The sequence below is a fragment of the Anomaloglossus baeobatrachus genome, chromosome 7, assembly GCF_048569485.1.
Source record: "Anomaloglossus baeobatrachus isolate aAnoBae1 chromosome 7, aAnoBae1.hap1, whole genome shotgun sequence".
NCBI lineage: Eukaryota > Metazoa > Chordata > Amphibia > Anura > Aromobatidae > Anomaloglossus > Anomaloglossus baeobatrachus.
Window position 1 is genome coordinate 62,316,357 of NC_134359.1, and position 144,179 is coordinate 62,460,535.

Genomic DNA, 144,179 nt, shown 5'->3' on the forward strand with positions numbered 1-144,179 from the left:
ATCAAATGTAGCAGCAGCATATAAATCAATATAAAGCAATACTGAGCGGTGTAGATGTGAATCAAGCACCGAGGTAAGGTAAAATACTTTTTGTGTTTTATTCTGCCTCATTTCTTTGCTTTTCTTTACTATGTTCATCACTCCTTCTACCCTTTCCATAGACTAATGGCTCAGATTCGTGCATATCACAATTTTTTTTCTGGATGTAACATTCTGATTCCCGCTGTTACAGAACCGGGCACACAGCTTCATATATATATATATATATACACATAGTATAGTATAGGATAACAGTATAGTATAGGATAACATAGTATAGTATAGCATCTTTACCCAAATTAGTGCTATGTGGATGAGTAAAAAAATAAATAATATATATATATATATAGTGTATGTGTATATATATATATATATATATATATATATATATAGTGTGTGTGTATATATATATATATATATGTATATATATATATATATATATATAGTGTATATATATATATATACACTATATATATGTATATATATATACATATAGTGTGTGTGTGTATATATATATATATATATATATATATACATATATATATAATCTATAGTGTGTATATATAGTACATATATAGTGTGTATATATAGTGTATACATATAGTGTATATATACTATATATATATATACTATATATATATATATATATATATACACTATATATACTATATATATACATACATATACATATATATATATTATTTATTTTTTAATTATTTTTTTTTGTACTCATCCACATAGCACTAATTTGGGTAAAGATGCTATACTGTACCATGTTATCCACATATTCAATGCACGAGTCTGAATGCAATTTCATTGCTAACCTGAGATACTTGGATCTTTTATCTTGGAAGTTATGATGCAGAAGTGCAATTGCATAATGGGACAATTAGCTATGAAATATCTTAATCTGATTACATAAGGGATAGTTCTCACCTGTATAAATCCAGCAGGGACAAAAGATTAAGAAACTTACGGTAATCTCCGCTAAGGAATGCTTTAAGGAAAAAAGATCATCTTACCTATTTTCTAAATCTTTCTATTAGTGGATCCTTAGGTAAACCAGAAATAATCCAAATAGCAAAGGGTAACAGTATCTGTGTGTACATGAGGAATGTCATAACGTCTGGTCACTATATCACCTGCATTTTCACCAGTTTTCTTCTGCACACTCTATCTGTATCTTGCAATTGATTCTTAGCTGGTGGATGGAGACTAGCTCATAGGATGTCTCCCATACACGGCACACACAAAAAGGGATTTCTACACTGTTTTCCATTGGCAGCACAAAGGCAGAGTAGCACAATCATAAAGGAAAATGTACAGCAGAACAAAGCCGTGTAGCTGTGAATCCAGCTCTGGTGTTAAATTACTTGCAAGTTGATCTGGAGCATGATCGGTTTCTCTGCTTCTTCCTGCTCTTTACTTCTACTCCACCTACCCCCCTCCATAGATTTCAATATTCTTTGACCTGGCAGTGTGTTTTGCTTTGACCAAGATGGATTTGAACTGTTTTTCAAGAGTGGCTGAGGAGAAGGGAGGAAAAAAAGGGCTCTTAAGTGGTGAAAGAAGCAGAATTCTCAGATAAAGTTCAGGAGGGGAGGGAGAAGAGGAGAAAAAGGGGCTCATAAGTGTTGAAAGAAGCAGAATTCTCTTTATAAAGTTCATGAGGTGGGGAGAGGAAGAGAAAAGGGGCTCATAAGTGTTGAAAGAAGCAGAATTCTCTTTATAAAGTTCATGAGGTGGGGAGAGGAAGAGAAAAAGGGGCTCTTAAGTGTGGAAAGAAGCAGAATTCTCTAGATAAAGTTCATGATACGGGAGGGGAGGAGAAGAAGGGGCTCTTAAGTGTCAATAGAAACAGAATTCTCTTAAAGTTCATGATGCAGATAATAGAGGAGAAAAAGGGTTCTTAAGTGGTGAAAGAAGCAGAATTATTTTAAAGTTCCTGCAGAGGGGAGGAGAAAAAGAGGCTCTTAAGTGTCGAAATAAACCAAATTCTCTTAGATAAAGTTCACAAGGGGAGGGGGAGAAAAAGGGGCTCTTAAGTGTTGAAAGAAGCAGCATTCTCTTAAGGTAAAGTTCACGAGGCAGGAGAGGTGCAATAAAAAGGGCTCTTAAGTGTCGCAAAACCAAAAAGCTCCTAGATAAAGTTCATAGGGAGGGGAGGAGAAAAAGGGGCTCTTAAGTGTCCAAAGAAGCAGAATTCTCTTATATAAATTACAAAGTGTTTTAAATTCACTTATATTATTGATTTATGCAGATTGGTGACAATACAGTTTCCTTTTAAAGACTACGTTTATATAAAAGTATGGTTTATTTCAGCTGCTTCTACTCTTCAACCTGACCTCTTATTAATTTAATCTGCATTTTGTACCTTCATAGGAAAGAAGCAAAATCGGATCGATAGACCTCATATCTATTTATTTTACTTTTTTTTTTTGCATTAAAGGGGCATTCTCAAGTTTGGATATTGTCCCCCTATCCATGTGATAGGGTATAACTTCCCAACCACTGAGACCCCCCAGTGATCCCCACTCCAACCTTCAAACTTGAGAATGCCCCTTTAGGGCAGAAGTAAACAAATGTATCAAACTGAACCATATTTCACTATCATTTCGTTAAAAAAATATATAAAATAATTGCTGCGTTATAACCCATGCTGCACCTCTGTAGGCCATATGGAAATATAAAATTAGTTTAGGATATTGAATCATGTAACATATAGAGATATACTCCACTACATTCAACAAGTAATATGGTGCCATATGGTGTCATAATACGGGTACCTCTCACAAGTGGAGTACCTATGTCTCCATAGTTGGAAATCTAACTTATGTCCTAACATGAAAACCCTATCTACTGTATGTAAAGTGATTTTTTTGGGAAAAACAATTAATATAAATATATAAAAACACACACAACAAATGAACGGTGCAACTAATACTGGTGAGAAATGGACTGTAATTGGGTTCCAATGTTGCCATGTACATTTCTAGTGCACAAATAACAGCACTAAGTTATATAAGAAAACAAAACTAATATAGATTTGTAGGATATTTCAGCAGAGAATAAATGTGAACATGTATCTATAAAACGGTTATTGTACAAGGTTGTGGAAAAAAAAGCAGATAATACCCTGATATAAAAAAAACTCATTGTTCCAAAAACTCACAAAATATAGAAAAAACATCTAGAAACGTAAACTCAAAATGTAAACTAATACAAAGTGATTATATATTCAGCCTGTTTATGGTTTTGCATTTTAATCACCCAAAACAGAATTCTTTGGTAATAAAGCCATCCACGGAGCGGATTGTGTGGAATGACGTAATGTGAAGTGCAACAATTAGGATACGTTCCCATGATCACCTGTTATTCGCGTTCCGACATACACAACATATTTTCGTTGCGTGCAAAATGCAACTTTTACAGTACAAGCAAAGTGAATGGGATTAATAGAAATCTCATATCTGCTATCCTTCATTTTTTTAAGGCCCCATTACACTCAACGACATCGCTAACGAGATGTCGTTGGGGTCACGGAATTTGTGACGCACATCCGGCCTCGTTAGCGACGTCGTTGCGTGTGACACCTACGAGCGACCGCTAACAATCAGAAATACTTACCTAATCGCTGATTGTTGACACGTCGTTCATTTTCAAAATGTCGTTGCTGTTGCAGGACGCAGGTTGTTCGTCGTTCCTGAGGCAGCACACATTGCTACGTGTGACACCCCAGGAACGACGAACAACACTGTACCTGCGTCCTCCGGCAACGAAGTGGGCGTGACTTTCATGCGGGTGCTCTCCACCCCTCCGCTTCTATTGGATGCCTGCTGTGTGACTGTGACGCCGCACGAACCACCCCCTTAGAAAAGAGGCTGTTTGCCGCCCACAGCGACGTCGCTAGGAAGGTAAGTATGTGTAACTGGTACTAGCGATATTGTGTGCCACAGGCAGCGATTTGCCCGTGACGCACAAACGACGGGGGCGGGTGCTTTCACGAGCGACATTGCTAGCGATGTCGCTGCGTGTAAAGCGCCCTTTACGCTGCGTAAACTGACTTGCGGGGCATTTTTCCAATCCGCAGCATGGCAATTTCTCTTGCTGTTTTTTATTAGGATTTTCCCCATAGACTTGCATTAGGTGCAGAAAATCCACATGCATTTTTGGTGTCTTTATGCAGTGGAAACTGCATGTAATCCGCACCTATCATGTCAATACCAGGAAGTTTCAAAAACAAATCTGCCTTATTTAGAGGACGATGCTTCAGTGTAAAAAAAAAAAAGCATGGAAAAAGAAACCGAAGCATCAAAAACGCAATGGAAAAAAAAAGCAAGTAAACCAAGGTGCAAGATGGTGCAAAAACTCTGCAGTGTCAAAAACTCAACAAGCCATGATCGTGGGACATAGCCATACTCACCAATCTCACATTCCTAGCCAGTTTAATGCCGACATTCTCGTTACATAGTATAAAGCTTGTATTTTGCACTGATCCAATCCATCTAGTTCTTTGGTTTAATTACCGTACCTTGCATTCAACTATATATATATATATATATATATATATATATATATATACACAGGGTGGTCCAAAACTAGGGGGACAGTATGTGTAGTAGGGTATCAAACATGGTATAAAGTGAAACTGACTCAGTTGCCCTTAGCAACCAATCAGATTCCACTTTTCATTCTTCACAGACTCTTTGGAAAGTGAAAGGTGGAATCTGATTGGTTGCTAAGGGCAACTGAGTCAGTTTCACTTTACACCATGTTTGATAGCCCTATTACACATACTGTCCACCTACTTTTGTACCACCCTGTATAAAGTGTAAATATATATTTGTATATACACACACACACACATATATATATATATATATATATGTTCAGTTTCCGAAATTCTGGGCAATAGTTTGGTTAGTTATTACCAATATGTGTGAGTGGAAACTATCACCAGTCTATAGCTGTGCTTCAGGCGTCTTTCATACATTCCATGTTTTCGGTACGTGTGACATCCGTTTTCACATATACCAGAGACAAGGACACACGTAGACCCATTAAAATCAATGGGCTTGAACACATGTCCGTGTGGAGCACACACATGTCCATGTGCTCCTCAGCGACATGTCCGTTTTTTTCCGGCAGCACTGATGTCACATGGCCCGCAAAGTGATGTGATCAGTGTGACACGTACAGGAGAAAACACATGTCTTTGAAATAAAATGATTTTCTATACTCACCTGTCTCCAGCGATGCTGTCTTCAGCGCTGTTGTCACTTGCTTCCGGGCCCGCTCATTATGCTCATGATTATTCACTGCACGGTGGACCCGGAAGCAGCAGCAACGCTGTAGGCAGCAACGTCAGGGACAGGTGAGTATAGAAGTACATGTTGTCCGTGTGCTATGCTGATGTCACACGGCTAGCACACTGACAGCACATTCTGAACACACACATGGACACACGCATCTACACGACGGACCGTGCAAAAGGTGTGTGTTTTGCACGGACATGTGAAAGAGGCCTCAGGTGGGCACCTAACTGGGGAGACCCCAAATACATTGGTAAAGTGCAGCTGGAGAGGCAGTTTTAAGAGAAGTGATAATAATCTGCAAATATCTTTCTCTATCTGCACTGATTTCTTTTTTTGAGACATAACATCCATTAGAACATAACTAAACTTTCAGAAAACCTGTGTGTCAGAGTAACTGTTTTGCATGGTGTGTGTCCGGCTCCTGAGACCTACACTAAATGCTAAAACCAGAAGTGCCCGGCTGTGCCCTGTACTCCTTTTGGCTCTAATCTGTTTATAGATCCACACAGAATGGTGTACGGATCCATAGAAAGTAGAATAGTCTTTACACTAATAAGCTCATGTCTTTGAAGTAAGCCAAGCAAAGTTGATCAGACTTGAGCTGGCTCAGCGCTTAGTTGAGCTCTTAGGGGTACTTTGCACGCTGCGACATAGCTAGCGATGCCGAGCGCGATAGTACCCACCCCATCGCACATGCAATATCTTGTGATAGCTGCCGTAGCGAACATTATCGCTACGGCAGCTTCAAACGCACTTACCTGCCCTGCGATGTCGCTCTGGCCGGCGACCCGCCTCCTTCCTAAGGGGGCGGGTCGTGCAGCGTCACACGGCAGGCGTCCAATAGAAGCGGAGGGGTGGAGATGAGCGGGACGTAAACATCCCGCCCACCTCCTTCCTTCCTCACTGGCGGTCGAGTCAGGTAAGGAGATGTTCCTCGCTCCTGCGGCTTCACACACAGCGATGTATGCTGCCGCAGGAACGAGGAACAACATCGTATCTCCTATTGGTGCGACATTATGAAAATGTCCGACGCTACACAGATCACCGATTTACGCCGCTTTTGCGATCATTTATCGGCGCATCTAGGCTTTAAACGTTGCGACGTCGTTACCGGCGCCGGATGTGCGTCACTTTCGATTTGCCCCCAACGATATCGCACTAGCGATGTCGCAGCATGCAAAGTACCCCTTAGTGCTCATATTTGTTTGTCTATGACATGTTAGAGGCTTACTTAAACTACAGGAACAGTTTGCTGTAAAATATAGTTTAGAAGAAATTAAAATGACCTGAGAAACCCCCCTATATAGAAAGTATAATAGTCTATACACTAATCTGCTCACATCTGAGGAAAGCCAAGCAAAGTTGATCAGGGTTGAGCTGGCCCAGCGCTTAGTTGAGCTCTTAGTGCTCGTATTTGTTTGTCTAGGGACATGTTAGACGTTTACTAAAACTACAGGAACAGTTAGATGTAATACATAGCTTAGTAAAAATGAAAAATTACCTGAGAAACCCCGCTGTATAATTTCCAAATCTTCAAAATTGTCATAATGACCTTGTGATAAGCACAACTGGAGAAGCGTATAGTGTATAATTGTTTTTAAAGGAGTTTTCCAATTTTTCAAAATTCCTGTCCAACAGTTGCAATTTATTTTAAAGTATCAAACTGTGCTTTAATCACCCTACCTGGATCCATCAGCACTGCAGCCAATAACAGACATCAAGAGCAGCTACAGAGACTCAACGCTGGACCTGAGGAGGGTGGGTAAAGCACAGGGGACACGAGTTTTCCAAAATTGGAAAACCCCTCAAAGGCTGAAGCTACACCGGCAATTCCGCCACAATTCATGACCTAAGATTGCTATATATATCGCAACATAGTTGGGGGTCACATCATGACTCCAAAGTTCAATTAAAAAAAACTTGGAATAATTTGGATTTTTTGTGACCTGCTTGTTGTGGTCACAGTGTCTTGTAAGTCTCAAAGCAATCCCATCAACCTGCATTATGCTGCAGCACAGCAGTGGCACACAGTGACCGTACTCAACGTAACGTGTCATGGCCAAAGTCGCCATGTAGCCCCTGCCTAAAACAATTTATTAGAAACCATCGGCTATGTTTAAAAAAAAAACAAACAACAAAAAACTGTACTAAAATTACGGAAAATACTCAAATTTACCCAGTGAACTTGCTGATGAGCTGATCTGTTTTAGTGCCTTGTGCCGGCTTGACACATTCTTAATAAATATCTATGACATTGTAAGTATTATACCTTGTTTATTGCTATTATATTCAGCATTAGTGGCCATAACTATGAGTCTCAGTAAGAAGACAGGTATCAGCAATTAGTAATTGCGCAAAATTTTGTACCAAATTCATTTCACAGTTCAAAAATAGTGTGTGCAAGACAGAATGGGTCTAAGGAAGAGATAAACCAAAAGCTTTTGCACATAGAATACATTGGGAGATTCGATTAATGAATTTTCTCAAAAATTCCCAAAAAAGTGAAGTATAATTATGGTTAATTAATTCACCAACATATCCCAGTGTGCTGCCAACCAACAAAACACAAATCAGGTGCAAAGCTTGAACTTAACGTCATGCAGAATATTGTTATTGTCACTGTATGTTATGTAGATCAAATAAAAGAGGAAGATCCAGGTTCTTCTGAAGGGTGAAACTACAAAAGGAGGACATGACTGCGTCTAAAGGTTTAATCTATTGGAACTGGACATAGCTGCTTGTAAAGGGTTGGTCTGCAAGAGAAGGAAACAATTGCTTATAAAAGGCTTATTTTAAGGGGTACTTTGCACGTTGCGAAATCGCTAGCATTGGCTAGCAATGCCGAGCGCGATAGTACCCGCCCCCGTCGCACATGCGATATCTTGTGATAGCTGCCGTAGCGAACATTATCGCTACAGCAGCTTCACACGCACTTACCTGCCCTGCGACGTCGCTCTGGCCGGCGACCCGCCTCCTTCCTAAGGGGGCGGGGCGTGCAGCGTCACAGCGACGTCATACGGCAGGCGGCCAATAGAAGCGGAGGGGCGGAGATGAGCGGGACGTAAACATCCCGCCCACCTCCTTCCTTCCGCATAGCCGGTGGAGGCAGGTAAGGAGATGTTCCTCGCTCCTGCGGCTTCACACACAGCGATGTGCAGGAACGAGGAACAACATTGTATCGCCTATTGGTGCGACATTATGAAAATGACCGCGCTACACAGATCACCGATTTTCGGCGCTTTTGCGATCGTCTATCGGCGCATCTAGGCTTTACACGTTGCGACATCGTTACCGGCGCCAGATGTGCGTCACTTTCGATTTGACCCCGACGATATTGCAGTAGCGATGTCGCAACGTGCAAAGTACCCCTAAGTCTTTCCTACAATTTAGATAGCTGATGGACGATCATTTGGTCAGGAGCTATCTTCCTGGACTCTCCCATACACAGTAGAGCTCTGCTGGATGGGCATTCATGTTTTCTATATGAGAGAGCTGCTGCCAGATTCCTCTGGCAGAGGCTTATCTCATGGAGAATGTAAAGATTGGCAGTTTGAAATTGGACATGCCAAATCCTTCTGTCCACTGGCGGACACACACAGAAAAGGGACCCTGTGCAAGAACAATATATGGGACCTTTACCGCCCAAAAGCTCATCAAAATGCATAATTACACCTGCTTTGGAGGTAAAAAAGGACCCCCCAACCTCTTGGGCCTCTGTGAAATTGCATAGGCTCCACCAATGATATGTCTGACCCTACTTCTGTCCCCCAACATTATGTATTGGGATCAGTCACAAGGTCCCTATACATTGTCAGCTAAAACCGTCAATATCGTTGTTAGTCTAATGTGTACGGGGGCCTTTAACCTCCCACTACATATGCACAGAGTGCACAGCACATACACAACAAAACCGTGACAGGTTTTACCTTCAGCTGATTCTTTTAGTCTCCTCTTTTTGCTGCTCCATAATACACAGAAATCTAGCTTACCTTGCCTTGTAAATCAATACATCCAGCAAGAAGAAAAATAACAGCACAGATCTGCCCTGTGTTTAAATTTTGCACACAGTTACAAAGTGGTATCTCCCATCTCAGAGACAGGAAGTACTACTCCATTGTTAAGATAGCGAGACAGCAGAGAGCCTCCCTCTCTCAAAGGGCTCTAGATTTTATTACTAAATTGGAGAGAAGATTATTCACTTTCCCTAATTCATATATATTCACACATACACATACTGTATATATACTTTTCCTAATTCATATATATATATATATATATATTTACTATTTTCTTTTCTCTTTTGAAACATAAATAAAAACAAAAAATTATATATATATATATATATATATATATTATTTTTTGTTTTTATTTATTTGTTTTAAAAGAGAAAAGAAAATGGTTTTAGTTTGGTCTATTTTTAATTTATAAAGTTTCCCAAAAGACATAATTCTCTTTTTATGTTTCACCTGCACTACTCACTGGATAAAATAATGTTCATTCCTTTTTTTAAGATTTGTAAATCTTCCTGTGACTTAGAAGTGACCAGGCCATACTAAACATCTATTTTTTTTAAAACCCAAAATAAACAATTCAGTCTGATTCATCATGCACTTAAAGGGGTTGCCCCGAAATTAAACTTTACCAGTTTCCAATAAAAATTGTAGAATAAAACAGTTTTTCAATTGGATTCATTTAAAAGAAATCCAGCTTACATGCCCAGAGCTCAAAAGAAAGTGCCTTGATTCTTTTTTACCCCTGACCACCATAATAGCTGGAATCACTCCACCACCAATGTGCAAAAGAATCCAGGAAAGGAAGTGACTTAAGGCCGCTTTACACGCTACGACATCATTAAAGCGATTTCGTTGGGGTCACGGAATTTGTGACGCACATCCGGCCGCTTTAGCGATATCGTTGCATGTGACACCTATGAGCGATTTTGCATAGTCGCAAAAACGTGCAAAATCGCTCATTGGTGACATGGGGGTCCATTCTCAATTATCGTTGCTGCTTAGTGTATGATGTCGTTCGTCGTTCCTGCGACAGCACACATCGCTCCGTGTGACACCGCAGGAACGAGGAACCTCATCTTACCTGCAGCCGCCCGCAATGAGGAAGGAAGGAGGTGGGCGGGATGTTACGTCCCGCTCATTTCCACCCCTCCGCTTCTATTGGGCGGCTGCTTAGTGACGACGCTGTGACGCCAAACGAACCGCCCCCTTAGAAAGGAGGCGGTTCGCCGGTCACAGCGACGTCGCTAGGCAGGAAAGTAGTGTGACGGGTCTGGGCGATGTTGTGCACCACAGGCAGCGATTTTCCCGTGTCGCACAACCAATGGGGGCGGGTACCAACGCTAGTGATATCAGTAACGATATTGCAGCGTGTAAAGCGGCCTTATCTGACTGTGTGACCACAAGCACTGGACACATTGTTGAGAGGATAAAATGACAGTAGGGGACGCCATAACAAGTATATAACCCCAATATTATAAAGTTTGGTTAGCTGGTTGGTTTAGGACACTCTTGCTTCTGTCACTTAATTTTTTAAACCTATTATCATCTGAGTTAGTAGAGGGTGGTCCTCATATCTAGGCCATTGTGTATAGTGGTTGCAAAGAGCACTTTTTCCTTAAAATATATTTGAATAGGCACTGTGCAATGCTTAGTTTACCCTGTGGGGGCACTGTAGGAAAATTGAGCACTCAACTCTCAGTTCATCAATCAACTTGCACCAGAATTCTGGAGTAAAACTTAAATGTTACAAAATTGACTCATAGTTGCATAGAAAATGTATCAACTTTTTTCTCATTATTATTTATTACACCAAGTCTGGCCAGTTAAATGCCATAGTGGGAAGGTGGCATAGTGGGCGCAGTGACCAACAAATTCATCAAAAGTGGTGTAAATTACTATAGAAATGTATTCTAGTCCCTGGAATATATCATTTATTTTGGCGTCTCGCAGATGAAAAATGCACTAAAGGCAGTAGGAAGTGGACATCTCAAGACATTTTACCCTTCTTACGCCAGCAGACCCTTCTTCAAGACGTGTACACAATGTCAGTCTTATTGGGGCTTGGTGCCAAGTTTTACCACTGATCACTTTGCAGTGGGGTAGTGAAAGGTCTCTACTTAAAGGGGTTGACCACTACTGGACAACGCCTTTTGGAAGACAAAAAGCCTACTTGCCTCTCAGACTGGCGCCACTCCGAATTCTGTGTCCTTGATATCTTGTGACATAACATTGTTTGTCAGGTGAGAACTGCAGTCGGAACTGATGGAACTGTGAAAACTGCAGCCCATCAACATCCAATGTGTCACGTCTCCACCAGAGTCGGCTCTTGCAACTTCTGATTCGGTCACCAGGTGCCACCATATTACCACCTGGTGATAGGGGAGGAGTCAGTACCAGTGGCTCTGGTGGTTGCAGGCTCTGCCCATCCACTAAGCTGGGTTTTCCTGGGACCTGCAGTACCACTGGCTGACTGTGGTGGCGTGTGTTTTCCAGCTGAAGTTACCACCTTTCAGCCACAGCCAATGGAAAGACACCACACCCTTCTTATTCCTCCTCCTGTCTGCTAGTCGCCGCCAGATATAGAGTCTAGTTTATCCTACTTGTCTCTGGTTCTCACCCTGCTCTGTATATTGATCCCTGCTCTGTATAGTGATCCCTGTGTTTTGACCTCTGCCTGCTCTCTGACTACTCTCCTGCCTGTCATTTTTGTACCTCGCTGCCATCTCTGGTTTTGACCTCAGCCTGATTTCCTGACTACGCTCTTGTCTACCGATTTTGTCCCTTTTCTGGATCTCCTGGTTTGACCCTGCCTGACAACTACTCTTCTCTGAACTACAGCCTTCCACAGGTAGCGATCTCCGCAGCCCTGTAGTAATTCCAAATCCCTGTATAGGGGTTAAAGGGTTTTGGGGTTCTCGGGATCCTGCTTAGTGGGTGGCTAGCTTCTAGCCTGTCCGTGACAGTCATCCTGAGACTGTGGTTCCAGGCAGACGTTACACAATAATAGGCTGCAGGGTTCACATGACATAAATTGAAGGCATTCAAAACGGGTTTACAGTATTGGATAACCACTTTACAGTATTAAATATAGTATTTCCATTTGGTTTTTCAGATATTTATAGACAAGATACATATAAGCTTCTGCCAGTAATAAAATACTGACAGACTTAAAGAGCATCTATCAGTTTTTGTTCACGTTCCCGCTAATCCCCTGAGCATTACATTTTTTATTTCTTTAAAATCCGCCATACTGTTCCAGAGATATGAGGGGTTTTGTTTTGTGCTCATTTTTATGGTCTTTACTAAGAGGGTGTGGCTTTAAGACATGCCCCCAGATTTCCCTGTGAGCTCCACCCCTTTCAGTAAGCACCATAAAAATTAGCACTAAATAAAAAGGCCCATATCTGTGCAACCATATGTTAGATTTAAAAAAAAAAAAAAGAAGGCATACTCAGTGGAGCACCGGGAATAAAATAATAGCAAAAACTGGACAATTGTGACCGGCTGACAAGTCCCCTTTAAACCATTGTGTCAATTACTAAAACTGTCCTAATTGAATGCAATGTCTTCCTATATGATGCACACAGTGCAAAATTTGATCCACACCCATATTATTGATAACTGACCTATTACATAGAGCACCATGATGTCAGGAAAGTAATTAGATGAGAACGCATGCGCACAGGTAATATAGGACAATGTACTAAGTAACTTACCGTTTACCTTCACAATTAAAATGAACAATAAAAAATATATATATATATATATATTCCTGATTTAGACAATAAATTCATACTTAAGCTGACTTAAAAAATAGGAAAGTCTTTCCTGAACTTTGTAGAGTTCACATTAGTGAAGCCCATATGTATAGAAATTGGCGTCGTAGACATAGGAAATAAGAGTTTTTGATTGTTTTTTTCTTTCTTTGGTTCTGGTTAACGGCATAATCAGCCGGGTAGGTAATGGGTAAAGGACGTCACCCAAAAGTATAATGCATCTGTATGCTGTGATGTCCATACATAATCACCCACATGGTCCCATGTGGCCTTTTTTTCTTTCTATTTTTTTACAAAATTTCAAAAAGAGCTTCAAAGTCAAATGTTTCTTCTTTGATCTGTACAGGCATCTATGGCAATGGATGATCTGGTTCACCTGGGTATTGGAGGCAATGGAGGAGCACCTCTCTCTTTTCTGGTAGAGCCACCTAAAATATCAATGTAAAAGAAAGGTAATATATACAGTATATCTAATATATAAAGCTGAGTGTATGTGTGTGTGTGTGTGTGTCCGCTAAAGGAATTCGCACCGTCGCATTTACAATCACGAAATTTTGCACAGACACCCCATGTGACTCAGGGAACGTCATAGACTATGTTTTGACAGGAAAATGTAACCCTGCGCTTTACAGTTACTCTCCAAAACACCTGTCTTCATTAAAGTCAATGGAGATAGGAGCTACAGCTTATTAATAGCAGTTGTGATTGGTTGCTATAGGAACAAAATAAATTGTTAGTATAAGAAGCTTATGTGTAAGGTAATAAGATGTCGATGGGGAGATGGATAGAGAGAAACAGAAAGAGTCAGACAGACATAAGCACAGACAGAGACAGACAGACAGGAAAAGAGACAGAGAGAGAAGAGAGAGACAGTCAAAGAGGCAGGCAGAAGCAGGCAGATAGGGAAAGAGATAGACAGAGGGGGAAAAGAGACAGAGGGGGAAAAGAGACAGAGGGGGAAAAGAGACAGAGGGGGAAAAGAGACAGAGGGGGAAAGAGAGACAGATAGACACAGAGATAGAGAGACAGACAGAGAAACTGATACAGAAACAGACAGAGAGACAGACAGACATGGATAGAGACTGACACACAGACAGACAGGGAAAGACATAGACACACAGACAGAGCCACACACACAGACACACAGAGACAGACAGAAAGAGATAGACAGACAGACACAGACAGACAGACAGACTGGGAGAGAGACAAAGAAACAGTTACTATCCCGGGCAATGCCGGGTACTACAGCTAGTATATAAATATGTGTCACAACAATGATATTCTGAACATATGGAGATGCAGGGAATCTTTTGGTGGCATAATAAGTAAACGGAGATAGGAAATGATATTGTATTTCCATCAGACACCACCATGATTCCTACATAATATAAAGAACAAAGGTGGGTACTCGTGCCATGTGGGGCTCATGGTAAAAAATTAACAAAAAAAGCCAACATTTTCCTAATTTTATAAGAAATTTCTTTTAGCCAGTACATGGCTTATAAAAGACTAATGAATGTATGTCAAATGAAGAAATTCTGGATAAAAAATATTCTCTGGATTCTATTTTAGAAATTGCAATAACATACAGTATGTGTGTACTTATATTTATAAGACAGGGACGCACAACCTTTTCTAATCCAATGGCTACACTCGGAGACCTAAATTCTGCACTCTTGTACCTGCTTTTTTTATTCTATGCACCAATACTGTTCTCCAAAATGACTTGTGTAGGGTCTGAGGCTCGGACCAAACATCATAGTTCAAATGCAATATCTTAAAGGGAACCTGTCAGATCCCCATGCCCTCCAACCCAACAGCATTGATACCTATATGCCCAAATTCCCTCCATAACCAGCTCTGTATAATGCTATTCACTAATATGAATGTTTCAAAAATAACTTATAAAGCGCGCAGTTACTATGCTACGTAATTAGGGCTTGACTAGTCAAGACGTTCATAAGACGTGTATGTGAGCCGTCTTCTGAACTTCCGGTCATGCGCAGTGCGCCTAATAAAGTCAGTAAGCGTCCCGCAATGACTACCGGGGTTCCACCAGGTACATGGGAACCTACGGCAAGTTTCGTAACACACAGGATACATGATACAACAGTGGGCACTGGCGCTAGGGAAAGGGGAGCAGAGTCACCTCCTAAACTCACCTGAGGCTGATCTCTGCACTCCCTAACATCCCTCTACGGGTTCTTTCACCCAGTTGCCGATCACGTGCCTATCCCTGTCTTACCCTGGACTCAGCCCTGTATAGTGCGCAGGGCAGCGGGAACGCTAGTCCCACTCTAGATTAATGACACAGAGAGGATAAGACAGACAGGGGTAAAATAAACAGCAATCATACAAAACACTCCAAACGACAAGCGGTAATACATAATAAGGAATGGATCAGAGTGGCAAAACAAAAAAAAAACTAAGGGAGGGAAAAACTCAATACAGCTTTTACACAGCAAATATTCTCAGAATGGCTTCCTGGTCCTCAGCTCACAGGTTCACTTTGGAGGCAAGCTAAGCAGAAACTATCACCGGCAGTTACTTGGGCTAGGAGACAGGTCATTATAGCAGAGGTAATTAGCAGTAGAGAACAGCTGGCTATAGCTTTCATATAGCACCTAATCAAGCCGGGAAACTGCTAAGGTGCATTGACACTGCTGAGTTGAGCAGCGAGCTTGCACGATTTCCATTGGCGATGACACCGGCTCTTGGAAATCATGTTATCATGCCCACAGGGCCCCTTCGACTAATCACAGGACTATTTAGCATAGGAACAGCGCACTTTATAAATAGTTTTTTTTAAAACATCCATAATAGTGTTATACGGGGCCGGTTAGGCTGTGAATTTGGGCATACAGGTATCAATGCTGCTGGCTCCAGCTCAGAGGGAACCTGACAGGTTTCCTTTAATAAATTGAACAGTTGAAGACTAGCAGACCATTTATTCTATTACTACATTAAAAATCCAATTCTCTCTTCCCATTTTTACAGATATTTTTTTAAAAAGTAGGTAAAAAATAGAATTCAGTGCTCTATAGATATTAGCTATACACAATCACAGGACACCAGCTTCATACTTACTCCGACTTTCGCCTCTCACAAGTCTACTGGGATAGGTTTTACTTGATGGTACATAGGGCTCTGGCGGTGGCAGATCAGAAAATGGATGAAATGTAAACCTTCTCTCCCATTCATCTTGAGAAGAAAAATACATGAAAGATTATATATATTATAATGCTTTCTGTTGATTTTATAAATTAAGGACAAACTAACAGATGGAAATTAGTAGGACAGTAGGCTGATTTCTATTTTATCTGCTCTCAGCGTTCTGCCAATTCCAACATTAAGTTAAACCCAATGACATCAATGGGATCGGACGATCATCTAATGTGTATGGTGATGTCACAACTCTCCCTCATGGCAGATATCAAGGGTAAAATGGGATCCAGAATCTTCAATTTCAATAGGCCTCAAATCTAACCCAAGCACCTGACTGGAGTGATATTCCTAGCATAGCGCATGGAGGCACACGTCACTCTTCAGACACTCCAGATTCATGAAAAACGTGCACTTCTTCATGAATCGTGAGCGGCTGACTACAGCACGCCAACCCATCAAGGCCGGCGTCGAGGTAGGCCCTCAATTTTAAAGTATCCAGTCTTTCAAAATATGTCTGTGTTTTGTCCTCCGATTTGCAAAGCAACAAAATATTGAAAATTAAGATCTCTCTTGTCACATACAATCAAATCTTTGCGATTCTTGTATTAAACAAGTCCTTGACATCTTGTGATATGACCAAGTAGACACATCTATGAAGGTAAATGAATTATTTTGCCATTTTAGTGGCTATCATTATGTAATGCATTCTTAAATTATCACCTCAGCCATCCTTAACCATTATGGAGCCCATAGACATTAGATAAAACGTGAATAACATGGCCAATTTCAGCCATAATGAATCATCATAGGCTGGGTCATTGACCATTTGTTTCAATCGACCAACGGATTGTGGTAATTGCACATAATATTGGTTGGGCGTCTTGTAGTTTTCAACCCATGATCACCATTGGTTGCAAATCCAACATTGGTCGGTGTAGTCTGTGATCTGTCCGGGGCCATCATTGAGAAAACGTTTGTGGTCCCTTTTTCATCTAATGTATATGGGAGTCTTTACTGTCCTCAAAAAACTAACGTAAAATAGTGAGACGTATATTTCTAATGGATGCCATCAATACTTTCTCAGCTTTAAGGTGAACATAGCATCTGATGGATGTATTAATTTTCACTGATATACTAAGAGAAATAAGCAGTTGGTTTTTACCTTCACCAGAATCTTGGAAACCATTTCTCATTGATGAAGGTGGTGGAGGAGGTGGCAGAGGTCCCAGTCCAGGCCTTTCTGGAGGTGGTGGGGGTCTGGCTCCACCTCTAGGGGATTCCATTCCAGGCCGTGAAGGAGGTTGAAGACCCAGTGACCCTCGATGACCAAATCCATTTCTGTTGGAAGGAGGAGGTGGAGGAGGAAATTGTCCTGCTGGGATACCAAGATAGAGTTAGCGGTACTACTTCTATATACTATGCCTGTATATTTGACAGTAATCTGAGGCTTTTTTATTACCGCCAGATGACTGGTTATGGTAAGGGATAATGTGCTAATACTTATGTATTCAATATACTACCTCAAACTAATGAGTGACATACACGACTTGGAACTTTTTCCATCAATTCAAAAAAATTGTATCCTTATATCATGATATTATTACCATAACTATTGTTACTTTTTGTTTTCCAGGGCAAAGGTGTTTTCTGATGCTGACTGACTTTCCATTCAAACAAGCAACATATCTATAAATGAAAACCCTCGCAACGCATAATCGAGATCCTGCACATTTACTCCTTTTTTTCCAAGAGCACAAATACTTAAAAAAAAAAAAAGTATTTCAGCTCAAGTTAATATGGACTTTAAGGGGTACTTTACATGCTGCGACATCGGTACCGATATATCGTCGGGGTCAGGTCGTTGGTGACGCACATCCGGCGCTGGTAGTGACATCGCAGCGTGTAACACTAATGAACGACGATCAACGATCGCAAAATCGTTCCAAAACGGTGATCGTTGACACGTTGTTCATTTCCTTACTATCGCTGCTGCCACCGGTACGATGTTGTTCGTCATTCCTGCGGCATCACACCGCTATGTGTGACACCGCGGGAGCGACGAACATCTCCTTACCTGCGTCCACCGGCAATGCGGAAGGAAAGAGGTGGGCGGGATGTTACGTCCCGCTTATCTCCGCCCCTCCGCTTCTATTTACGGCAGCGTCACACGCACATACCTGGTCAGCGACGTCGCTGTGACCGCTGAACAATCCCCCCCTCAAGGGGGAGGTGCGTTCGGCGTAATAGTGACCGGCCAATAGAAGCGGAGGAGCGGAGATGAGCGGGACGTAAAATCCCGCCTACCTCCTTCCTTCCTCATTGCTGGTGGACGCAGGTAAGGAGATGTTCGTTGCTCCTGTGGTGTCACACATAGCGATGTGTGCTGCCGCAGGAACGACGAACAACATCGTCGGATGTGCGTCACTAACGATGTGACCCTGACGATATATCAGTAGCGATGTCGCAGCGTGTAAAGTACCCCTTAGCGTCTAGCTTTTGGTGTTTTTAATTTGTGCCTTAACTTATCCTATTTTTAAAACTATTTTTATACGTGTTCGCTCTTCTTTTTTTTTTCATTGTGGACAGGGTTTGGGGCTTCAAAATATTTTTTTAAAAAGTTGCTAAACTTTTGGCCTAAGGCCGGCATCACACGGGACGATATATTGTGCGATCGCATGAGCGATCGCACCTGCCCCCGTCGTTTGTGCGTCACGGGCAATTTGTTGCCTGTGACGCACAAAGTCTTTAACCCCCGTCACACGTACTTACCTCCCGAACGACCTCGCTGTGGGGGGCGATCATCCTCTTCCTGAAGGGGGAGGGACGTTCGGCGTCACAGCGACGTCACACAGTGGCCGCCCAATAGAAGCAGAGGGGCAGAGATGAGCAGGACATAACATCCCGCCCACCTCCTTTATTCCGCATTGCCGGCGGGAGCCGCGGGACGCAGGTAAGCTGTGTTCATCGTTCCCGGGGTGTCACACGGAGCAATGTGTGCTACCCCGGTTACGATGAACAACCGGCGCCATTTTAATTTAAACAATTTTTTAAAAATGAGCGATGAGTACACGACTCACAATTAGTGAGCGATGCTGCGTCGCTTGGAGGTGCTACACGAGACGACGTCGTGAACGATGCCGGATGTGCGTCACGAAAACCGTGACTCCGATGATGCATCGCACGATAGCTCGTCTCGTGTAAAGCCCGTATAAGTGTTCTTCTTTCGCCTTCTAGAATGAATTTATGCACGCCTGAAATTTCTGTGCAAACTTCCAACCTTTCAAAGGAACGAGCCAATTTTTGCAGTAAAAAGTGTCAAAAAAAAAGTTAAAGACCAAGATAAAGAACATTTTGTTTTGTCCAAAATTCATTAACCATGTGCGCCATTTTGAAGAATTTAGAGCAAAAAAAAAAAGTAAATGAATAAACAGTTTGTATTGTTCTATAATGGAAAGGAAGATCCAGGCTTATGTTTCTTAAATATACTGTTTACTTCTATCTAGTCTATCAACCTTTTCTATGACAGGACAAGGAATGCTCTTGGACCATTCTGGAGCCGCCAATCGGGTAGAGGGAATATGGAGACATGTCAGCTCACCCGGTTTTACAAGCACTGACTGTTTTCAGTCACCTTTTTTAAACTTAAATGCATGAAGATGAGTATAAAATAAGGTTTGCAAATGGGTTTCATTAAATAGTTTGCACCGTTTGCCTTCTATAGCCTTGCTTTGTCTATTGCTAGCTGCAAAATGAGTTCTCTTAAGATCCGTCAGTTAACTACTTCTGACGGAAGAATTTGTGACTTCTTTATCTGTTTTTTTTTGTTTTTTTCTAAGTTCCTTTGTGATGATTATGATGACACAATTCATTAACTTTAGACTGAACTATGTGCTCATAAAAAAAGATTTAGGCCATGTTCGCACATTACAGATTCGGTGCAGAAATTTTCTGCATGAAATTTGCACCTCGTGGCAGAAAAACACACCAAAAAACACGTGTTTTTGGTGCGTTTTTGTGCCATGCGTTTTTCCTAATGAAATCAATGGGTGAAAGGGCTAAAAAGAATGCAGGAAAAACGCACCAACAATTGACATGCTGTAAATTATTTTCTGCACCAAATCTGCAAGGAAAAAATAAGCAACGTGTGTACAGCACTTCAGAATTCTCATTGACTTTGCTGACATAAAGATAAATATGCAGATTTGGGCCATAATCTGCACCAAATCTGCATAAAAAATGCACTGTGCACACAAGGCCTTACAGATAAGAGTCAACAGCTACAAAGTGAACTACAATAGCTCACTGACTGATTCTCAGTTAAGGCCGGAGTCACAATTGCGAGTGTCTCGCGTGTAACTCGCGCGAGTCTCGCGTTGCATCACCCGGCATGGCCGCACACTCTCCTGACAGGAGCATCTCAGCTGCATAGAGATGCATACAACCGACCCGCTCCTGTCAGGAGAGTATGCAGCCGTGCCGGGTGATGCAATGAGAGACTCGCGCGAGTTACACGCGAGTCACTCGCAAGTGTGACTCCGGCCTTAATGCTTTAAGAAGCCAATAATGTGCATGGAAAGAACGAGCCTGTAAGAGACAAATTGTACAAGATATCTAAAGAAACCCAATTAAAAAAATATTTTTAGACCAAAATACATGTAGTTAAGTAAAAAAAAGTTCCCAAAAGTATCATATCCTATTATTTAGGAACGGACTACCCTAGGCATGTAAATATAAGATATACACGGTAAGTTAGTAGCTGGTCAGTTTATAGATGATCTGCCACTACTCCCAACTTGTCTGCTGTAGTAAATACTTGCATTCACCATGCAATAACAATACTGGACCATCTTTTCTTATATTTCTGTGTTGTGCCATTTCTCTGTTATTCCTACTAGAAATCTATAAATTGATGGCTGGGTGTTACCAGTTGGGGGTATGTCCCTTCATTCTCTGACACTGTACAATCAGTGCTGCCAGTCTCAGACTGACTATGTAGGGACATGCCCACTTTGACAAAGGAAAGATTAACATGTGTTTTATTGATTTATTTCTAGTAGGAATAACAGAGAAAAGACCCTGATGAAGGCCCTGTGTTGAAACGTGCGTCGGGAGCTGACACCATGCTAGTAGGGAGAAATGTCTACAGGTCAGTCCAGGGTTTAGTTCTATTTATTTTGATGCACTGTTCGTTTACTGTCTGTCTGAACTTTTTAGTGGACTCCTTATAGGTCCTAATAGGTTCTTCTTAGGCTTTGTGATCACCTTTTGGCCACTTTATAAACTTGCTTTTGTTTTTGCCTGGTTAATATTTATTTCCTTTTTGATCTGTTCCCTTTCTCCTGTGAATGTGCGCCATCTCCTGTGCGATCAATGTCATTACACCTTATCTTTTTTACATTTTATAAATTGTTCATATTATGAAATAAAAAAATATCTTCTTAATTATCACTTTGTGAGTTGGTTTTTGAGTGAGTTGGTTATCTAGGAATTACAGAGGAATGGTAGAACACAGAGTTCTAATAAAAGATGATCCAGAATTTTTGTTTTATGGGGAATGCATATATGGACTAAATCAGAAATGGTGACTGGTCCTTTAAAACTGTCCATTATTCGGTATACATCTTGAGCATATGAATTTTTAAATGTTTACCTGATCTTCCAGATGGCTCTCTCACTGGAGGTGGTGGCCGATCCATTGACGGTGGAGGCCTTTCCATTGACGGTGGAGGAGGTGGTGGTCCAGACCTTGCAATAGGTGGAACAGGTGGCGGTGCAGCACACAGGGATGACAAGGATGTATTTCTTTGAGGAAGTCTTGGCATATCATCAAAGTTAGAAGGGGTAGGTGGTAAAGGAGGAGGCCCAGGCCTACCTGGAGGAAGAGGTGGCCCCTGGGAAGTTGTATTCGGTCTAGGTGTGTTGGGAACAGGTGGCTTATTGTTTTGAGGAGGTGGAGGTGGAGGAAAATCTCTGGAAAGAGGAGGCCGGTTTCCTGTAGGAGGAGGAGGTGGCCTGTCATCCATTTGTCTACTGGGTGTTTGCGGAAGTGATGGTCTATTCATGGATGGAATTGGTGGAGGAATCGATGGAGATTGTCTGCTGTTTCCTCCAAATCCATGTGCTTTATTAAATGACGCAGATGGAACCATGGGTGGTGTGGTCACTTGCCTATTTGGAGCTGGTACTGGTGGTGCACCTCTATTGTGAAGACTTGAATTTATCGGTCTAGGTGTATTTGGTACCGCAGGAGGAGCATGTTCTGACCTGGAATTAAAATCATTCCTAGGAGGTGGAGGCATTCGGTTTCTTTGAGGTTCAAAAACAGGAGCCCTTATACCCATTGTAGGTGGAGGTCCTCGTGGAGAGGTATTTGATGGAGTAAAAGGTCTAGGAGATGTCATTCGTCCACCAGGTGGAAAGATTGGTGCTCTGTTTCCTGATGGCTCTAAAAGAACAAGGACCAGTAAAAAGAAAAGAATTGAATAAATAAACCAACAGTACATTGCAGCATAACACAAAAACATTATATTAACTGAATAAAAGAATACAAAAAATAATTTATTGATTATTGCTATGAAGATATCTAACCAGAAGATGACATCATGCTTTACCCTAAAAAAAGCATCTACTTGGGCAAAAAAAATTAAAATGCTCATATATACAGTAGGTAGTATACAAATTGAGTAAACACTGGTTTATACTCAATATTTGTAACAAATCTTTTTATAAAAGTATAAAAGAGTAATAATAAGAACTCGTACAATATAGATCATCGAAACCATGACATGTCTTACCACTTTCTCGACTTCCTGAAGGCCGTAGTCTTGGCATCCCTCCTTGGAACAAGCCACCTAATCCTGAAGGTCCTCCGAACCCTCCACCACCACCACCACCTCCACCGCCGCCTCCACCTCCTCCTCCCATACCTCCACCACCGCCGCCTCCGGAAGACGGTTTGGGTTCTATTAAGAAGAAGAATTAAGTAAATATATGACTTTACGTCTAAAAACAATAGTAGTTAATTATACAGCCATATTTTCTTGTTCTAAACCAAAGCCTATGAGATACTAGACCCAAAGACACAATTATCGCCCTGATTCTCCATTCACAACCAATGAGAGATTGAAAATATGTTTATGTTTGGATGTACATCAAAATACTTACCCAGTTATTTCCATTTTCATAAATGGAAATTTTAGCATAGTACATAGTAAATACAAAAAATTTTGCAAGTTACTGCTTTAATTTTCAGTTGTTCTTGAGATATTTGTGCTTACAGCTTGTTGCCTTGGGACCAACCACTGCTTTTAGACAGCAGAACACGTGCAGAACTTACAAGCTGTTTTCTATTGAACTTGTAAGTACTGTTTTGGCGTTTGCTGGGATTGCTGGAGCGCACTGTTACCTCCTAACCCTGGCCAGATTCAGTGCAGCGCTTACAAGCCAGATAACAGCAGTGGTTTGTCTCTTAGACAATGAGCTGTAAATAAGTGTTAATACCTTAAGAATGGCTGCAAATTTTAATAAAACAGCAAATTGCAAAAGCTCTTGTTTTTACAAGTAGTATCCATAATTGTCTCCTTTACTAGAGAGACAATTTGAGTATTTCCCAGAGGGGCGTGGCAGCTATAAGCCCCCTTACTGGCAGCCAGACTGGTTTGCAAAGTCTCCTTAAGGAGAATAGTGTTCCCCCGTGGTCCCCACATAGCTTTCTCATGAGCCAGATCAGATACCCCATACTTTGCACTGATGAGGGGCAAGCACCCCGAAACACCGTGTCTGCAAATTGGGATTCTGATCTGGCATATATCCTGAGTCATATTGCAAAGGATTGTTAAAAATCCATTTGTGACTTTTAGGATCGCTACTTCCAATAGGTGGCGCTGCGCTAGAGTTTGTCTCCTTTACGGGAGAGACAATTTGAATATCTAATAATATTCATTTAAGGAGATGGGAGTAACCCTTTAAAGGGGTTGTCCACTACTAGGACAACCCATTCTGATTCCATATGTTTCCTGCAGGTGAAATAATAAAGCCTATACTCACCTCCCATACCGGGGGGGGGGGGGGGGTTTCAGCGGTGCCACAGTTCTTGTTCCCGGTGCTCATGTGAGGTTGTGATGCCACATGAACCTTGCGTCCAATCAGCGCCGACATCTGTCTCTCCACCTTCGGACCAAACAAGCAATCAACAGGAAGTGAGCGCAGCTGCAGCGCTCACTTCCTGTTGATTAACTCATTTGGTCCGAAGGCGGTGAGACAGAGGCCGGCGCTGATTGGACACGGAGCTCATGTGACGTCACAACCTCACGTGAGTCTCGAGAATGCAAACCGCAGCACCACTGGACCATCGCCGGTATGGGAGATAAGTATAGACTTTTTATCTGACCTGAGGAAAACATTTGGAATCAGAAAAGGTTGTCCTAGTAGTGGACAACCCCTTTAAGTCACCCATACACATTAGAGAGCTGAACAGTAATTTTATCAACACTTATCTCAGTCCTCATACACAGGACAGATCGGCTAAGATGTGCTCTCTAGAAGAGAGCTGATATCAGACTTTTCTGGCAGCAGCTTAACTGCCGAAGAACAAAAGAATTGGCAATTGGAAGTTTGACGTTCTGGATCCTGCTTTTCACCGACATCATCTGTCGGGGAAATGTCAAGAAGCCCCCATATACTTTAGATTGTCTGGCAATCCCAACTATATTGGCTGGTTCAGACAATTTTAATCTGATGTGTACAGGGGGCCTTTACATTTTATGGATTAAAGAACCTAAATACACACCAACTAGTGTTAAAAATCCAAACATTTTATGGTCACATATTTATTTATTTTTTTTAAGTTTTTCCTTCTACTAAAAATATTGGTTATGACCAATGCAAAATCTGCTTTATAGGTGAAATAATATTCATATGGAGAGAAAGTATTCTATTCATCTATGTTTCTTTTCCTGGCAGGCAATACTTTAGAATATAACATGGAGACATACTTATGCGTGTGGCTAGCTGTGACGAGGGTCTCCCATCCTTGGGAAACATGTGTCAGGTTTGTGATCTAAGTCTTAAATTGTCTTGTGAGACTCTGGGTTTTAAATGTATGTGCTTTCTTTTGGTCAATGACTCTTTCTTTGTTGGTAGTTCCTTGTCAGTTCAATCTCAGGTGTAGCCGGTTTGTGACTACTCCCTTTGTCTTTAAATAGTCACATGTTCCATCACCTGATGCCAGTTATATAATATCATCATTGTAAACTGACCACCGTGGAGGGACGAAATCTTTTGTAGTTGCTGACCTCTAGTCTCTTGCAGCCATGGTGTTTGGCTGCAATAGTAGATGTATATCCTTTTTGTCTATGTCCCCCTGTCTGTCTTCCTTCCTTTGTGTCTTATTACTGTAGTGGTGAAGTCTAGTGCCTTGGCACTATTCAGAGTGAGTGGAGGGGCAGTTAGGGACTAGGGACGTGACGGTGATGAGGGGAAAGACTCGTATAGGGACATTAGAGGAGCTCATGGGTTCAGACATAGGTTAGTGTCAGGAGGTGACCCGTTACACGCTCCCTATTATTAGGGCCTTCTTCTCCCGTTTCATCCCTGTTGTAACCTCTGTGTTTCGCCGGGCGTTTCCTTGTCCGAGCATGACACTAGCCTCCTTTGAAGCAGCAGAATAAACCATCTGTATGTTATTATCTTCTGCCCATTACAAGGAATATATAATAAAAAACACAGAATTGGATTTTTTTTTTTGGGACCAGTGTAGACTGTAGCCTATTTTACCACTAATTGTCAGCACAAGTAAAAAGGTTCCATATTGTACATAGGCAGAAATTATACTATCAAATATATAGTAATTACTCAAAAATATTTTAAAAAATAAATTTTTAAAAAATTTCTATATTGAATTGCTTTGTCCGTTTTGCCGCGGTATTTTTATGGTAAAATGATGAGTACCTTAACAGATCCGTCCACCCCATGAATTCCATTTCTCTTTTGTATGAATAGAACAGAGGATGGGAATTGCGTAATTCAGGTGTGAACAGAGACCAAAACTCAAGTGAACCAAACCTCATTTGCCAATAAAACTTACTGTCCAGTGAGGGTCCGCTTCTGTCATTGGTAACGGCCTTTTTAAGCTTTCTACCTTTATGGATATCAGACAGTAGAGCATTTCTTCCAGATTGCTCAGATTTGTTGAGAGCAGGCTTATCTGTGTTTGCCTGCAGAAAAGAAACAAAAAAAAGGGATAACAAAAAATGGATATAATAAAACACATCATCCAAGTAAAGACACAGGCCCGCATTTATCATATAAAGCAGAATTTGTGCCAATTCTCTAATATTCAAGTGCAGATTGTAACGTTTAATTTGAAGGTTTGAACAAAAATATCTGATAGAAATTGTAGGAATTGTACACATTTCTTTACAAACACTCCACATTTTAGGAGGTCAAAAGTAATTGGACAAATAAACCAAACCCAAACAAAATATTTTTATTTTCAATATTTTGTTGCGAATCCTTTGGAGGCAATCACTGCCTTAAGTCTGGAACCCATGGACATCACCAAACGCTGGGTTTCCTCCTTCTTAATGCTTTGCCAGGCCTTTACAGCCTTCAGGTCTTGCTTGTTTGTGGGTCTTTCCGTCTTAAGTCTGGATTTGAGCAAGTGAAATGCATGCTCAATTGGGTTAAGATCTGGTGATTGACTTGGCCATTGCAGAATGTTCCACTTTTTTGCACTCATGGACTCCTGGGTAGCTTTGGCTGTATGTTTGGGGTCATTGTCCATCTGTACTATGAAGCGCCGTCCGATCAACTTTGCGGCATTTGGCTGAATCTGGGCTGAAAGTATATCCCTGTACACTTCAGAATTCATCCGGCTAGTCTTGTCTGCTGTTATGTCATCAATAAACACAAGTGACCCAGTGCCATTGAAAGCCATGCATGCCCATGCCATCACGTTGCCTCCACCATGTTTTACAGAGGATGTGGTGTGCCTTGGATCATGTGCCGTTCCCTTTCTTCTCCAAACTTTTTTCTTCCCATCATTCTGGTACAGGTTGATCTTTGTCTCATCTGTCCATAGAATACTTTTCCAGAACTGAGCTGGCTTCATGAGGTGTTTTTCAGCAAATTTAACTCTGGCCTGTCTATTTTTGCAATTGATGAAAGGTTTGCATCTAGATGTGAACCCTTTGTATTTACTTTCATGGAGTCTTCTCTTTACTGTTGACTTAGAGACAGATACACCTACTTCACTGAGAGTGTTCTGGACTTCAGTTGATGTTGTGAACGGGTTCTTCTTCACCAAAGAAAGTATGCGGCGATCATCCACCATTGTTGTCATCCGTGGACGCCCAGGCCTTTTTGAGTTCCCAAGCTCACCAGTCAATTCCTTTTTTCTCAGAATGTACCCGACTGTTGATTTTGCTACTCCAAGCATGTCTGCTATCTCTCTGATGGATTTTTTCTTTTTATTCAGCCTCAGGATGTTCTGCTTCACCTCAATTGAGAGTTCCTTAGACCGCATGTTGTCTGGTCACAGCAACAGCTTTCAAATGCAAAACCACACACCTGTAATCAACCCCAGACCTTTTAACTACTTCATTGATTACAGGTTAACGAGGGAGACGCCTTCAGAGTTAATTGCAGCCCTTAGAGTCCCTTGTCCAATTACTTTTGGTCCCTTGAAAAAGAGGAGGCTATGCATTACAGAGCTATGATTCCTAAACCCTTTCTCCGATTTGGATGTGACAACTCTCATATTGCAGCTGGGAGTGTGCACTTTCAGCCCATATTATATATATATAATTGTATTTCTGAACATGTTTTTGTAAACAGCTAAAATAACAAAACTTGTGTCACTGTCCAAATATTTCTGGCCCTGACTGTATATAAAAAAATAATAAGACCTTAAACTAGTGGCCAAATTGATGGCCAATCGATTAGCAGAGGTATTACCAAGGCTAATTTCTCCCGCCCAATCAGGGTTTGTAAAGGGGAGAGCAGCCGTGACGAACGTAAGAAAGGCCATGATAGTAATGGACGCCATCAGACACAGGGATCTACAAGGAGGGGAGTTGCCAGCCATGATCACGTTGGATGCTGAAAAAGCGTTTGATAATGTGCAGTGGCCATGGCTGGAAACAGTCCTAGATAATATGGGCTTCAGGGGAACATTCAGAACATTTATAGGTATACTATATGCAAACCCTCAGGCAAGAGTGGCGACACCCGGATTTTTGTCACGACCCTTCTCTTTGACCAAAGGGACGAGACAGGGGTGCCCGCTGTCCCCTCTCTTGTTCAATCTAGCCATTGAGCCATTATCAAAACTGATCAATGGAGGAGACTGCTTTGAGGGCATTAACATTGGAACGGAAAAAGTACATTCAGCTCTATTCGCGGACGATATCATCATGTAGTGGGTGGGCCTACCCCTACCAGTACCAGCATAGTTTACCCGGAATTGTAACTAATAAAAATGTTGATTTTTATTATTGTATGTTGTGTTAGGGCACCCCCTAGTGGCCGGGTGGGACGGCTGTTGCCACCGGGGAGGAGGAGCCGGCTGTATCATGGGGGAATGTGTGAGTGAGTGTCAGGTTGTTGGATCCGGGACGCGTGAGGGTGAAGATCAAGGGGCAGAGTGTGGGGGCTGAATCAAGAGGGGACGCCGGAGAGAAAGGGGAGAGTGTACGGATCCTTGGAAGAGTGAAGCAGCCGGTGTGGGTCCGGTCTGTGTGTAACCGTCAGTGGGAGCCCAGTGAAGCGGAGTAATCAGGGCACAGCCCCACAGGAGGATTCGTTAGGGCAGGTTGTCCCCCAGCCCAGGAAGTGTTATCTTGTCTGCAACCGCCGGATTGAGACTACGTGTGTCCAGTGTGCCAATAAATATGTCTTTTGTTTGCATCACATCTGGCCTGAAGACTATTTGTACCACTGCCGGCGACGACACCAACACACTCTGCCCCACCAAGCCAGTCCTCGACTTTGTAGTAGTGATGGAGCCAGGGGTAAGCCTTGAAGCCACGAAGGCCACGACTACAGAGCCAGAGGCCCCCCTGGCACATCATTTCAATATTATTCATGAATAGACCACAGAATGACCTCTTAAAAACAATACAACAGATAGAGAGATTTGGGTCTATGGCAGGTTTTAAATTGAACAAGACAACATGTGAAATACTGTTTCTGAATGAGCGAACCATGTCATCCCTGAAAACCTATGGAATAGGGGATCACATATGTGGGATACCGATAGCAAAAACCCACCTTAAATACCTGGGGATCCAGATGGGATGCCAGCCTGCCTCCATTTATGAATTAAACTTCAAAACGCTGATACAGAAAATAGAACGAGAGCTAAAGATGTGGGAGGGGCTGCCGCTATCCCTGCTAGGTATAAGATGTGGGAGGGGCTGCCACTATCCCTGCTAGGTATAAGATGTGGGAGGGGCTGCCGCTATCCCTGCTAGGTATAAGATGTGGGAGGGGCTGCCGCTATCCCTGCTAGGTATAAGATGTGGGAGGTGCTGCCGCTATCCCTGCTAGGTATAAGATGTGGGAGGGGCTGCCGCTATCCCTGCTAGGTATAAGATGTGGGGGGGCTGCCGCTATCCCTGCTAGGTATAAGATGTGGGAGGGGCTGCCGCTATCCCTGCTAGGTATAAGATGTGGGAGGGGCTGCCGCTATCCCTGCTAGGTATAAGATGTGGGAGGGGCTGCCGCTATCCCTGCTAGGTAGAAACCACCTCTTAAAAATGATGAGTTTCTCGAAGCTGCTATACCCAATGCAGACTATCCCTATATTATTAAAGCATGCGGATGTAAATAGACTGAATAAAGCATTTACAAGCTTCCTATGGAAGAGAAAAAGACCAAGAATTAGGGCGGAAAAACTAATGCTACCACTGGAAAAGGGAGGAATCAAGATGCCAAATGTGAGAGGCTACAACCTCGCATGCTTGATGAGGCACGTAATAGACTGGCTGAGGAAGACAAATAGCTATTCTAACATAAAATTGGAAAGTGAGTACTGTAGACCATGGGACTTGGGGGCAATATTACACACGTCATTGGCCAATATTCCGAAGAAAATTAAATCCCTGGTATGTAGGGATACGATAATGGCGTGGAAAGCAGTGAGGAAAAAGTCTAACCTGTCCTGGTGAATCTCCAAATACCTAAATATCTGGAATTTTCCGGAATTCCCAGCAGGGAGGGAAAAGAAACTATTTCTAGAATGGAGAAATAAGGGGATCAGTGGGGTGAAGGATCTGCTCCATGAAACGGAACATAGGTGGTTGACCCTTGAGGAGATGGTGAACAGGTACGGGCTTTCTCCATTCCAAATCATACAATACAAACAGGTGGAAAAGGGAATAATGGGACTATTGAAGGATGTTAGAAAAGAACAGGTAACGAATGAAATGGACCAATTTATAATGAAGGATAAACAGGAGATTACTATCTCCTCCCTGTACAAAGATCTGAGAACAGCACTGGTACCACTGCACTCGGACCAGGTCTGGGGAGCATGGGCACGACAACTAAAAGATACAGAGGCAGGGGAAAAGATACGGCAGGGATGGATGAGGATGAGGAAGGAGGTGATTAATGAGGGCTGGAGGGACACACAGTTTAGATTAATGCACAGAGCAATTTATGGTTTTAACATCCCCACCAAGCAGACTATGAATAAAATAGAACATTGCCCCAAATGTAAACAGCCGAAAACGGACTTATACCACGGGATTTGGCAGTGCCCACAAAGTCAGAAATTTTGGGGAAAAATGAAGACACTTATAGAAAAAGTATGGGAAGTGGAAATGGAACTAGACCCATTGTTATGGATTTTCCACCACAGGACTAAAGAAAAGGAAGGAGGAGGAGATACACGGGGGACCACGATTCCAAGACTCTTCTATAATATTGCTATGATAGGGAAAAAGGCCCTACTACGCAGATGGCTCGAGGAATCTGTTCCATCAGAGGAAGAGGTGGTCAATCAGATTAAAAAGCTGCTCAATATTGAACAGTTGGAAGCCGAAAAAAATAAGGACGAACTAACGGGAAACTTTTTTAAAAAATGGAAGAGATTTATAGTACAACAGTATGGAGTTGCAGAAATACGGAAAGTGGTATCTCCTTTCACTAATACGGAATGGTACCTACTGGGAGACTTGCAAGGCACATTGGGAAAGCTGAAAATACACACGCAGTAGAGACACGACAGTAGGGCGAGACGAGGGTTTCAGAGAAATAGGGCTTCAAACGAGAATCAGAATATAGAGGAGCTGTGTGTTCTTTCGCGACTTATACCTGGTGTTCTGTGTATTAAAAATGTTGGGGGGGATAAAGTCGGAATAAAAGAGGGTGGGTTAAGACAAGGGTGGGTAAATTGGTAAGGTGAATTTATTCTTGTTCAAATGTTAGACATATTGTAATAATTCTGAAAAATGCAATAAAAATTTATGTTTAAAAAAAAAATAATAATATATATAATGTGTGTGTATATATATATATATTATTTATATATATATACACATATATATATATATAAAAATAATATATATATAATATATATATTATTTATATATATATATAATATTAGATATATAGCTATATATATATATATAGATATATATATATAAAAATAATATATATATATATATATATATATATATATATATATGATGACCTGTGGAGTGTGATGGTGCTATATAGGCAAGGCATAGTAAATAAATAAAAACATATATGGATAAAGGTTGCAGACTAAAACACAGTGCCATTTTATTAACTAAATGTAATCACTAACATAAGTCAAAATATTTTTTGTACATTGTTTTTAATATGTTTCTGTATGTGTTTTAATAGCACATGGCTACATTCACATGGAATTTATGCTTTTATATTTTTTTTTTGGAGTTAAATAATAATTTTCTTGTAGTTACTAATACCGCCAGCAGGGGTCCTCAGATCAACTACGAAGCAATATGGGAAAATATATACTGTAATGTGTACCAATATAAAAAGGCAGTAAGTTGTATACAGTTTGAGAAATGGTTAAAGGGAATCTGTCACCACTTTGACCTTTTTACACTGTTAATATGGGCATACAGGTCATAGAATGCTGAAAAAAGCCATACCTTTATGTCTCATATTAGATACCTTCTTGTGGAAACATCATCTTTTATCACTTTATGTAAATGAGCTCTTCCAGGCTATGGGGCGGATGCTGCCTAGAAGATAACTCCGCCTCCTGAGAGTATTTTAAATAAAAGGCGGAGTTACCAGTGTGAGACAAGTAATTATTATTATTATTATAAGTAACTGACACAGAACAGGAGAAATGAAATTTGCCTTTTTTCAAACACATTTTTTGCAGCTCCCTGAGCTCTGCTTCACTGCAGCAATGTTGTAACAGTGTCTGCCTGAAAGCTGGAGGCTGAAGCTGAGAGGAAACTGCAGAAGTCACATACAGCTCTGCAGTGAGAGCAGAGAGTGGCCATCACACATCACACTGGTAACACCCCTGTTATTTAAAATAATCTCTGGAGGCGGAGTTATCTTCCAGGCAGCATCCGCCCCATAGCCTGGAAGAGCTCATTTACATAAAGTGATAAAAGATGATAATTCCACAAGAAGGTATCTAATATGAGACATAAAGGTAGGACAGTTTTCAGCATTCTATAACCTGTATGCTCATATTAACAGTTTAAACAGGTCAAAGTGGTGACAGATTCCCTTTAATTATACACAACTAGCTGTAGTATCTGGCGTTGCCCAGGATACTAACTGTCTTTCTGTCTCTCTCACTCTCATCCACTCTCTCACTGTCTGCCTCTCTGTCTGTCTGCCTGTCTCTACCTGTTTCTTTCTGTCTGTCTGTGTGTGTCTCTGTGTGTCTGTCTCTGTGTGTGTCTCTCTCCACCGACACATAAGCTTCTTATACTAACAATGTCCTTCGTTGCCAATAGCAACCAATCAGAACTCCTATTAATGACCTGTAGCTCACAGCCCCATTGACTTTAATGGAAGCAGGTTTTTTGGCAAATAACTGTAAAGCGCAGGGTTAAATTTTCCCCTCAAAATATAGTCTATGATGTTCCATGAGTCAAATGAAGTGGCTGTGCAAAATTTAATGATTGTAAATGCGACGGTGCAGATTCCTTTAGTGGACAAACACACATACATACACACACATACATAAATACATACATACATACACACATACTGTACATACACACATACTGTACATACATACACACATACATGCACACATATATACACACATACTGTACATACATACATACACACATACATACACATTCACACATACTGTACATACATACATACACACACACACTCATACAAACACATACATACACACATACATACACATACATACACACATACAAAGACATACACGCATACTGCACATACATACATACACACACACATACTGTACATACATACACACATACATACACATACATACATACATACATATACTCAGCTTTATATATTACATAACAAAATCATGTCCACTATACATGATGGACAAGAAAGTGCTGTAAATTCTAGAATCCACTAGATTTGGAATGTATGGTATAAATGAAGTCAACAGTAGTCTATAATATAGGTCCACCGGATATCAGGAAAGGGAGCTGGAATAATACTAAGCCGCATGCGTGCTCTTCCCCCAAATAATACTAAGCCGTACATGTGCTCTTCACCCTAATAATATCATACGTGTGCTCTTCACCCTAATAATATCATACGTGTGCTCTTCACCCTAATAATATCATACGTGTGCTCTTCACCCTAATAATATCATACGTGTGCTCTTCACCCTAATAATATCATACGTGTGCTCTTCACCCAGGGCCCAGGACAAATATCGGTATCAATGTAGTAACGTTCCTGCAAGAAAGACTTGCTCAGGCGAGAAGAAAGCATCCTGCCATAAAGCTTAATGGACCATAAAAAATGCATTAAATACTGATTGTATGAATCCTCGGTATATCTTTTTATTAATCAATGATGCTCTTTAAAAACTTACCAGTGAAAGTGTAGGCGGAGGAGGTGGGGGAGGGGGCACCGGCATCTTCAACTGGGTTCACTGTACCGAGTCCAGGACCTGCAAATAATGAGAACATATCATTACTGTACATGCACCAATATACTTTTTTTTCTGAATATTTGGATAACTGGATACATAGAGGTTTTTTAATACACATGAATAATCAGATGTGTTTTGTTCAAATATCTACCGTGTTTTCCTGAAAATAAGCCCTAGCATGATTTTACAATGATTTTGGAGTATGCTTGAAATACCAACCCTATTCCAAAAATAAGCCCTAGTTACAGTCAGGGCCGGTGTTAGGGGGAGTCAAACTGTGCAAATTCTCAGGGCCCTCACTCTCTTAGGGACCCCAGCAGTTGTATAAGAGTTAACATTGTTTAGGACCTTTGATGACTTCACAGTCATGTGACTAAAGGTCTCTTAATTGCAGGAGTCTAAAAGAACTGAACAGGAGAGAGGCTGGTATGCAGGACTGGAGAAGGGAGAGCAAAGTGAGCAATTTCACAGGGCCTCCATTCTCCTAGGGAACCCAGCGTTTATATCCTGATGATAACACTGCTTAAGGACCTTTGTGACTTCACATCATGTGACAAGGTTGCCACCAAAAGGTCTCTTAATTGCAGGAGTCTAAAGCCTGCTTTACACGCTTCAATTTGTCGTGCGATCGCACCCACCCCCATCGTTTGTGCGGCATGGCCAATTACTTGCCCGTGTCGCACAATGCTGTAACCCCCTGTCACACGTACTTACCTTCCAAACGACCTCGCTGTGGGCGGCAAACACCCACTTCCTGAAGGGGGAGGGACGTTCGGGGTCACTGCGACATCACACAGCGGCCGCCCAATGGAAGCGGAGGGGCGGAGATGAGCGGGACGTAAACATCCCGCCCACCTCCTTCCTTCAGCATTGCCGGCGGGACGCAGGTAAGCTGTGTTCATTGTTCCCGGGGTGTCACACGGAGCGATGTGTGCTGCCACGGGAACGATGAACAACAGGACGTTCGATTTTTAGAAAATGAGCGATGCGTCAGCGATGAACGAGAAGGTGAGTATTTCTATTAGATAGATAGATAGATAGATACATTATAGATAGATAGATAGATAGAGGGATAGATAGACGTGTTACACGCAGGGTTTGGAGAGTTATGTTGATGTTCCAGAATGTGATATGACTATATTTGAATACATTTTTATTTATTTTTTGTTCAAGAATTAATGTGGATTGTTGATCATGCAAAAAAAAAAAAAAGACACCCCCTGAAAATAAGCCCTAGCGCATCTTTCAGTGCAAAAATAATATAAGACCCTATGTTATTTTTAGAGAAACATGTTGTATGCTGATATCACTCCTCATTTTACAGCTGCATGTCGGCAATAGTACAGGTCCATCAGTGCAGTAAAGTCCATATACATATAAGATATTAGACATCTGTGTGTGTAGGGGAGAATAGTAGTAGATGGAGTTATAAGAACTACCGGGTGACTATAAACCATTTCCTCCATATATACTTATGCATGTGGAATGAGCTCTGACCATAAACAGGGAAGTGCAGGTCATTACCTGATGTTGGGATGTAGGGATAATCCTACATATTGAGGTGGATGTGTAAAATAATAATAATAATTATTATTATTCATTTATATAGCGCTATTAATTCCTCAGCGCTTTACATACATTGGCATCATTGTCCCCATTGGGGCTCACAATGTAAATTCCCTATCTGTATGAAGAAACTGAAGAACCCAGAGGAAACCCACGCAAACACGGGGAGAACATACAAACTCCTTGCAGATGTTGTCCTTGGTGGGACTTGTACCCCTTATAGTCTATGGGACATTCTATTTAGCAGGTGTTTGATGTTCATCCGATTTTTGGATCAAAGTCCCCCATTAAAATCAATGGGTCAGTGAATAAGCAGACAGCCCATGGGTGGTATCTATGTGTCACCCAAGTGCAGCATGATGGACATATACGGAAACCATAGTCCCAACATAAATGTAGTTAGGACCACTCGCATAGAATACCATGAAAATAAAGAGACCAGATGAATAAATGCCCCAAAACTAATCATAAGTCAATAGTCACCCTTTATGACTAAAAGGTAAGTTTGACCTGATGAAGGAGATAGCGTCTCCAAAACTTCCAGTCTAAAAATTAATCGTCAGGACATATCGGACTTGTCTCTCTCTCCACGGCAGCACGTTTTAACCCTTCTCTCACCACCTTACAGTCTACATCCAAGACATCCAAAAAAGACATAGCACTCATACAAGAAAATCAGTCTTGTCCATGAGCTCCATGGGTATGTGCATGTTTAGGATTTGGTGCATACATTTCTGCATCTCTTGGCAGGAAAATACATTGAGCTTTTGGCTTCCTGACACATTTTTGCTGCTCTTTCGGTGCATTTTTACAGCATGTTTTTGGTGCAGATTTTTCCCACTCATTAGAATGGGTGAAGTCTGCTGCAAGGATTGACATGAGGCAGATTTAAATCTGCAAGGAGAAAATACTCAACGTGTTCATGAGACTTCAGGATTGTCATTGACTTTGCTGGCATCAGGAAACCCTTCAGGTTATGACAAATCTGAACTAAAAAAAAAAACTATAAAAATGCAACATGTGTAGAGATGAGTGGACCTGCGGACTTTCGGATCAGAGGGTGCAACCAGTAAAGTTCAGTTTGGGACCCGGACTTGACCTGAAGGCCAATGGGAGTCACTGATTGGACTGTTCGAGTCTCAGCCAACATACAGCCAGCCATAAACAGAGCACTTCCAGGGCAGGTGAGCGGGTTTTTCCATTTTTATTTTTTTGGTGTGCACTCTATATCCGATCATGCTGTTGTTATCCCCAGCGTGAGCCAATCAAACACTGCAAGTGGCTCACACTGAGCTGAGCACAAAGTGTACCTGAGCACAGCGATGCCTGCGCAAGTGGTCAGCATACGTAATGCACCCGAACTCCGAACTCAAACTCTGCTTTGGTTTTTTTTATACTGTGTTTGGTCTGAACATCAAACCTTGGGTATAAACGTGTCCACAGACTAATCTATGGTGAAAATCTCTAGTTTTTCTTTTCAAGAATGAGCACGCAGCAGATCCACAGCATACTCTGATGATCATGCAGATTTTTTCCCTTTTATTTCTAATAAATTTTTACCTGAATTTGCTGCATTGCTTATTTTACTTAAATAATAATTATTATTAATAATAATAATAATAATACAATAATAATAATAAAAACAATACTAATAGTAATGATATATTATTATTATTATTATTAATAATAATAATAACAATGATAATAAAAAACAATAATAATAATAATGATATATTATTATTACTATTATTATGATATCATTACTATTATTATTGTTGTTTTTTTAATTATGATTATTATTATTAGTAGTAGTAGTAGTAGTAGCAGTAGTAGTAGTATTGTTATTATTATCATTATTATTCCAATTATAATGGTTTATTATTATATTATTATTGATTATTATTAGTAGTAGTAGTATTAATAATAATAATAATAATAATAAAAAACAATAATAATAGGAATAATAATGATAATAATAACAATACTACTACTACTACTACTACTAATAATAATAATAATAATAATAATAATAAAACGACAACACTAATAATAATGATATAACAATAATTAATAATAATATGATAATAATAAGAATAATATGCAATCTTGTATTTACTGAATCCTACAATAAACGATAATTTGAAGAGTGAAAATGGAGACAACTTTAGGTCATTTTTATGCCTAATGCTTCCCGTCACATATACTGGCTTCCTGTAAAAATAAAAAAAGCGCTATAACAGGAAGGTTAGTGTTCACTGAAAACCCACAGTCATCCTGTTCCTCTGATGCACACTCATTTCATCTACAGGAACTGACTGACATGATACAGCCCCGGCCTCACCGAGAGAGGGGAACACACGGCCCGAAGCGTCAGCTCAATCACACCTCTCAGGAGTTTCATTTCAAGGTGTTAAAATTGTAACAGTAACCAAATGTTCATCCAGAGGGTATAAATGTGCAAATCATTTTCTATGGTGATTACATATATTACTAATTACTGTCATAGAATGTTGATAATCTCATTCTGACTATGTCAGCCCCGCGCTGCGCTGACAGAATACAGGCTGCCGTTAGAGCTCCCAAAAGTCAGGTTCCAGATCCTTAATCTTCATACATTGCTATTGCCAACTTCCCATGAAGCATTGTAAATAAGACTCAATATTTAAGGAGGTTGGCCACTACTTTTTTTTATTGATGCTCTATCTTTAGGATGGGCTATCAATATTTGAACGGGGAGGGTGCTACACCCAGTTGCCCCCCGCCTCTCTCCAATTAGCTGTTGCTGGCGCCAGCAGCAGCAGGAAGTTCTCAGATGCTGACGAAACAACGACCCCATCAACACTACAGTGGCCGCGGGTGAGTACTGCAGATCCACCACCTATTCACTTGACGCGCTGCTCAAGTCAATGGAAAAAGAAAATATTTTTCAGTGGTTCCATGAGATAAAAAGTTTCTTTATTGATTTCAATCCATAAAATAAATCATGTGGGGACAAACCCTGTTGATGTGTTTCGACCGTAAGGTCTTACTGATGGTCCTTTCAAGTAGTTCATTGATGCGGGTGCGGTGATACCAGCATCTTTGTGGTGAGTTTTTCTCTTTTTCTTGCGCTGCTCAAGTCCCCTGATCGCTGTAGCCAATCACAAGATTCAGCGGTCTTGCTGCTGGAGGAATGGTTATGACTCCTCTTCCTAGCTAATGAAACAGGGAAAGAAAAGATTCCGCACAATCAATCAGGGGCACACCAGTAATCTATATATATAATTGCCTTATTCTGTCTGTCTGTCTGTCATGCTCCAAAATTGTGTCACGGTGACATTGTGTCACCGTGACATGTCCTTACGGTGACACAAAGCTGATTGGCCGCTGGGCTCGCCATGGCCCCGCCCCCCCACACGGATTGGCCTCTCGCTCCGGCTCTCTGCAGGCCCCGCCCCCTCACGCAATGCACGCTCGCTCTGGCCCAACTGACAGGGAGCTCCGATTCCCAGGTGAGTACACACACACACATCAGATCACACTCACTCTCACACTCACTCTCACACACACCTCACACATCACAACATGCTGGGATATCGCTTGCTTCTACACCGGCTCCGTCAGGATCCCGGCAGCGCCAGACATAACCTTGCGATGCTGGGATCTTGACGGAGGCCGTGAAAGCTGGTAACCATTATACACATCGGGTAACTAAGGTCCCTTAGTTACCCGATGTGTATCATAGTTACCAGTGTACACCGGCTCCCACTCACTCTCACACACACCTCACACACACATCACATCGCATCCACACATCAAGGTCCTGCAGCTGCGGAACATACACACATATAACAGCACACACACACACACATACACACACAAATCAGATCACACTCACCTCACACATCACATCGCATCCACACATCAAGGTCCTGCAGCTGCGGAACATACACACACATAACAGCACACACACACACACACATACACACACACACAAATCAGATCACACTCACACACACCTCACACATCACATCGCATCCACATACTCACAGCATCCTGGGATATCGCTTGCTTCTCGGCGGCGATACTGTGCTGTTGTGAGCTTCCAGGACCTGCCGGGGGATCACATGGCCAGAAGCATGTGATATCCCCGGATGTTGTGAGTATCAGCGCGTATGTGCAATATCGTCAGTGTGTGTGTCTTTGTGTGTGAGTGTATGCGATCGGGTGTGTGTGAGTGGATGCGATCGGGTGTGTGTGAGTGGATGCGATCGGGTGTGTGTGAGTGGATGCGATCGGGTGTGTGTGAGTGGATGCGATCGGGTGTGTGTGAGTGTCGGCAGAGGAGCACGGCGTGCTGGAGGAGGCTGGGAGCAGAGAGGCTGATCATGGGGAAGGCTGGGAGGAGAGAGGCTGATGCTGGGGGAGGCTGGGAGGGGGAGGGGGAGGCTGGGACGAGGGAGGCTGATGCTGGTGGAGGCTGATGCTTGGGGAGGCTGATGCTGGGGGAGGCTGGAAGGAGAGAGGCTAATGCTGGTGGAGGCTGATGCTTGGGGAGGCTGATGCTGGGGGAGACTGGGAGGGGAAGGCTGATGCTGAGGGAGGCTGGGAGGAAGGAGGCTGGGAGGAGAGAGGCTGATCCTGGGGAAGGCTGGGAACGGGAGGCTGATGCTGAGGGAGGCTGGAAGGAGAGAGGCTGATGCTGGTGGAGGCTGATGCTTGGGGAGGCTGATGCTGGGGGAGACTGGGAGCGGAAGGCTGATGCTGAGGGAGGCTGGGAGGATGAGGCTGGGAAGAAGGAGGCTGGAAGGAGAGAGGCTAATGCTGGTGGAGGCTGATGCTTGGGGAGGCTGATGCTGGGGGAGACTGGGAGGGGAAGGCTGATGCTGAGGGAGGCTGGGAGGAAGGAGGCTGGGAGGAGAGAGGCTGATCCTGGGGAAGGCTGGGAACGGGAGGCTGATGCTGAGGGAGGCTGGAAGGAGAGAGGCTGATGCTGGGGGAGGCTGGAAGGAGAGAGGCTGATGCTGGTGGAGGCTGATGCTTGGGGAGGCTGATGCTGGGGGAGACTGGGAGCGGAAGGCTGATGCTGAGGGAGGCTGGGAGGATGAGGCTGGGAAGAAGGAGGCTGGGAGGAGAGAGGCTGATCCTGAGGAAGGCTGGGAAGAGGAGGCTGATGCTGAGGGAGGCTGGAAGGAGAGAGGCTGATGCTGGGAGAGGCTGGAAGGAGAGAGGCTGAGGCTGGGAGGAGAGAGGCTGATGCTGGGGAAGGCTGATGCTGAGGGAGGCTGGGAGGGGAAAGCTGATGCTGGGGAAGGCTGGGAGGATGGAGGCTGGGAGGAGAGACGCTGATCCTGGGGAAGGCTGGGAGAGGGAGGCTGATGCTGGAGGAGGCTAGAAGGAGAGAGGCTGATGCTGGCGGAGGCTGATGCTGGGGGAGGCTGGAAGGAGAGAGGCTGATGCTGGTGGAGGCTGATGCTTAGGGAGGCTGGGAGAGGGAAGCTGATGCTGAGGGAGGCTGGGAGGAGGGAGGCTGGGAGAGGTAGGCTGAGAGAAGAGAGGCTGATGCACACACACACACACACACACGCGCGCGCACTGAACAACACACCACACACACACACACACTGGGAACCACAAACAACTGCCCTACACAGACACCCACACACACAGACAACGCTGCACACACACAACACCCAACACACAAACACCGCGGCACACACAAATATACGCACATACCGCACAACACACACATTGCACAAAACATACCTCCCCCCAAAACACACCACACACACACAAACCGCGCAACACACACACAACGCTACAGACACACAGCGCTCCACAAACAACGCAACACACGCAACACACATACAACACCGCTCTCACCCCCCGTCACACCCAGACAACACCCAGAACATGTACAGCGCCCTACACAAACACTTGGTAACTACACACAACAACATCTATATATATATATATATATAACAAAAATCATACATGAACTACACAATACGTAAATTCTAGAATACCCGATGCGTAGAATCGGGCCACCTTCTAGTATAATATATAAAAGAGAACACCTTTATTTGTTGCACAGGAAAGACATCTTAAAACTTATTTTAAAAACATACATAGAGACAAAAACACCCACTGAGCGGGACCAAAAACCCCCAATGTCATAACAATGAATATGGCAATACAAGTATTAAATACAATACAATGTCAAAAGAGTTATGACAGACCAAACCCATAGGTGGTGCAATATCAGATATCAAGTGTCAGGTATTAATCAATAGATATAACTAAAACATAGGAATGCCTGAAGAATATCAAACACTGGTACCAGCATGTGTTGATGCACATATCACAAAGTTAATGTGTCCTTGCAAAAGCAGCGCAATATACTAAGGTGAATAGACAATATATCTACAAGTATCAATCACTAGTAGTAGCGTGTGTTAATGCACACATCATGGAGTTAGTATGACCCTGCAAGAGCGACGCAATGAACCGAGGTGAGTAGACACTATATAGGTATCCAGAGATGTAATAGCGTGCAGATGACAATTAACACATCCTAAAAATATGCACAAATACGATGTTTATAATGAAAAGGCAATAATACCATCTGATATTTGGACGTGGAGATAGTGTACATACAACTAGGATACCAGGGGTAGAATCAAAGTGACACCAGATGCCCTGACAGGTCAATCCAGCCACAAATAACAGGGTTGTGGATGATAGTTACTGCACCCTAGAGATGTGTATACACATCCAATCGTTTTAAAAAAAGCGGAGATAGCATCCAATACTTGCACATGAGGGTGATGGACATGCAATTAAAGTACCAGAAATGATTTTTTATCAACAAGCAGCGACCCCGACGTAGGACTAGAAGGGGTTGTCGCAAGAGGAAAAACCAGAAGAAAGCAAGGATACAGCCACCGCCAAATGCCATTCAGGAAAACGAAGTACCGATTCTAGGTCCGGCTATTAACGGCACCAGCACGGACACCGAGGCCCAGGTAGGTGACTCTCTGCAGATCATTAATCTCTCTACCCATGCTCTCTCTCCACAAGAGATCTCTGTGCTGGAACGAGGACTCACGTTTTCACCCACTCATGCCGTTGATAAATTCTCTCTGACTAAAGATCTTTACCTCTTTTGCCGGAACCTCGTCTTTCAGGTCATCTATAGGAGACCCCAAATTATGGACAATATGACACCAGACGAACGACAGACCTTCCAGGACTTGCTGGAATTGTTGGAGGAGAATACGGATGGACCAGGTAGGAGACACTTCCCCTTAAGGAACAAATCTGTGGCTATTCCATCTTTTTCCCTGGTGCCAGCCATCAAAATATTTTTTGAATTGGCTACAGCAGATATTGCCAAACTGACATCTGCCATCTCTAGGGCACCCAATTTGTCTATACAGGAAAGGCAAGCCATCTCAAAATTGAAGGGGAATAACAACTTTCTTATCAAAGAGGCGGACAAGGGTGGGAACGTGGTGATCTGGCCTACCGACATGTACTTGGAGGAAGCTCATAGACAGTTGAACAATACGGATTTTTATATCAAGCTACCATCCGACCCGACACAAGTGTTTAAATCTATATTCCAACTGCTATTACATTCTGCACAGCGTCTCAGTATTATTTCCGACAAAGAGCTCAAGTACATGTGGGTTCCCGATCCCATTGTTCCCACCTTTTACCTGCTCCCCAAGGTCCACAAATCCATTTCCAGACCCCCTGGCAGGCCCATTGTGGCTAGTATAGGGAGCCTTTGCGAAAAAGCCAGCACTTATGTGGACTTTTTCCTCCAACCACTTGTGAACCGGCTCCCCTCTTTTGTCCAGGACACCGTCAACTTCATCAAGATCTGCAAGGACATTATTATTCCTTCCGGTGCACTCTTGGTAATATGTGATGTTGAGTCACTGTACACCAACATCCGGCACCCAGACGGTATGCATGCGGTCACCCATTTTTTGGATTTACAGCATCGCTCAGACCGCATGCATGACTCTTTCCTGGTGGACCTCCTTGATTTCGTCCTGCGCCATAAGTTTTTCCTATTTGATAGGACCTATTATAGACAGATCTCAGGAGTGGCTATGGGCGTACGGTGTGCCCCATCTTTCGCCAACCTTTTTCTAGGTTGGTGGGAGTCCACCATTGTTTTTCAATCTCAGGAGTTCAAGGAAAGAGTCTCACATTGGCATCAGCTATCAGATGGTATTATTGCCTTTTCATTATAAACATCGTATTTGTGCATATTTTTAGGATGTGTTAATTGTCATCTGCACGCTATTACATCTCTGGATACCTATATAGTGTCTACTCACCTCGGTTCATTGCGTCGCTCTTGCAGGGTCATACTAACTCCATGATGTGTGCATTAACACACGCTACTACTAGTGATTGATACTTGTAGATATATTGTCTATTCACCTTAGTATATTGCGCTGCTTTTGCAAGGACACATTAACTTTGTGATATGTGCATCAACACATGCTGGTACCAGTGTTTGATATTCTTCAGGCATTCCTATGTTTTAGTTATATCTATTGATTAATACCTGACACTTGATATCTGATATTGCACCACCTATGGGTTTGGTCTGTCATAACTCTTTTGACATTGTATTGTATTTAATACTTGTATTGCCATATTCATTGTTATGAGATTGGGGGTTTTTGGTCCCGCTCAGTGGGTGTTTTTGTCTCTATGTATGTTTTTAAAATAAGTTTTAAGATGTCTTTCCTGTGCAACAAATAAAGGTGTTCTCTTTTATATATTATATTACTGGTGTGCCCCTGATTGATTGTGCGGAATCTTTTCTTTCCCTGTTTCATTTGATTCCTCTTTCCGCACCAGTGTGCACCCATATGATTTTGTTCCAGTATTAGTGGTGCGCTCCACCACTCATCTTTCTAGTCCTCTTCCTAGCTAAGCTCAGACCATGGAGCGGCTAGCGCCGGATCCAGATTATTATTATGATTATTATTATTATAGTGCCATTTATTCCATAGCACAGACAGGTACAGGAGGAGAGAGGACCCTGCCCGCGAGGGCCCAGTCTACAAGGAATGGGTGAGGATACAGTAGATGAGGGTAGAGCTGGTTGTGCAGCGCTATGATGGACTGAGGGTTACGGCAGGTTGTAGACTGGATAAGGTGGGTCTTCAGGTTCCTCTTGAAGCTTTCCAAGGTCGGCGAGAATCTGATATGCTGGGGCACAGAGTTCCAGAGTATGGGGGAGGCACGGGAGAAATCTTGGATGCAATTGTGTGAAGAGGAGATAAGAGGGGAGGAGTGAAGGAGATCTTGTGAGGATCAAAGGTTACATGCAGGTAAGTACCGGGAGACTAGGTCACAAATGTAGGGAGGAGACAGGTTGTGGATGGCTTTGTAGGTCATGATTAGGGTTTTGAACTGGAGTTGTTGGGCAATGGGAAGCCAGTGAAGAGATTGGAAGAAAGGAGAGATCGGGGAATAGCGAGGGGAGAGATGGATTAGTCATGCAGCATAATTAAGAATAGATTGTAGGGGTGCGAGACTGTTTGAATGGAGTAGGGGGTTGCAGCAGTCCAGGCAGGAGATAAGTGGAGATAGGTGCAATACGTATCCCAATACATAGTAGGTGTAAGAATAATAATAATAGCAAATACATCAAATTAGAAATGTAATATAGCTCTCCTGATATAGCCATATCTTTTACCTCATATGCAGGGCATTACAGCTTAGGCATCTATAGTTACGACCACGAGCAACTAACTGTCATTATATGAGTGGACCTAACAATGGATACCTAAGCTGACAATGCCCTGTACATGAGGTAAGAGACATGACTATATCAGGAGAACTATACTACATTTGTAATTGGAGGTATTTGTTAATAATAATATTATTATTATTAATATTATTATTAATACACCTATTACATGTTGGGATAGGATCTTTGAGATGGGAATAACCCTTTAATTTTTTTATTTTTTACAGATCCAAGCCCTTTGGTAACTTTTATTTTTGCCCAAACCACCCCTTTAACTGTATCTTAAACTAAAGCCCTGACTGAATGGCGGCAATAACGGCTGGGTCTCAGTTTGTGAAATTTGATTATTTACCATTTTTTTTTATTATTTTATTTTTTTTTTATAAAAAGAGGACAAAGGTCTGCTTTGAACCCAGTGGTTGGATGACTACATGCACGGGTGATGCGGAGAAGTGATCCTTAGCTCCGGGTGAAGGGAAGCCTAGCGCCGACTCTGTTTGGTGGTTTGGGTTGGGGTATCGGGTACTTTCTGAGACGCATATTTTAAGTAGATAAGTCATATTTTGCTATAAATGAAACAAATGGAAGTGGCAATTCCTGCAATAGAGGCTCATTGTTTATGCGGCAGTGTTTGTGAATATGGTCAGAAAGAGGAATGCAGAGATTAATAGGCCTCTTCAAGTTCAGCCACTTTCCAGTAACAATCCGTCCATTCAGCAATGTTTAGCAGAAGTTACTAAAAGGATGAAAAAAAATATGGCACAAGCATAATCTGACCCAATGCCTCATCTGTTTGTAGGATACCCATAGAAAACACGGGTCAGATAGATAAAGATGCTTGTACTTAATCATCTGATTTATACAATATTGTCCGACTGATTCGTTAGAGAAGAACAAATTTTATCTTTTATCCTTAAAGTATAAGTTAAATTGTTTATTTATATTTAAAGATGTTCTCCAGGAATTTCAAGTAAGATATACTTCCCCCCCCCAGAGCTGGACATAACGCCGGTGCTGCCATTGTAGCTACAGAGGGGCCCCGATGGTTAAGGGGCCCTGACCAAATGCTGGACTGTTAAAGGGAACCTGTCACCAGATTTGGCGACTATAAGCTGTGGTCACCACCAGTGGGCTCTTATAATACAGCATTCTAACATGTTGTATATAAGTGCCCAGGGCGCTGTGTAGATCTGTGTAGATCGTAAACATCATTTTATAATACTCACCTAAGGGGCGGTGCGATGCAGACTGGTCGGATGGGTGTCTCCGTTCTCCGGTATCGGCGCCTCCTCTTTCGGCCATCTTCTGATGCCTGGGTGCGTGACGCGTCCTACGTCATGCACACTTGCCAGCATTGAGGTCCCACGCATGCGCACTACAATACTTTGATCTGCTCAGGGCAGATCAAAGTGCGCTTGCGCAGGACCCCAGTATTGGCTTGTGTGGATGACGTAGGACGCGTCATGCACCCAGGCTTCAGAAGAAGGACGACAAAGATGGCCGAAAGAGGAGACGCCAGTACTGGAGAAGGAGAAACACCCATCCGACCAGTCTGCATCGCACCGCCCCTTAGGTGAGTATTATAAAATGATGTTTACGATCTACACAGTGGTCTGGGCTCTTATATACAGTATGTTAGAATGCTGTATATAAGGGCCCACTGGTGGTGGCTGCAGCTTATAGTTGCCAAATCTGGTGACAGGTTCCCTTTAAATCGTCATGGCTAGAGATGGGCGAATAGTGAATTATTTGTGTTCAGATTATGCTTATCGAATACAAAGCACTATTCTAGTATTCATCATGAATAACGAACCTAATGCAAGGCAATGTGGAACCTAAGCATTTTTCTTGAAGATTTCCTAGAAAAATGCTCAGATTCCCCATTGACTTGCATTAGATTCATTATTCGTAACAAATACTGGAATAGTACTCTGTATTTGGTACAAATAATTTGAACTCGAATATTTCACTATTCGCCCATCCCTAGTTGTGGCTCATTACAACTCCAGGAGCAGCATCAACACTAAGTGGAGAGGATGGGGCCGTACTTGTCATTCGCAGACAGAGGGGAGTGGGCCCATTCTGCTGCACTTAGCAAAAGCCGCTGGATGGGGCCTCCTCCTTCTGCTCTTGTTGATGGTAATGCTAGATCTCTGATGGTGGAGACGCAAGACCGCAGGGAAACACATCAATAAGAAGTGAGCGGGAGCCGCAGCTCTAACTTCCTCTTGGTGTCTGATTCGTCCAAACCGGCAGTGATTGGGCGCAGGGATCCCGGTACATAACAACGTCACATCAGTGCCAGGAGAACGAATGCCAATACCGCTGGAACCACATCGGCACCGGAGGTGAGAATAAGTGGTGTTATTTTACTGGGGGGACATGGTGAATGAGAGGGTTGTCAAAGTATGGACAACCCTTATACATAACATGTTGGTACCAGTGGTCACCAAACAGAAAAACCGGTCATATCCACAAATGGCAAATGTGACTGACCATGTGCGCATCACAAACCAGCACAAAGGCTGCCTGCCTGCTTATGACACGCAGTGGCCCGGTCTGAAAATCAGAACAGACTGGATCATGTTGCAATTTTTTCTCAAACTGACTGTTGATCTGTATGGAAAATCGTATGAAGACAATTGTATTTGCAGCCAGTGTGCTGCCCGTGCTCAGCAGACAGCACAAGGACCAGGAGGAGCTAGAGGCAGAGGGAGGAGCTAGAGGCAGAGGGAGGAGCTAGAGACAGAGGGAGGAGCTAGAGGCAGAGAGAGAAACTAATGGCAGAGGGAGGAGCTAAAGGCAGAGGGAGGAGCTAGATGCAGAGGGAGGAGCTAGAGGCAGAGGGAGAAGCTAGAGGAAGAGGGAGGAGCTAGAGGCAGAGGGAGGAGCTAGAGGCAGAGAGAGAAACTAATGGCAGAGGGAGAAGCTAGAGGCAGAGGGAGGAGCTTGAGGCAGAGGGAGGAGCTATAGGCAGAGAGAGAAACTAATGGCAGAGGGAGGAGCTAGAGGAAGAGGGAGGAGCTAGAGCAGAGAGAGAAACTAATGGCAGAGGGAGGAGCTAGAGGCAGAGGGAGGAGCTTGAGGGAGAGCTCCTCCTTCCGCCTCTTCCTTCCCTTCTGCATAGAATCATATAAAAAACAACTGTCATCTCCTATCTGAGTTACATAAAAATCTCTATACACTGAAGACAGATTTTACCCAGGAATTTTGAGAATGAAAGATCAGTCCAGGATGAAGAAGAAGCAAATTTGTCTGATCAAATATATTGCAAAGTTGCTTATTTTCATGTGTACTATTGATATATTAAATAACAATTAAAATGTAACCCCTTCATGACCTATGACGTTCCAGTAAGTCATAGGTTGTCTGTGTCCATTTAATACAGGCTCATGCATATCTTAGGAGTATGGGCACACCACTGAGTTGATATATCACATTAAATCCAAAGGAAATAAATTTGTTTGTGGGTCTAACTAGAGAAAATGTGTACAAAGGGTCTGAATACTTTTTCATTCACAGTATATAATACGTACAGGTAGTTAGAAACATTTTTCTTTTGTTTACAGCTTGTTGCCTTCGAGGCCAACTACAGCGCTGTCAACACTTGCAGGGACTAGGAAGCAAATATGCTATCCTAGATAGTTTAAAAACAGTGCTTACAAGAGCAATAAAAAGAACTCGGCAGCACTGCACAGATTCTGCCATCTAGCAGTGGTGGTCGGTCTCCAAGGCCATGACCCGTAAACAAACAAAGTGAGAAAAATGTATTAGTGTTAGGGTGAACACTTAACCAGGGTTCACTCGCATGCTTGAAAAATGACATCAGACACACACAGTCAGATGTTCATCTTTGCTTGATCGGAGGTGGCCCAAAAACAGACTTTATTTGCACTGAAACGTGCCCTTATATAACCCAAGAAAGGGGCATGGTCGGCTCTACAGTGGACATGCCTGGATGTGTTCATTGGTTAGTGGGTTGAACAATGTGTTAGTCCATGAACTGATTGGTGGGCATCATCGTAGGCGAGTCTATGACATCATTGGGGCGAATCTGGGGGGGTGTTGATGGGTGGGTCTGTGACATCATCGGGGCGGATCTGTGGTGATGCTGATGGGCTGGTCTATGATGTCATCTGGGCGCATCTGCGGTGATGCTAATAGGTGGGTCTATGATGTCATCTTGGCGGATGTGTGGTGATGCTGATGGGCAGGTCTATGATGTCATCTGGGCGCATCTGCGGTGATGCTGATGGGTGGGTCTATGATGTCATCTGGGCGGATCTGTAATGATGCTGATGGGCAGGTCTATGATGTCATTGGGGCGGATCTGCAGGGATACTGATGGGCGGGTCTGTGATATCATCTGGGCCATCTTGTATATCTATGAAGACTGACTGGCTTATGTATAGAGAATCGATTTCATTGAACACACTTCCCACAGTCCTCTATGTCCAGAGGTTAATTAAGCATTTGATCTAATTGCTCTCCTCAACATTAGTATTTTGAGAATGGCTGAAATATTTATTAAATTGCAAAATTGCTTGAATTTACAAGCACTATCCAACAATGGGAATTCATGAGATAGAAATAACCCTTTAATTAGCAAGTTACATTCTGTCTACTTAGGTAATCAATTTAATACATTACCCCTAGAACGTGCAAGCATAACAATCTACCATAGAAAACAAATGACCTAGCAGGCCTGCGAGGCCCCAGGTATGCGTTCTAGGGTTAAAATAGCCTCCGTCTTGTTACACTGGCTGAAACCTCTCCTACAATGGTGATAGGACAGGTGGCTGAGAGCATGTGCAGTTGGAAGCTTTTCTGCGGTGACCCGGAGATAGCTATGGATGTCCTATAAAGATTATGTTCTGCAGTCACAACAAAAGTGATTTACTAATTAAAGGTATTTAGAAATGTATTTAAAATGACATTTTCTATATTTTTTTATCTTCTTTTGCTGTTCCCAGCCGACCCCTTTAAACAAGACTCTAGCCTTCATTCCTTTGCCAATATCACTTTGTCAATTTGACAATATTACTGTGGCTCCAAGTTTGTCAATTCTTAGGGAAGTTGCTCTCCTGACTCCATAATGTCACGATGACTATGGGATACCCATCTCCTAGGTTGTCCTTCAAGCTAGGGGGACATATGCTATCCCTAAACTCAGAGATACTCCTAATGGTGGAGAGTCGTGAGTCTCCTTCCTGGTCCTGCTCCTGACCAGTCCAGATCTGATTTCCCCTCCCCTGAGGGAGATACAGAACAGAAGTGTGATGGAACGCACAGATAAAGACAGAAAAGGGAAAACCAAAACTCTGTCACACCACACGCATGTGCACACACACACACATACACACACATACACACACACACACACACACACATACACACACACACACACACACACACAGACACACACACACACACACACACACATGCACACACATACACACACACACAGACACACACAGACACACACACACACACACAAAGGTAAAGGCAATAAGAGATTCAGGATGAAAAACAAGAGCAGGAGGAAAGCTACTAAAAAACAGGGGTAAATTCCACAACTGCTCCAAGCAATAAGCACAACTGTCTCCAGAATGGCTCTGGGACACCACACCTCACAGATCAACAAACACAAACTATCGCTGGCATGGGTGGAAGGATACAACCGGCATAAGTAGGAGGGGAGCAGATGAATACTTTGAAAGAAGGGTGTGAACATATCACACACTAATTTCTCTCCATAAAGGGGTACTCTGATAATTAAGTTATGACTCATACCTTATCCAATGGATAGCTGATGAATTCTAGATCAGTGAGGCTCCAAACGCTGAGATACCCACTGAGCGTCAGAATATGGCACTTTTGCTCCTTGTCTGATTGGAGCAGCCGACCACATTGTGCTGGTCCAGGCTTTTTCAATGGGATTTGAAGATTGAAAGATACAGCTCTTACTATGTGTGGCAGTTTCTTTAAGGTTATGTTCACACTCGGCATCTTTTTTGTCAGTGCATCTTAAAATGCACCAAAAACGCACCGCGTTTTTGACGCGTTTTACTACATTTTACCACGTTTTGCCCAATGCATTTTTAAGTCAAATCTATTGACTGGGGGGCTCCAAAACACAGTAAAAACGCAAAAAAATGTACATGCTGCATTTTGAAAACCGCAGCCAAGATGCAGAAAACAAAAGATGCCCAGTGTGGACAGCAAAATAGAAATCTCATAGACTTTGCTGGGAGGAAATGCATGCATTTATGTGCATCTTTGTGACCTCAAAAACGCAGCAAAAGATGCCCTGTGTGAACTTAGCCTAAAGAGACCAACTGTTTATGTCCTATAGATGAGCGAGTCACGGGACCCCAGTTCAACAACCATATTATTTGTTGTCCATGGCCACCAGATGGGAGCCCTGTAAACTGCCGCCATTCACGGTGCCTCTTCTGATTACGGTATGTTCATACCCGTGTTTTTTACAGCATTTATTCCCAGTGAAAAATGCAGCATTTTATCGTTTTAGCAAAGTGAATGAAATTTCTGAAATCTCATGTACGCTTTTTTCCTTGCAAAATTGAAGCAGTTTCATCTCTGCAGCGTGTTATTTCTATCAGCGTTTTTGCAAAGTTTTTCTCTCATCCTAATGAAGAGATGAGCGGACCTGTATAAGTTCAGTTAGGCGGATGCAGCCGGATTTCAGATAAAAAAAAAGAAGAATTGCCGGCACTTCCTAATCTTAGGCGGGCTTTGCACGTTGCGACATCGCAAGCCGATGCTGCGATGTCGCACGCGATAGTCCCCGCCTCCGTCGCAGGTACGATATCGTGTGATAGCTGGCGTAGCGAAAATTATCGCTACGGCAGTTTCACACGCACATACCTGCCCTGCGACCGTCGCTCTGGCCGGCGACCCGCCTCCTTCCTAAGGGGGCGGGTCGTGCGGCGTCATAGCGACGTCACACGGCAGGCGGCCAATAGCGGCGGAGGGGCGGAGATGAGCAGAATGTAAACTTCCCGCCCACCTCCGTCCTTCCTTATAGCCGCCGGCGGCAGGTAAGGAGATGTTCCTCGCTCCTGCGGCTTTATACACAGCGATGTGTGCTGCCGCAGGAACGAGGAACAACATCGTACCTGTGGCGGCACCGGCATTATGGAAATGTCGGTGAATGCAACGATGATACGATAACGACGTTTTTGCGCTCGTTCATCGTATCATCTAGCATTTACACAGTACGATGTCGAAAATGACGCTGGATGTGCGTCACTTTCGATTTGATCCCACCGACATCGCACGTGCGATGTCGCAACGTGCAAAGCCGCCCTTACAGTCTGAACTGCTGCAAACTGAACATAATATATAATATAAAAAAAAACAGTTGCACTCAAGTAAAGGAAAGGAGAGGAGAAAAAAACATAAGGATGTAAATGATGAACATTGGAATGTGAATATGCATTACTGACAAGAAATCATGAAAAAAAATTTTGGGGAAATAAATGAGTTACTTAAATGAAAATGGCCAAATTTACTTGCAATGCAGTGCAATGGATATTATATGTTATGTTCAGTCTGCACCAGTTCAGATTATAAGATTAGGAAGTGCCGGCAATTCTCCTATTTTGTATTTTAGACTCGTCCTTTGTCTGCGCACTCCTCCCAGTTACTTCAAGTGTTTTAATTTTCCTTTTGCAGGCTCTTTTCTAGCCCATATAAGAGGTCAGTGTGGTCAGGAAGAGAGGCATAAAAATTAGATTAGGACCCAGTTGAGAGTTACACCTTGGCGTGGTAACTGGGCTCAGATAAATTTGGCCATTTTTATTTGCTAAGTAAAAAATTCATGTTTTCCTGGCAGTAATGCATATTCACATCCCAATGTTTATCATTTACATCCTTACGTTTTTTTTCTCCTTGCCTTTAATTGAGTGCAATTGTTATTTTGGATTTGAGATAAAATCCGGTTTGGGATCCAAACGTGACCTGAACCCCAATGGAAGTCACTAATTGGGCAGCTGGGTTTCCGCCCACATACAGGCAGCCATAAACAAATCAATTCTAGCAGAGGGTGAGTGGAATATTCCCAATTTTGGGGGGTACAAACTACATCTGATCACGCTGTTGTTACCCCCTGTGTGAGCCGATCAAACACTGCAAGCGGCTCGCACTGGGCTGAGCACCAAGCGTACTCGAGCACAGCGAGTGGTCAGCATATGCGACGCCCTGGCCTATTAGGTCGTCATAGGGTATTGTGCAATCTGCCATTCTGCATGATATCCAATCCTCCTTGGTTACGGATCCCTGGACTGTGGTGTTGCCAAGAACAAGCTAATCAAAATCCTAGAAACACTCTGCACCACACCCACCGGACACACCAGTGGACAGCCTGAAGGGAATAGGGTTGGCCACTTGGGGGGTTGGTTAAGGGGAGGTCAGGAGTGTTAGGAGACAGTCAGTTGAGGAGTGACTCTCAAGAGGAGAGGTCACAAGTCAGTGTTGAGTGGTGACTCTCGTGAGGAGAGGTCAGGGAGCTGGGCTCCTCAGTTACTAGGTGGCAGATGTTGGTCTGGGCCTGGTAGGAGCTGGAACCCCGGTCGCAGGGAATTGTGTCAAGGGGCACGGAACTGCCGAGCAGGGCAGTCGGCGGCCTTGAGCTTTCTCCGGGCAGGGGTCAGGGTACGACAGGGTACGTGGACTCTAGGCCAGGAAGCAGCTTCATGCGTCCTGGTAATTTACCCGACGATGGCGAAGACTTCACGATTCATCCTCCACCCACTCCAAAATCGGGGTACTAGCGCAATGAGGGGGATAGGACTTTCCCAAATTATAATCTAGAAAATCCCAAGCGTGAACCCTGAGAGCAAGCTCACTCCGTTAGCCATTGGGTGAGCGGGACCCATTCAGTTCCAAGCTGAAAGGGACCAACTGCAGAAAAAGGTGCCAAGGTCAAGGTCACAGGCTAAAAGGCAACACCATAGGGCACGGGATCCCAGCGTGCTCCCTCCTGGCTACAGCGGTGCCAAGAATTCTGGTTTACAAGTTGTCGGTGTCAGCGTTATTGGACTGAGTGAGTGTGCAGTGACCCTTTCCTCCCCAATGGAACACCCCTCTCACCATCGCCAAGCCCCGGGGCATCATTCCCCTACCCACGGAGGGGTTAAACATCTAGCTGCCAAACCATCGCCACTGGGCGCTTCCAACAGCAGTGGTGGTATCCCACCTTCCCACACACCGTGGGTGGCGTCACGGACTACAATCACAAACTCCCCTGTAAATACTCCTTTTATTTTGGGTGTCCGCGCGACCCCCCTTTCGGGTCCGGAGGCCCCCAGAGCCACCGCAGATCCGGATCTGAGCAGCAGCCCGGCTGCTGGCGCTGGGGTGGTACACATACATAAAGCACCCGATCTCCGAACACCAAACCTCGGGTTCGCTCATCTCTACTAATGAAAGAGAATAAATAAATTACAAATACGCATAAAAAGCACATGGATTTTATGCATCCTTTTTCCTGCCAAGGACAATGTTTGTGTTGCAGAAAACGCTGCAGCAAGTACTAAATGTGTTCACATAGCCTTGGCCATATGACGTATGTGCCTGTAGTTATTAGATTGCAAACACTCAAAAGTGCCTTTTACTACTTCTACGTAAAAATAAATTTGTAAAGGGTTAATAGTATTTTAGAGATGAAAAAAAACACATATACGAAAGTATTATCCAAAGGCTCATAAAGTATGTGCACGCAGTTTTCTGCCTTATGGGTATTACAAGGTAACGGTCAGCAGCACATGTCCTGAGGTTCACGTCAGGTTACTCATCCCGCTCTTTATAAGGTTATATCAGGCCGGTAGATACAAAATATTTAGCTTTTTTATTCCTGTAAGGAGAGCGCGTTACTTAATCCAGTCACTGAGCACGGAGCCTGCAGCTGGCATTAATCTGTGCTGACTCCAGGCACCCAAGGAGACCTTTCTATATTCTGGAGATTTAAAGGCATACACCTCTCAAAGACACCACGCTGTTTCTACTTGTGTCTATTGGTGTCTGTCCATTTCTCTTCTGCTTTTTTACATCCAAAAGTTCTACCAAAAAGATCCCAGAAGACAATGTAGCATGGGGATGTTTGAGGTCGGAGGACAGACCATGACGTATGGACCAGCTGCAGGTCTCTTGACCCAAATTTCACAGCCTCAAATGTACCTGTAGCACCACGGGGCAAGGGGTTAAATATACTCGTCGCCGGGCCGGTGATGTGGGGTCTGGGGATGTCACGGGTGGCCATGCTCGGCTTCGTGGACCCGAGGCGTACAATAAAAGGGGAGATGAATTACTATTATTATTATTTATTTTTATAGCGCCATTTATTCTATGGCGCTTTACAGTGAGAGAGGGTATACATACAACAATCATTAACAGTACATAACAGACTGGTATAGGAGGAGAGAGGACCCTGCCCGCGAGGGCTCACAGTCTACAGGGAATGGGTGATGGTACAATAGGTCAGGACAGAGCTGGTTGCGCAGTGGTGTACTGGACTGACGGTTATTGTAGGTTGTAGGCTTGTTGGAAGAGGTGGGTGGTTGAATGGAGGATAGTTTGTCTCGTGACGCCACCTGTAGTACGCGGCCAGAGATTAGCCGCCGCTGCGGATGATGTCCTCCGGGGCTGGTAGTGTCGCAGCTAAGATGGTTCTGCTCCCCATAGGTGGAGCGAGCTTTGGGGAGGATGATGAGGGTTGTGGTGGTGGCTGGCGCTGAAGAGCGGGGCGATGGCAATAAGAGGCTGAGTCAGCTGCTGCAGTTCCAGGTCTTTTTACTCACAGTTCCAATGCAGCCTCATGGTACCAGTCTCTGCCATGATGGGCCCCAGCCGATCCCGGATATGTTGTAGCTAGCCACCAGTATTTGGAATTGTCCTTTCCTATGGGTTGCCCCTGTGGAAGTCAGGAACCCAGGCTGAGCTTCTCGCTCCAAGCCACAGGCCCTGTGAAGAAGAAAGAAGAATGATGGTGGTGTTGTGTTGCCAGAACTGTTGTCCCGACTTGACTGAAGTTTGTATAAGAGTTGCTCCTACTTCTACCTCAAGTGGTGCCCGCCCCCCTGGTGGTTGTCATAGTGACCGGGAAAGTTACATGCTTTGTGATGGCCACTCCCGAGGCTACCCTAGTCCAGTCTCCAGTGAAAAGGTACCTAAGCTGTATATAAGGTGGAATGTGGAAACACCAGTGATTAACCCCCTCCTTACCCGGGATGAGTACTGCACCTTAAGTGAGGTGCAGTACCCTGTGGCGACTGAAGTCTCAGGGGCGCCACATACCTATGAGGCTGTTCCGTTCCAGTCAGGAGACCTGTCCCCGGCCCATATGTCAGGGTTTCTACTGGGACCATCAAACATAGATGTGTGAAACCGGCCTTCTAGAGAGGTTCTAGAGCTATGTCCATCATGGACTTTCTTGACCGGTCCTAATAGCTTCCAGCAGAATAATAATACAAAACGTTCTACAAAATACAAGTTAAAGATGGGCGACCTGTTTATAGATTTTACATCTTGGCTTTTCCTAAGGGTTAAGGGCTTATTCAGACATCAGTGATTTTTTAAGTAAGAGAAAATTGGTCCAAATTTCATCAGTTTTTTTTATCAATTTCATCAGTTTGGTCATTTTTTACCATCAGAGTTTGGTCTGATTTTCAGCAATTTATCTCAGATGAGAAACAAAAAAAGTGTATTTTCTCATCCAGCTGTCAATGAAAAAACAGAACACTAAAACGCCACCCGAATGTTATACAATTTTTTCAGAGACCCATAGACATTCATTGCAGATTTTATTCTGACATTTGGATCATTATTGGACATGTCTCCACAAATTTGCACGGACCACTCGCACCTGAAAAAATCATAAATGTGAAATCCCCATAGACTTTTTTTAATGGCCTTCAGCTCGATCTTGAGCCATGGAGATTTGATGGATGAACGCTGTCTAAGAAGATCAAACGTGTGCAACCTAGGTAGGTCCACCAGGGTCTTCTCTGCCGTTTCCTTAACTTTATCAAGCCATTGGGTTGCTGGTTTTCGTCTTTGACTTGTTCCTTCTATCTTCTATACTTGCGACCAAGATGTCTTTCTCCAGTGATTCCTCTCTTCGTATAATGTGTCCAAAGTAGACAAGTCGTAGCTCGGTGATCTTTGCTTCGAGTGACATGTCTAGCTTGAGTTGTTCCAAATATATTGGTTTGTTCTTCTTGCCATCCATGGTATTGGTAACATCCTTCTCCAGCACCACATTTCAAAGCTGATGATTCTTTTTTGTCTTGTTTCTTTATAATCCAAGTTTTGCATCAATAAGTTACTACTATATATATATATTCAGAATACTATTTTATCTTGGTAAAAATAAATGAGAATACCAATAATATAATGGGATGGGAAATCCATGAAGGTTTACGATTTCCCATGGCTCTGGAAAGATGAGAAGTGACAGCTCTCAACAGGTGTCTGGCCTGACAATCCGTCAAAGGAAAGATCTACTGCCGATGCGGGCAACGTGTGACTCGCCCATAGATAGCGGTAGACCTGGACCTTTTTAAAACACTGCTGGTCCCAGGGCAATGGTTTCATGGAGCCCCCCTCCTCAACATTGTTCTAGACAACTAGAAGCGTCATTAAAATGTTATAAAAAAACAACAATTCTATATAGAGATCGTTTTTTTGACACCTTGGGCCCAATTCATGATTTACGACTTCTTGATACTTTTCTTGTAGTATCCGCATGACGATTTTTTGCAAACTCTACAAAGTGTTACATTGGTTTATGAATTTGGTGCAAATTAGAAAATACTCTTTATTTTTGCTTTTAATAGCTGTTTTTGCAACTCTTCAGCACTAAAAAAATCACAAAACACTTACATAGCTACACATTAAAAACTCGGCCAAAAACCTTACTCCAGGAAAGGACTGGTAGTTAGAGTCACCCCCCCCAAAAAAAATACAAGATTTGGGAAAGCTGCATTTCATGAATTTGTCTAAAACATATGGATAAGCGAAGTTGTAGAGTAGAAATAAAAAATGTGTTAAAAAGAAACTCGACTTAAAATAGGGACTAAAATGTACAGATAATAAGGCACAAATACTAAAACCACTAAAAAAGAGCAAATTACTCCAGCAAATTGGAGAAAACCATTGATGTAAATTTTTGCATTTTGCCCCCAAATATAAGTATAATTCAGAATTACATAATAATGCCACTGTGATCCCAGAATAACAGTACCTGATATAAAGTGTCCCTTAAGGCTGTTTTACACGCTGTGACATCGCTAGCACCCGCTCCCGTCGTTTGTGCGTCACGGGCAAATCATGCCCGTGGCGAACAATATCGCCGGTACACGTCACACATACTTACTTTCCTAACGACGTCGCTGTGACCGCCGAACAACCTCTTTTGTAAGGGGGAGGTTCGTTCGGCGTCACAGCGACGTCACTCAGTGGGCCACCAATAGAAGCGGAGGGGCAGAGAGCAGACGCATTCACATCACTCCCACCTCGTTGCCGGAGGACGCAGGTACGTTGTTGTTCGTCATACCCGGGGTGTCACACGTAGCGATGTGTGCTGCCTCAGGAACGACGAACAACCTGCGGCCAGCACGAGCCACGATATTTCAAAAATGAACGTGTCAACAATCCACGAATTGGTGAGTATTTGTGATCGGTAGTGGTCGCTCGTAAGTGTCACACGCAACGACGTCGCTAACGAGGCCGGATGTGCGTCACGAATTCCGTGACCCCGACGACATATCGGTAGATACGTCGTTGCGTGTAAAGCGGCCTTAAGATACTGTCTTTTTTTGTTCCCCGGAGAAAAGTAGTGCCCCGTATGGTAATCGTGATGCTCCAACATCCTCGTTTGTGTATCGCACAGTAATTATCCCACACTGTTTATCAGTACTCCTTTTAGTGTTTCCAACAGCCCTTTCTTCCCTCCTGTGCCATCTGCAGGTTGGCAATGTGGGTTACAATTCGGTGACTTCATGATGCCCCTTGTGTTGAGACTCTGACATCTTGCGCCTTTGGTAGACGGCAGGTCTATAGTGGTTTTCTGCCTGTGGGACAGAATGGTGGAACAGGGATCCAATGGCTCCCTGATACACCATAGTTCATAACGGGCCTTTCTGAAAGGTTTTTCATATAAGCTCGGTTAGTCATAAAAAGGCAATAAACTGAGCCTTCCTTACCCTGTCCGGGTCCAGCTTCAAGTCTCCATCGCTGCCCCCGGTGTCAGTTGTCTGCAGGCAGCACTGACATCACGTTGACAGCGCCTACAGGTAATAACTCAGCTCAGCGGCTCTGCCCTTGTAGACAGCACAAGCCACTAAGCCACTGAGCTCACTGATTGGCTGCAGATCTGTTGACGTAACATCAGCACTGCAGACAACAGACACCAGGAACTGCGGCCGAGACTCAGCGATGGACCTGGGAAGGGTGAGTAAAGCACTGTTTTTATTTTTTACTACAAACAGAGCTTATGAAAAAAAACTTTTCAAAAGGGAACAACCCCCTTAACTGTGTCTTGTACGTTAAAAGTGAAGCCATCAACAAACAGCCTGGTACAGGTTCAACTTTTTTTTTTTACCGATGGTTAAATCAACCATGTTATATAACAGAACTAATTTGTTGTGGATCAAAAAGGGCTATAATTATCTTTCACCTTGCAAACGTCAGGCTTGTCAGTATGTGTATACTTGGATCGGGTGCTATTTGTGTGCATAATGGACTGCACACGGACCCATTACAACCCAGCAAAAAAATTTACAGCATGCACTATTCTGGATTGATAAAGGGACCGGAATAATCCATGCGATAAGAGGCAGCTGCGGCATCCGACCGTAATGTGGACAAGGTCACAGAGCTGCACATGGAGCCAATCGTGTCCAAAATTAGTCACCACTTGACCGATTTTCAAACACAGTCCCCTATAAGAGGAACTACAAGATCCAATATTGCCAGGTCCGGCAATTACAGTGTTAACAGCTTGCTGCAGCACATCTAAAATCACAGCTATGTCCATGGGTAATTTTTTCGTTTTCTGCACTCACCAGCAACTCATTTTCTTGTAGAGAAGAGGAAGCATGTAAAAGCAGAACTTCAGCCATTACTGGATCATTTACCGGTACAAAGTCCAAGAGAAATGTCTTATTTATATGCTTGCTGCTATAATCCAGCAGTAGAGTGCCATAAATAACCGTGCTCCGGTGCGAACACCAAAACCATCTTCAGAAGAAACATTTCCTGTGTTTAAATAACATTCTGTAAAAATGTATCTCAAAGAGACGAGAAACCTAGAAATGAATAAGCAAAGACTAACTCCTGAAAAAGCAGCGTACACGTCTGTCAGAGACGGCAGGGGGTCATGTACCTCTGATCATCTATCACGGGGTCTTTTTCAGGGGGGCATGACTGTAACTGCCTGACAAAGCAGTAAATAAATGCTAAAAAATAAGTGAATATATGAACAACAATGAAAAAATAACATTGCAGTTCATAATGTCACGCTGTACTAGTGAGGGCACTGAGAAACACTGGAGAAGCTGTTTCTAGATACAGTTAGCAGACTACCCACTAGAGGGCACAAAACAATAGAATAGTCAGCAGGCCGAGTCAGTACTGGGATGTCAAGTCAAAACCAGGGGAGAAGCAGATCATGGTCAGGGGCTAGCCAGAGGTCGGGAACCAGGAAGTAAAAGAATCAGATAAGAGGCACTCCCAGATAAGGTGAAAAAAATAAATGTTTTTATTGTTTATTTTAAAATATTTTTATTTTGGGAACCAGGAAGTAATGCCAATGTCAGAATGGAGAAGTGGAGCCGAAATTATGTACCACAAAGCAGGGTCAGAAGCCAGTAGATCAGAGCGACAAACAGGGATGGGAGATTCACAGGACGGGACCGGGAAGTCAGGAGGAGCTGAGCACACAGACGGTACAGGGAGATGCAGGAACAGGAGAGTCACAGGATGGGACCGAGAAGTCAGAAGGAGCTGAGCACACAGACGGTACAGAGATGCAGGAACAGGAGAGTCACAGGACGGGACCGGGAAGTCAGGAGGAGCTGGGCACACAGACGGTACAGGGAGATGCAGGAACAGGAGAGTCACAGGATGGGACCGAGAAGTCAGAAGGAGCTGAGCACACAGACGGTACAGAGATGCAGGAACAGGAGAGTCACAGGACGGGACCGGGAAGTCAGGAGGAGCTGGGCAGACAGACAGTACAGAGATGCAGGAACAGGAGAGACACAGGACGGGACCGGGAAGTCAGGAGGAGCTGGGCACACAGACGGTACAGAGAGATGCAGGAACAGGCGAGACACAGGACGGGACCGGGAAGTCAGGAGGAGCTGAACACACAGACGGTACAGAGAGATGCAGGAACAGGAGAGACACGGGATGGGATCAGGAAGTCAGGAGGAGCTGAGCACACAGACGGTACAGAGAGATGCAGGAACAGGAGAGACACGGGACGGGACCGGGAAGTCAGGAGGGGCTGAGCAGACAGACAGTACAGGGAGATGCAGGAACAGGAGAGACACGGGACGGGACCGGGAGGTCAGGAGGAGCTGGGCAGACAGATGGTACAGAGAGATGCAGGAACAGGAGAAACACGGGACGGGACCGGGAAGTCAGGAGGAGCTGGGCAGACAGACGGTACAGGGAGAGGCAGGAACAAGAGAGACACAGGACGGGACCGGGAAGTCAGGAGGGGCTGAGCACACAGACAGTACAGGGAGATGCAGGAACAGGAGAGACACGGGACGGGACCGGGAGGTCAGGAGGAGCTGAGCACACAGACGGTACAGGGAGATGCAGGAACAGGAGAGACACGGGACGGGACCGGGAGGTCAGGAGGAGCTGGGCAGACAGATGGTACAGGGAGATGCAGGAACAGGAGAGACACAAGACGGGACCGGTAAGTCAGGAGGAGCTGGGCAGACAGATGGTATTGGGGGTGCTCAGGTCAGGATGGTAGCTGGGAGGTTGGACAGATCAGGGAACACTCATGGGAGCCAGACTCACGTGCTGCAGAGCAGGAACTATTACTGGCAGTGTTCCAGTAACAGCAGCACAAAGACATAGTGGCCTGACCACCAAGACGATGCAGATTGGAATAAGCCCCTCCAGTGACCTGTAACCCAGGGGAGAGATACTGTACATGCAATGGCTCAGCGATGCCTGAGCCTGGCACAGATCATGACACATACGTTCAGTTTTTTTAGATTCTTTCAACAGGTTTCTAAGCTACAAAACAAGAGATTTAAACATTCTTCGTGCAACTTCACTAGTTTATTCAATGTATGTAAAAAAAAGAAAAAAAAACAGAGATGTTGCCAAAAACAACCAAAATTATGAAAAAAAGTAGCTTCAGGACAAAAGACATCAACATTTCCTGAAGCATCTTCCTTTAGTTTTCTTGTAGTTGTGCTATCCACTATTTTTTGTTATTGATCACAGACCCCTAACAATCAGTGTGCCTTTTCACACATCCTTTTTTTTCCCAGGCTGATTGTCCGCGATATAAAAAAAACGGAGTCATGTCCTTCTTTGACGAACCATGTTGCGGATCAAATTCGTCAATGGAAGTTAATGGTCCTGTCCATATTTTACCATTAAATGTAGGAAAGGCTATTTTATTTTTTTTCCTCATATGAAAAAACTGATGCATCAAGAATCGTGGAAGCATGGATGAAAGATAGATCCAGCAGAGTGAAAAATAAAAAACCCATGGCAATATTTGAAAATAAAAATTGACATGTGAAACTGGCTTCAGGGGTAAGGTTTCTGCAGCAGCAAGCTTCCTCCCAGTCACAGATACACAATTAAAAAGTCATGTATATTGCACACAGACCATTAAGGCGGGCTTTGCACACTACGATATCGCAGGTGCGATGTCGGTGGGGTCAAATTGAAAGTGACGCACATCCGGCATCGCATGCGACATCGTACTGTGTAAAGCCTAGATGATACGATTAACGAGCGCAAAATCGTCGTAATCGTATCATCGGTGCAGCGTCGGTGTAATCCATAATTACGCTGACGCGACGGTCCGATGTTGTTCCTCGCTCCTGCGGCAGCACACATCGCTGTGTGTGAAGCCGCAGGAGCGAGGAACATCTCCTACCGGCCTCACTGCGGCTTCCGTAGGATATGCGGAAGGAAGGAGGTGGGCGGGATGTTTACATCCTGCCTATCTCCGCCCCTCCGCCGCTATTGGCCGCCTGCCATGTGACGTCGCTATGACGCCGCACGACCCGCCCCCTTAGGAAGGAGGCGGGTCGCCGGCCACAGCGACGGTCTCAGGGCAGGTGAGTGCGTGTGAAGCTGGCGTAGCGATAATTTTCGCTACGCCAGCTATCACACGATATCGTACCTGCGACGGGGGCGGGGACAATTGCGTGCTACATCGCAGCATCGGCTTGCGATGTCGCAACGTGCAAAGCCGCCCTAAGTCTGGTATTGTTTCATGTTCTCTAATATAAGAAAAGAAGTATAGATAATTTAATGAGTCCTTAGATGCAACTAGTCCTTTTTTTACCTTCTGTTGCAAAACAATGCAATATAATAGAGCATGATAGCATAAGATATCTTAAGTAATAACTAGTATTTCTTACAGGGGTTGTCCACTACTTGGACAACCCCTACTCATCCCTCTTGTTTGCCCCCGTAAGAATAAGCCTATACTCACCTCGGATGTGGCTGCAGTTCCTGTCTAAAACCAAGTTCCCAGGGACCACGTGACATTGTTATGACACACAAGTCCCACGATCAATCAGCTTCCAGCGTCTGTCTCCCCACCTTCGGATATTTTAGTAAAATGTCGGCACAGCGCTCACATCCTGCTCAAATGTCCGAAGGCGGGGAGACAGATGCAAGGAGCTGATTGGTTGTGGGTCTAAGGTGTCAAAACAATCAGGTTCTGGCGCCTGTCTCCCCACCTTTGGACATTTGAGCAGAATATGAGCGCAGCGCTGACTTCCTGCTCAAATTTATGAAGGCGGAGAAAAGGAAACCGGCACTGATTGATGTGCCCCGGGAACGCAGATTTAGACATCGCTGAGACCACTGCTGCACCAGAGGTGAGTATAGGCTTATTCATTTTTACAGAGGATGAGTAGGGATTGTCCAAGTAGTGGACAACCACTTTAGAGGGTTATTCCCATCTCTATAGATGGATATTGTTGGATAGTTCTTGTAATAACAAGCATTTTTGCAATTTACTGCTTATAAGAAATTTGCAACCGTTCTTCAGATATTAACATTTTTCTTTACTTTTAGTAGTCGTTGCCTAGGAGACCGACCACTGCTGCTGTCTAGCTTGTAAGCACTTTGCTGGAACTAGGAGGTAACACTGTGCTCTCCAGCAATTCTGGCCAGCTTCAAAACAGTGCTTACAAGCTCAATAGAAAAGGGTGCTGGTAAGCGCTGTGCATGTTCTGCTTTCTAGTAGCGGTGGTCTGTCTCCAAGGCAACAAGCTAAGCAAAAGTGTTTATATCTCAAAAATGGCTGAAAATGTTAAGATACAGTAAATTAAAAAAATGCTTGTATTCACTAGCACTATCCATTTATGAAGATGGGAATAAACCTTGAACTTTAGTGCTACTTTATATAAATCCGTATCGCTCAGATGCCTCTGTTTGGATATTTGCCTGGATACTGGGAAACAATCTGTGGAATTTTATTCAGGAGGTCTCTAAACTGCGACTATATAAGCACTAAAATATAACTGCGTAGCTTTCCAATCCGGCAGCAGATCTCATTAATCTTTGCTGTTTAAGCTTTGGAGAGAAGTGTGCGCACTCAATAAACTGGGAGAAATGGGCTATGAGAATCTAAGGCCTCGTTCACACATCAGTGTTTGTATCGCAAAGCTAGGAGTGGAACTTACAGAGAAAAACTATAAGGCCGGTTTCACACATCCGGCTTTTCGCCGGTTTGCCGGATCTGGCGCTCTCCCATACAGTGACTACAGTACAGTGACAGCGCAACAAGCGCCGGTCACATGCTGTCATGTGACCGGCGCATGTGACCCGGAAGTTACAGCGCTGTCACTGTACTGTATTGTCTGTACGGGAGAGCGCCGGATACGGCAAACCGGCGAAAAGCCGGATGTGTGAAACCGGCCTAAGGCCTAAGCCACACGGCATGAAAATTGGAGCGAGTGGAATACAATGTTTTATCGCATTCCACTCGGACCAATATTATCCTATGTCCCAGCACACATGAGCGATTATTTTCTCAGCCCTAATCGGACTGAGAAAACAATTGCAGCATGCAGCGACTAATGCGATCCTGTTTTCTCTCGCACCCATTCAAGTCTATGGGGCAAGAGAAAAATCGCACTGCACTCGCAGTACACCGGTGTACCGTGAGTGCAGGGCGAGAATGGCAATAACCGGCTACGGAGGAGTGAGGGAGATAAATCCCTCCCTCCCCTCCGCAGCGCATGCCCGCCCCGCCGCAGAGCCGGCCCGCCCCTCCTCAGAGCCGACCTGCCCCTCATGAGAGCCGACCCGCCCCTCCTCAGAGCCAACCCGCCCCTCCTCAGAGCCGACCCGCCCCTCCTCAGAGCCGCCCCGCCCCGCCCCTCCTCAGAGCCGACCCGCTCCTCCTCAGTGCCGACCCGCCCCTCCTCAAAGCCACCCCACCCCTCCTCAGAGCAGCCCCGCCCCTCCTCAGAGCCGATCCGGCCCCTCGTCAGGGCCAACCCGCCCCTCCTCAGAGCCGCCCCGCCCCTCCTCAGAGCCACCCCGCCCCGCCCCTCCTCAGAGCTGACCCGCTCCTCCTCAGTGCCGACCTGCCCCTCCTCAAAGCCGACCCACCCCTCCTCAGAGCCGTCCTGCCCCTCGTTAGAGCCGACCCACCCCCCCGCAGCTGTGGTCCGATCGCATGATCAGACCTCAGTCGCAGTGACACTCGCATGACACTCGGCTGCTGCTATGCTGGCAGCATGGGCCGAGTGTAATGCAAGGATCGCAGTAGATCCCCGTGTGGCCTCGGCCTAATAGAAAGATTCACCTGTTCTGTGTTTTGGAGAAACTCCTGGTTTTGGCATAAAAATACTGATATGTGAATGAGGCCTTAGGCGCAGTAAACTATCCATTTTGAGGCTACAATAGCATAAAATAACATAACCACTAAAACTTTATCTCACAACTTATCTCCCCAGACAGCAGAGACACTTCCTATTTTAACTTCTGCTATAATTGTGAAATTATTGTGGAAGAAAACACATAACGTAACTCCTGCAAATGAGTAAATCACTTGTTTAGTTGGTAAGAGACTATTACAACTTTAGACTCTTTTAGCACATATCTGCAAGACACACCAACAGTGTCTGATAAACGCACGTCCCACCTCTGGAGAACGAATACCTGACTCCTGCCACCCGGAATGGAGAGATGGCTGCCCTGATTGCAAGATAACTGTTCACATCAAGAGAACAAGAGAAAAAACAAACATTGTACTTGCAATATTTCACCACAAAAAAATATTGCAGCATTTCTTTTTATCGGTCGGCTTCCTGAGAATATAGCTGTCCTATCAAGATAAATAGCTGGTGTATATATACATTTTATTTATGGTAAAGTTAATTTGTCCAATTACCGTATTTTTCATTTTATAAGACGCATCGGATTATAAGACGCACCCCAAATTTAGAGATAAAAAAAAGGTAAAAAAAAAAATTAAAAATGGGGTCTGTCTTATACTCCGGTGTTGTCTTACCGGAGGGGGGCAGTAGTGGTGGTGGAGCGGGGTCACAGGAGGCAGAGGTTGTACTGGCAGCCGCGGTGGGTCCGTGGTGGCAGCGGCGGTCATTGGCGGCAGCAGCAGCGGGTCAGTGGCGGCAGAAGCGGCAGTAAGTGGCGGCAGCAGTGGCAGTCAGTGGCGGCAGCAGCGGCGGGTCCAAGGTGGCAGCAGCGGCAGTCAGTGGCGGCAGCAGCGGCGGGTCAGTAGTGGCAGCAGCGACAGTGGCGGGTCAGTAGTGGAGCAGGCCGGTGCGGTGAGTGTCCCAGTCTGTCCGTGGTCCCGGTTCAAATGATGGCGCTTGGAGCAGCGCATGCACAGATGGAGCTCTCATCCATGGGCTCCATCTGCGCATGCGCTCACTCCAGGAGCGGCGCATGCGCAGATGGAGCTCTCATCCAAGAGCTCCATCTGCGCACGCGCTGACTCCTGGCGCCATCATTTGAAACCTGCTGCACAGCCACCGAAGTCTGCACAGCCACCCGCCTGCACACACAGAGTGGCAGCCGGCCTCCAGGACAGAGAGGCAGCCGGCACCGACAGGCACCTGTCTGCCCGTACGCAGCCACAGGCTCCCGGCTGCCCGCACGCACCCAGTCGCCGCATAGACAGCCCCCCCCCCTCCCCAGGTAAGCTATATTTGGATTTTAAGACTCACCCCTCATTTTCCTCCCAAATTTTTGGCAGGTAAAGTGCGTCTTATAATCTGTAAAATACGGTACTTTTGAGCCCCTGAAATGAGGAGGCTTTGTATAAAAATGGTCGCAATTTTTAAACATTTTATAGGATAGGCAATAGTATTCAGCAGTGATCCAAAATCCGGATAAAATGTAACTTTTATTTAGTCCATATAAAAAACTGTAATCAGTTCATGTTTAGGCAATAAATAATATATTTAACAAAAGGGTGGAGGTGGAATGCTAACACACGGACTACACATTTCAGCGACTAGTGTTCCCCTTCATCATGGTCCATAGGTTTTTAGAAAAGGTGCCAGAAAATATAGAAAAGCCACCGATCCAACCCCCTAAACACATGTGGTATAATTAATCTATTAAAATAGTATGTAGGGAGAAAGAAAAAAAGGGGTAAGAATTTAAAATATTTTATATATACAAATATAAATATATCATTAATATTGCTAATCAATAAATTTTAGCACAAAAATATATCCATAAAAACACACAACTCAACAAAATATCATTTGGGCATGGAATAGTTATTGTTCTAAACAATAGATATCAATGCCATATTGTGATGAATAAAAGGGAAGATGTCAGAAATAAACTACCAATTATACTCGCAAGAATAAATAATAGAGTAATTATGCCACATGTGTTTAGGGGGTTGGATCGGTTGCTTTTCTATATTTTCTGGCACCTTTTCTAAAACCTATGGACCATGATGGAGGCGAACACTAGTCGCTGAAACGCATAGTCCGTGTGTTCGCATTACACCTCCACCCTTGTTTATATATAATTTTTATTGCCTAAACATGAACTGATTACAGTTTTTATATGGACTAAATAAAAGTTAAATTTTATCCGGATTTTGGATCATCGCTGGATACTATTGCTTCTCCTTGAATTTACATTCCACCCCTTCCTTGCGGAACTCCCTGGATTAATTGTGATCATGATAAAGGGAAGGTAAGCTGGCTTTTCTGCATTTTTTCTTTATTTTATAGGATATGTTTATTCACTCCCTTTAATTAAAACCAAAAGTCTATATTTCAATTGTATTTCGGCGTTTAATTTAAAAAAATAGGCAGAGCCAAAAATCACAAAGATTCTGTCACTGTCCAAATCTTTTGGGACCTAACAATATATATATATATATATAGATATATATATATATATATATCTATATATATATATATATACACAGTGTGTCCACCCATATCCTGTCCCCCGCCATTAACTTGAGAATCACGTGCCCTGAACCAAAAGCTACCTGTCCAATACGAGTGTCTGCAGTCTGACAGATAGGGAAGCATGGGCATGTACTGTATACAGTATGTCCACCCATATCCTGTCCACCGCCATTAACATGAGAACGGCGGCAGCTATAGGCATAGAAGTGGTGTCTAGATATAGTAAAGTAGCCATGCGCTATGCAATGAAACCACCTATAGCGCCACCTGGTGGAAAACAACGGAGTTTACTATTTTTATCTAGAAAACGGAACGAGATAGAGAAAAAAGTGAATTACAAAGTTGTAGGGCAGCATCAATTCAATACGAATCGACACCTTGCATACAGAAATGCTATGATTAGAATGTATACAACTCACAAGGCTGCGGACGTGAAGCAATACCTCATGGAGACCTTCCTACAAGTCATTGGGTATGGTGGCTGCATGGAGTGGCCTCCACGCTCCCCTGACCTGACCCCATTGGACTTCTTTCTGTGAGGTCACATCAAACAGCAGGTGTATGCGACCCCTCCACCAACATTGCAGGACCTGCGACGACGTATCACAGATGCTTGTGCAAACGTGTCACCTACCATATTGCACAACGTGCAGCAAGATACAGTATGCTGTGTAGAGTCCAGATGTGCATTGCAGCTGACGGGGGCCACTTTGAGCATCAAAGCTAAATGAGCGCCATATGCGTGACCAGCATTTAATGTTTTGGGGGGGGGGTCATGGGTTTTATATCATAGCATTTCTGTATGCAAGGTGTCAAATCGTATTGAATTAATGATGTCCTACAATTTTTGAATTCACTTTTTTTCCTCTATCTCGTTCCGTTTCAGATAAAAATGCTAACTCCGTTGTTTTCCACCAGGTCGCACTATAGGTGGTTTCATTGCGTAGCGCATGGCTACTTTACTATACCTAGATACCACTTCTATGCCTATAGCTGCCGCCGTTCTCAAGTTAATGGCGGTGGACAGGATATGGGTGGACACACTGTATATATGCCCATGCTTCCCTATCTGTCAGACTGCAGACACACTCGTATTGGACAGGTAGCTTTTGGTTCAGGGCACGTGATTGGACCATTGGAGAAAAAATGCATGTTCATAAGTGAGTGAGACTTCCAGCTCCTATAATGCTGGCAGAATGCCGATGAACAAGAGCCACCTACTAATAAAAGGGGATAGCTGGGCATATTGAACTCTTATGTGCACACCAAAACTAGTTTTAGGTTGTTGTAGGTCTGCGAGAACCGCAAGACCATACTTTTTTACAGGTTTTGTGTGAAAGTTTGGTCTTCAATAATAATATTTCATGGGCTAAAGATATGATGTTCAATTAATTAAGCAGACCTATTATATAAATGTATCTGATGCCACTGCCAAATTTGTCTTTGCTACCATCAGAGTATTCAAGGCATATTTAGAATTAATGGATCGAGTTTTAATATTGACCTAGACTGCTCGTTAATGATTCATGGCAAATGCTGCAAAATGGTCTCCTCTGTAATTAGATGCCGATGATATTCCCCTAACATTGTACTTCATGTTCTCTGACCAAAGCAACAAAAACTCATGACATCAATGCAATTATCATCATTAGAGGTCCGAGAGCCTCAGTGTCAGGGTCGCTACACACATGCGGAGGAAGGCCAGATATAGTGATTTGCTTTATTATGACCCCTACCTTATTAATAGTATTGTATGATATGGGGAAAACATGGCTGCTTTCTCCCCGTGAGTAATATTCAGCAATGGGGCAATGTTTCACATACAAAATGCTATTAGTTTTTCATGGATAGTATATGCTCCTATGATAGTCTACGGGGCTGTTCACATGTCCTATATTGATCCGAAACGAGGCAATGAAAATCTATAGGTCAGGTTTTCCCAAACTGTTAGGATGAGGTGGATACATTTTTTCACATTATGAGAAATACTGATGAAAATCGTACCAAACTCGGATGACACTTTAATGAAAATTTGATGAAAATCACCGATGAAACTTTGGCCAATTTTCTCATGTGTGAATTAGGCCCAAGGTTATTGTAACTGAGCTGCTGTTTGTGATGGAGCTCAGTTCTCTGTAAGCATGATGTAAAAGAAATGTCATTTATCAGACCAGTCCAGTTTCTTCCAATCATTAATGGTCCAGTTCAGGTGCTCACACGTCCATTGTAGGCTCTTTTGGTGGTGGACATTCTCTGTAAGCATGGTGTAAAATAAAGGTCACTATCAGACCAGGCCATCTTCTTCCAATTCTCAATGGTCCAGTACGGATGCTCACATGTCCATTGTTGGCTCTTTTAGTGGTGGACAAGAGTCCACTCTCTGAAGGCATGGTGTAAAAGAAATGTAATTTATCAGACCGGCCAAACTTCTTCCATTCCTTGATGGTCCAGTTTGGATGCTCACATGTCCATTGGAGGCTCTTTTGGTGCTGGACATTCTCTGTAAGCATGGTGTAAAAGAAAGGTCACTTATCAGACCAAGCCATCTTCTTCCAATCCTCAATGGTCCAGTTTGGATACTCACATGTCCATTGTTGGGTCTTTTGGTGGTGGACATTCTCTATAGCATGGTGTAAAAGATAATTGATCAGACGAGTCCAACTTTTTCCAATATTTAATGGTCGAGTTTGGATGCTCACATGTCCATTATATGCTCTTTTGGTGGTGGATATTAACTGTAAGCATGGTGTAAAAGAAATGTAATTTATCAGACCAGGCCAACTTTTTCCAATTCTCAGTAGTCCAGTTGGGATGCTCACATGTCCATTGTTGGCTCCTTTGGTGGTGGACAAGAGTCCATTCTCTGAAGGCATGGTGTAAAAGAAATGTCATTTATCAGACCAGGCCAACGTCTTCCAATCCTCAATGGTCCAATTTGGATGTTCACATGTCCATTGTAGGCTCGTTTGGTGGTGGATCAGAGTTCATGTTGACGGCTCGGCATCTATGCAGCTTCATACATAGAAAACTTCCATGAACTTGTGTCCTGACACCTTCCTATCATAGCTGGCATTAACTGGTTAATGTGCTACCGTCGCTCTACTAAAAGTTTAGACCAGAATTTATAACTTTAGTTTCCGTCGAGACTCAATGGGTCTTTGGTGGGATCTCTACTTGTCCTTACTTGGACCACTTTTGTGGACACATCTCAAGATATGATGTTTGGAGATTCTCTCATTCAGTCATGTAACAACCACAATTTGGCCCTAGTCAAAATTACTCAGCTCTTTATATTTTTCCTTCCTCTAACAAATCACAAACTGACTTTTCTGAGTTATAGAGCCCAACACTTGACAGATCCATATGATGAATCAATTAATTGAAATCACACATATCATATATCTGTTATATATAGTACCCTTTGCACCACATTTTTTATATTGGTGCCTATCCTAGAGATAAGTGATGAATATAAGACTGGTGGAGGTCTGACATTTGTTTTTCCAACTAACCGTTGTCCTTGATGCTGGAGGTGACGCCATGATGTTAGCAGTTTCTGAGCTGATTGGTACAGCTCTTCAACTGTGTAGGATAGCAGATCCACTCTACTTCATCTAAACTGCAATACCTGGCAGCGACCACTACAAAGTTGAGGAGTTGTAGAGTTAACCTCCGGCCACTGCTGGCACCAAGACCAACTGACCAGTTGTCCTTGGTGCTGGAGGCGACACCATGACGTTAGCAGTTTTCGAGTTGATCGGTACAGCTCTTCAACTATATACAATGGAAGATCCACTCTAATTCAGTTGAACTGTAGTACCTGGCAGCGACTACAAAGTTAAGGAGCTGTAGAGTTCAGCTCCGGCCACTGCTAGCACCAAGACCAACTGACCAGTTGTCCTTGGTGCTGGAAGCGACGCCATGACGTTAGCCATTTCGGAGCTGATTGATACAGCTCATCAACTACAGTCATATGTAAAAGTTTGAACTGTACCTGTGTTCTTCCATTTCCTTACTATGTTCCTCACAGTGGAAACTGACAGTTTAAATCTCTGAGACAACTTTTTGTATCCTTCCCCTGAACAACTATGTTGAATAATCTTTGTTTTCAGATCATTTGAGAGTTGTTTTGAGGAGCCCATGATGCCACTCTTCATAGGAGATTCAAATAGGAGAACAACTTGCAAGTGGCCACCTTAAATACCTTTTCTCATCATTGGATACACCTGCCTATGAAGTTCAAAGCTCAAAGCGGTTACAAAACCAATTTAGTGCTTTAGTTAGTCAGTAAAAAGTAGTTAGGAGTGTTCAAATCAAGAAATTGATAAGGGTGCCTATACTTTTGCACCGATCAAATTTTGTTTAAATGCGGATTGCACATTTTCTGTTAGTACAATAAACCTAATTTCAATCCAGAAATATTACTCAGTCCATCAGTTATTAGATATATGAAACTGAAATAGCTTTTGCAAAAACCCAAATTGCTATAAAGAAAAAAAGGTTAACATTAATAGGGGTGCCCAAACTTTTACATATGACTGTATGTAGAATGGCAGATCCACTCTAATTCAGTTGAACTGCTTTACTTGCCAGCGGCCACTGCAACATTGAGGTGCTGTAGAGTTCAACTCCGGCCACTGCTGGCACCAAGACCAAATGACTAGTTGACATGCCAGATGTTGTACCTCCACCGATCTGATATTGATGGTAAATCCTTAGTATAATAATAGTAAAGCAACTCTATAATAAATACATATTGTTAATGGTATTAATTGTCAGTACCGTCGGACTGAACATCATGTATTCTTACGACAACACTTCCCTCTCCGTCTCGAATATCATTAGTTATCTCGGAGTACATGATAGTTTTGAGTCGGTAGCGTCTTCCCCATGTGTATAAGAAATAAATCACTCAGCGCTAAGAAGTAATATTACCGGTTACACGTCGTCTTACCTTACAGCATAAATAAGAGACTGATATTTTGAGTAAAAGCATTAGTATAGAGTTTCACTGACCTGAGTTATGGCTCTTTAGTCTGTTAAAGCCCAAATTTAAGTTCCTCTAAAATCAAGTAAGTAGTTCATTTCCTGTTCAAACTGCACATGACGACAAACTTCCTCTTCTCTGCACCTTATTATTAAACCGTTTATTCTTCCTGCAATCTGACACAGTCAAGTTACACCGTCCGTGGGTTTCGGAGGATGGGGAAAGGCCCAGATGTGATGCTTTACTAACGGAGTATAGAAACGTCAGTGCTAAGCAGAGCACAAGATAAGATGGGAGTGAATTAGGTCATTCTCTTTGGAATTTCTAAGAAAACCTTTATGTATAAAAAGTAATAATGATACTTAAAGGGGGTTTCCCATAGGGCAAAAGGTCATCAGATGAGGTCCTCCCTCAGTGAGTAAGAACAGACAGACACATGTCGGGGGGTGGAAAGAGTAGGGTAGGGCAAGGGGGTTCAGAACTTCAGAAGAAAAGACTAAAGGGTGCTTTACACGCTGCGACATCGCTACCGATATATCGTCGGGGTCACGTCATTAGTGACGCACATCCGGTGCCAGTTGCGACATCGCAGCGTGGGACACCAAGGAGCGACGATCAACGATCGCAAAATCGTCAAAAAACGGTGATCATTGACACGTTGCTCCTTTCCTTAATATCGTTGCTGCTGCAGGTACAATGTTGTTCGTCTTCGTCGTCGACGAACATCTCCTTACCTGCGTCCACCGGCAATGCAGAAGGAAGGTGGTGGGTGGCATGTTATGTCCCGCTCATCTCCGCCCCTCCGCTTCTATTGGACAGCCGCTTAGAGACGCACATCCCCCTTGAAGGAGGGATTGTTCAGCGGTCACAGCGACGTCGCTGCACAGGTATGTGCGTGTGACGCTGCCGTAGCGATAATGTTCGCTACGGCAGCGATCACCAAATGTCGTACATACGACGGGGGCAGGTGCTATTGTCGCGGGCAGGGAAGAAAGCCGCTGTGCTCGCTAACGCTCGGGTCCGGCGCTGCTGCGATGGCTGCTCGGTGGCTCGAGCGGTGGGTCGGATCCGGGGACTCGAGCGGCGCTCCTCGCCCGTGAATGAAAGGGAGTAGTTTGGTTTGGGGATTTGGTCCGTGATGCCACCCACGGATTGTGGTGAGGTTGGGCACCACCGCTGCTGGTGACGGGGATCCCGGGAGCGATGGCAGGGAGCAGCTGGGATGTTGTTTTCCCCCTCAGTGGGTAGGGGTTGGTGGTCCCGGGGCCCGGTGAGATGACAGGGAGGCAGGGTTGGATGGGTGCAGGGTCGCTTGGACTGCGCAGCGCGGTTCCAGATGGCACGGTAGTACTCACTCAGCCACAAAGGTACGCAAAGTCTCTGGTAAACCAAACGGCTGGATGGACGGGTCCTGCAGCCGGCTGCTGTGGCTTCTCCTGGACGGTTAGTGGTGGCTGCCTTTCCCTGCACCTTTGTGTATGTTCGGTCCTGATGGATTCCCACCGGTAACCCGCTCCCCAGCGTGTGTATGTGCCGGAGGAGCCCTTTTGCCCGCAGGCTCTGGCCCTTGGCACTCTAGCTGTGGCGGTAGCTGTATTTCTTTCTGTTGGTTGGACGGTTGCCTTCAATCGGGTCTTGGTTGTTAGGAAACTCCTGGGGTTCCGGTCACTGATGGATTTGACCTCTAATGGCGACTCCAAGCCTGGTCGGGGTCCGTAGGCCCTGCCTGTGTGTGCTGGCTTCACTTCGCTCCCCGGTTCGGTACCGGCGGGCCACCGCCCGACCCCGGTCCTACGGTTCCGCGTTGATCTGCCTCTCCTGCAGACGGCATCACCATCTGCCAACCTTGCTCTTAGTGCCAGGGCCACACACCCGGACAGGGTCAGTTTGCTCCTCTCCTACCACTTCCCTAACTGAACTCTCTTCACTCACTGATCTGACTTCCTTCTCCCGCCTCCAGGACTGTGAACTCCTCAGTGGGTGGGGCCAACCGCCTGGCTCCACCCCACCTGGTGTGGACAGCAGCCCCTGGAGGGAGGCAACAAGGATTTTGTGTCTGGCTGATGTACCTGTCTCAGGGTGGGGGTGGGTGTTGTAGTACCTGTGACGACCTGGCTAGTCCAGGGAGCCACACTATTGCGCTCGACATCGCTAGCAATCGCTAGCAATGTTGCAGCATGTAAAGCACCCTTAACACTACGTGGCACATGAAGTGGGACATGGACCCTGGAGGACGGACAGTGGACGCTGTCTGTATAGATATGCCTGCTGCACACACACACATCTCAACTACGTCACTCACTCCTCAAAGCTTCTTAAATGGAATCTGTCACTAGTTTGTTTTTTTTCAACTATCCAAAAGCAGTATAATGTAGGGGTAGAGACCCTGATTCTAAAGATGTATCTGACTCGGCCACCCCAGGGCTATGGGACACCCGGTGCCGGGCCGGACTAGTCCGGGGGTCGTCAGTGGTGGCGGGGCCCGGCTCCGTGGCCCTGGTGGGGTCAATTAATATGGCTGGAGGTGATTAAAGTTTATGGTTGTCGTGACGCCACCTGTGGTTTGCGGCTATTAAGCCGCCACTGCTGTATGGGGCCTCCGGGGCTGTTGGAATGGCAGCTAGGATGGTCCTGCTCCCCACAGGTGGAGCGGTACCCCGGGGCAACAGTTGGTGTTCATGAGAGTCTATGGTGTGAATAACACGGTGCAGAGCCGACAGGCAGTGAAAGAAACAGGCACAAACAGTAGTCTCTTTACCGTCTCCTCTTTTACTCGGCAGCAGTTTAGTCCAGGGAGACCGTCACAGATGGTAAAGATGGTCCGGCCGGCCTGGAAGTGCCTGGGGGTGATCTTTGGCCAGTTGAGTATGAGGCCTACTCCCTAATCTTTCTTTTCTTCTATAGGACCCTGCACTCTGAATTTAGCAAAGGCCCTCCTGCTGCTGGGACCAGTGGTTCGTCCCTTTTTCTGTGTGGTAGACTGCGCAGTCCCTCTCTGGTGCTTCTCTGCTGGAGTCCACACCGGGCCCTTGGGATGCAGCTGTACCTTCAGATTGCTTCTGGGCCAGGGGGCTTGCAGCTCTCCTGCCCTCCGGATTCGGCTACCAGGGAAGGATTTTATACCCTGGCAACCACAGACTCCGATGTCCGAGTCTCTTCTGTGCCTCTCTGCACTTCTTGCTTCACTGGGCCAAGCTATTCCAGCTCTAGGCCCCAGTTCCACAAGGCAGCACTACTCTGCGTCTGCTCTCTTTGCTTCCTTTCTACAGACTGAACACTACTTCCTCCCTCAGGTCAGACTTAAGGAATGCTCCCTGGAATTCCAGGTTCAGAGCTCCCCCTGCTGGCCGGAGGGAGAACTGCGTTGGATGTTAAACTTACTGGCCAATAGACCTCCCAATTACCTCCAGGCTCAGCATTAACCCTTTGGGAGGGCAATGCTGTTGTGGCGACCAGGTCCTGGGGCGCCACATATCACTTAGTTTACTGTGTGCAGCAGTTGTTACACAATCAGAGTTCTTGGCTGTAGCATGGAGTAGAGCTCAGAAAGATAACCCCGCCCACACCAGGCTTTCTATGTACATTGACTATTGACGGTGAGCTGCTTATCAGAGGAGGAGGTGTGGTTGGACAACTTGGCATGAGTCGGCTTGTCCCAGCACTGATAAGTAGTGAACTTGCCCTCCTTGCAACTGCTCCTTTTGCATTGTTTTGTCTGCAGCAGTGACATCACATTGATGGCATGCATCACTGCTGCAGCCAATCACTTGGAGATCAACAGCTTGGCCATGGTAGACACAAACCTCTGAGCTCATTGATTGGCTGCGGCGGTTATGCGCTTTGTCGAAGTAATGTCACCATTGTAGCCAACACATCGAGACATGGGTAGCTGGCGCTCGACCTGGGGAGAATGAGTAGCTACTTTGTTTGTTATTTTAGGTATTATAGAGCGCTCAATCCACTTTCCTTGAAGTAGAAAACCCTTTTAAGTTTTGTATATCAGCTATCCTTCGGGATGTTTTAAGGACATGACATGGAAGTTTGGCCTCTATAAAAGGGAGATACTGTACATATCCCATAATTTTGATCCGTCCGTGATTTTTGCTACGTTGTCCAGAAAACATTGTTGACAACACTGGTCAATAGGCATGAATATATAACATGCACAGCTATTTATCCTCATGGCCACCATGTAATACTGAATCTGTCAAGCAATGAACACTGGGAAGTGCCTGGCACCCTGGATTTTTCCAGAAAAATCTTTCACTTTTGGAGGACCCAACCTCCTTTGTGCATCTCACAGACAGCTGATAGATCAACATGATAACCTTGTAAGGCTCAATCTGAAAAATCATAAAATCTGGGTACGCTTGCAATTAAAAAGGTTGACCTATCTCGTACATTTATGGCATATGAACACGATATCCCACTATCTTGCCAGTAGAGAAGAGGCTGCGCATGTGCAGCGCTTTACATTCATTTGTATGAGAATTCTGAACAATGCCGGGCAATTTTTAAAACTTGCATAGAAATGAGTGCAGCACGTGCGACCAACCCTGCATCCCTTGATAGTGTGTCGCCCTGGGCAAGCCAGGGGACACAGATAACAACACCACTACACCCCACACTCCAGGTAGGCACACCTGCTAACCAGAAATCCTTGTTGCCTCCCTCCAGGAGTCTGTGATGCACACCAGGGGGTGGGCCAGGCGGTTGGCTCCGCCCACCAAGGAGCTCACAACTCTGGAGGCAGGAAGTTACCAGGAAGAAAGCTCAGGGACATGAAGGAGTGAGGAGCAGATTAGCCCAGGCAGGGCTTGAGTGAAGAAGCAGAGTAGCCCAGGCAGGGGCTAGAGTAAACAACAAGAAGTGAAAGTGAAGGAAAGGAAAGTGGAACAGGAGGAAAGCAAGAAGTGGTGACAGAGCAGAGAGAAGGAGAAGCCTGAGAGCCCAGCTGTGTGTAGGGCTAGAACAGCAAGGTCAGCGACGGCGGTGACTGTCCGGAGGGGGACCGTTTGGAAGTTCCTGGAAGGACCCCGTTGGCTGTGTGCCCGGTGGTCTGGAGCAGTGTTCCGAAGGACAGTCAGCACCAGGGCAGGGGCCTCTCGGACCCCGGCAAGGCTAGGAGTCGCCCAATTTGCCGAATCCGTCAGTGAAGGGGACGCAGATCCCCCAGCAACAAAGTCCCGATTGACGGCAACAGCCCGACCATTACCGGGGAGACACCGCCACCGCCAAGGCACCAGTTTCCCCAGGGCCAGCGCCTGCGGGCAAAGTGTAGAGCTCCTCCGGCCCAGATTGCAGTCGGGGAGCGGGTAACCGGAGGGAATCCACCGCTACCATCAGTCAAACAGGTGCAAGGAAGAGAGACGTCACCATCACCTACCGGGAGTGCAGGTGCAACCGTCTGTGGGACCGTCCTACCAGCCGTTGGTTTACCGTACAAACTGTGTCCGTGTCTCAGGCTGAGTGAGTACCACAGTGCCGCAAGGCATAGCGCTGCCCCCGCGTCCCTGCGCCCTCCAGGCCCTACACTTCACATCTCTTCACCGGGCCCCGGGATCACCAACCCCTACCCACGGAGGGGCAACACAACACCTGGCTGCTCCCATCACCATCCCCGGGACCCCCACACTGAGCAGCGGTGGTGCCATCACCACAACCGTGGGTGGCGTCACGAACTATAATCCCAACAAACACCCCCCCTTTCACTCACGGGCGAGGAGTGTCGCTCGAGACACCCCGGGATCCGGCCCGCAGCTCGAGCCACCAGGAGCAACTGCCGGACCCGAGCAGAAGGGGTGAGCGCGGTGTGCTGACACCCTCCTCCCCGCCCGCGACAATAGCATGTGATGGTCCCATATCTATTATTCATATATGGCATATCCACTGGATAACAGTCTCCAACCTGTGACTCGGTTAGTCACATGTGGCTCGCGGGCCCATGATGTGTGGTTGTCGGCTGTCTGTCAGCTAGGTGCATTTGCACCAGATCTTGCAAACAGCTATGAAGAGCATGTCCCCAGATGTTGACATTTGTGAGTAGCTTCACAGAGAAAAGCAGATCTAAATGGAGGTAGGAATCCCTGGATATTGGTTACTGCCTTGGTGTAGTGATTTCTGTGGGAAAGCTTTGGCTTTCATTATACTGGTAATAGAGGGTTTGGGTGTCACTACAGTGAGGGGGCAAGAGCTAAACGTGGCTCACGACCCTCTCTTAGGGCTGAATGTGGCTCGCAACACTCTCTTTGGGCTGAATGTGGCTCGTGACCCTATGTCAGGGCTGAATGTGGCTCGTGACCCTCTCTCAGAGCTGAATGTGGCTCGTGACCCTCTCTCAGGGCTGAATGTGGCTCGTGACCCTCTCTCAGAGCTGAATGTGGCTCGTGACCCTCTCTCAGGGCTGAATGTGGCTCGCAGCCCTCTCTCAGGGCTGAATGTGGCTCGTGACCCTCTCTCAGGGCTGAATGTGGCTCGCAGCCCTCTCTCAGGGCTGAATGTGGCTCGTGACCCTCTCTCAGAGCTGAATGTGGCTCGTGACCCTCTCTCAGAGCTGAATGTGACTCGTGACCCTCTCTCAGAGCTGGATGTGGCTCTCAAGGTCAGAAATATTGGGGACTTCTGCCATAGAGTATAACTTACACCCTTCAAAAAAGTCCTGCATTTGGTGCATCCAAGATCAAAGGGATCTCAGTGATTTGTAAAGTATACTGGCTCATTCTGATTTTCTTTCCTTAAAGGGAAGCTGTCAGCAGGATTTTACTATTTAATCCGAGGACAGCAGGTTGTGGGGGTTAAAAAAACAAAAATCAGCTATGCTTGTCTTTTCAGGTTGTGTGCTGTTGTTTACTTTAAACTACAGACTTTATCACCTAGTGATTATCATTGCTGGATTATAATGTCAGATGCAGTCTGGCACACCCCCTCCTCTGACTGACACCTCACTATCAATGTACAATCTCTATAGAGAGTGTGGTGTGGGCGGGGGCAGCTCTCTCAGCTCTGCTGCATGGCTAAATCAAAAATTCTGATTGTGTCAGGACGGCTGCACCCAGTATTCTAAATGATACATTGTTGGATTCAGGATCTCTTTGCTGACATCATGCTACTCTCAGATGATGTAGCAAAAAACCTACTGACAGATTCCCTTTAACTGCACCACTCTAAATAATGACTAAAACTCAGCCCCAGTCACTTAAGTCTATAATATTTAATCAATGAGGATCTGACAACACACACTCCCACTGATCAGCTATTATGATATCCCACGGCAAACAGAAGTAAGCAGTGTACAAAGACAAGATACAATGCGCTTCATCCATTGGGCAATGGCCTTTTTAAAAAAACTGAAACTCATATCCTACTGAAGTGAATCGAGCTGAGCTGTAGTACCTGAGAACAGCCACTGCAAAGTGTAGGCGCTGTGGGGTTCCAGCTTTGTACACCGTACACTTCCAGATGCCATGGAGCCTGCAAACAGCAGATTGGAGGGACAATGCCAGGAGTCTGATATAAATGACTTATCCAAAGGTTGGACCATTCATCCGAGGGACTGGAGGACTGATAGTTGTGTCATTTCCTAGCGATACAGTTTTAGACCTCTTTCACACGTCCATGTTTCCGGTACATGTGCCATCCTTTTCACACACACCGGAGATACAGACACACGTAGACTCAATGTTTCTACTCAACATGTTTGTTTTTCTCCGGCAACACGGGTGTCAAACGGACCACACACTGATGTGATCCTTGTGACATTAGTGTGACACGTACCGGAGAAAACATGTGTCTTTGAAATAAAATGATTATTTTTATACTCACCTGTCTCCAGCGCTGCTGTCTTCGGTGCTGCTGTTACTTGCTTCCGGGCCCGCTCATTATGCTCATGAATATTCACTGCACTAACTATGGACCTGGAAGCAAATGTGACAGCAGCACCGGAGACAGCAGTGCCAGGAACAGGTGATATACAAGTACATGCTGTCCGTGTGCTATCTGATTGTCACTTGCCTAGCACACTGACACCACACCCTAAACACAGACACGGACACATGCACACACATACACACCTATACCACTAACTATTTTACACGGATGTGTGAAAGAGGCCTTATTTACTATGATGGGAAAAAAAGCAATTATACCATCCTTAATTAATGAACATTTACTAATGACACTTCATAATACCCAAACAAAGTGCAGTACTTTAAAAAAAAAAAAACTTTAAAAAAAAAAAAAGTTTTTTTCTACGTTGTTCCTGTAAAAGCTGTCTGCCTCCTCATTACTTATGAACACACATCTGGCCCATTAAGTAGATACACCGACCATAATCTGCAACTTCACCGGAATAAATGTGGACTTTATAAATCCACAATTCAGTTTACCTTATAAGAGAGAGAAATCATTGTAAAAACAGCCATCATGTGCGGAGGTCAGCTCCTGAGCAGCCTCTGGGGAGAACATGGCATTAATACACTCATATGAGGAAGGAAATAGGGTTGTGGGAAAGACTGCAAATCAGCAGAAACCGTAAGAAATGATCAATTGTTACAAGGAATAAAGCCTCACTATTATACACTGCAAGCAGGAAAACCCGGGACTGGGGGCTAGAAAACTAATCTGGGGGTCGTATTCCGAGATGAGACAGAATCCACTATAGAAGACTCGTAAAGTTCAAATCAATCAATCTGGTTACAGGGGTCTCATTGGAATGGAGACAAAATGTTGCATGCAGTGTTTTTTCAAACAGATGCCGGAGTGTTGGACAAAACTGCAAAACTGGTCCTTGTAGTACCCAGGGATATGGGGTTCTCGGTTCCGGGCAGAGTCTCTATTGGGAATGTCACGGTGGTGGCCGTTACCCGGTTCCCTGCCCTGGGCCCTTTTTGTAATGGGGTTATTTACAGGGGAGATTATAATAATATTCACTTGCGGAGTTGCGGCTAAGTGTAGGAAGCCGCCGCTGCAGAATGTCTCTACTGGGGCTGATGGTATTGGCAACTAGTGTGGTAGTCCCCCCGCAAGTATGATGTTGCCCCAGAGGGTGTATGGTGCAGTGAGCGTCGGAAGAAGGTAGTCCACACAGATGTTTAGTGCAACTGGTTTACTCACTTTCTGCAGGTGTTAACTGGTTGCCCGAGGCCGGCTGGTTTCACCTCCAGGTCCCCTTCGTCCCAGTGCCAGTCTGGTTCTCTGGTACCTTCTTCCCCTGCACCTGTCTCTGATAGGTGGGTCCCCGTGGTATAGAACACTGGGTGTCCCCGTTCTGTGGTTTGTCCACTTCTGTCCTCCTGACGGTAGCGTGAACCCTGTGGGGTTGGAGTGTCTGGTCCTGTCCCCGGTTCTCCCTTTGCTACTGAGTCTTCGGATTCTTTAGGGTCAGCAAGGTCCTTGATGGTCCCCTTGCTGTGCAGGTGTTAACAGGTCGGCTTGAAACTCTTTCCTGTCCTAGGGTCCTGTACCCCATCGGTGCGTAGTTCCGGGAGTACTCCAACGTACTCCACCGGCAACCACTTCTCCTGGGTACCAGATCACCGTTAACCCGAGTCAGGATGTCACCTTGCTTCCACCTTCACACTCACTCCTACAGTTGTCGCGGGCGGAGGAGGGGACGCAGCGCTCTCCCACTGCTCGGGTCCGGCTGCCGCTACTGCTGCTGCTCGGTGGTGGCTCGAGCGGTGGACCGGATCCCGGGGACTCGAGCGGCGCTCCTCGCCCGTGAGTGAAAAGGGAATTTTGATTGTGAGGGTTTTGATTATTGTCCGTGACGCCACCCACGGTTGTGGTGATTTTGGTGACACCACCGCTGCTCTGGACGGGGATCCCGGGAGCGGTGACAGGGAGCAGCTTTGTTGTTAGTTCTCCCCTCCGTGGGTAGGGGGTTGATTGTCCCAGGGCCCGGTGATGGGGTAGGGATGAATGGCAGGCGGGTTACAGGGCCTGGTGAGGTGCAGGGTCGCAGGGGCAGTGCTGTGCCGCACGGCACGGAGTTACTCACTCAGCCAATGATGAGGACACAGTTCTTGGTAAAACACACGGCTGGATGGACGGGTCCCACAGACAGCTGCGGTGTTGTTTTCTCCCGGCAGGTTGATGGTGACTGCCTTTCCTTGCACCTAGATACGGTAGATGGTTCCAATGGGTTCCCACCGGTAACCCGCTCCCCGGCTTGGATATGGGCCGGAGGAGCCCCTTTTGCCCGCAGGCGCTGGCCCTGAGAAACGGTTGCCTTGGCGGTGGCGGTGTCTCTCTCACTTGGTTGGACTGTTGCCTTCTGTCGGGACTTGGCTGTTGGGAAACCCAGGAGGTTCCCTTCACTAACGAATTTGGCAAATTCACGGCGACTCCTAGCCTTGCCGGGGTCCGTAAGCCCCTGCCAGATGGTGCTGGCTTCTCTTCGCGTACCGGTCCGGTACCGCCGGGCCACCGCCCGTCCACGGTCCTTACGGTAGACTCCAATCGGCCACTCCTGCAGACGGTCACCACCGTCTGCCAACCTTGCTGATCTGTCCGGGCCACACACCCGGACCAACTTCAGGCTGCTTAGCTGTCACTTTTCTCCTCTCTCACTACTTTCCCTCCTTCCACTTTCACTCTCCAAACTCATCTGCCTGGTTTTCCCGCCTCCAGGACTGTGAACTCCTCGGTGGGCGGGGCCAACCGCCTGGCCCACCCCCTGGTGTGAACATCAGCCCCTGGAGGAAGGCAACAAGGGTTTTGTGTCTGACTTCGGTGTGCCTGCTGAGAGTGTGGGGTGTGTGGGTGTTGTTCTCTGTGGCCCCTGGCTTGTCCAGGGCGCCACACAGTCACTTCAGTTCTTTCTACTCTCCACAGTCACTGCTGCTCTGACTATTGACTTCCTGTGTTCTCTCTGTCCACAGTCTGCCTAGCCCACCTGGTCAACTAGTGGATTGGATTGGCTCCACCTCTAGGCAACCATCCATGGCCCCACCCTAGCTGGGTACCATTTTATGGGGGAATGTCGGGGAAAACTGGGATTACCTGGGTTTTTGTTGGTACCGGCACTGGGGTTCTGGGTCCCTAAGGGGGTAGGCCCTGCATCCTTGTGGGGATGCAGAACCTTGTAGCACCCTGACGGTCTCAGGGGCACTACATCCTCACATCTAAACTGCACATGCATATGACCTATGACCGGTCACAATTGATACATGAATACCCAACCTTTCCAAAGCTCAAGGACATAGGACAGCTATACGTTATACACTAAATGGGCAAAAGTATCAAGAACCCTGTATATGTTACAGCTACAAAAGTGGTTATGAATCATTCTTCATCCATTGACATTAATTTGGCGTTGGTCCACAATTTGAAGCTATAACAGCTTCCATTTTTCTCAGAAGACTTTCTACAAGACTTTAGAGGTTTAGTTTGTTGGAATTTTTGCTCATTTATCCAAGATATTTGTAAGGTCAGACACAGATGTTGACTTGCATTCTAATTTCTAGCTTATCCCAATGGTGTTGGATGGGGTTGAGGTCAGGGCTTTGTGTAGCTCATCAAGTTCTTCCATACCAAACTCTTCCAACCACTGACGGACACAGACCGAAGACTGTGCAAGAACAATATAATGACCCTTTGCAGCCCAAGAGATCAGCATAATGCACAATTCCATCTGTTTTGGAGGTAGAAATGGGCCCCCCATCCTCTCAGGCACCTGTGAGGCCACACAAGTTGCACCAATGATATGTCCGCCCCTGCCTCCAACCATGTGTTTATGGACCTGGCTTTGTGCATTGGAGCACTATCATGGGGAACAGGAAAGGGCAGTCCCAAAACTACTCCCAAAAATACTCCCACATACTGTAGTTTGAAGCTACAATTTTCCAAAATGTCATGGTATTCATAACAATTAAGATTTGCCTAAAAGGTATTTTCCAGCCCCTGAAAAACAACTCTCCTCCACCACACAAAGCAGTCAGGCATTGTACGATAGGGAAGGACAAGGGGCTCCTATACTGTTCCTCACGCTAGGAGACCCTAGCCTATCCTTCACCTCCGGATTACCCCTTTTGGTGGAGATGCTGGAGTCTAACGTCTACGCCTTACTATACTCCTGAGCAAAGCTGATCTGTTTCCCATCTCCCCCAGGGAAGAAATGTGTCAGTAATGTGATAGAAACACAGATGAGACAGACAGGGATACCAGAAGCTCAGTCACACTCCACAATCTGAGGAATAAACAGTAAGAAACTGAAAAGAAAAACACGAGACATAATGCAGCAACAAAAGGGCAACAGAGGTTAACCACAATCGCACACAACAATAATATAACAACCACCAGTAAGGGGTACTTCTCACATAGCGAGATCGCTGCTGAGTCACGTTTTTTGTGACGCAGCAGTGACCTTATTAGCGATCTCGCTGTGTGTGACACTGAGAAGTGATCTGGCCCCTGCTGTGAGATCGCTGCTCGTTACACACAGTGCTGGTTCATTTTTTGGCCGTTGCTCTCCCGCTGTGAAGCACACATCGCTGTGATGGACAGCGAGAGAGAGCAACAATCTGAATCTGCAGGGAGCCGATTTCTGACAGCTGGGGACGCTGGTAACTAAGGTAAATATTGGGTAACCAAGCGAAGGGCTTTGCTTGGTTACCCGATGTTTACCTTGGTTACTAGCGTACGCCGCTCTCAGGCTGCCAGTGCCGGCTCTCTGCTCCCTGCACACGTAGCCAGAGTACACATCGGGTAAATAAGCAAAGCGGTTTGCTTATTAACCCGATGTGTACTCTGGCTACGAGTGCAGGGAGCCAGCGCTAAGCGGTGTGCGCTGGTAACCAAGGTAAATATCGGGTAACCAAGCTTCCACGTGTCGCTGGTGGCTGGGGGCTGGTCACTGGTCGCTGGTGAGATTTGCCTGATTGACAGCTCACCAGCGAACAAGTAGTGACGCACCAGCGATCTTGACCAGGTCAGATCGCTGGTGAGATCGCTGGAGCGTCGCTAAAGTGTGACGGTACCCTAAGTCTGGATAACAACACCACACATGACCAGTATAGAAAGGCTATAGCTGGCACCATAAGAACATTGCAGCCAGCATATATAGGAGGAAAGCGAACGTGACTGGCTCTCCCATATCATGTGATCAAAGAGACTAACAAGCAGTTCAACAAAGATTAACTCTTGCTAGTCTGTCCATAAACCGCAGGTCTGTAAGTTAACGCCTGAGCAAAATCTGAATTCATTAACTATGAAGAGATGTGTGCCAATACTTTTGTCCGTATAGTGTTTATATGAAATTTTTCTGTCTAAACTATATAAAGTAATGACAATCAATTGGACTTCAAATATTCATCCTCAGAGGCTCCGCAGGCTTGATGCACGGGACTCTGCCATATGTTTTGTCCTATTAGTTCTTCTCTTTCAGAAATAAACAGTCTTCATTTTATGGGGGATTCTATATTTCATTACAAATGTGTGAATTGTCCATCCTGATAACCGACGTCCTTTACACTAGGAGCAAATTCCAAAATATTTTTGCATGGTGGAATAGCATTTTATACATCAGTTATGCTTTTTGTCCTTCACAGATGGCAGCGCTGAATAAATACTGGATTTGCTTGCCACCGGAGCCACCACATTCCTTGTTGCCAGCTGTTGTACTTTACTTGCCAGCAGGACAGTGTAATATAGAGGTGTCTTGTTTGTGAAAGTCGTCAATGCGTCTCTTGTTCAATCTTACTTCTCTTTATTTTAGAAAAATCACAGTAGTTTTGGGCTGGCATTTTGTCTGATTTCTTCCTTTTTTTGCACAATATGTAAATATTTAGCACTATTTTTAAGCATACCCTTATTAAATCAGTCTAAATATTACTATGGTTCCTCTAATGTAAAGGTGGTTTGGGGGCGTTAATATTTCAAGGGGAAATCCAATCAAAATGATCTGGTGGCCACTTTTAGCATCAGCTATCTAGTAGCCGCGAGATGGACTCCTTTGGCTTTAAAAAATTACAGCAAATCCTAGTTTTCATGACCCCGGCTGTCAGTGCTTCCTGGAGCGTGGCCTGGGGGAGAGACCCCCCTTCGTGACTCGTTCCTGGGATCATGGCGCCTTTATCTTCTGGGCACTTCCGTTCATTCAGTGCCAGTTATAATTCTGCTCTGCAGTGTGCCGCTGGTCCCTTGTGAGTTTTGATCCTGCCTCCTGTCCTGTTTACATTCGTCCTCCCTGCTTCCCGTCCTGACCATGTCCACTCCCCCACCTCCTGTCTTGCCTGTGTACGTTCTTCCTTCTATCCTGACCGCCTCCGTTCCTCTCTGACTCCCATCCTCCCTCCTCTGTTATTCCATCCTCCTGTACTCCGTGCTATTACCTGCTCTCCCAGCTCCCGACTTCAGCTTGTCTATTTACTCTAGTTCCCGCGCTACCCAGTCTTTGACGTTCCCTCTCGGTTCCTGTCTCGGCTTTCCCTGGACTCTGTCCCCGTTTAACCCTTTGTACTTCATAGACCTCCTGGTTCTGACCCCGGCCCGTATGACCATTCCACTTCTTCCACTGGGGAGACTTGGGCCCTCTAGTGGAGGATTGCTGTCAGCTCTCTCCTGGTACTCCAGCTAATGGACCTAGTACCTAGTACTCTCCTGGTGTTCCATCTAGTTCATTACACTTATGGCCTAGGTTTCACAAGGCGTTGAATCGTTCTGCAGGAATATTGGCCCATGCAAGCAGGATAGCTTTGCTCCTCGCAGTTTCCATAAATCAGGTGGAGATAGTGACATGATCTGATCAGCCCTTTCTACCTCATCCCAGAGATGCTCTATAGGATTTATCTGTTGTGTTTCTGGAGCTTATCCATGGCTATGCAATCCTTGTGCCATGGTGTACTGTCCAACTGCCATTAAAGGATTATTGCAAAACTACTAGTTATAGCCTATGCATAGGACAGTGAATAACAGGCTGATCACGGTAAGGCCAAGGTCACATGGGTGTTTATTCCCTAATGCAAGAAAATTGGCCTAATTATGCTAATGGAACTAGCCTCAAACTCTGTTGCGAGCGTGAGCCGAACGTCATTGTACTGTGATCCGATTCTACAGGTGCGGAGAAGATGGAGCACTTAATTTCTCCAACTACTCCATTGTCTGTGTTGGCGTACATCAGACTGTATTTGGATAACTTCCTAGTGCAGTCTGATGATTTCCATGCACCTATAGACTTGTATGGGAGCATGTTATCTGATTATAGGATGCACTGTCCCATAGACAATGAAAGGAGCAATGGCCAAACATACCAGCTGCTACTATAGAGTTGGCTGGGATCTCCGGAGTGTGTATTCTGGAACATGCCCGTTAACTCTTGCTTCCACTTACCTCTCCATTCCTTGCATACACAGTAGCAAAGGGACAATATAACAGTGCCACACACCTTATCAGCTCCTGATCAAAGCTGGTCACCTGTCCCTGACTCTTCTTCCCAATCAGTTGCCGAGCCCATAACAGCCCTTAGGGGTATTTTGCACACTACGACATCGCAGGTGCGATGTCGGTGGGGTCAAATCGAAAGTGACGCACATCCGGCGTCGCTGTCGACATCGGAGTATGTGAATCCTTTTTACTGCGATTAACAAGCGCAAAAGCGTCAAAATCGTATCATTGGTGTAGCGTCGGTCATTTCCATAATTTCGGAAGGACCGATGTTGCGATGTTGTTCCTCGTTCCTGCGGCAGCAGACATCGCTGTGTGTGAAGCCACAGGAGCGAGGAACATCTCCATACCTGCGTCCCGGCTGCAATGCGGAAGGAAAGAGGTGGGCGGGATGTTTACGTCCCGCTCATCTCCGCTCCTCCGCTTCTATTGGCCGCCTGCCGTGTGACGTCGCTGTGACGCCGTACGACCCACCCCCTTAGGAAGGAAGCGGGTCACTGGCCAGAGCGACGTCGCAGGGTAGGTAAGTGCGTGTGAAGCTGCCGTAGCGATAATGTTCGCTACAGCAGCTATCACAAGATATCGCATGTGCGACGGGGGCGGGGACTATTGCGCTCGGCTCGGTTCGGGCAGTGCGATACTCGCGTGAGTCACACACAAGAACGGATCCAGCCATATAATAACATACGTTCAAGCCAATGGCACATCAATGCTACCGGCCTGAACCGTCAGTCAAAGAGAAGCACATCATCAGCAACCAAGAAATTGGGAATTTAGGGAGCTGTGCCCTGCTAATGATGGATTTTAGGATAATCCCTTCAAAGCCTTCAAATTAGGATTTGTGAACACCATTGAGTTCCACAGTGATAGACAAACTTTTGGCTTTGCTCAGACTTTACTGAAAATCTGCTATTGTGCCATCACCCATTCCCTGTAGGCTGTGAGCCTTCGCGGGCAGGGTCCTCTCTCCTCCTATACCAGTCTGTTTTGTACTGTTAATGATTGTTGTACGTATACCCTCTTTCACTGTAAAGCGCCATGGAATAAATGGCGCTATAATAATAAATAATAATAATAATAATAATAACATAAGTAAATGCTGTTTTTCGAGTGATATGTCAGATTTTTATTAACAGAAATGAGTCAAATGGGTCTGGATATTATACAAGGCTATAAGGTTCTTGAAATCTATGGTGGTCTCAATGTGTTCTCACATACATGTAATATATATTAGATGATAATTTGGAGATTTCCCAATTTATTTATTATTTTTTCTATTATAGACAAAATATTAAAGGGAAAATCTATTTGAAATAATTCTATGTTATAATTAATACATGTGAGAATGACCCATGGTCATTTTATGTTAGGTCAATACACTGGATTCCACAGTGAATATCATCACATCTACCCCAAACGGTATCAGTAAAAACATCAGCTCAGGGCACAAAACATAAGCCCTCACTCAGCCCTAGATCCCAAAAAATAAAAACATTACGGTTTTCGGAAAATGGCGCCAAAAGCCAGAACTTCAGAACTTTTTTTTTTTGTTTACAAACTTCTGAACTTTTTTTTCACTACTTAAATTGAAAGAAAACTATACATGTTTGGTATCTACATACTCGTATTGACCCGGAGAATCATACTGGCAGGTCAGATTTACCATATAGTATACATTGTAAATGAAAAAAAAAAAAAAGTGGAATTACACTTTTTTCGGAATTGTGTTTCCCATTTTCCATTACACTATATTTCAAAGTGAATGTTTTCATTCAAAAGTACAACTGGTCCAGCAAAAAACTATATTGCCGGAAAAATAAAAAAAGATATGGTTCTTAAAAGAAGTGGAGGAAAAAATAAAAACGCAAAAACGGAATATTGCCATGGCGTGAAGGGGTTAATGATGGTCTGCTGGCCCGTACTAATCCAAAAAAGTAGAAAACCGCTTGGGTCACTTTCATATGTTTATTAATTTTGACTTGTTGCAATAAAAATAAAACAATTGTGTATGTTCTCAGTGAAGGTCATCTGATGTAACATCTTTAGTCATGAGATAACCATGTTCCTGCAGTTTCCAAAACTGTACTTGTCTGCACGCGGTAAATCACTTGAAACGTTCATCAAACTGGCGATCTGGAGGTCACGGGTCAAGTGCTGACATCATTATATTGTGGGACCACTGACATGACCTCAGATGGATGAACCTTTAATCATGGCCGTTTTTTTTTGGCATAATGCTAATTTTGTACACATTTCAGGCTCCATATCTGAAATATGTGTCTTGTTTTGATTTTTTTTTTCTTAATTTTTTGTGGTTTTTTTTTTATATTAAACTGCCTGCTATGTGTTTTACATGATGCAATATGCATCACTAACATGGATTAAAAAAATCCATATATTTATCTTTAAAAAAAAGACTTTATATGCTTAGGTGAATGCATTAGCAGCATTACATAGATAAGGTTTCAGCCATAGGGTTTCATAGGTTTCATAGCCATAGCCCACAGCTTTTGATGGGATCAGTCACTGTCACTCCAGGCATGAGTCTTTATTGAACTTAGTCACACCCCCTGTATTGTAATTGATTACACCACAGGTCCTTCACCACCATTTCTCTAATGAGCTCCACCCATTATGGTCAAATGATCGTGACATCAGCACAGGTCCTGCACAACCACTTCTCTTCCCTTGATCACTACAGATCCTTCACTATCACTTCTCTGCTAAGCTTTGCCCATTACGGTCACATGATCATGACATTTGCACAGGTCCTGCACAACCACTTCTCTTCTGCTGATTACCACAGGTCCTTCACTAACACTTATCTGCTGAGCTCCACCCATTACAGTCAGATGATCATCATATCAGCACAGGTCCTGCACAACCACTTCTCTTCTGCTGATCACCACAGGTCCTTCACTATCACTTCTCTGCTAAGCTTCGACCATTACAGTCACATGATTATGACATCAGCACAGGTCCTGCACAACCACTTCTCTTCTGCTGATCACCACCGAACTTTCACTATCACTTCTCTGCTAAACTTCGCCCATTACGGTCACATGATTGTGACATCAGAACAGGTCCTGCACAACCACTTCTCTTCTTCTCATTTCCACAGGTCGTTCAGTATCGCTTCACTGCTGAGCTCCACCCATTACGGTCACACGATCAACATATCAGCACAGGTCCTGCACAACCACTTCTTTTCTGCTGTTCACCACTGGTCCTTCACTATTACGTCTCTGCTAAGCTTCGCCCATTATGGTCACATGATCATGATATCAGCACAGGTCCTGCACAATCACTTCTTTTCTGCTGATCACCAAATGTCCTTTACTATCTCTTCTCTGCTAAACTTTGCCCATTATGGTCACATGATTGTGACATCAGCACAGGTCCTGCACAATCACTTCTTTTCTGCTGATCACCAAATGTTCTTTACTATCTCTTCTCTGCTAAACTTCGCCCATTACGGTCACATGATTGTGACATCAGCACAGGTCCTGCACAACCACTTCTCTTCTGCTGATTTCCACAGGTCATTCAGTATCACTCCTCTGCTGAGCTCCACCCATTACGGTCACATGATCATGATATCAGCACAGGTTCTTCACTACCATTTCTCCAATGTTGAGCTCCAGAGTTCAGCAGTGGAGAACTTGTGGCGCAGGACCTGTTCTGATGTCACGATCATGTGACCATAATGGGTGGAACTCAGCAGAGAAGTGGTGGTGAAGGACCTGTGGTGTAATCAAGTACAATGTGGGGGGGTGTGACTAAGTTAAATAAAGAATCAAACTTGACCCTGTGATCTACTGTTCTATAATCTGCCATCTGAAATTAAGTTCTTCTAAGAAAATCAGCCACAGTAAGTAGACCAGCATGCCAGCAATCAGGGCCTTCAGCAGGCCGCAGAGTGCTATGACCGTCCATTAGCATCCCACAATCGAGCTAATGGAGCAGTGGGTGCACGCATCAGCAATCAGTTAGTTTATATGTCACTGTCAGAGATTGACTGCAATCATTAGTTAAGCATCAGCAATCTGAGCTTGCTCCTGTCACTGCTGCTGCTTGCAAGCATCTGCCCGGTATGGTGCACGCTCAGCTCCTGAACCTTCTCTATATACTGTCGATCCCTGCTATTCACTCTTAGGGGTACATTACACGTTGCGACATCGCTAGCATCGGCTAGTGATGTCGAGCGCGATAGTACCCGCCCCCGTGGCACATGCGATATCTGGTGATCGCTGCCGTAGCAAACATTATCACTACGGCAGTTTCACACGCACATACCTTGTCGGCGATATCGCGGTGACCGCCGAACAATCCCTCCTTCAAGGGGGAGGTGCGTTCGGCATCACCGCAACATCACCGCGACGTCACTAAGCGGCCGGCCAATAGAAACGGAGGGGCGGAGATGTGCGGGACATAACAACCTGCCCACCTTCTTCCTTCTGCATTGCTGGTGGACGCAGGTAAGGAGATGTTTGTCGTTCCTGCGGCTTCACACATAGTGATGTGTGGTGCTGCAGGAACGACAAACAACATCGTACCTGCAGCTGGAGCGACATTATGAAAATGAACGACGTGACACAGATCAGCGATTTTTTACTGTTTTGCGCTCGTTCATCGTCGCTCCTAGGATTTACACATTGCAATGTCGCTACCGGCGCCGGATGTGCGTCACAACAACCGTGACCCTGACGATGTCGCAACATGTAAAGTACCCCTTAGGCTATGTGGACACGCTGCAGATTTGGTTAAAAAATGTTCTGTATCAAAGCTGCACCTTTTGGCAGAGAAACACACCAAATTTGCATGCAGTTTTGGTGTTTTTTCCATGCTTTTTTTTAGTGAAGTGAATGGTTGGAAAGGCTAAAAAACACAGAAAAAACCCCACCAACAATTGACAATAATTGACCAAATCTGCAAGGAAGAAAAAGCCACATGCGCAGAGCACTTATGGTCTCCTAGAGATAGTTGAGTCTCGGGCAGCGCTCGGCTGGTGTTTGGCAATCCGATAAGAATGAATGGAGCGGCAGTTTCAATGATTGACCTCCTCTCTATTCGCATGGGGATCTTCAGAGTCCCAATTGTAGTGGTCGGACCCCCATGAATCAGTAAGTTAATTACTATCCCACAGATAGGGGATAACTTCCATATTTGAGAATACCCTAAGCAAAAGTATTCTCTGATCTTCTGGAAAAGGTGACAGGATTCAGCTGATAATCCCTGGAGAACGGCCACAGGGAATGTGAGTTTCCCACAGCTGCACTGGACTATTACCAAAATTGTTCCAGCTCATAAAGGGAGATATATTGATAACAGAAGTATATTTAGGAATTTCTTATAAATAGTTTAGGCTTTACAGTATTTTCAATGGCAGAGCTGCGCTTCTCTACGGCCCATCTGCTATAACCATGCCCTTCCATCTCTTCGAGTCCAGCAAAACTTTACCTCTGACAAACAATCTTGTAGCCTGATTTTTTATACGCATGTTTGGCCTTAGAGGCTAAATTTTCAGGGACAAAGACAGAAGAGACCTCCTGTGCAAATGTGTCGCCCTGGGCAAGCCAGGGGACACAGGTCACACACCACCACACCCCACATCCCAGGTAGGCACACCTAAGCTGAACCACAAATCCTTGTTGCCTTCCTCCAGAGGCTGATGATTCACACCAGGGGGTGGGCCAGGCGGTTGGCTCCGCCCACCAAGGAGATCACAGCTCTGGAGGCAGGAAGTACCAGGCAGTCCAGTGAGGGACGTGAGAGATAGAGTTGGGAGGAGGAAGTAGAAGGAGTGGAGGAGTAGCCCAGTGTGGCTAAAGTAAACAACGAAGTGACAGAAAAGAAAGAAAAGTGGTAAAGGAGGAGAGCAAGTGTGGTGACAGAGAGAGAGAGAAGCCTGAAGGTCCAGCTTTGTGTAGGGCCAGAACAGCAAGGTCAGCGACGGCGGTGACTGTCCGGAGGGGGACCGTTTGGAAGTTCCTGGAAGGACCCCGTTGGCTGTGTGCCCGGTGGTCTGGAGCAGTGTTCCGAAAGACAGTCAGCACCAGGGCAGGGGCCTCTCGGACCCCGGCAAGGCTAGGAGTCGCCAAATTTGCCGAATCCGTCAGTGAAGGGGACGTAGATTCCCCCAACAACCAAGTCCCGATTGAAGGCAACAGCCCAACCCGTACAACAGAGGCACCGCCACCGCCAGGGCACCAGTCTCTGAGGGCCAGCGCCTGCGGGCAAAGTGTAGTGCTCCTCCGGCCCAGCTTGAAGCCGGGGAGCGGGTTACCGGTGGGGACCCATCGCAACCAACCGTACATACAGGTGCAAGGAAGAGGGACATCACCGTCACCTACCGGGAAAGCAAAGCAGCCGTCTGTGGGACTGTCCTACCAGCCGTGTGGTTTACCGTACAAACTGTGTCCGTGTCTCAGGCTGAGTGAGTACCACCGTGCCGCAAGGCACAGCGCTGCCCCTGCGCCCACCAGGCCCTGCACCTCACAAGCCATCACCGGGCCCCGGGATCACCAACCCCTACCCACGGAGGGGCAACACAACACCTGGCTGCTCCACATCACCATCCCCGGGATCCCCGTAATAAGCAGCGGTGGTGCTACCAATCACCACAACCGTGGGTGGCGTCACGGACATTATCCCAACACCCCAAACAACCCCCCCCCTTTCACTCACGGGCGAGGAGCGCCGCTCGAAGAAACCCCCGGGATCCGGCCTACGGCTCGAGCCACCACTGAGCAGCCGGACCCGAGCAGAAGGGGTGAGCGCGGTGTGCTGACACCCTCCTCCCCGCCCGCGACAACTTGGCGTCACAAACAGGATCTTACCGCTCTGCCGTCTGGTAGAGGTGCGCCTTGTTACCGCCGGAGGTATCCGGCAGAAAAATTTCAGAAGCCGCCATCTTTGGCGCGAAAAGTTCCCGCTCGAGCGTCTTCTCGAGCAGTAGAGGCGCGAAGGCCAAAACCCCGCCCGGAGAGAGGAGGGGCCGGAAAGAGCTAAGGGGGACGGAAACAAGATGTCTGCGCCCGACGGAGCCGCTGGAGGAGCGGTGGTCGCAGCGGCACCCGCGGATGGGAATGGACCTGCCCAGGTCCCGGCCGTACCGGCGGCAGGTGCCGCGGCCCCCACGCTCGCTCAGGTCATGCCGTTTTCCTTGCCCTATGCGCCCGGAGCTGCCTGGCTACCGCAGTATGACGGGAAACCGGATGCCCTACAGGCCTTCCGGAAAAGCTTAACCCGTTGCTAGAGCTGTACCCCCTGACTGATAAGCAACGTGCAGCGATAGTGCTAGGCCAGTTGACCGGTGCGGCGGAGCAGGAAGCGGAGACCTGGGCCGAGGGGGACCGGCTCTCTGTAGCCACCATCTTTGAGAAGCTACAGACTGCCTTCGAGACCCGGACTGAAGCTGAGCTGAGGATGCAGTTTTACCAGTGCCGGCAACGAGCTGGGGATAGCATTCGGGACTATGCTTTACGTCTGCAGACCGCCCTCCGCACGCTGAAGCGGGCGAATCCTATCAATGAGGCGGATAGCAACAAGATGTTAGTGGAGCAATTTGCGCAGGGGATGAGGTCCCCTGAGGATCGTAAACAACTCCGGCTGTGGGCCCTAGAACACCCTGATGTGGACTTTGCTGTGTTAAAGGAGCGGGCCATTAAAGCACTACAGCCCCCAGCAACCGAAGGTCTGGAACCCGCCCCGTGGCCCGTTGAGACGGCTCCCGTTGTGGCAGCCTCAGCCAAATCAATCTCTCCAACATCTACAGTCCCGAGCAGCACAGTGGAGGAACTGGCAGCCCAGGTCCGCCGCATGGACGGAGACCTTGCCAAAATCCTGGCTGCACTACAACCTCTGACCAGACCTCAGCCTCCAGCACAGATCCAGCTTGCTGACAGTCCCGAGGATGTTCCCTGGATGCAGCGGAAAAGTGCTAACAACCCGCGGAGCAGACCCCCAATCTGCTACAAGTGCCGTAAGCCGGGTCATTACTATCGACAGTGCCCGTTAAACGAGCAACCCCTGGGGCCCCGGGCCAATCCTCAGGAGTAGAACATCGTGGCCCCCCGGACTGGCGGGACCGATATATCGGGGCCCGCCCTATCATCCCCGTGGCTGTGGACGGCATACCAGTGATGGCTCTCTTGGACACTGGATCACAGGTAACTACCATACCATACACGTTGTACCAGCGGTATTGGGCCGTAGACGAACTGGCGCCCCCAGACAATAGTATAACATTGATTGCCGCTAATGGACTCCCATTGACCCAGGTGGGGTATAAACAAGTGGCTATGACAGTGGGACAAGCCGAACTGCAACACCGGGGTATGATTGTGATTATGAACGAGCCCAGTGATCATAACCCGAAAATAGTGCTGGGAACCAATGTGATGGAGCACTGTATGACTGATGTGTTGTCCCTATTGCAACAGCTGGCCGCCACAGCGGCAGGGAGCCGGCAGAGGGCTGTGCAGCGTGAGATCCGAGCCCTGATGTACCGCCAGCATGTAAGCTCAACAGGAGGGGAGATTGGTGGAGTGAGAGTGATGGATGTTGCTCCATTGACTGTGCCCCCTAGGAGCGAGATGATGATCTGGTGTAGGGCAGCAGTAGGGTCTCAGGGGCGTGACTACCCTGCAATGATGGAGCCCCTGCCTTCCGAGCACTGGCCCACTGTAATGGCCGCCCGAGGGGTGGTGGATGTGAAAAAAGGGAGAGTGCCTGTGAGAGTGCTGAACTGTGGAGAGGAAGAAGTCAGGCTTCCCCGGTATGCCACCATTGCCAAGCTGCTCACCCTGGACCCTCACACTATCCATGAAGCCAGCCCATCTACACTCCCACCTACCACCAGCACTTCCCCACACCAGGGGGAGACAAAGGAGTGGCATCAACAGCTACATGTAGGCACTGATGACACCCCTACACATCACAGGGCAGGGGTATACAGGGTGGTGCAGGAGTATGAACAGGTTTTTAGTAAGCACCCCCTAGACTTTGGGCAGATTAAGGGAGTCCAACACCACATCCCCACCGGTGAACATCCCCCTATCAAAGAGAGGTATAGACCTATTCCCCCTGCACATTACCAGTGTGCCAAGGATATGTTGAGGAATATGAAGGAGGCAGGGGTTATTCGGGACAGCTGTAGTCCCTGGGCCGCTCCGTTGGTACTGGTCAAGAAGAAGGATGGTACCATGCGGATGTGTGTGGACTACCGGAAGATCAACCAGATAACCCATAAAGATGCCTATCCGTTACCTCGGATTGAAGAGTCTTTGGCTGCGCTGAGAGCTGCAAACTACTTCTCGACCCTTGACCTCACCAGCGGATACTGGCAAGTGGCCGTGGCCCCAGAAGATCGGGAGAAAACCGCCTTCACCACCCCGATGGGGCTCTGCGAATTCAATAGTATGCCGTTCGGGCTGTGCAACGCCCCAGGAACCTTCCAATGGCTGATGGAGTGCTGTCTGGGACATCTAAACTTCGAGACCGTCCTGTTGTACTTGGATGATGTGATTGTTTATTCCCAGACGTACGAAGCCCATCTGGAGCACCTGGCCGAGGTGTTCGCGTCCCTTGCCAAGTATGGGATGAAATTGAAGCCCTCTAAGTGTCACCTGCTGAAACCCAGAGTGCAGTACCTGGGGCACGTGGTGAGTGCAGATGGTGTTGCCCCTGACCCTGAGAAGATTACTGCCATCCAGAGCTGGCCGAGGCCAACCACGGTGAGGGAAGTAAGGCAGTTCCTGGGCCTGGTGGGGTACTACCGGCGCTTTATCAAGGGATACACGAAGATGGCGGCCCCCATGCAAGACCTCCTCGTGGGACAGACCAAAGGTGGTAGACCCGTTGGAGCCCCACTGTCGTGGGAGGACAAGCATGAGGAGTCCTTTTGCCAGCTGAAGGCGGCCTTGACCGGAGAAGAGGTCCTGGCATACCCTGATTATGGGCGCCCGTTCATCCTCCACACGGACGCCAGTAACGTGGGGCTAGGAGCGGTCCTATCCCAGGTCCAGGATGGAAAGGAGAAGGTGATCGCCTATGCTAGCCGAAAACTCCGGCCGACCGAAAGGAACCCTGAGAACTATAGCTCCTTCAAGCTCGAGCTATTGGCATTGGTGTGGGCTATCACGGAGCGGTTCCGCCACTACTAGGCAGCAGCAACATTCACCGCGTTTACGGACAACAATCCGCTGACGCACCTGAACACGGTCAAGTTGGGCGCGCTGGAGCAGCGGTGGGTAGCCCGGCTAGCCAATTATGATTTCACCATAAAGTACCGGGCCGGTCGCGTCAACATCAATGCGGATGCACTCTCCCGGATGCCCCATCTGTCCGAAGAAGGGTGCGAGGATGACCACCTCGAGGAGATTGAGTTACCTGCGTTTCATCAGCCGCCTACTGAGAGGGTACAAGTACATCAGCAACGAGTGGATCTGGACCCGCGGCCCAGTCAAGAGTGGCAGGAAGCTCAGGATCAAGCGCCGGCTGTTCGCCTTGTCAAGACTCTGGTGGAACAAGGTGCTACGGGAATAGACCCTGCCGCCCCAGCCGAAGCCCAACGCTTGTGGAAGGAACGGAAACGGCTTTACCTGCACCAGGGGAGGCTGTACCGTGAGCTGATCAACCCGAAGACCCATGAGAAAATATGCCAGTTGGTCATTCCTCAAGCTGACGTCGCCACTGTCCTGCGGGCATACCATGATGGTGCTGGCCACTTCGGGTGGAAGAAGCTGGAAATGCTGTTGAGGGAGCGGTTCTATTGGAGTGGGATGCGTGAATCGGTGGAAGCCTGGTGCCGGGAATGCGGTCCTTGTACGCTAAGGAGAAAGGACGAGACTAGCCAGAGGGCACCCTTACATCCAATAGTCACCCATCAGCCGCTGGAATTGGTCGCCTTAGACCATGTCAAGCTCACCGCTAGCCGAAGTGGGTACACCTATGCATTGACCATTGTGGACCACTACTCAAGATTTATGGTGGTAGTCCCCGTTAAGGACCTGACTGGTCGAACCGCTGCTCGAGCGTTCCAGGCTTATTTTTGCCGACCCCATGGGTACCCCGAGAAGGTGCTGACTGACCAGGGCCCGGCCCTTGAAGCAGAGGTGTTCCACGAATTCTGCCAGTTGTACGGCTGCAAGAAAATCCGGACCACTCCGTACCACGCCCAAACCAATGGCATGTGCGAGAAAATGAACCACTTGGTCCTGGGGCTTCTCAAGACGCTACCACTGGAAGAACGGAACTTGTGGCCGGAAAAGCTACCCGACCTGGTCGACATGTACAATAATATTCCCTCTAGCTCGACGAAGTGCACCCCAGTGTATCTGATGAGGGCTCGGCCCGGCCGCCTGCCGGTGGATCTGGAGATGGGGTTGGAGGCCCCCGAAGCACTCCCTTCGACGGTGGAGTGGGAAAGCCGGAGGAGAGCACAATACCGGCAAATCCAGGAGTATGTGGAGAAAAACCTCAGTCGAAGTCGAGAACAGCAGGAGCACCGGTTCAATCAGAAGGCGTCCGCGGATCCTTTCCAGCCAGGAGATGTAGTGCTGAAACGGAAGAGGAAAGCCCACAAGCTGGATGATCAGTGGGAGCAAGTCCCTTACGTCATACAACCCACAGAATGGGAAGATGGGAAGGCCTACCAGATCAGTCGTGACCAAGGGGGCACCCTGGCCACAGTTTCCCGGGACCATCTGAAAAGGTGCCCTCCAGCGTTGAGGGCAGAGGCTGAAGTACCGGTTCCTCCACCAGCGGAGAAGGCAGCAGAGGTAATCCACACGGTAATGGGTGACTTCCCAGCAAACTGGCCTACACAGAACGGCGCGGTGATTCTTCCAGTGATACTGTTCCCACAACCCGTGGATGAAGGAGTAGTGGAAGTGGTTAACCGTGAGCCAGAACCAGTGCCAGTGCCCAGGGATGAACCTGTACCCAGCTCCCCTACGCCCCCGCCTGCTCCACACTATAGCCGGGAGGAGGAACCGATTGTTCCCCCCACCCCACTGTCTAGCACCACTGACACCGGGCCCCGAAGGTCCACCCGTTCCAACCTAGGTAGACCTCCACTTAGGTACAGGGAGACCGTTCTGTGAGTAAAAGGGGTCAGGGAATGTAAAGAGTGCTTGTTTGTTTGAAAAGTTGAAAGTTTGAAAAATGATGAAAATGAAAATGATCCGAAGTTCACCTGATTAGTTTGTTGATTTGCAAGCGGCTGGAGCCGGCACCGTTGTCCCCGTGGGGACCGTTTAAAAATGCATGGGAACTATCCATGGACAAGCCCGTGAACTTGCAGGGCAACCACAGACGTTAGTGGCTTGTAAATATGTTGTTTACCGTTACCGTTTTCCGCAGGCCGCCTCCGGAGAGGCAGGTTGGAGGGAGGGCCCTCAGCAGAGCAGGCTGGGGCCCAGCCACCAAAGGAACCGGTGGCTACCCTCTGGAGGGAAGGACAGATCCCGCTCGGGTACCGTGTGCTGGACCGTGGGTCAAGGGGTGCTGCCTGGGTTTTAGGGGCAGCATCAGGGCCAGGTTACTTGGGTGGGAGAGAGCGGAAACCGTAACCGTAAACCGTTGCAACGTTTAAGAAAATGTGCCTCCCGTAAGGGAAGATTGTTGAAAATGTTATGATGTTTAACCCTGTTATCCCCTTTTTACAGAAAAATAAAACCGGTGTAGGACGGCAGCCCGCAGACGGTCTGCGTTTTGCTAAGGGGGAATGTGTCGCCCTGGGCAAGCCAGGGGACACAGGTCACACACCACCACACCCCACATCCCAGGTAGGCACACCTAAGCTGAACCACAAATCCTTGTTGCCTTCCTCCAGAGGCTGATGATTCACACCAGGGGGTGGGCCAGGCGGTTGGCTCCGCCCACCAAGGAGATCACAGCTCTGGAGGCAGGAAGTACCAGGCAGTCCAGTGAGGGACGTGAGAGATAGAGTTGGGAGGAGGAAGTAGAAGGAGTGGAGGAGTAGCCCAGTGTGGCTAAAGTAAACAACGAAGTGACAGAAAAGAAAGAAAAGTGGTAAAGGAGGAGAGCAAGTGTGGTGACAGAGAGAGAGAGAAGCCTGAAGGTCCAGCTTTGTGTAGGGCCAGAACAGCAAGGTCAGCGACGGCGGTGACTGTCCGGAGGGGGACCGTTTGGAAGTTCCTGGAAGGACCCCGTTGGCTGTGTGCCCGGTGGTCTGGAGCAGTGTTCCGAAAGACAGTCAGCACCAGGGCAGGGGCCTCTCGGACCCCGGCAAGGCTAGGAGTCGCCAAATTTGCCGAATCCGTCAGTGAAGGGGACGTAGATTCCCCCAACAACCAAGTCCCGATTGAAGGCAACAGCCCAACCCGTACAACAGAGGCACCGCCACCGCCAGGGCACCAGTCTCTGAGGGCCAGCGCCTGTGGGCAAAGTGTAGTGCTCCTCCGGCCCAGCTTGAAGCCGGGGAGCGGGTTACCGGTGGGGACCCATCGCAACCAACCGTACATACAGGTGCAAGGAAGAGGGACATCACCGTCACCTACCGGGAAAGCAAAGCAGCCGTCTGTGGGACCGTCCTACCAGCCGTGTGGTTTACCGTACAAACTGTGTCCGTGTCTCAGGCTGAGTGAGTACCACCGTGCCGCAAGGCACAGCGCTGCCCCCGCGTCCCTGCGCCCACCAGGCCCTGCACCTCACAAGCCATCACCGGGCCCCGGGATCACCAACCCCTACCCACGGAGGGGCAACACAACACCTGGCTGCTCCACATCACCATCCCCGGGATCCCCGTAATAAGCAGCGGTGGTGCTACCAATCACCACAACCGTGGGTGGCGTCACGGACATTATCCCAACACCCCAAACAACCCCCCCCCCTTTCACTCACGGGCGAGGAGCGCCGCTCGAAGAAACCCCCGGGATCCGGCCTACGGCTCGAGCCACCACTGAGCAGCCGGACCCGAGCAGAAGGGGTGAGCGCGGTGTGCTGACACCCTCCTCCCCGCCCGCGACACAAAGACCTTCTATGGACCACCTACTCTCCAGTAGCCCCAATAGTCAATATTAGTCTCTTAAGTCTCTCAAGCTCGTTGCCTCGGAGTAACCCTCAACTCTGCTCTATCCTTCAAGCCACACATCCAAGCCCTCTTCACCTCCTACCAACTACAACTCAAAAATATCTACCGGATGCGTACATTCCTTAACCAAGAATCAGCATAAACAGTAGTGCATGCCCTCATTATCTCCCGTCTCGATTACTGCAACCTCCTGCTCTGTGGCCTCCCTTCCAACACTCTTGCACCCCTGCAATCTATCCCAAACTCTGTGACCCGATTAATCCCCCTCCCACCCCCCCCACCCCCGCTATTACCCGGCTTCGCCACACTGTCAATCCCTCCACTAGCTTCCCATTGCCCAAAGATTCCAGGTCAAAACACTAACTATGACATACAAAGCCATCCACAACCTGTCTCCTCCATACATCTGTGACCTAGGCTCTCGGCACTTACCAGCATGAAACCTTGGATCCTCACAAGATCTCCTTCTCCACTCCTCTTTTGCCTCCTCTTCCCACAATTGCATACAAGATTTCTTCCGCGCCTCCCCCATACTCTGGAACGGTCTACATCAGCATATCAAACTCTCAGTTACCTTGGAAAGCTTTGAAAGGAACCTGAAGACCCACCTCTTCCTACAAACCTACAACCTACAATAACCCTCAGACCAGTACATCACTGTGCAACCAGCACTGCCCTCACCTACTGTATCCTCGCCTATCCCTTGTAGACTGTGTCCCCTCGTGGGCAGGGTCCTCTCTCCTACTGTACCAGTCTGTGCCTTGTATTGTTTATGATCATTGTACTTGAATTTATGTATACCCTTTTTCACATGTAAAGCACCATGGAATAAATGGCGCTATAATCATAAATAATAATGAGTGATGAAGGTCTCTAAGCTCACCCCCTTACATCCAATCTAATAGGTAGTATTAATCTTCTAGCTGTTTTTAAGGTGGCTTTGGTCCCTGTGTAGCACACAGGCTGCTCATATAGTATGTCCGCCCCCGATAGTTCATACTGTGGATTACCTCAGCCCCAGCTTGTTGCTATGTATGAGAAAAAGGTATCCCAAAACCATATTGCCATTCCTAGTGAGAACCTTGACCTGTCATTAGAGAAGGGACTTCCACTAAGCACCAAGTCCCATGTCTATGGGCAACCCATAGGGTTTTTAGGGTCAGGGCCAGATAAAGTTTCTGCAGTGGGAAGGAGTATGAATCATCCATTCAGCACTGCATATCAGGGTTGCCAACTTGACTTTTTATTTTTAACGGACAAATATTTTTTACAAGCACATTGACCACAATAAATAGTGATGAGCGGACTCGCAGATAACCAGGACCAACGGATTCCGGGGATCCGGTTTTTAAAAATCCGGTTCCGGGTCATATTCCAGTCCCCATATAACTCTATTGGGACCAGAATCCTGCGATTACAAATGTTGGTAGAAGGGATAGGGGGATGGGAGCAGACACGCTCTACTCACCGAGGCTCACTAGTGGTAAATCACGAACACCTTATATTTTTGTCAAAAGTGCCCTATTTTTACGGACTGGATAGTGGGCAATGCAGCCGTGTATATTATTATTATTATTATTTATTATTATAGCGCCATTTATTCCATGGCGCTTTACAAGTGAAAGAGGGTATACGTACAACAATCATGAACAGTACAAAACAGACTGGTATAGGAGGAGAGAGGACCCTGCCCGCGAGGGCTCACAGTCTACAGGGAATGGGTGATGGTACGATAGGTCAGGACAGAGCTGGTTGCGCAGTGGTGTACTGGACTGAGGGTTATTGTAGGTTGTAGGCTTGTTGGAAGAGGTGGGTCTTGAGGTTCCTCTTGAAGCTTTCCACGGTAGGAGAGTGTCTGATATGCTGAGGTAGAGCGTTCCAGAGATGGACATTCTATTTTGGCCGCGCATGGGCCAAAGAGGTAAAAAGGACAATTTCAAGCACCAAACTAGCAAGTGGCTTCTGACACATAAAATGGAGCATTATGAGGCCGTATCATGTCCTCTAAGTTATAGGCTTCGTTTCCCCCCTTTCATTACCCTTTGTTTCCTACGATAGGGTTATTCATTCTTGTTTTCTCGAGTCTTCTGCTCCAGACATGACTCATAACCTTTATTCTGCATATAAAGCGCGGCGTCCAACAATAGAAACAGCAGAAAACAAGCTCCGAAGCCAAACTTAAATCAAAGTTCTGTATAATGTTTATTTTCTAGCTTTTCTTTAGGTAACACATAAACTTACATCTTACAGTTTACATGTAGAGAGCTCAAGACTGACGCACCATTCCACAAATCCCAGGACGGAAATCATCTCAAGGAAAACCGGCTCAGCTCTAATTAGAGAGAGCGCAAGTGTGTTCTGCTATTTTTGGAACTCCTGAGTAGGGAATAGAGAGAGACATGTGAGTGGAGCCCGCAAGATCGGGATCGGGGATCCTCATTCCCACTATTATTTATGGCTTATCCTATGGATTGCAATACCCCTTTAATTAATTGGTCAACTTTCGGCTGAATAAAAGTGCCTGTTGAGCTGAAATGTGGCACATGACTAATAAAAGCACGTGCTATACTAATACTTTTGCTTCTTTTGTAACTGGCACCATGGTGGGACAAAATGTGACCTCTGTCGCTGATAAAGGTCTGCCGCAGTGCTCCTGTGACGCCTCTGACTAATGTTGATCAGACTTGCAGAGGATACAACGCTGAATACATAGGTGCGGAAGTGGTCCAGAAAGTAAGTGTGATGACTGTCACTAGCTGGCCCTAGACACTACTTGCATGCAGTAAATGGAGAGGTAGTCAGACAGGCCAAGGTCATAAACCAGGAGGCCACAACAGTACATGGAGGGAGGGGGGGGCAGAGACAAGGTCAAAATACAAGCCGATGGTCAGGGTTCCAGGAGAGTAGGCACAAAATACAGGGACGTGGTCAGGAGGAAGTCCAAGGTCAGAAGCCGGGAATTCATAACAGAAACAGGGGGGAACAGGCAGAGATGGGTCAACAACAGTCCGGAGTCAAGAGGCCAAGATTTGAACACTAAGCCCAACGGGAGCCAACAGCACAACTGTAACAAGGAAGTACAACTGGCGGCGTCCTGAGCTAACACGCTCCCTAATGAAGCAGAGCAATCACCGGGAACGAGAAGCATCTGCGTGACCACCTCCCAGAACCAGCGTGAAGCCCAGTGCTGGGAAATAATAAGTAGAGCATTCATCCTGCAAAACGCTCTGCAACATAAGCAACGTATACTGGATCTGTAGGAGAGCATAGCAGAACAATGCAGAATGTTCTGCACATAGGAATAGTCCATCCTGGGCCCATTAATAAAGGATTGACCAATAGTGTACAACCCCATTAACAAACGTTGTATACATTTTGATCCTGCAGGGTTAATGCAGTTTTTTTTGCAATATTTCCTTTGAGATTATTAGCCTTTCAGAGCAGATACGACTCCGTAAGCTCATGTGTGGCGAGCTCCTCTAGGTCAGTAATATCCATGTGACATTTCGGATGATAGTATATAGATTATAGTGTATAGAACAGATTGCCGCTTTTGTCTAGAAGTTCTACAAACAGTTTGTACATTTTATATACATTTTTATATCTGAGTGGGTACTACAATGCCCGACTCAAAAATATCCACAGCTGCTGGAAAAAATGCAGCTGTCCATTTCCACACAGCTGCCTTGGCACCATCCGAACCATTGTGGGGTATTCCTCTAACTGATGATGCAGCCCATCTAGTGACATCCTTCAGCAGCTGCTGTGCCTTCCGGTCTTACCACAGCCCTCCAGCTCTAACAAAGTTTATTCATCCGCATATGATATTTGTCTTCAACGTCTACTAAATATAGTTTTTATTTACATACTAAAAGCAGATCTGTCACCAGATTTCAAATTCCAACCTGCATACATTATTACACAGATCTCTTAGACCTGATCTAGATGTTTTACTTTGAAAATCCACGTCAGAATGGCCGTATACTTCTTTCTGCTTAATTCAATGTATACCCACCTAGCCTGACTGAGAGCTCCTCAATGTCCCTCCTCCCTGCTGAGATCTCACACTGCTGAGAAGAAGGTGCAGCTGTCAGGCTGGGAAGGTAAAAGAGCGAATGCAGTTGAACTCATGAGATATTTCACTCTATAACTAGACTCATAAAAAGCTCACTTTAATATCAGGATCCATTGTGACAGGGTTTCTTAAAGGAAATACACAAGATTCATCAGGTCTAAGAGATCTATTTAATAAAGTATGTAGTTTGTAATTGTCTTCTTCAGGTGACGAAACGCGCGTCGGAGGTGGGAGGAAGACAGACACAAAAGCTAGTAAGTGCACAGTGTTACATCTTGAGGAAGCTGCCAAGCTATTGTGCACTTTACCAGGCTACATTTGAACCATTATAATTGACCTTTAATATCTTGGCCGGACTGGTCAGATACTGGTCGTTGCAGTCAGATATTTATGCTGAAAAATATACATTTGATGATTGGAAATTGATTGTACTATTTTTGGCTTTGTTTGCTTCCACACTGGTGGTATTGTCCTTTTTTATTATGTTTTTAAAAAAAAATTTTGAATAAAAAATACTGATTTTAAAATTATTATAATGATAGGGTGTCAATTGATTCATATTTGTTTAGGTCAGTTAATAGACATAAAATATTGAATTAGTTTTGATGAGATCATTTATAAAGACACAACCACAACTGAGAGATTTTTGATAATACTGTTTTTATAATGTCACTGCTTAGCCTATCATCATAGGCCGGGGGCAGCAGTGGAGAGGCAGGGGCGTAAGTAAAACTCAATTAAAAGTGGATGAATCTAGCATGTGTGAAACAACTACTGGAGGCAGTGGCTCTTGAAGTGGTCTTTCAGGGCCAGAGCACTTACAGCCTCATTTGCATATGGATGAAAATGCCAATTTATCAAGAAAGAGCAGCAGCAGATAGACAATATAAAAGAGCTACATACTCATATATGCGGTTCGACGTAGTGGGGATGAGTTTGATCTCACTGACATATTTACTTTAATGGTCTTCTTTCATAAAGAAGGGCAACATGGTGGCTCAGTGGTTAGCACTATTGCTTTGCAGCGCTGGGGTCCTGGGTTCAACTCCCACCAATGACAACATCTGCAAGGAGTTTGTATGTTCTCCTCATATTTGTGTGGGTTTCCTCCAGGTTCTCCGGTTTCCTCCCATACTACAAAGACATTCTGATAGGGAATTTAGATTGTGAGCCCCAATGGGGACAGTGTTGTCAATGTATGTAAAGTGCTGTAGAATTAATGCCGCTATATAAGTGTATAAATATTATTATTATAAATATAGAATATATCTTTCCATCAGTGCAGATCCAAATAAACATGATGTAGGTTAATGAGGGGAGGAGGACTGAATCCTGATTGAAATTACTCTACTTTCGATATATGTCTGGGACTGATTCCAGAATAACTATGCAGGTGGATCATGCATGATATGACTTGTTTATTTCCTAAGCAGTTTTGCAATATATGCAAAAATATGTTTCCTATCCTATTCAGATTAGTCACCAGATTTCACAATACATACCGCGAACAACATCAAATAAATCTCTTAGACCTGATGAGGTTGGTGTACTAACTTTGCAAATCCATGTCAAAATGGCTGTGTGATTCTAGACCCCTGCTAAAGACTGCTAAAGCTCATGAGTGTGTCTATACAGCCTGAGTGACAGCTGCAGCTTGTACTGATCAATGTGAGGTTTCAACAGGGGAGGAGGGACACTGAGGAGCTGTCAGTCCATATACGTTATATTTATGAATGTTCACATAGGATTTCACAGTCATTCTGACACAAACTTTAACAGTGAGTACAGCTCTAAGAGATCTACTTAATAAGGTTTGCAGTGTGAAATCCTTTTGTTGATGGAGTAGTCTCCAGGGTTATGTCCGCTGTCCCATAGTATATTATCATAATTAAAAAACAACACTTTTGATAAGGTGTCTTATGCACGACCGGTTCCCTTTAACACGCTTAGCTCTCATAGTAGGGAGATCTGTAGGTGTCATTTATAATAATAATACTTTTATTTATGTAGCGCCAACATATTCTGCAGCATACTTTCTGCCCTAGTACCAAGTGCAAGAGATAGTTTTATACCTATAGGGCAAATGTACAATGCAAAAACATTGTGCAAATATCAGGTTTTTACTATGTAATATGACAGTATCATGATGTAGGGTCTGAGACCTCAATTTCAGTGATATGTCACTTGTTGGGCTGTTTGCTGTGATTTTGATACAATCACAGTTTTCTCTGCTCCAGATTTAGCAGTTCTCTGAATGTTGAGCTCTATAACCTCGCCCCCACCACTGATTGGCAGCTCTCTGTGTAGACTGTACAATGACAGAAAGCTTCTAATCAGTGGTGGGGGCGAGGTTACACAAAGCAGTTGACTAGATGGCAGGAAACACCTAGTCCTCTAGTTAGGGGTGGAAATACTATTGGTTCCACGTTAGGCCCAAGAGATTGAGGCCCATTTCTACATCCAAAGCAGATGGAGCTGTGCATTTTAATTAGCTGCTGGGCTGCAAAGAGCCCATATAGCCCTTTTCTGTCCTTGTCCGCCAGTCCTCTAGTGATAATAATCTCCTGCTGATAAAACACATATTTTATTGAAACAGCAACACACAGAGCAGCATCACTGAAATTAGGGTCTCAGCTCCTACATCAGATTACATAGCAAAAAACTGCTGACTGATTCCCTTTAAAAGCATTAGCCATCAATCAAAGTACCAAGCCGAGTCAATTACAAATTAGAATCAGTATATGGAACAATTTCGTGAAGTATAGATATATAGAGGGATGGATAGATAGATAGATAGATCGAGATAGATAGATCGAGATAGATAGATAGATAGAAAGACAGACATGGATAGATGGAGATATACGGACGAATAGATGGATGGATAGATAAATAGATAGATACAGATATAAGCTGAGTGTATGTGTGTATGTCCGCTAAAGGAATTCACACTGTCACAATTACAATCAGGAAATTTTGCACAGACGCCCCATGTGACTCATGAACATCATAGATTATGTTTTGAGGGAAAATTTAACCCCACGCTTTACAGTTATTCGCCAAAAAAACCTGCCTCCATTAAGTGAATGGAGCTGGGAGCTACAGGTCATTAATAGCAGCTGTGAGTGGTTGCTATAGGAGCAAAAGAAATTGTTAGTATATAAGAAGCTTATGTGTGAGGTAATATGTTGGTGGAGAGACAGACACACAGAGACAGACACACAGAGACAGAGAGACACACAGAGACAGACATGAACGAGACAGACAGACAGAGGGCCAGACAAACAGAGAAAGAGGCAGACAGGGTAAGAGACCTACAAACAGAGACAGACAGACACAGACAGAGGCAGACGGAAAGAGACAGACAAGGAAAGAGACAGACAGGTAAAGAGACAGACAGATAAAGACAGACAGGGAGAGAGAAGACCGAGAAAGAGACAGAAAGAGATAGACAAACAGAAAGAGGCAGACAGACAGAGACAGACAGAGGCAGATGGAAAGAGACGAACAGAGATACAGGGAAAGAGACAGACAAGGAAAGCGACAGACAGGTGAAGAGACAGACAGGGAGAGACAGACAGAGAGACAGAGAAAGAGACAGACAAACAGGGAAAGAGACAGGAAGACAGACAGAGAGGAAGACAGAGGCTGGGAGAGAGAGGGCAACGCAAGGCACTACAGCTAGTGTATGTATATATATATATATATAGTCCTGAGGCCTATTCTAGAGCTTTGTTTTGGCTTGTTGAGCAAAAGCCCCAAGTGTTTTGTAAATATTTAAAATGACAGAAAAGTTTCCACTTCTGCTTCTGAAAGTACAAAACTGAAAAAATAGCCCACCGATGTACGTGCAGCAGTGTAATGGTGGGGGTGGGGAAAGGACGCAGATCTGTCAGGCGATGGAGCTGCCAAACAAAATAAAGCAAAAAGAGAAACAAATATTCAATCTAAACGTAAAAATAAACAAAATGGAAATGTTCCTCTAACAGAGCAGCTGATAACAATGCTGCTGTCCTCCAATGGAGGTTCTGCTCTTTAATAATTAACGAGGATTATTAGGCCATGATCCCACGTGTGAAAACGCTGCTTTTTTTCTCAGCTTTTTTTTTCTGCAGGTGTCTGTATTATCATGTGCATTAAGTCTGCTCTAATTCATTCCATCACATCTACTTTGCTTTGTCAGGCTGTGTTCACATTCTGCGTTTTCGCAGCGTTTCTGACATCTCACGCACACGCTTAGTTTCTTTTTCTCGGACAGAATTTGAGAGTGCATGTCAATTCTTTCAGCGTTTTTATAGCGCATTCTTCATCCATACAAATCAATGAGAAAGAGAAAAAATGCTGCAAAAAAACATTTTTGCAGCTTTATTTGTAAATAAATTAAATGGTATTAAACATAATCTGCCTCCAAAAAAAGCTGCAAAAATGCACCAAAACATTTAGGCTATGTGCGCACGTTGCGTAAAAACATGCAGTTACGCTGCGCTTTGTAGCGCAGCGTAACTGCATGCGTCCTGCGGCCCCTGCACAGTCTATGGAGATTGTGCAGGGGCCGTGCGCACGTGGCGTCTAAGAGCGCAGCGCTTCGGCTACTGCCGAAGCGCTGCGCAAAAAGAAGTGACATGTCACTTCTTTCCTGCGCTTTGCCGGCAGCTCCTGCTCTGTCTATGGGAGGAGCTGCAGGCAGAGCGCATGGAATCGGCGCTCACTACGGACATTTCTGCAGCGATCTAAAGCGCACATGTGCTCTTCAGATCGCTGCAGAAATTTCTGCAGGGCTTGTACGCAACGTGCGCACATAGCCTTACTGTGTTTTTACTCAAAGGAGAGCAGATTTTGGCAATGTACATCACTACAGCCATGCTTAATATTTACCTTCAATAAATAAAGTATATATCACATCAAAAAGAATGTATGATAACAAACAAGGTCGTACATTACAATAATCTTAAAATGTAATATAAAGTAAATGTTTTCCATCATCAGACGATACTGCAGATCTGACTTCTAAACCCTCCAGGGATCATCTGTTAAAGGGAATCTGTCACCAGGTTTTTGCTCCCCCATCTGAGAGCAGCATAATGTAGAGACAGAAACCCTGATTCCAGCGATGTGTCACTTACTGAGCTGTTTGCTGTCATTTTGATAAAATCAATGTTTTCTCTGCTGCAGATCTAGCAGTTATACAGAGTTCATGAATATGCTGGACTACCTGCAGCATGCCAAGTAGTCCTGTAATGATATTATCCTGCTGATTAAATAGTGATTTTATCAAAACTACATTAAGCAGCCCAGTAAGTGACACATCGCTGGAATCAGGGTCTCTGCCCATATATTATGCTGCTCTCAGATTTCGTGTCAAAACCTGGTGACAGATTCCCTTTAATACTTGGTGAAATATGACAATTTAAATCCTCTAATACATGGATAGTCCAGGTTTGCCAAAATAGCAGCTGCTTTTATTTTTCTACAGTGCCTTATAAACATTATTTCTCAGTGGGAAACACCCTATTATCTCCTTTCTACCCTAACTGTAGATGCACATGATAGTTTTCTCTCCATCCGAGAAAAATGGGCCAACGCTATTCAGGTTCTGATCAGACTGTGATCAGGTGGAGAGAAAAAGAAAGTTTCTCCACTATGTCAGTCTGTGAAAATCGGACTGCACTCAGATGTCATCCAAGTGGGGTTCGATTTTTTTCATAGACTTGAATGGTTGAGTGCTATTTAATCTTTGGGAGAAACTCATGCATGCTGTGATTTTTCTTTTCACATGCCTATGACCTATTGGTCAGTGAAAAAAAAATGTTTATCTGTATTGCCTCATTGAATAACAGTGTTCTAACTGCGATCCTTTTATTTTTAGAGGTTTTCTACTTGTTCTTGCAGGAGGCAGATTTAAGATTTTAGAACGACTCTTTATGTAATGTCTTCAATGGGAACAATTTGACCATTAGTGCCAAAATTATGACCTTACATCACCCTTAAAAGTCACTGTAGATTGTACATTTACAGTAGTGTTAAGGACGAACGAGAAAAGGTTTGAAGCATGTCTGATAAGTGTCTCAATCAATGATCAGGTCTCCAATAGCCAGAAATCATCACTTGTCAGCCCTTAGATAAGGATTAGTTTAGATTATTGCTGTTTAGTGATGATCGGGCACTACCATGCTCTGGTGCTCGATACTCGTAACTAGTGATGAGCGGGCACTACCATGCTCTGGTGCTCGATACTCGTAACTAGTGATGAGCGGGCACTACCATGCTCTGGTGCTCGATACTCGTAACTAGTGATGATCGGGCACTACTATGCTCTGGTGCTCGATACTCGTAACTAGTGATGAGCGGGCACTACCATGCTCTGGTGCTCGATACTCGTAACTAGTGATGAGCGGGCACTACCATGCTCTGGTGCTCGATACTCGTAACTAGTGATGAGCGGGCACTACCATGCTCTGGTGCTCGATACTTGTAACTAGTGATGAGCGGGCACTACCATGCTCTGGTGCTCGATACTCGTAACTAGTGATGAGCGGACACTACCATGCTCTGGTGCTCGATACTTGTAACTAGTGATGAGCGGGCACTACCATGCTCGGGTGCTCAATACTCGTAACTAGTGATGAGCGGGCACTACCATGCTCTGGTGCTCGATACTCGTAACTAGTGATGAGCGGGCACTACCATGCTCTGGTGCTCGATACTCGTAACTAGTGATGAGCGGACACTACCATGCTCTGGTGCTCGATACTTGTAACTAGTGATGAGCGGGCACTACCATGCTCGGGTGCTCAATACTCGTAACTAGTGATGAGCGGGCACTACCATGCTCGGTGCTCGATACTCGTAACTAGTGATGAGCGGGAACTACCATGCTCGGGTGCTCGGTACTCATAACTAGTGATGAGCGGGAACTACCATGCTCGGGTGCTGAGTACTCATAACTAGTGATGAGCAGGCACTACCATGCTCGGGTGCTCAGTACTCATAACTAGTGATGAGCAGGCACTACCATGCTCGGGTGCTGAGTACTTGTAACTAGTGATGAGCGAGCACTACCATGCTCTGGTGATCGATACTCGGAAATAGTGATGAGCGGGCACTACCATGCTCGGGTGCTGAGTACTTGTAACTAGTGATGAGTGGGCACTACCATGCTCGGGTGCTGAGTACTTTTAACTAATGATGAGCGGGCACTACCATGCTCGGGTGCTCTGTACTGGTAACTAGTGATGAGTGAGCACTACCATGCTCGGGTGCTCTGTACTGGTAACTAGTGATGAGTGAGCACTACCATGCTCGGGTGCCGGTACTTGTAACTAGTGATGGGTGAGCACTACCATGCTCGGGTGACGGTACTTGTAACTAGTGATGAGCGAGCACTACCATGCTCTGGTGCTCGGTACTCATAACTAGTGATGAGCGGGCACTACCATGCTCAGGAACTCCGTACTCATAACCAGCAGTTGAATGCTTGGATGGGCACAACCCATGTACCAAGTATAATGGAAGTCAATAGCATTTTTCCGGAAGAGCAGTTGGATGCTCAGATGGGCATGACTTGAGTACCCGAGTATAATGAAGTCAATGGGGGTCTCAAGCATTTTTTTTGGACTAACAGTTGGATGCTCGAAGGGCGTCACTCAAACCCGAGTATAATGTAAGTCAATCGGCAACTCAAACATTTTTTCCAGAAGGGCAGTTAGACGCTCGGATGGGCGCAACTCTAGTACCCCTGTATAATAGAAGTCAATGGGGAACTTGAGCATTTTTCCATAAGAGCAGTTGGATGTTCAGATGGACATGACTCAAGTATCCCTGTATAATGGAAGTCAATGGGCAACTCAAGCATTTTTCTGGAAGAGCAGTTGGATACTTAGAAGGGTGCGATTCATGTACCCAGTATAATGGGAGTCAATGAGGAACTCAATCTCTTTTTTGGAAGAGCAGATGGATGCTTGGATGGGTGCGACTTGAGTACCCAAGTACAAAAGAAGTCAATGGGGAACTTGAGCATTTTTCCAGAAGGGCAGTTTGATGCTTGGATGAGCGCAACTCGAGTACTGAGTAGAATGGAAGACAATGGGCAACGCACTCATTTTCCAGAAGAGCAGTTGGATGCTTGGATGGGCGCAACTCGAGTACCCAAGTATAATGGAAGTCAATGGGGAACTTGAGCATTTTTCCAGAAGGACAGTTGGATGCTCGGATGGTTGCGACTCGGGTACTGAGTATAGTACAATGAGGAACTCAAGTATTTTTTTGGAAGAGCAGTTGGACGTGCAGATGGGTCTGACTCAAGTACCCAAGTATAAAGGAAGTCAATGGGGAATTCGAGCATTTTTTCAGATTTCCCCATTGAATTCCATTATACTCAGTACTCGAGTTGCCCGTTTGAGCACTTAACGAGTACCAAGCGCCCGAGCATGGTAGTGTCCGCTCATCACTAGTTACGAGTACCAAGCGCCCGAGCATGGTAGTGCTTGCTCATCACTAGTTACGAGTACTGAGCACCCGAGCATGGTAGTGCTCACTCATCACTAGTTACGAGTACTGAGCACCCGAGCATGGTAGTGCCCGCTCATCTCTAGTTACGAGTACAGAGCACCCAAGCATGGTAGTGCTCGCTCATCACTAGTTACGAGTACTGAGCACCCGAGCATGGTAGTGCCCGCTCATCTCTAGTTACGAGTACAGAGCACCCGAGCATGGTAGTGCTCGCTCATCACTAGTTACGAGTACCAAGCGCCTGAGCATGGTAGTGCTCGCTCATCACTAGTTACGAGTACCAAGCGCCTGAGCGTGGTAGTGCTCGCTCATCACTAGTTACGAGTACCAAGCGCCTGAGCATGGTAGTGCTCGCTCATCACTAGTTACGAGTACCAAGCGCCTGAGCATGGTAGTGCTCGTTCATCACTAGTTACGAGTACCAAGCGCCTGAGCATGGTAGTGCCCGCTCATCACTAGATATGAGTACCCAGCACCCGAGCATGGTTGTGCCCGCTCATCACTAGTTACGAGTACTGAGCACCCGAGCATGGTTGTGCCCGCTCATCACTAGTTACGAGTACTGAGCTCCCGAACATGGTAGTGCTCACTCATCACTTGCTATGAGTAACGATCTCCCGAGCATGGTAGTGCTCGCTCATCACTAGTTACGAGTACTGAGTACCTGAGCATGGTAGTGCCTGCTCATCACTAGTTACGAGTACTGAGCACCCGAGCATGGTTGTGCCCGCTCATCACTAGTTACGAGTACTGAGCTCCCGAACATGGTAGTGCCCACTCATCACTTGCTACGAGTAACGAGCTCCTGAGCATGGTAGTGCTCGCTCATCACTAGTTACGAGTACTGAGTACCTGAGCATGGTAGTGGCCGCTCATCACTAGTTACAAGTACCGAGGGCCTGAGCATGGTAGTGCCGCTCATCACTAGTTACCAGTACTGAGCACCCGAGCATGGTAGTGCCGCTCATCACTAGTTACGAGTACTGAGTACCTGAGCATGGTAGTGCCCGCTCATCACTATTTACGAGTGCAGAGCACCCGAGCATGGTAGTGCCCGCTCATCACTAGTTACGAGTACAGAGCACCCGAGCATGGCAGTGCCCGCTCATCACTAATTACGAGCACCCGAGCATGGTAGTGCCCGCTCATCACTAGTTACGATTACCGAGCATGGTAGTGCCCGCTCATCACTAGTTACGATTACCGAGCATGGTAGTGCCCGCTCATCACTATTGGCAAGAAAGAAACCCATGACAATATTTGAAAAAGTAAAAACAAAATTCTTAACCTCAAAATCAAATAACAAATGTCTCATGGAGGAAGAAGAGATACGAATCTTAACAGGATGCAAATCAGTGAGGAAAAAAATCACGAGAAGCGAAGCAAACTTAAGTCGCAGAAGACTAAGAAAAGTGCACTGAATGGGTGAAAGAGCAGACAGGAGGAAAGTAATGCAAACCCAGGGAGAGAAGGCTACAATCAGCAAATACCTGCGGAGGATTGTCCTGAGCGTGGCCTGGGACAACTGGAATTGTTCCTCTGCATTAGATGACATGGCAGTGCAAGACAAGTAGCATAAAAGGGGATAAATGCCAGGGATCTGACAGCCTGGCGCGCAGTATTAACACCCCATTACCACACCCAGCCCAGCACAGATATATCAGCCGCTCTCACAGCCACTGTCTTCTTGTCACTTACTGGCAATGAGGGAGGAAGATGGTGAGGACTCCTTCCAGATGTTGTCCTGTCTCCCTCCTCGATTGTCCCAGTCACCGGCAGTTGTGTCTTGTTTTCCAGACTTCTCCTAGAGTTCTGCAAAAAAAAAAAAAAAAAAAATTCTGACTTCCCCTCAGTCCGGAAACATTGAAGTGATGCAACAGTTCCCACATGTGGCTGCTGCGGATCAGCCTCTGCTGTGAGCCGGAGCCATTGTAGGGGAGCTATAAACTGCATCTGGATCAATACAGGATGAATGGCTGCGATGAATGGCTCATGTTTTCTGCTTTTATCAGGATGGACTAATGTTAGCACAAAGCCTTCGCTCTACGTCTCGCTGTGTCTTCTCATCCTCGAGCTTTAGTGTTCTTGTAAAGAACTCGTAAAAGTACAAAGCGCGGATCTGTTCTTCTATCGCGTACGCGGATTCGTCATCGACTTTTTGCAGGTTTTGCTTCCACGGGATATTATTACTATGATATGTAGAAAAATGCAGGGTCCAGATGTTAAAAGGGAGTGGATAGAAAAATATTATTTAGCAATTTCATTACTCTGCTTTTCTCGCGTTGTGGATTTTAGGGCACGCTTTCATTTTTTGGCATAGCACCGTGTTGTTGTTTTTTGGCATGTTTTCCTTAGCAAGCCCTAAAAAATCACACCGAGCAATATTTTGATAAAATTTTTCATATCATCTTCATATTTGTGTAACCTCTGGAAGCGGCATTAATGTATAAAGCTGTGGATAAAACAAGCGCAATAGGCATGACATGACAGGGAAAAGGGTGAAAAAGGTGGCCGCTCACCTTGTGTGGTTGTGTGACCCACAACCGGTGCAAAGGCTGCCGCAAGCTCCACGAGCCCGAAGGCTGAATGAAACAAATAGGAACCAGGCAAAACGTGGCTAAAGGCCGCTTTACACGCAACGACATCGCTAATGAGATGTCGTTGGGGTCACGGAATTTGTGACGCACATCCGGCCTCGTTAGCGACGTCGTTGCGTGTTAAACGCAGGAACGACCGTTAACGATCAAAATTACCTTATCGTTGATCGTTGATGCATTGTTCCTTTCTCAAATATCGTTGCTGCTGCAGGACGCAGGTTGTTCGTCGTTTCTGCGGCAGCACACATCGCTATGTGTGACACCGCAGAAACGAGGAACTACATCTTCCCTGCGGCCGCCGGCAATGAGGAAAGAAGGAGGTGGGCGGGATGTTCCGCCCGCTCATCTCCGCCCCTCCGCTTCTATTGGACGGCTGCCGTGTGACGTCGCTGTGACGCCGCACGAAGCGCCACCCTTAGAATGGAGGCAGTTCGCCAACCACAGTGACGTCGCAGGGAAGGTAAATCTGTGTGACAGGTGTTAGCAATGTTGTGCGCCACGGGCAGCGATTTGCCCGTGACGCACAACCGACAGGGGCGGGTACGCTCGCTAGCGATATCGATACCGATATCGCAGCGTGTACAGTGGCCTCAACTGTAATTAAGATAGTGGTCCAATCCATAGTATAAACGAAAAGATGCTTTGCTGACGCATTTCAAAGTGATTCCCCACTTCTTCTTTAGAATAGGCACCTAACACCAAATTTGATGCCTATTCTAAAGAAGAAGTGGGGAATCACTTTGAAACGTGTCAATAAAGCACCCCTTCTCCTATACTATGGATTGGACCATCATCTTAACAGCAGAACAGATTGAGCCACGTTTTTTCCAGCTCCCTGATTGTTTCACTGCAGTAAAAATTCCCTAAAACATGGTGAGCTAGGCTGTAAAGAAGTTGCATTAGAGACACGTGACTTGTTCATGGGGTTGTCCAGAACTTGGTTGAGATAAGTTATCAAAATTAGAAACAGAACTGTCGAGGTCCAACACCTGGCGCCACCACCGATTACCTGCTTGTAGCTCCTGCTGCCACCAGTTGTACCTAAAGCAAAGATCTGGATCAGGACATCTCCGCAGAACCAGAAGATGAAGCGATGACATATGATCATATGTAGAGGCCCACTTACGTCTCCAAAAAAGCAAGCAACTTCTAGCAGACTTCAAAGGGCGACTATACTTTTCTTGCAAGGTGCCATCTGTGTCCGTCCCTTGTGGAGTCCCGTCCCGTTCTGTCTGTGTCCGTCCCTTGTGGAGTCCCGTCCCGTTCTGTCTGTGTCCGTCCCTTGTGGAGTCAGAGGCCGAGCATCCCCTAGTAACTAGAGGGTAACTGGCTCCATGACAAGAAATCCAAAAAATAGTAGTTGACCCAGCACTTCAATAACATGTAAAACTAATATTTTACATGTCGCAAAGAAATGGCATAATCATCAGTGAAAAGTACAATCACGGTTGATGCGTTTCGAAGTAAAACTTCTTACTCATAACCTAAGAGAAAATGGGAGTTTGGTTGTCTGTCTGTGTCCGTCCCTGGTGGGGTCAGAGGCCTACCATCTCCTGGTGACTAGAGGGTAACTGGCTCCCTCACAAGACATTGGAAACCATATCGAAGCTTCTTAAAAACTGCTTCCGTTTTATTTACAGTGACTTCCATTATGGAGTTGTGATCCTCAAAAAATTGCAAGAGAACACACAACTTTGGAATCCTTCCTTGTTTGCAGATGGATTCAGCTTCTCCCCAGTGAAGTGCCTTGCGCTGACTTGTGTCACCATCTTGACTCTTCCTTTTCACAGTATTTATTCTCACACCGCACCCAAAGAGCAAGGTTGCCAATGTGACTTTCTATTTTTTCTGGACGGCTTATCAAAAAGTCATGGACAGACAATGTTTTGTACGGACACATTGGAAAACCATAATAATTGTGATTGTCAGTGATCCGTGTCTACAGCCCATCATTCTGATATGAAGACATCAGCTACATTCACTGCAAACTGTAAAGTGATCAGTCCAAGTCATCTGTATAAGTTTTTTCAGTTTCCAAAAAATTACAGATGCCTTAAATTTTTTTACAGACAGGGACACCTCGAATCTGGAAGAAGATTCAGACTCTGATTTGGTTGAAGAAGAAGCTTATCGAGAAGATCCTGAATTTCTAGGCCAAAAGTCTGGAGAGCTTCACAAACTAAACCAGGTTGATCTAAATTATTTACTTCGTGATCTGAACTTATCAAAAAGTCGGTTGGAGCTTTTGGCATCAAGGCTGAAAGGCTGGCACTTGCTGGAGCAGGGGACCAAAATATATTCTTTCCGCCATTGGCAGCAGGAGCTTGAACACCTATTTACAATGGAATGTGACTTAGGGGTACTTTGCACGCTGCGACATCGATATCGTCGGGTCAAATCGAAAGTGACGCACATCCGGCGCCGGTAACGACGTCGCAACGTCTAAAGCCTAGATGCGCCGATAAACGATCGCAAAAGCGGTGATCTGTGTAGCGTCGGTCATTTTCATAATATTGCACCAATAGGAGATACGATGTTGTTCCTCGTTCCTGCGGCAGCACACATCGCTGTGTGTGAAGCCGCAGGAGCGAGGAACATCTCCTTACCTGCCTCCACCGGCTATGCGGAAGGAAGGAGGTGGGCGGGATGTTTGCGTCCCGCTCATCTCCGCCCCTCCGCTTCTATTGGCCGCCTGCCGTGTGACGTCGCTGTGACGCCGCACGACCCGCCCCCTTAGGAAGGAGGTGGGTTGCCGGCCAGAGCAACGTCGCAGGGCAGGTAAGTGCGTGTGAAGCTGCCGTAGCAATAATGTTCGCTACGGCAGCTATCACAAGATATCGCATGCGCGACGGGGGCGGGGACTATCGCGCTCGGCATCGCTAGCCGATGCTAGCGATGTCGCAACGTGCAAAGTACCCCTTAGTTAACTGCAACAAAGCAAACTCTCTGCTAGATGCAGTGGGAGAAGAGCGCAAACCTCAACAATGGAGGATTTTTATAGATTCTTCCAAAACTAGTGTAAAAGCGACACTTCTCCACAATGGTAGCGAAAATCCATCTGTTCCTCTTGCAGTACGTTTGAAAGAAACATATCAAACTATGCACCTTCTGCTGTAAAATATCTGTTACGAAAACTATGAGTGGAATATTTGTGGTGATCGGTAATAGCCTTGGTGCTTGGGTTCCAGCTCGACTATATTTTGCTGTTCTCTCTGCGAATGGGACAGCAGAGACCGCAAATATCATTTCACAAAAAACCCAGTTTGACTCCTCGAAGAAACAATGTCCTGCAGCAGCCTCTGGTAGCTCCATGAGCAGTTTTCCTTCCGCCACTCTACATAAAACTTTCTGATGAAGAACTTTGTCAAGGTGACGGATCGTGTTGGCGAGGGTTTTGCACACCTCAGGAATAAGTTTCCACAGACCAGCGAGGCCAAGACCAAGGAAAAGATTTTCATGGGGCCATAAATTAGGGAAATTCTGAAAATAATTTATTTTAACACAAAGCTTAGCAAGACTGAGGCATCGGCATGACATAGTTCCTGTGAACGTCAACTGTGAGCCGACGTTCATAGGAAGTCATGATTTCTGCTGTAGAGAGCGAGGGTGATGCTGATGCTCTGCACATCACAAGTGATCAGATGATCGCAGCGTCAAGTCTCCTAAGTAGACTAGTGAAAACAATAAAAAGTGTCATTTTTTTTCTAAACTTATTTATTAACTGTGCTAAATAGCTGTATAAACTATCTATTGATTATCTATTCATCTACTGTCTATCTACTGTATCTATTATCTATCAATAATAATAATCTTTATTTTTATACAGCGCCAACATATTCATCAGCGCTTTACATACATCAGCAACACTGTCCCCATTGGGGCTCACAATCTACATTCCCTATCTGTATTTGGAATGTTAGAAGAAACTCACACAAACACGGGGAGAACATACAAACTCCTTGCAGGTGTTGTCCTTGATGGAATTTGAATCCAGGACCACAGTGCTGCAAGACTGCAATGCTAACCACTGAGCCATCATGCTGCCCATATCTATCTATCATCTACCTACCTACCTGTCACACGACTGTGTCACACGGAAATGTGGATGACACACACGGAGACATGAATGGCCATCTGGATGTCCAAAATGAACCATGCAACACATGCTTTTTTTACAAGGATGTGTGAAGAGGGCCTTAGGCCGGGGTCACACCAGCATATAATGTGGCGCCCCTGAGGCTTCAGTCGCCATAGGGTACTGCATCTCCCTTAAGATGTACTACTAATCCCGGGTAAGGAGAGGTTACTTCCGGGTAAGGAGAGGTTAATTGCTGGTGATTCTCACATTCAAACATTAAACACAGTTAGGTGCTTTCCCACCGGGGGAGTGACCTGGGGTAGATAGGGGGGTGGCCATCACGAATCATGGGACTTTCCTGGTCACTAGGACAACCACCTGGGGGGCAGGCACCACTTGGGGAAAATGGAAGGAGCATTTTCACACTGAGCCAGTCAACCCCAGGCACAGCTTGGGGTGAGAGACACAGTCAGGACCTCGGTCCAATCTTCATTTCGGCGCCAGCCATCACTACTCATCATCCTCCTCGGGACCCGCTCCACCTGTGTGAAGCAGAAACATCTTACCTGCTACAACCATCTGCCCCGGAGGACAGCGATAGCAGCGGCGGCTAATCCCTGGCTGCATACCGCAGGTGACGTCACGAGACAAACTTCCATCCCATCACTATTTCCCTTTTATTGTACGCCTCGGGGCCATAAAGTCGGGCAGGGCCACCCGTGATATCCCCAGACCCGATATCACCAGGTCCGGCGATGAGTAAGGTCAACCCCTTGCCCTGTGGGTGCTACAATGGCATAACATCGATGTGAAAGTGAGTAGCATCAAACACCCCTGAATATAAATATGACTTTTAAAAATATGATGAATATAGTGCCCACATCTACTGTAGTTTTTTTTTATTTTTGCACACTATGATTTGTTTCATCATATCATTGGTTCCTTTCTAGAGTAAAGTTGTGACACCACCAACATATAGAAGTAGGAAATTGCAGTTACATAAGTCACAAGGGTCTTGGGGACAAGTAACCTTTCACAGGCTGACAACATTAAGCTTTTTTGTTGCAGCCTTCAGACATTTCATTGGCACTAGATCAGAAAGACGTTATTAGAAATCCATGGATATTTTTAAACTGGACTAGGATGGATGATTAACTCACTAGACGTTTCAACAGTATCAGATCAGGCAGTGACTACTGGGGTTCTGACAGGTATGAGGTAACTCCAGGCGAGCACCGCAATACACAGGGAACACAATACAACGTGAGCCCTGGCGCCAGGGAGTGGAGTCACCTCCTGCCACTCACCTGAGGCTGATCCCTGTGTCGCGGGCGGAGGAGGGGACGCCGCACTCTCCCACTGCTCGGGTGCGGCTGCTGCGGCCTGCTGCTGCTCGGTGGCTCGAGCGATGGGCCGGATCCCGGGGACTCGAGCGGCGCTCCTCGCCCGTGAGTGAAAGGGGATTGGGTTTTGGGATAGTTTATTGTCCGTGACGCCACCCACGGTTGTGGTGATTAAGTGGACACCACCGCTGCTCTGTCTGGGGAGCCCGGGAGTGATGGTATGGAGCAGCCAGTTGTTGATTTGCCCCTCCGTGGGTAGGGGTTTTGATGATCCCGGGGCCCAGTGATGGGGTTGGTATGGTGGACAGGCGGGTATGGGGCCTGTGGAGGTGCAGGGGCGCAGGGGCAGCGCTGTGCCGCACGGCACGGAGGTACTCACTCAGCCAGTAAACACGACACAGTTCTCGGTAAACAAACGGCTGGTTGGACGGGTCCCTCGGACGGTTACGGTGCTGCTGTTCCCTGCAGTTAGCGGTGACGGTCTCTTCCCTGCACCAATGTAAAGTCTCTTGGTAGCGATGGGTTCCCACCGGTTACCCGCTCCCCGGCTTGGATATGGGCCGGAGGAGCCCCTCTTTTGCCCGCAGGCGCTGGCCCTGGGAAACTGGTGCCTTGGCGGTGGCGGTGTCTACCCTTCACGGTCGGACTGTTGCCTTCAATCGGGACTTGGTTGTTAGGAGACAGAGGTCCCCTTCACTGACGGATTTGGCAAATTATGGCGACTCCTAGCCTTGCCGGGATCCGAAAGGCCCCTGCCCTGGTGCTGACTGTTCTTCGTATACTGCTCCGGTACCGCCGGGTCACCACCCATCCGCGGTCCTTCCAGCAACCTCCAAGCAGTCCCCCTGCAGACTATCACCGCCGTCTGCTGACCTTGCTGTCTCAGTCCGGGGCACACACCCGGACCAACTTCAGGCTTTACTACTGTCACTTTTCTGTCACTTCAGCTTCTCCCCTTTGCTCCTCTACCACTTCCTTCTACTTCCTCCTCCTAAACTGATCTGCCTGGTTCTTCCCGCCTCCAGGGCTGTGAACTCCTCGGTGGGCGGAGCCAACCGCCTGGCCCACCCCCTGGTGTGGACATCAGCCCCTGGAGGAAGGCAACAAGGATTTTAGGTTAGCCTAGATGTACCTGCAGGGAATGTGGGGTGCATGTGATGTTGTGACCTGTGACCCCTGGCTTGCCCAGGGCGTCACACCTGCACTCACTGATGCCCCTATACAGGTCCTTCCCCATCGACGATCGTATGCCTAGGCCCTTGCTTGCCCAGAACTTACCCTGGCTAGTGATAAGGACAACAAGAGCGCTAGTCTCCCCCCTGTAATAATACAACACAAGGGAAGGAAAACAGACTGGGGAACATAGACACAAAGGGAAAACACTCCAAGCTTTTCCAATGCAGCTAAACATCACAGCTGCAACTGTCACAACTCCTCAGCTGCTTCCAAAGACTAGCTTCTCTCCTTCCAAAGTAATCAGCCTAAGAATGAAGATTCTGTCACCAGCGACTGATGGTAAGACATGTGACATTTCATCATGAAGGGAAGTGGCCACAAAAGAGCTGCACCTGAGATAAAGGCTATAAAGGTCAGCCGGATAGGAAAGAGTCCTTAGCCCCTACAGCACTAAAATAAAATAAAAAAAATGAGCGGGAGCTGGAGTTGGTTACACATGCACGTTATAAGCGGATGTTCACACTGGCCGTGAGATAAAGAAAACCCAAAATAAGAATAATATGAACATATACCCTACTGTAACTAAATAAAAGCATTAGGCAGAGATGAGTTGTGGCTGGGAGAAGTCGTCAAGAAAGTTTGGGCTGCATAGAGAAGAAGTAACAAGATGAATACTTCACACAGGAAAGATGTCACCTGTAGATCAGTGGTTTTATCTGGACTGTATGCACTTGAAAGGCCTACGGGGCGTCTGTATAGTACTAGCATCCGTCTCTATATGGTCACTGGTGAGAACATTCATCTGGTCTCTGATGAAAATATTCTCTTCATTGTTTACACACAATGTGTCACATTAGGAACATAAGTCTTGGCTAGGAGAAGTTGTCACAAAAGTGTGGGCTGGATGGAGAAGAAAAAGCAAGATGAATATTTCAAGCAGAAAAGATTTCACTTGTGGGTTACTTGCTTTACCTGTACTGTATGTACTTGAAAGGCCTCCAGGGCCTCTGTATCACTATATGGTCACTGGTTAGAATATTCACCTGCATTCTGGTGAGAATATTCTCTACATTGTTTAGACACGCATATTGGTCAACAGCCTCTCTGTATGGGCTGTTTTTCCTGGTATAGGTCCGATTCAAGTGAATGGAGCTGAGCTGACACTTCTGTCTGGTAGGGGGGGGCACTATTTGACCTGGGGCTCATTGGACTTTAGTGACATCTAAGCCTAGAACCCCAGAAGGAACAGATATGTTGGTGGTCTCTGGCGACAGGGATAAAGATGTGATTCCAATGTTGTTCTGAGCCCTGATTTTTTGGAACAAGCGTCCGTGCCCCTGTCGTTGGAATGTATATTTTGTGTCAGCCCTTTGAATTTTGAGGTAGTTTATTTGCCTTTTTTTTGCATGCACAAACATTTCTTTCAGCAGTTTCGGTAACCGACCATCATAAAGATAACAGGAAACCAAAATACAGAAAAAGGAAATGGTTTTATAGCTTCTGTGCAGAGTAAAATTAGAAAACTGATGTGCATGTGTCGCCCTGGGCAAGCCAGGGGACACAGATAACAACACCACCACACCCCACACTCCAGGTAGGCACACCTGCTAACCAGAAATCCTTGTTGCCTTGCTCCAGGAGTCGGTTGATGCACACCAGGGGGTGGGCCAGGCGGTTGGCTCCGCCCACCAAGGAGCTCACAACTCTGGAGGCAGGAAGTAACCAGGCAGATTAGCCCGGGGAGGGCAAGAGAGCAGTCTAGTCAGGGAGGAGGAAGTGGAAGGAGTGAGGAGTAGCCCAGGCAGGGGCTAGAGGAAACAACCAGAAGTGAAAGTGAAAGAAAGGAAAGTGGAAAAGGAGGAAAGCAAGAAGTGGAGAGAGCGCAGAGAGTGCGCAGAGCCTGAGAGCCCAGCTGTGTGTAGGGCTAGAACAGCAAGGTCAGCGACGGCGGTGACTGTCCGGAGGGGGACCGTTTGGAAGTTCCTGGAAGGACCCCGTTGGCTGTGTGCCCGGTGGTCTGGAGCAGTGTTCCGAAGGACAGTCAGCACCAGGGCAGGGGCCTCTCGGACCCCGGCAAGGCTAGGAGTCGCCCAATTTGCCGAATCCGTCAGTGAAGGGGACGCAGATCCCCCAGCAACAAAGTCCCGATTGACGGCAACAGCCCGACCATTACCGGGGAGACACCGCCACCGCCAAGGCACCAGTTTCCCCAGGGCCAGCGCCTGCGGGCAAAGTGTAGAGCTCCTCCGGCCCAGATTGCAGTCGGGGAGCGGGTAACCGGAGGGAATCCACCGATACCATCAGACAACACAGGTGCAAGGAAGAGAGACGTCACCGTCACCTACCGGGAGTGCAGGTGCAACCGTCTGTGGGACCGTCCTACCAGCCGTTGGTTTACCGTACAAACTGTGTCCGTGTCTCAGGCTGAGTGAGTACCACAGTGCCGCAAGGCACCGCGCTGCCCCCGCGTCCCTGCGCCCTCCAGGCCCTACACTTCACATCTCTTCACCGGGCCCCGGGATCACCAACCCCTACCCACGGAGGGGCAACACAACACCTGGCTGCTCCCATCACCATCCCCGGGACCCCCACACTGAGCAGCGGTGGTGCCATCACCACAACCGTGGGTGGCGTCACGAACTATAATCCCAACAAACACCCCCCTTTCACTCACGGGCGAGGAGCGTCGCTCGAGACACCCCGGGATCCGGCCCGCAGCTCGAGCCACCAGGAGCAACAGCCGGACCCGAGCAGAAGGGGTGAGCGCGGTGTGCTGACACCCTCCTCCCCGCCCGCGACAACTTGGCGTCACGAACAGGATCTTACCGCTCTGCCGTCAGGTAGAGGTGCGCCTTGTTACCGCCGGAGGTATCCGGCAGAAAAATTTCAGAAGCCGCCATCTTTGGCGCGAAAAGTTCCCGCTCGAGCGTCTTCTCGAGCAGTAGAGGCGCGAAGGCCAAAACCCCGCCCCGAGAGAAGAGGGGCCGGAAAGAGCTAAGGGGGACGGAAACAAGATGTCTGCGCCCGACGAAGCCGCTGGGGGAGCGGTGGTCGCAGCCGCAGCGGCACCCGCGGATGGGAATGGGCCTGCCCAGGTCCCGGCCGTACTGGCGGGAGGTGCCGCGGCCCCCGCGCTTGCTCAGGTCATGCCGTTTTCCTTGCCCTATGCGCCCGGAGCTGCCTGGCTACCGCAGTATGACGGGAAACCGGATGCCTTGCAGGCCTTCCGGAAAAAGCTTAACCCGTTGCTAGAGCTGTACCCCCTGACTGATAAGCAACGTGCAGCGATAGTGCTAGGCCAGCTAACCGGTGCGGCGGAGCAGGAAGCGGAGACCTGGGCCGAGGGGGACCGGCTCTCTGTAGCCACCATCTTCGAGAAGCTACAGACTGCCTTCGAGACCCGGACTGAAGCTGAGCTGAGGATGCAGTTTTACCAGTGCCGGCAACGAGCTGGGGATAGCATTCGGGACTATGCTCTACGTCTGCAGACCGCCCTCCGCACGCTGAAGCGGGTGAACTCTATTAATGAGGCGGATAGCAATAAGATGTTAGTGGAGCAATTTGCGCAGGGGATGAGGTCCCCTGAGGATCGTAAACAACTCCGGCTGTGGGCCCTGGAACACCCTGATGTGGACTTCGCTGTGTTAAAGGAGCGGGCTATCAAAGCACTACAGCCCCCAGCTGCTGAAGCTCTGGAACCCGTCCTGTGGCCCGTCGAGACAGCTCCCGTTGTGGCGGCCCCAGCCAAACCAACCTCCCTACTACCCGCAGCCTCGAGCAGCACAGTGGAAGAACTGGCAGCCCAGGTCCGTCGCCTGGACGGAGACCTTGCCAAAATCCTTGCTGCGCTTCAACCTCTGACCAGATCTCAGCCCCCAGCGCAGATACAGCTTGCTGACAGTCCCGAAGATGTTCCCTGGATGCAGCAGAGAAGCGCTAACAACCCGCGGAGCAGACCTCCAATCTGCTACAAGTGCCGTAAGCCGGGCCATGTTTACCGACAGTGCCCGTTAAACGAGCAACCCCTGGGGCCCCGGGCCAATCCTCAGGAGTAGAACACCGTGGCCCCCCCGGACTGGCGAGACCGATACGTCGGGGCCCGCCCTATCATCCCTGTGGCTGTGGACGGCATACCCGTGATGGCTCTCTTGGACACTGGATCACAGGTAACTACCATACCGTACACATTGTATCAGCGATATTGGGCCACAGACGAGCTGGCGCCTCCAGACAATAGTATAAATTTGATTGCCGCTAATGGACTTCCATTGACCCAGGTGGGGTATAAAGAGGTGGCTATGACAGTGGGGCAAGCTGAACTGCAACACCAGGGTATGATTGTGATCATGAATGAGCCTAGTGATCATAACCCGAAAATAGTGTTGGGAACCAATGTGATGGAACACTGCATGGCTGATGTGCTGAACCTTTTGCAGCAGCTAGCCGCCACGGCGGCGGGGAGCCGGCAGAGGGCTGTGCAGCGTGAGATCCGCGCCCTGATGTACCGCCAGCATGTAAGCTCAACCGGAGGGGAGATTGGTGGAGTGCGAGTGATGGATGTTGCTCCATTGACTGTGCCCCCTAGGAGTGAGATGATGATCTGGTGTAGGGCAGCAGTAGGGCCTCAGGGGCGTGACTACCCTGCGATGATGGAGCCCATGCCTTCCGAGCACTGGCCCACTGTAGTGGCCGCCCGAGGGGTGGTAGATGTGAAGAAAGGGAGAGTGCCTGTGAGAGTGTTGAACTGCGGGGAGGAAGAAGTCAGGCTCCCCCGGTATGCCACCATTGCCAAGCTGCTCACCCTGGACCCTCACACTATCCAGGAAGCCCGTCCATCCACACTCCCACCTACCACCAGCACTTCCCCACCCCAGGGGGACACCAAGGAGTGGCACCAACAGCTACATGTGGGCACTGATGATACCCCTACACATCACAGGGCAGGGGTACACAGGGTAGTGCAGGAGTACGAACAGGTTTTCAGTAAGCACCCCCTAGACTTTGGGCAGATCAAGGGGGTCCAACACCACATTCCCACGGGTGAACATCCCCCTATCAAAGAGAGGTACAGACCTATTCCCCCTGCACATTATCAGTGTGCCAAGGATATGTTGAAGAATATGAAGGAGGCCGGGGTTATTCGGGACAGTTGTAGTCCCTGGGCCGCTCCGTTGGTACTGGTCAAGAAGAAGGATGGTACCATGCGGATGTGTGTGGACTACCGGAAGATCAACCAGATAACCCATAAAGATGCCTATCCATTGCCTCGTATTGAAGAATCTTTGGCTGCACTGAGAACTGCAAACTACTTCTCGACCCTTGACCTCACCAGCGGATACTGGCAAGTGGCCGTGGCCCCCGAGGACCGGGAGAAGACCGCCTTCACCACCCCGATGGGGCTATGCGAATTCAATAGCATGCCGTTTGGGCTGTGCAATGCCCCCGGGACTTTCCAACGGTTGATGGAGTGCTGTCTGGGACATTTAAACTTCGAGACCGTCCTGCTGTATTTGGATGATGTGATTGTTTATTCCCAGACGTATGAGGCCCATCTGGAGCACCTGGCCGAGGTGTTCGCGTCCCTTGCCAAGTTCGGGATGAAGTTGAAGCCCTCGAAGTGCCATCTGCTGAAACCCAGGGTGCAGTATCTAGGACACGTGGTGAGTGCGGATGGTGTCGCCCCCGACCCTGAGAAGATCACTGCCATCCAGAGCTGGCCGAGACCAACCACAGTGAGGGAAGTAAGGCAGTTCCTGGGTCTGGTGGGGTACTATCGGCGCTTTATAAAGGGGTACACGAAGATGGCTGCCCCCATGCAAGATCTCCTCGTGGGACAGACCAAAGGTGGTAGACCTATTGGAGCCCCACTGTTGTGGGAGGACAAGCATGAGGAGTCCTTTGGCCAGTTGAAGGCGGCCTTGACCGGAGAAGAGGTCTTGGCGTACCCTGACTATGGGCGCCCGTTCATCCTCCACACGGACGCCAGTAACGTGGGGCTAGGAGCGGTCTTGTCCCAGGTCCAGGAAGGGAAGGAGAAGGTGATTGCCTACGCCAGCCGAAAACTCCGGCCGACCGAAAGGAACCCTGAGAACTATAGCTCCTTCAAGCTCGAGCTATTGGCGTTGGTGTGGGCTATCACAGAGCGGTTCCGCCACTACCTGGCGGCGGCAAAATTCACCGCGTTTACGGACAACAATCCGCTAACTCACCTGGACACGGCCAAGTTGGGCGCGCTGGAGCAGCGGTGGGTAGCCCGGTTAGCCAACTATGATTTCACCATAAAGTACCGAGCTGGTCGTGTCAACATCAATGCAGATGCACTCTCCCGGATGCCCCATTTGTCAGAAGAGGGGTGTGAGGATGACGACCTCGAGGAGATTGAGTTGCCTGCGTTTCACCAGCCGCCTACTGAGAGGGTACAAGTATGCCAGCAACGGGCGGACCTGGACCCGCGGCCCAGTCAAGAGTGGCAGGACGCCCAGGACCAAGCACCGGCTGTCCGCCTTGTCAAGACCCTGGTGGAACAAGGTGCTATGGGAATAGACCCTGCCGCTCCAGCCGAAGCCCAACGCTTGTGGAAAGAACGAAAACGGCTCTACCTACACCAAGGGAGGCTGTACCGTGAGCTGATCAACCCAAAGACCCATGAGAAAATATGCCAGTTGATCGTTCCTCAAGCTGAGGTTGCTACCGTTCTGCGGGCATACCATGATGGTGCTGGCCACTTCGGGTGGAAGAAGCTGGAGATGCTGTTGAGGGAGCGGTTCTATTGGAGTGGGATGCGTGAATCGGTGGAAGCCTGGTGCCGAGAGTGCGGTCCTTGTACACTGAGGAGAAAGGACGAGACTAGCCAGAGGGCACCGTTACATCCCATAGTCACCCATCAGCCGCTGGAGCTGGTCGCCCTGGACCATGTCAAACTCACCCCTAGCCGAAGTGGGTACACCTACGCGTTGACCATGGTAGACCACTACTCAAGATTCATGGTGGTAGTCCCCGTTAAGGACTTGACTAGTCGAACCGCTGCCCGAGCGTTCCAGGCCTATTTTTGCCGACCCCATGGGTACCCCGAGAAGGTGCTGACTGACCAAGGCCCGGCTTTTGAAGCAGAAGTGTTTCACGAATTCTGCCAGTTGTACGGCTGCAAGAAGATCCGGACCACTCCGTACCACGCCCAAACCAACGGCATGTGCGAGAAAATGAATCACTTGGTCCTGGGGCTCCTCAAGACGCTACCGCTGGAAGAACGGAACATGTGGCCGGAAAAGTTACCCGACTTGGTCGACATGTACAATAATATCCCATCCAGCTCGACAAAGTGCACCCCAGCGTATCTGATGAGGGCCCGGCCTGGCTGCCTGCCGGTGGATCTGGAGATGGGGTTGGAGGCTCCGGAAGCACTCCCTTCAACGGCAGAGTGGGAAAGTCGGAGGAGGGCCCAGTACCGGCAAATCCAGGAGTATGTGGAGAAAAACCTCAGTCGAAGTCGAGAACAGCAAGAGCACCGGTTCAACCAGAAGGCGCCTCCAGGTCCTTTCCAGCCAGGAGATGTGGTGCTGAAACGGAAGAGAAAAGCCCACAAACTGGATGACCAGTGGGAGCAAGTCCCTTACGTCGTACAACCCACCGAGTGGGACAATGGGAAGACCTACCAGATCAGTCGTGACCAAGGGGGCACCCTGGCCACAGTTTCTCGGGACCATCTAAAGAAATGCCCCCCAGCGTTAAAAGCAGAGGCTGAAGTACCGGTTCCTCCACCAGTGGAAAAGGCAGCAGAGGTAATCCACACTGTAATGGGTGACTTCCCAGCAAACTGGCCTACACAGAACGGCGCGGTGATACTTCCAGTGATACTGTTCCCACAACCCATGGATGAAGAAGTAGTGGAAGCGGTTAACCGTGAGCCAGAACCAGTGCCAGTGCCCAGGGATGAACCTGTACCCAGCCCCCCCTGCACCTCCGCCTGCCCCACACTATAGCAGGGAGGAGGAACCGATTGTTCCCTCTACCCCACTGTCTAGCACCACTGACACCGGGCCCCGAAGGTCCACCCGTTCCAACCTAGGTATACCCCCACTTAGGTACAGGGAGACCGTTCTATGAGTAAGAGGGGCCCGCAAATGTAAAAGAGTGTTGTGTGTTTGTTTGAAAGTTTGTTGAAAGTTTTGAAAAATGAAAAACACTGATTGAACCGAGTTTTCACCTGATTGTCAGCTGTGATTAACAACTGGCTGGAGCCGGCACCGTTGTCCCCGTGGGGACCGTTTAAAGTTTAAAAATGCATGGGAACTATCCATGGACAAGCCCGTGAACTCTGCAGGGCACCACAAACGTTAAGTGGCTTGTAAATATGTTGGGTACCGTTACCGTTTCCGCAATGCCGCCTCCGGAGAGGCAGGTTGGAGGGAGGGCCCTGAGCGGAGCAGGCCAGGGCCCAGCCACCAAAGGAACCGGTGGCCACCCTCTGGAGGGGAAGGACAGATCCCGCTCGGGTGACTTGTGCTGGACTGTGGGTCAAGGGGTGCTGCCTGGGTTTTAGGGGCAGCATCAGGGCCAGGTTGCTTGGGTGGGAGAGAGCGGAAACCGTGACCGTACACCGTTGAAACGTTAAAAGTAAAATGTGCCTCCCGTCTTGGGAAGAGTTGATTAAAAATGTCATTTATTGTTTGTTTAACCCTGTTATCCCCTTTTTACAGAAAAATAAAACCGGTGTAGGACGGCAGCCCGCGGACGGTCTGCATTTTGCTAAGGGGGAATGTGTCGCCCTGGGCAAGCCAGGGGACACAGATAACAACACCACCACACCCCACACTCCAGGTAGGCACACCTGCTAACCAGAAATCCTTGTTGCCTTGCTCCAGGAGTCGGTTGATGCACACCAGGGGGTGGGCCAGGCGGTTGGCTCCGCCCACCAAGGAGCTCACAACTCTGGAGGCAGGAAGTAACCAGGCAGATTAGCCCGGGGAGGGCAAGAGAGCAGTCTAGTCAGGGAGGAGGAAGTGGAAGGAGTGAGGAGTAGCCCAGGCAGGGGCTAGAGGAAACAACCAGAAGTGAAAGTGAAGGAAAGGAAAGTGGAAAAGGAGGAAAGCAAGAAGTGGAGAGAGCGCAGAGAGTGCGCAGAGCCTGAGAGCCCAGCTGTGTGTAGGGCTAGAACAGCAAGGTCAGCGACGGCATATATCGAGTGCAGTGAATTAGTTTGGGATTTGATACAGATGGTATAATGCACCTCTGGAGGTACAACAAGAGCAAAATGGCTGAATGGTGGAGGAAAAATAATGAGAGATGCATATAGCATGCGGACAGATGAATACAGTATACAGCAGTGTCGCTCACATGGTTTGAACCAATATGATTAGTTGCCCTTGAGGTTCACATACCAGGTTACTACTATGTTCATGTCTAGATGAAAGATTGCTCATTATTCCTAAATTCTTCAGGCAAAATTTATTTTGTGCCTTGAAAAAGTATTCATACCCCATGAGCTTTTCCACATTTTTTTCCCCTTACTATCACGGGTATGTCATAGGTGTCAGACAGTCATGTGGTTTCTGACAGTAGAAGATCACAGCGTTTGGCTGTGCAAAATGCTACCTGGATTTTCCATTGTTCCTGCTGTCAGTATGCATTGGTATAGGTAGCTTTCCTGCTGGATTTTCATCTCTCCCCCTTTTGGACCCAGCAAGAGCTCGCCATCCACCCAGCTGCTGATCATCAGCATTCTCTTGGTGCTTAAATACTCCCTTCTTTCCTGGACTGGTGATATTATTCAGTTCATTCTAGCTCTGGATGCAAGCAGGTGGCTTGCTCTCATCTGTAGTATCATTTCTGAACTCCTGCCTGTGTCATCTGTGGATAAGTAATTCTTGCTTTTTTTCCCCGTGTGTCCACCTCGTGTCTTCCTTTAGCATTTAGTCGGGTTTCTGAATACTTATGACCATGTTGTGACGCCCTGGGCAAGCCAGGGGTCACAGGTCATCACACCACCACAGTTAGGCACATCAAAGCTAACCGAAAATCCTTGTTGCCTTCCTCCAGAGGCTGATGTTCACACCAGGGGGTGGGCCAGGCGGTTGGCTCCGCCCACCGAGGAGGACACAGCTCTGGAGGCGGGAGAAACCAGGCAGATTAGCCCAGGCAGGGCTTGTATGAGGAGTCCAGATAGGGATAGAAAGGAGTGAACAGCTAAGCGAAAGTGAAGTGGTAAAGGAGGAGTGAAGTAAGGTGAAAGGTGACAGAAAGAAAAGCCTGAAGTGTCCAGCTGTGTGCAGGACAGAGCCAGCAAGGTCAGCAACGGCGGTGACTGTCTGGAGGGGGACCGTTTGGAAGTTCCTGGAAGGACCGCGGATGGGTAGTGGCCCGGCGGTCTGGAGCAGTGGACCAAAGGACAGTCAGCACCAGGGCAGGGGCCTCTCGGACCCCGGCAAGGCTAGGAGTCGCCATAATTTGCCGAATCCGTCAGTAAAGGGGACGTAGATCCCTCAACAACCAAGTCCCGATTGAAGGCAACAGTCCAACCATTTTAGGAGAAGCACCGCCACCGCCAGGGCACCAGTTTCTCAGGGCCAGCGCCTGCGGGCAAAGAGTAGAGCTCCCCCGGTCCAGCTTGAAGCCGGGGAGCGGGTTACCGGTGGGGACCCATCGCGACCAACATAGACACAAAGGTGCAAGGAAAAGGGACATCACCGTCACCTACTGGGAGAGCAAGTGCAGCCGTCCGTGGGAACCGTCTTTCCAGCCGTGTGGTTTACCGTAAAACTGTGTCAACGTCTCAGGCTGAGTGAGTACCACAGTGCCGCAAGGCACAGCGCTGCCCCCGCGTCCCTGCGCCCACCAGGCCCTGCACCTTCCACACCATCACCGGGCCCCGGGATCACCAACCCCTACCCACGGAGGGGCAACACAACACCTGGCTGCTCCGCCTCACCATCCCCGGGATCCCCATATTGAGCAGCGGTGGTGAAATCACCACAACCGTGGGTGGCGTCACGGACAATAAACTATCCCCACACCCAACAAACCCCTTTCACTCACGGGCGAGGAGTGCCGCTCGAGAACCCCCGGGATCCGGCCTACAGCTCGAGCCACCACTGAGCAGCGGCCGCCGGACCCGAGCAGAAGGGGGTGAGCATAGTGTGCTGACACCCTCTTCCCCGCCCGCGACAACTTGGCGTCACGAACAGGATCCTACCGCTCTGCCGTTTGGTAGAGGTGCGCCTTGTTACCGCCGGAGATATCCGGCAGAAAAATTTCAGAAGCCGCCATCTTTGGCGCGAAAAGTTCCCGCTCGAGCGTCTTCTCGAGTAGCAGAGGCGCGAAGGCCAGAACCCCGCCCTGAGAGAGGAGGGGCCGGAAAGAGCTAAGGGGGACGCGATGGCGGCTGGCTGCATGTAGCTGCAGCTATAAAAGCAGGGACGCCAGGACTCTGCGGACATACCGTTCCTGGAAGAAAGCGAAGTCACCATGTGGATGCCGTCCCGCGACACCGTAGCCCCCACGCCTGGAACCGCGGCGTGGGTGGAGATCCGGACCGCGCAGCTCTACCAACGGCTGCAGGTGAAGATGCAGCTCCTCATGGAGGAGTGGGAGACCGACATGGCGGACGTTATAGCCACCGTGCGGAGACGCGAGGAGGAAGCGGAGAAAGGGAGGGTGAGTGACCCACGCCCCTATGTCCCTGAGGGACCGGTCGCTGCGGCTGAGGGACCCGGTCCAAGCCCTCTCCCCCCGCTGCCTCCCTCGCCACCCGTCCCGGAGGCCGTGACCCCGCCATTAGGCCTGCTACCACCGCAACCGGTAGCAACACCCAGCGTCCCCGCCCAGGCGGGCCAACCTGTAGCCGAAGCCCATAGTAAACCGGAGGTGTTGCCGTGGAAGATTCCGAAGGTTGAACCGGAGGCATCCCCTAAAAAGTCCCCCCAGCCGGAGCCGATGACGCGCTCCGAGCCGAAGGCCCAGCAGCGGAAAGCCCCTATGCCCATCCCCCACACCTCGGCTGAGGTAGCGCCGGGTTGTTGCTGTAAGGCAGCGCCCAAGGCCAAGACACCGCGGGACACGCCGCCCAGATTCCTGACAGTGGGCAACGTCCAGAATGTCCCGCGGGGCCCGACCCGTGCGCCGGAGCTCGCAGCAGCGCCGTATTGGGATAGGGAGCCGGTACCGCTGGGCCTGGAGATCGCCGAAAGGGAACGGAAGAAGGCTGAGCTGGTGGCCAGAGCGATAAGGAGAAGGAAAATCTCCGCCAGGCCACGTTCCGTGTCTGGGGCCCGTTGTACGAGGGGCAGGTGAGGCGGTTTGATGTCCGCCGGGGCTACGGGTTTATCTATGAACCGGGCCTGGAGGCCGAAGTGTTTGTGGCCCGGCGGGATGTGAATGCCCACCTGCCTGAGGAGCATCCCGGCCGCAACCTAATGCCGGGAGACATCGTCCAATATACCCGACACTGCGGAGAGAGGGGGTGGTTTGCCCTGGATGTGAAACTGCGGGGCAGCCAGTAGAGCAGAGTGAGCCCTGCACCCTCTCCCTCGGCTGGAGCTGAAGGCCTGGAGTAGGGCAGCGGAGCACCGTTGTCCAGTCCCCGTTGGGACCACCACTGAAGCTGTGTGAAGTGTTGTTTGTTTGAAAGTTACAGAAAATGATAAGGAAATGATTACCGTGTACTTAACCTGATTGTCTACCTGATTTGCAACCGGCTGGAGCCGACACCGTTGTCCCCGTGGGGACCGTTTAAAACGTTTTGCATGGGAACTATCCATGGACAAGCCCGTGAACTTGCAGGGCACCCACAAACGTTAAGTGGCTTGTAAATATGTTGTTTGCCGTTACCGTTTCCGCAATGCCGCCTCCGGAGAGGCAGGTTGGAGGGAGGGCCCTCAGCAGAGCAGGCTGGGGCCCAGCCGCCAAAGGAATCGGTGGCTACCCTCTGGAGGGGAAGGACAGATCCCGCTCGGGTACCGTGTGCTGGACTGTGGGTCAAGGGGTGCTGCCTGGGCTTTAGGGGCAGCATCAGGGCCAGGTTGCTTGGGTGGGAGAGAGCGGAAACCGTAACCGTAAACCGTTTGAAACGTTTAAGAAATGTGCCTCCCGTTGTGGGAAGAATTATTAAAAATGTATATATGTTACCGTTTACAATGTTATATTTTTCAGAAAAATAAATCCGGTGTTGGACGGGCAGCCCGCGGACGGTCTGCATTTTGCTAAGGGGGAATGTGACGCCCTGGGCAAGCCAGGGGTCACAGGTCATCACACCACCACACCCTAAACCCCAGTTAGGCACATAAAAGCTAACCGAAAATCCTTGTTGCCTTCCTCCAGAGGCTGATGTTCACACCAGGGGGTGGGCCAGGCGGTTGGCTCCGCCCACCGAGGAGGACACAGCTCTGGAGGCGGGAGAAACCAGGCAGATTAGCCCAGGCAGGGCTTGTGTGAGGAGTCCAGATAGGGACAGAAAGGAGTGAACAGCTAAGTGAAAGTGAAGTGGTAAAGGAGGAGTGAAGTAAGGTGAAAGGTGACAGAAAGAAAAGCCTGAAGTGTCCAGCTGTGTGCAGGACAGAGCCAGCAAGGTCAGCAACGGCGGTGACTGTCTGGAGGGGGACCGTTTGGAAGTTCCTGGAAGGACCGCGGACGGGTAGTGGCCCTGCGGTCTGGAGCAGTGGACCAAAGGACAGTCAGCACCAGGGCAGGGGCCTCTCGGACCCCAGCAAGGCTAGGAGTCGCCATAATTTGCCGAATCCGTCAGTGAAGGGGACGTAGATCCCTCAACAACCAAGTCCCGATTGAAGGCAACAGTCCAACCATTTTAGGAGAAGCACCGCCACCGCCAGGGCACCAGTTTCTCAGGGCCAGCGCCTGCGGGCAAAGAGTAGAGCTCCCCCAGTCCAGCTTGAAGCCGGGGAGCGGGTTACCGGTGGGGACCCATCGCGACCAACATAGACACAAAGGTGCAAGGAAAAGGGACATCACCGTCACCTACTGGGAGAGCAAGTGCAGCCGTCCGTGGGAACCGTCTTTCCAGCCGTGTGGTTTACCGTAAAACTGTGTCAACGTCTCAGGCTGAGTGAGTACCACAGTGCCGCAAGGCACAGCGCTGCCCCCGCGTCCCTGCGCCCACCAGGCCCTGCACCTTCCACACCATCACCGGGCCCCAGGATCACCAACCCCTACCCACGGAGGGGCAACACAACACCTGGCTGCTCCGCCTCACCATCCCCGGGATCCCCATATTGAGCAGTGGTGGTGAAATCACCACAACCGTGGGTGGCGTCACGGACAATAAACTATCCCCACACCCAACAAACCCCTTTCACTCACGGGCGAGGAGTGCCGCTCGAGAACCCCCGGGATCCGGCCTACAGCTCGAGCCACCACTGAGCAGCGGCCGCCGGACCCGAGCAGAAGGGGGTGAGCATAGTGTGCTGTCACCCTCCTCCCTGCCCGCGACAATGTGATATTTCAGTTTTTCTTGTTTATTAAATTTGTAAACATTTCTACATTTCTGAATTTTCTCTGTCAAGATGGGGTGCCAGAGTGTACATTTATGAGAAAAAAATGAACTTTTTTAAATTTACCAAATGGCTGCAATGAAACAAAGAGTGAAAAATGTAAAGGGGTCTGAATACTATCCGTACTCACTGTACTGCCAGAACTACAATGGAACAGTTTAGATCAAAGCATATTCATGTATTTGAATTGTCCGAAGTCCAGACCCGAATCCCATTGAGAATCTGTGGCAAGACTTCCCAAAGACTTGTAGCAGTAATTGCAGCTAAAGGTGGACCTACAAAGTTTTGACTGAGGGGGGCTGAATATAAATGCATGTCATAAATTTCTGATTTATATTTTTAAAATAATTAGAGAACTAACATTTCCTTTACACTTCACAAATACTGTCCAAAAAATACATTTAAAGAAGCAATCCCATCAAAGTTTTTATCCTCTTAATGTATTGAAATTATCATATTATATAGCACTGTGGACTTACAATTGCTTCTACCCAGTTAATTCTTCTCTATTCCATTAAGTTTATGAGATCACGTGATAAAAACTGACTAGCTGAATCCTTCTAAGCCCTATGTAGAGACAGGAAGTCACTTTTCCCTGCATGAGTCATCCCTTTCTTTAACTCCCGACCCAGCTGCTCTCCTCCTCCCCCTACCAGGGCTTTGCAGTGATGACTCATACAGGGAAAATAGATTTCCTTTTTCTACATACAGCTTAGTAGGATTCATCTAATCTGTTCTTAATCACGTGATGTCAAAGACCTAATAGAAAAGAGAGGAATTAACTGGGTAGAAGGGAAAAGTGAGCAAGTGAAAGTATGCAATGCTATATAATGCAATGACTGCAATATATTAAGAGGATAATAATTTTGGTGGGAGTTCGTCTTTAAGTTTGTGGGCGTAATATGGAAAGTTTAAAGGGTATGAATACATTTTTAAGGCATTGTAAGTTTGTATTCACATCAAGTTCATAGCCTGTATCTGAAAACTCAAAAACGAGCTATCGCTTACTATTGGCTATCTGTTCACTATATTAATGCCAAAAGTGTGCCTGTCTTACATCTGTTCAACAGAATTATAGCTGAAAATCGCTGTCTTCTTTTTTTCTTTATAGCATTGTGCCTTATTCACACATCCGTGATTTTTCTTGTTTGCAAAAAACAGGCCGTTCCTAACAATGGTTTGTTTTTTCTTCCATTTAACATGTGTCATCAAACACAGATGTGTGAATGAAGCTTTAAAAAGTCTCTCACACTGCTCAGTACCGCAACAAAAACTCTGGGGTATTTGGAAACGTTAACACCAAAGGCCTCAACAAAATGAAAAGTCCAAGGCACGATTCCTCTGTGCAGAGCATCTTGCCTTTGGAGATGCTCTGCTGCACTTTCCTGTGTTACTAGCTTGCAGTGTGTTTGACAGCACAGGATTCCATGTTGGTGCTGATTACTCAGGTGTCCCACCTTCCTGGTAATTGCTCAGGCTTCTTTACTGAGCATGCTCGCCCAGGACATCGACAATTGTATTTTCTGGTTCTGCAGTTGTGCTGTTGCTTTGTGTCTCTGTTCTGATCTTTGATCTCTGACCCTGTACCGTTATTTGACTACGTCTCTCCCTGTTCCTGTTGTGACCTCCTGCCTGTTTGACCTCGGACGGTTACCTGACTACATCTCTGCCTCTGCTCTGTGCCAGTCATTGCACTGGCTGCCCATATATTATAGGATCCAATTCAAATTGCTTGTCCTCACCCACAAAGCTCTCCACAGTGCGGCACCCCCCTATATCTCCACCCTCCTCTCTGTCTATCACCCCACCCATTCTCTACGCTCTGCAAACGACTTTCGACTAACATCCACACTAATTCGAACCTCCCACTCCCGGATCCAAGACTTCTTCCAAGCTGCACCAATCCTCTGGAACGCTCTACCTCTAAGTTAGGACAAATCACAACTTACTCAGTTTCAGACGCACCCTAAAGACGCATCTTTTTAGGGCAGTCTATCACACTCCCTAGCCAAACTAAATTCATATAATCCCTCCACGCCTTCTCAGAACATAACCCCAAGTCAAACTCCATGGCACCCAAATGCATCTCAAGGCTCTGGCCGACTGGTCCAGGAAGCCATTATCTAGCCCCCATTTCCTTGATATGGCTGGATTGTCATTGTAAATAAGCACCTGTACCTTGCCCCCCCCCATCGCATTGTAGATTGTAAGCTCTCACGAGCAGGGTTGTCTTTTTTTCCCTCTAAATATTGTATTTTCTAACTGTTACTTGTTTGTATATGATCCTCCTGAATTGTAAAACGCTGCGGAATATGTTGGCGCTATAGAAATAAAGATCATTATTATTATCTTTGCTTTCCCCCTGAGCTCTCCTGGACTTCTGACCCCCGGATATTGCCCTGACTGCGCCTCTGTTTTCTCCATGTGCTTATACGTGTCCTCCTGTTAACAGACCCCGCTTTTCTTACTACGCTTGTGACGCCCTGGGCAAGCCAGGGGTCACAGGTCACAACACCACACACACCCCACATTCCCTGCAGGTACACCAGCTAACCTACAAATCCTTGTTGCCTTCCTCCAGGGGCTGGTGTTCACACCAGGGGGTGGAGCCAGGCGGTTGGTGTCCGCCCACCAAGGAGTTCACAGCTCTGGAGGCAGGAAGTACCAGGCAGATAAGGGGAGAGGAGTCAAGGAGTAGGAGGTGAACAGAGTGTAGCTCGGGAGGGAGCTAGAGTGAAGTGAAACATCAGTGGAAGTGACAGAAAGCCTGAAGTTGGTCTGTGGCTGTGTGCCCAGACGGAGTCAGCAAGGTCAGCAGACGGCGGTGAAGGTCTGCAGTGGGACTGTCTGGAGGTTGCTGAAAGGACCACGGAGGCTGTGTGCCCGGGGGTCTGGAGCAGTATACAAAGGGCAGTCAGCACCAGGGCAGGGGCCTTTCGGATCCCGGCAAGGCTTGGAGTCGCCGTAAATTGCCAAATCCGTTAGTGAAGGGGACGTAGATCTCCCAACAAGCAAGTCCTGATTGACGGCAAAGGTCCAACCACTACGGGGAAACACCGCCACCGCCAAGGCACCAGTTTCCCAGGGCCGGCGCCTGCGGGCAAAGTGTGGAGCTCCTCCGGCCCAGATTGTAGTCGGGGAGCAGGTAACCGGTGGGAATCCATCGCTACCAAACAGACATTTCAAAGGTGCAGGGAAGAGACCGTCACCGCTAACTGCAGGGAACCGCAGCACCGTGAACCGTCCGAGGGACCCGTCCAACCAGCCGTTTGTTTACCGAGAACTGTGTCGTGTTTACTGGCTGAGTGAGTACCTCAGTGCCGCAAGGCACAGCGCTGCCCCTGCGCCCCTGCACCTCACTGGGCCCCGGGATCACCAACCCCTACCCACGGAGGGACAACACAACAACTGGCTGCTCCGCCTCACCATCCCCGGGATCCCCATATAGAGCAGCGGTGGTGTACACTCAATCACCACAAACCGTGGGTGGCGTCACGGACAATAAACAATCTCCCCAACCAAAATCCCCTTTTCACTCACGGGCGAGGAAGTGCCGCTCGAGAAACCCCCAGGATCCGGCCCACCGCTCGAGCCACCACTGAGCAGCAGCAGCCGGACCCGAGCAGTGGGGGGTGAGCGTAGTGTGCTGACACCCTCCTCCCTGCCCGCGACACGCTCCTAGTCACACTCCCCGTAAGTAGTGGCTAGCATCACAGTCCATAGTACATACATTAAGTATCGGAAAACTCACATATGACCCATCCATGCCACCAGCAGAAATGTCGATGTCAAAGTACTGACTGAGGTTGCCCCAGCCACTAATTTCAGACTGAAGTGGCGCAGTGCCAGGCACTCCGGATCTGTTGGCACAGTACCACACTCTGGCAGGAGACTGTAATTGAAAGTAACCACCACTTCTGCATCTTCCAATACATGGCAGGCGCTCGTGCCGGACTCCGATTGCAGTTTTCACACCTTTATTGCCAGGATGTATCAACAGACAACATAACAAGCAGTTATAGTTAATGCCGGAGACTTACGCCTCCGGTTGATGAATCTTTT

At 46.8% G+C, this 144,179-nt stretch overlaps 1 protein-coding gene across 1 annotated transcript; it reads right to left on the minus strand.

Moving 5' to 3' along the window:
* Positions 1 to 4,813: 4,813 nt before the first annotated feature.
* Positions 4,814 to 118,229, minus strand: WIPF1 (WAS/WASL interacting protein family member 1). The gene is made up of 8 exons (XM_075317357.1): positions 118,124 to 118,229; positions 34,370 to 34,447; positions 26,393 to 26,522; positions 23,103 to 23,270; positions 21,959 to 22,753; positions 17,471 to 17,683; positions 16,231 to 16,344; positions 4,814 to 13,571 (listed from the first exon to the last, which is right to left on the minus strand). The coding sequence occupies exons 2-8, from the start codon at positions 34,412 to 34,414 to the stop codon at positions 13,516 to 13,518; spliced, it is 1,521 nt and encodes a 506-aa protein (XP_075173472.1). The 5' UTR covers positions 34,415 to 34,447; positions 118,124 to 118,229; the 3' UTR covers positions 4,814 to 13,515.
* Positions 118,230 to 144,179: the final 25,950 nt, after the last annotated feature.

Coding starts and splice junctions, on each gene's coding strand:
- WIPF1 (XM_075317357.1), bottom strand. CDS start 34,414: ATGCCGGTGCCCCCTCCCCCACCTCCTCCGCCTACACTTTCACTG. Junction 22,754..23,102: donor TTCAGGAAGTCGAGAAAGTG/GTAAGACATGTC, acceptor TTGTTCTTTTAG/AGCCATCAGGAAACAGAGCA. Junction 16,345..17,470: donor TTTCCAAGATTCTGGTGAAG/GTAAAAACCAAC, acceptor TTTCTTCTCAAG/ATGAATGGGAGAGAAGGTTT.